The sequence below is a fragment of the Cetorhinus maximus genome, chromosome 6 (genome assembly GCF_964194155.1).
Source record: "Cetorhinus maximus chromosome 6, sCetMax3.hap1.1, whole genome shotgun sequence".
NCBI lineage: Eukaryota > Metazoa > Chordata > Chondrichthyes > Lamniformes > Cetorhinidae > Cetorhinus > Cetorhinus maximus.
Window position 1 is genome coordinate 23,930,801 of NC_135884.1, and position 142,151 is coordinate 24,072,951.

The 142,151-nt window shown below is 40.7% G+C and overlaps 1 protein-coding gene and 1 long non-coding RNA gene across 6 annotated transcripts; both read right to left on the bottom strand.

The window, feature by feature from the left end:
* Positions 1 to 2,592: 2,592 nt before the first annotated feature.
* On the bottom strand, positions 2,593 to 110,436 carry vgll4b (vestigial-like family member 4b). 5 transcript variants are annotated; one of them, XM_078543425.1, is made up of 5 exons: positions 110,321 to 110,436; positions 36,957 to 37,143; positions 14,678 to 14,894; positions 11,822 to 11,945; positions 2,593 to 5,005 (listed from the first exon to the last, which is right to left on the bottom strand). In XM_078543425.1, the coding sequence occupies exons 2-5, from the start codon at positions 37,112 to 37,114 to the stop codon at positions 4,725 to 4,727; spliced, it is 780 nt and encodes a 259-aa protein (XP_078399551.1). In that variant the 5' UTR covers positions 37,115 to 37,143; positions 110,321 to 110,436; the 3' UTR covers positions 2,593 to 4,724. The 5 variants fall into 5 exon arrangements, with proteins under 5 accessions (XP_078399551.1, XP_078399550.1, XP_078399548.1 ...); XM_078543424.1 differs by lacking the exon at positions 110,321 to 110,436 and adding an exon at positions 109,949 to 110,046; XM_078543422.1 differs by lacking the exon at positions 110,321 to 110,436 and adding an exon at positions 44,715 to 45,436.
* Positions 110,437 to 127,257: 16,821 nt separating this feature from the next.
* LOC144681643 (uncharacterized) lies at positions 127,258 to 131,723 on the bottom strand. Its single transcript, XR_013576818.1, has 3 exons — positions 131,582 to 131,723; positions 130,270 to 130,431; positions 127,258 to 127,518 (listed from the first exon to the last, which is right to left on the bottom strand). It is a non-coding gene; the product is annotated as an uncharacterized LOC144681643 (long non-coding RNA).
* Between the last annotated feature and the right edge of the window lie 10,428 nt (positions 131,724 to 142,151).

Below are 142,151 nucleotides of genomic sequence, written 5' to 3' on the forward strand. Positions count from 1 at the left end.
GACCCTTCGGCAGAACTTGTTTCGAGTCCTCACGACCCTTTGGCAGAACTGAGTATAGTTAGGAGAGAGGTGAAATATAAGCTGGTCTAAGGTGGGGGGGCGGGGGGAGAGAGAAGTTGAGGGTGGGGTGATTGTGGGGATAAGCAAGCAGTGATAGGAGCAGATAATCAAAAGATGTCACAGACAGAAGGATCAAAGAGGTGTTGAAGGTGGTGATATTATCTAAGAAAAGTGCTAATCTTTTAAAAGTGCTAAAAGTTCTGCCGAAGGGTCGTGAGGACTCGAAACGTTAACTGATTTCTTCTCCACCGATGCTGCCAGACCTGCTGAGTTTTTCCAGGTAATTCTGTTTTTGTTTTGGATTTCCAGCATCCGCAGTAGCTTTTAGTTTTTATACAAAGACAAAGAGTCATTGAGAATTTTGTTTATTCATGTGGGCATTGTCAGCATGTCAAGCATTTATTATCTGTCCCTGGTTATAGTCGCATATAGATCAGTCTGGATAAAGAATGACAGGGTTTCTTCCCTAAAAGATTAGTAAACTAATTTTTACTACAATCCATCACTTTTACTAATACCAACTCTTCTAAATTTCCAGATTTAAAAAAAAATCAATCTTAAAATTTCCACAGTAGGATTTGAACTCTCATTCTCTGGATTACTAGTCCAGAAACATAGTCACGACACTACAGTACCCTGCTATTGGGAACTCTCAATGAAGACCAGCTGCTTCCTTCCAGTAAGCAGTCTAGATACGGAGATATCTCCTCTGCCAGCTGAGATTGATGATCTGGCAGCAAAACCTGTACTTTCTTCTTCACCGTGCAGAATAAGGCCAAGGCTCAATGCAAACTGAGAGATGTTGCAGACATCGCCTGCTCCAGCCAGGAAGGAGCCCAATGCATTAAAGTTCATGGCCAAGCTCACCTTCACAGCCACTGACAATGTCATCCTCACCCTGCTCCGAGGAACCTCATTAGTGAAGCAGACATCTGTTCCTTGCTGAGTTCGATGTAGAGTTTCCCTCTGAAGGACATTACACAGATATGGCCTTCTGCTGAGAGCCATTTCTCCCCCTCTTTCAGCAATTGTCATCACTGCTCAATGTCCCTGTCATGCTGCGGGCCAAAGGGAACATGAACCATTGCACCGATCTCTGGGAATGAGTGGTCTGAGCAGAACCCTTGAAATCAGATCCAAGATCTTCAGCACATGCCACACTGCTCGCTCTAATTTTCAGCTTTAAATGGCAGTGTACACCACCAAACTCTACAAACTCATCAACCATCAACTGACCTGGAGGTAGATGTTGATCCCTTTACATAGGACTATTGCGGGTCTGTTCTGCTGCTGAACACATTCAGGTGTGCGAGATTAGGACAGGCACCAGTTGGAGCATTCAGCTTGAAAATGGCATAGCTGACATCAGATCAGCATTATCAATCTGCCTACTCTGCACACTACTGGCTCATGCTCCCTGGCGCTTATGCTAATACACTTACCAAAATGGCACCAGTGCAACCATCAACAGAAGTTTGTGCATGCAGACACAATTTTGGGCCTAAAACAGCACCCATAGCACCAAAGATATGGGCACTATACAACTGAATTTTGCAGCTGAAGCTCAGTTATAATGATTTTTTTTTTAATATTGCAGAGAGCCGGAATATAAATGCATTGTTCTCTGCTACTAGCTGGTAGCCGATTTGAAACTGATTGTTCAATTTAAACATGGAATTATAAATTTCAGCTCTGGTTGTCACAGCCCCTCTTCTTTATCGCAGTGACGGTTTTGTTTCGGATATTATGTTGTTTTCTTCGGAATTCCATTCGTGAGATACTGTACAGTGGGTACATCGAATGCACTGGCCAACCGCACTTGTCCTGTTGTAGTACAGAAAAGGACTAAGGGAGGAAACGTAAGAGGCAGGTCACTCTCACCACTGGGCCTATGAAATTATCTCTATAGTGATTGGTGACTGAACCCTTGGGGGCAGGACAAAGCGCATTAAACATAATTTAACTTGCCATCACATCTACCCAACTCTTCAAGCACTACCTGCACATTGGACTTTTCAGTGATCTCAGAACCCATGGAACTGGAGTGGAAGCAAGTCATCCTCGAACCCAAAAGACTGCCTAAGAAGAACAACAGTTCTTTGTTTATCATTTTCTGAAGTCACTGGCTCAGGTAACACATCTCTCACTCATGAGTAACGATGTCATCATCACTGGTAAAATCTAAAGTCATATTAGATTGACCCCTTGCATAATATCCTCCAAACACCTTTCAGGTGATCCAATGTTCCCATCTATAGGTTCTGAGATAATGTCCTCCTTTGCTACAGAATTACTGATTTTATCTGGGCCATTCACTGTCCATTGATTTACAATAGCAAAGCCAAAAAAACAGAATGGATTTTCAGGTCAGGTCAGAAGTGACTCTTTCAATTGTAACATTTTATTTTGAAGTGGAAGAATGCAACTTTTCGCTGCTGCCAGCATATTAAATTTTTAATGTGCTGCATTATTTCCCATACTCACTGATCCAAAAAGAACAGATAACAAATTTCAATGAAACTGCACGAGACAAATGATTTAAGAGCACTTTATTGTTCTTTGAGGCTACTTTAAGTACAAAAAGTGGCCTGTCAAAAGCTTTCTTTCCATTTTGGGTGAAACAAGGCCGCAAACAAGAGGGATAGAGTTCAAATTTACAAACTGAAACTAACAGTAAGTACACTGTAGACATTTCGGCTCTCTGTAGTAATAAAAATTGTAGACAAACCTGGTCTATACATTTTAGAATGTTTTGCAGTCTCCACGAAATTTATAATTAGTCCACAATCCCTGGATTGTTGTTTGTATTCTTGTTCAGTTGTCTCACATTAAAAAAACAGCCAAGTAACCAGACGCATAGAGTCCACAGACAGCATCTACAGCCTTCTACCATTATAATGCTCAGTAGCCTGTAGCAGTAATGAACTAGTGGCTATTAATGCTAACGCAGTGTTTCCATAGATAACTGTGTTCCTGCACTTTTTACCTTATAACAGACAAATCTACACCAAACAAAAAAGATCAACTTTTTTCTCCAAACAAAAAAAAATGCATGATTACAACAAAAAGGACAGGGAAAATTAAATAGCTACATATCATTAACAAATTAATTGTTCCTCAAAAAATACCTACGAATTTTTTTGTACATTCTTTACGCACAGCGTAATGATGGTCTTATAGTTACCTATATAAAAAGTGTTCATTTAGTGATTTTCCTACAGAGTAGGGTACTGAATGCCAAAGCAGACAAGCGGTAACTACCCAGTAAGGTGGCGATGAAATGTGTACGGTTTTACTGGGATGACGGAATGTATGGGCACGTGTGACTTTCTCAAAGACAAAGGCTAAATTGGGAAGCTATAAAGCATTACACATCTGCTTTCTGTACCTCTGCCTCTAGTAGTAGTAGTTGTAGTAGCTATTAATACAGCAAACAAAATAGCATTATACTATTGGAGGAATGTACACCTTGGCACAGGGCTAGAATAAGCATAAAAAAATTAAAATTGTATCCACAAGCCATGACAATCTGCATTACCACATTAAAGCCAAGCATTTCTCTTTGTTTCAAATAAAGTCATGACTTGTTTAACTGTAAATCTTAAGTCTGATTTTACAGAAGTTATGGGAGTTACTCTTTATTACTTTATTGAGCAGGTTGTTATGCATTGATTATTCAGTCATGCACAAAGCTATTGCTGCCTGTACCATGGAATTTATAATCTACTGAATATTATATGTGGGCCTTTCCTGAGGCTAGCCTCTTTTGCTGGCTTCTACCAGTGTGAATACATGCTTAAATGTCATTGAGTAAAACTGTACCAGCAGTAAGTATCTAGGACTGTTATTGATGAAAATAAACTACAATTCTGAAGAAAAAGCTCTAGTATTAATTTTCATTATGCCTATACAATATAGATACCAGCTATTTTTTTTAAAATCATGCAGCTACTTTAATAGAAGCACTATTGACCTTCATATCTCAAATCTATTTGAACAAGCTGACAAATACAGATGAAGGGTGTAGGAAAACAAAATGCCCGTGTTCTTTGACAACAAATGCAGTCCAGTTGTGAGCACCAAGCACAAAATGTAATCTGAAGCTAGAGAAAGGCTAATACCTGTATGAGACTTTCCCTTCCAAAGCTGTTTTGCCTCTGTAAAGCGCAATACATATCATACTAAGCCCTCATTGTCAGCAGTCTGCCATCTAACAAAACAAGAAAATCTGATGTAAAGTTGACAAGCAACCTCACCACTCCCCAATAGTGCAAATCAGACATACAGTTCTTTTCAAGTATATAAACATACAAAATTACATAACAGAAAAGCAATGTAAGCAAACCACACACACTCTAGTCAAAGGAGCTAGCGGAGGCCAAAGCGTTTGGGTCAACCAATCCTAACATGGCTTTTTGGGGCAGCAGAATTGCATCAGAGGTTTCTTTGGTAACTGAGGCAGGAGATTAGGATGCTACATCATACAATTTATATGAATAGTTCCTGCTATTTTTTTTTTTAGGGCACCCTTTTGCAAATGCTAAGCAAATACACAAAAGTGTCTAGTTTAAAAAAAAAATCCCCCTCCCCACTTATTTTAGCAGTGTTCAAGCTCAGTCAAACCATGCATTTCACTCAGCACAGAATGCAACGTGGTCCACTCTTCATGAAACGACTGAAGGGGAGTGATTGTGATTGACGATGTGGGATGAAGGGGAGGACTGTCCTCTTCTTGAGCCAGAATCTGGGCTGCTAGAAACTCCATCTTTGGCAGCCTTGATTTGAAGCCATGTTTCTCCAAGAGCTTTGGCAAAGTGATCATCTACTGATCCTGTGATAGAAACGGAATTCGTCACAGGCTCTGGTTGCTTGTACCTCTCTCCAAGGCTTCGGCGAAAGTGTTCCTCCACAACAGGATCACAAGCTGTAGTAGTAGTTATGGAGGCTGTAAAGAAAAAACAAAATCACAATTTAAAAAGGATAGTAGAGGGAGGTGTTGGGAGAAATAAGGCCAAATTAAAGTAACATTTTCTAAATGTTGTTCCTATTATACCGAAAAAAAATCTAAATCACAAACAATGAAAATAATCTGTCATGGTCACTTAAGCCCCACACACAATCCATGCAAGAACAGGAGTGGGCCATTTAGCTCCTAGAGTCTATTCATCATTCAAGGAGATCATGATTGATCTGTGATATAATCCCATACACCCATCTTTACATCCCTTAATATCTTTGATTAACAAAGATCTATCAATCTCAGAGTTAGTTCATAACAAAGTAGCCATTCATTGCAAATCATAGATTTGCCATTATGGAAAGACACCAAGCACTTCATTACAAACAGCAGAATACCAAAACCATCTTATAACTGTTGATTACAAACAATTATTTTGTTCTGAGCAGTATTGTAATGGGCATTTTCCTTACTAGAAGCCAGCTCACAATCCCACCCAAACTAGTAGTGCTTTGATGCTAGCTGTGATGATATTTTGAGCTGAATTCCCCAATTAAGAACGAACAAATCTGAGGATGGAGGACAACAGTACACTAAATCAAGCCCCTCTCTCCATGGCGTTAACTCCTTTGACTGGTTCTCATTGGGATTAGCGTGTTTCTTGGCACCAAGTGTCGTTCCCCATTGAGCATACAAGAACTGGCTGCATATATGTTATTTTGCACATGCCTTTCTAAGATTGTGGGTCTTCTGTATGCTCTAGCTCACTCTAACCCGTACTCGCTGTATGTTATTGAACACTTTTGGAAGTATGTCTGTTACTTCACAGAAGAGTCATCACTGTCAGATCAGGAGAAAAAGATGAAAAATGGGAGGGGGAGGTGGAATTAGAACAATGTAATCAATAGTTGAAACCTATAAATCAACATTAGAAAACAGGATCGTCTTTCCTTTAAACTTGTTTGGAGCATAAATATTAATGCACACACACATATTAGATCTTCCATGGCATTGCTCCATTAACTGGAGGTTACATCATTTTGCAATAACGTGCTGTTGCTATACAACATACTAAGGGTCCTGATTTATGGTGAAGGATTAAGTCAAATTGCATTTCATTTAACAAGGTGCTCTGGGATTTTGGGATTAAATTCCATGGCTGTCCATTTGCCCATGACAACTGCAAGTCAGAGAACTGAGAGTATATATTTCTTTACTCGTGTATTCAATTTTAGCTCTTAACCTTTTAGAAAGTGCAGTCCTACTTAACAGAAGTAGTCCACTCAGTATTTGCCTTTCAATGGCAGTTTAGGAGGCAGGTGCTTAACCTGGTGTTTAATATCACCAAGTAAAGGAATAGAAAGACCCACGAGCTTTAGAAGAATGCCAGGAAAGAGATCCTGGGCTTGCAGGTGGTCGGTCTTGTTTGGGAGGTGGGAGGCTGGGTGGGGGGGGGGGGGGGGGGGGGGGGGGGCTGTTGGTAGAGCCAAGGAAGATGTACAAAAGAATTTGCTGTATTAGACAGGGGATTTGGCCATTTGGTAGCACTATAGTGGGGTGCAGGGTTTAATAGCAAATTTTTAAAAAATGGAGCCTGGAATTTGGTAGCACAGATGTTTTGTGTTTTGACAGTACTGGAGTACAGAAACCGGGCAAACATTGCCTATCACAACCTCCCCTACCCACCTTTTGTTACCTCATGGTTGTCCATCACCCCCTGGGCAAAAGCAGACAGAAGGCTTCTGTCTGTGAACAGTGGGATGGAAGATTTTGGCAGCACTGGGAATGGTGGCTGGTCAAACGTTGTGTTTATCCCAGGGGAAGTTCTTGGTTCTAGCAACAGGCTGCATGTTAGAGTCTCAGAGTAGGAGAAGAAAGTCCCTATGTCTGAGATTAATTGGACAAGGGTCCCAGTATCTAGGGGGCACTAGGAAAAAGGGCAGTGGTGTGGGGAGCGGGAGGTGAAGGTTGCCTTGTATCTAAGCAATAGGAGGCTATGTCCAAGTTGAGGAGCACTGGGAAGTTTGGGGGGGTGGGGGGGAGAGAGAGAGAGAGAGAGAGAGAGAGAGAGAGAGAGAGAGAGAGAGAGAGAGAGAGAGAGAGAGAGAGAGTCGATTGATCTGGCATCAGCGTGGAGGGTAGAGGTCTCAGGATCTGAGCCTTGAGAAGAGATATGGAGGGTTGTGGTCTTTGATTATGGCTACATTTTGGGTTAGAGGTGAAGAGGAAGTTATTTACTAACACTAGGGGAAAGAGGTTGTGAGGTCAGGGCTGAAAACACGGATGATAGTTCTACAAAAGGAGGAGAAGATGAGACAATCAGGTCTGACAACATTGGGAATGACAGTGGGGAAAGGGGGATTGAACGGTTTGAGATCGGCAAAGTCGGTCTAGGATAATCCGACCCCAACAACTGCTAGCTGTAGTCCCATACTCAACGCACTTCATCTTGTAGCCAGTTTTAAGTGTCAACCATGTTTTGTACAGGACAACAACTTGCTTTTATATGGTGCCTTTAAACATAGTCAAATGTCCCAAGGCACTTCATAGGAACTTCAAACAAAAATTGACACCAACCCACATAAGGAGACATTAGTACAACTGACCAAAAGCTTGGCCAAAAGTTTGGTCTTAAAAGAGCAGAGACATTTAGGGTGGGAATTCTAGAGCTTAGGGCTGTTTGGCTGAGGGTAAGGCCATTATTGGTGAACTGAAGGAAATGGCGATTGCACAAGAGGCTAGAATCTAAGGGTTGTCGAACGAGTGGAAGTTAGAGATAGGGAGGGGTAAGGCCATGATTTAAACTCAAAAGAAATTTATTGTACCCCTCCCGTCCAGGTTATTTGGTTCAACGTCTGCTGTTGCTTATTAGGAGAATATTACTGCATCTTGGTTATCATCTTTCTTTCTACTCGCACACATGCATCTAAGGCATTATAATTCACATGACTATGCACATTTCCTGTTATCACATTTACTGCTATGAATTTGTCATGCATTGTGACACTTTGCAAAATGAGAGCAATGCCAGCATGTTATTTTTAATCTATCCTCCGAACACTAGATGGCAGGTGATTTTTATCCAATTAATTTTTTCTGTGTCAGTGAATATTAGTTTGAATTTAATATATTAATTTGCATCGATTTTTCTTCCTGTGCAGCTAACTTAATGCCCATTTACCCCCAGGCGTATCCACCTCCATTTTTAGTAAATACCGACAACCATTTCTACTTCCTGATCAAAGGCCTGCAGTAACTGTGGGATCCAATCCAAGGTGTCTCCTGGCTCTTTCCACTCTTTGATTCTAGGCTCACATCCACCACCTCCTGTCTCCCTGTTAGACTCATGCCTTCCTGCTTCTTTGGCATTTGCCACAGTTACCTTATGAAATGCTGTCCACTGCTTCTCATGTCCCTGTAAATTAGGCATCAGGAAAGACAGGGAATGGAACAGGCCAACATTTCAAAATCATGGGGCATTGAAAGCTGTAAACTTCACTCAGCAGGGTCAGGAAGTTAAAACGCTGAGCAGGGTCGCGAGGCCAACAGTGTAGCATTTGAAAAGCCAGTTCAAAAATGTATGCAAACTTCAGAACACTTTTTTTAAAAAATACATTTATTAAAATTTACTTTCAGAAAGGACAATGTGTTCTTCCCCCTATTAAAATAGTATGTTGCCTTAGCAATCCCTTCCACCCTGTTCCCAAATGCATTTTACACCAGATTCTACCCCGCCATCCCAACCCAAGTCCTTCCAGCCATTAAATGTCAGCACGTGTTTCTGCTTCATCAGCATTCCCACCACCCACCCCAGAGGAGGATGTTCCATTAGTGTGAGCAATCTTTTTCCCAGTTTGACCTCTGCCTGGAAAGCTCTACCCCATCACAAATTCCCATTTCTGTCAGCTCCACTCTGTTTAGCATCTACAATTTAAAAATCAAGCCCTGTCCGTAAGCCCAGCTCCGCCACACTAAAATACCCGCCAGCCTCTCTCCTGACTATATTCTACCCAATCGGCTCTACTCACTTCTGCCTCCCTCTCAAATTTTAAATAGTCAGCCCCCAACCCCCTACCCCAACCCCATTTTGCAAATACCATTATAAAAGCCAACTTGCAGCTCTCAGTAGTTCCATTCCCTTTTGACATGCCACTCATTACTTGCCACTGGGAAGCAATGGAGAGGGAGAAAAACAGAACAGTACATGGGAGAAGCAAACAGAAAAACAAAAAATAGTTGAGGTGCAGGTGAAGAAAGAGAGCCAAATAGACAAAGTGAGTAAGTAAGCAGGCAACACACTGTACGCAATGCTGCAGAGATCTACTAGCTTGTATACTGCTACTAAAAATCTTACTAAAACACATGCCTACCATCAACTTTTCTATTATATACTCCTAAATCCATAATTATAATGGAAACCGTCTATTGTAAGTAACAATATGCTATAATTACACTCCTCCACCAATGGAGAACTTCAGTATTATGAGTGACAGGAGGATGAAGGGCGATAGGTATACATAGAAAGTTTCCACTGTAATTTTGGACAAATAAGCATATGTTAGAAATGTAAAATTAAGTTCAAAACATGGGGCCTTAAAATAAGGATGGAATTAAGTCTGCATGTCCTGATCAAATTATCAGACACTCTTACGTCTTTCGCTTGGAGACTATACTTTTTCTTGATTTGATTCCTTGCGTGCAACATCACAGGATATCCGCTAGCATGTTAAACATATACCTCCATATTTAACTCAAAAAATCACCTCATCCAAATTAGACAATTCAAAATTTTTAGTACAGAGGCATAAAATTATAAGTAAAGGCTGAACTCGTATGCATTTTATAAATATTATATATTCATTATTAGAACAACAGAGTTGCAAAGTTTCTTTAGTGCAATAAAAGGGAAGATATTTCGACCAATGGTATAAATGGCACAAATTTATCTTTCTTTCCAGCATCTTATAGTGTAAAGCCATTTATGAGGTTAGATTTCAATGAAATGGCATTCAAAAATATTGATCATAAAATCTGTGCCAGCTTGTTTAAAATAAAAGACCATTTTGCCTCACCTCATCTGGACTGCACAATACGAAGGTGTAAAGTTTGCACACTGGATAAAAAAACTCAGCATCAGACGCTCCTCTTTATCCAGATTTTCTGGTTGAAACCAAAGTAAACTGCTGACGTAACTAGAACAGGAGTTTGTTTTGGATGCAACCCAAACACTTTTATACTTTGGTCTATAATTCCACCAGCTTTATATCAGAATCTGTCCGTTGAAATGGATAAGCTAGGTTGAAAACTGACTACAGTAAGAAATACCTGCATAAGCTATGTTTAGAAAATTACTGCTTTTTTTTTGCTGTTGTGGATTGATGTTCTAGAATGCTGGACTTTTATGCAATATAACCTCACTCTGCTGCTACCACCTCTAAGTTAACAATTGAATGTTCTTGTAATAAACAACCAGTTGTTTGCTTAATTAAATCTCAAGTAGCCTTTATCCTAATCAGCAGAAAGTATCTTGCATTTTATGCTTAGGACAATATTATTTGGATTACTCAGATTACATTGACATGATCCCTCTCCCTGAAGACAAACTCTGCCAAAAATCAGTGAGATGGACCAAAATATAAAAATCCAAATTAGGTGTAGAGCAGCCCATGGCAAATGGAGCAAAATCTTCAAAATGACCATACACATTAACAATTAGGCTCTTAGACGAAACTCATTATACAACAAATTGGAAAACGGAAAAATGAAATGGGAGAATGACATATATATAATAGAATGAGGGGGGAAGGGAAAGAAAAGAAAGTAGTGACAGTGACTGAGTGTAAGAGGAGATATTTTGTAAGAAAATTCTCCAAAAAGTATGTCTCCTGATGAATAATGTACAGTGCCATCAACATTCAGAGAGATGGCAATTCCCTATTTCACTAGCTAAGAGAAGGGTAGTGGTGGGGAGATAGCAGGTGCTATTCAAACTGGTGATATTATAAAGACTTATGATACGGTTACAGTAGAAGCACTTCCCAGGTAACTGGACAGCATCAGTTTGTGTGATAAGATGGCATCTGCCTCCTTTTTCTGTAATTTGCAGTGGTATATAATTAGTGATTGTACAATTGTACTTTCTAGTACAACTTGCTCATTTAAAAACTATACACAAAGCAAGCAGTTAACTTTATCTATGCAAGGATGAAAAAGCACTTAGTAGTAAAATAATTTCCTGATAACATTTTAAATTGTACTTCAATGTTGATGAGAACACCACTTTATTTCTACAGTGGGTGTGTTGAAACAACAGTGGAAGCTGAAAGCCACAGGAGAAATATAAAAGATCGTTTCTCATGACCTATATTGGCTTGAGCTAAAGCCCAGTTGCAGTGAGCCCGCTTTGTTAATTCACATTCACTTGGCACTACAGTACCATATTGTCGCCAGTTCTTGGGTCTATTCAGAATCCAAATTTGCCATGTAAAGTGCACCAAGCTGCATTCTTACATATAGTTGCCACCACATTCAATAGCAAAGTGCAGAAACATTTTAGAACTGTGCCAAATATTTGATGAGTTCTATACCAACTTAATGCAAAGCTTAAAAAAAAATTAAACTCAAAAATTTGCTTCACTTCTGTTCACATGAGGCCCCTTGACTTCAAGGGTGAGTGCTGGAATGATCAAGAGAAAGCTGCACAGATGGAGAGTACTGTACTTTTAAAAATAAAAACACAGAGCCTAAGGGCATGGCTGGATTGAGTTAGATTGCTTACATAAACATCACTGAAATGCAACTTACAATTTGAGGGTCTCCTGTAGCTTGGGGGCATTGCTGGAACACAACCGCTGTGAGCAATAGGGCAATGGGAAAGGTTGCAGTTACGATTGTTACCAGATGCACATGTAATTACCGATGGGCGATTCTGAATGAACAAAACAGTGCGTTAGTACAGTTCCAACGATCAGTCAAAGACCCAACACTTAGCAATAATAGCTAATATTAATACTTAATTACAGGAAAATTCAAAACCCTGAATGTAATGCATTGTAGTTAAAAATTATAAAATGGCATCTTCAGTCTCAATGTAAAAACTCACCTCTCCATTAATTATGTATTTTTTTAAAGAAACATTATTATTTAATGAATATCATTAGCAGGACTGCTTCGTACAATCCAGAATTCATCCATTTCATTGTGGTAATTGCACTAGGGTGATGCATGATCAACAGGATTCATTTGCAGCTCAAAACTGGGTTCCACATAGACACCAGAGTCCTCATGGTCAGGCTGATGTTTGCCTGGGTTCTGCACCTTCAAGGATCTAAGCTATATTTTTGCTGTTTGTTTTGACAAGTGCTAATTAGGCTCTTAACCGAGAGTCAAAAGATTTAACTTTGGGTTCCCATTAGGGAGTTGAGCACATAAGCTAGGATGACAGGGTGTGCTGCACTGTTGGAGGTGCTATCAGATGACATTGAACCAAGACTTCCATGCCTACCAGCTCAGGTGGATATAAACGATGGCACAGTAAGACTCAAAAGTGCAGCAGGAGAGGGTTCTTGGCATCTTGACCAACGTTTCTCTCTGAACCAATACAACTGATTATATGACTGACTACTCCTTCATTGTTACTTGTGGGATCTTACTGTGCAAAAACTGTGCCAATTTCCCTACTTAGTAGTGACAACAGTTCAAAAGTAATCTAATAATTGTAAAGCAATTTGGGTTGTACAGAGGATGTGAAGAAATGTTCAAGTTCTTTCTTTACAGAAAATTATTTCTGTTTTTTTATACCAGGAAACATTTTGCAACTGTACCACATCTTTGCTTTATTAGATGACATTTTATTTCAAAAGCTGAGAAAAAAGGCTCCCAGGCAAAAAGTATGAAAACCACTGTTTTACTTTGAGTGCAGCATCATCTGTCAGTCTGAACAGGTTGCGGATAGTTTTCTTTTCCATAGGTCTCCTTTCACAAATACTTAGAGACTGAATTCCAGACCACAGGAAGGACTCTCAATGGCATCAGGAACAATTACTAATTTTTTTCAATTCCCAAAATTACCACTTGGAGCCTAATACTCCTACCTCTTGCCTTTGGAGTCTATGTTTTCTTTAAAGCCTTATGCTACATTTATAGTTGGAAACCAATATTAAATTTTGCATGCAGACTTGTTCAATCAGATGTTAAAAAACAAACTTTCATTTGTATAGCATCTTTCACAACCTCAGGACCTCCCAAAGTGCTTCAGAACCTATGAAGTTCAGTCATTGCTGTAATGTAGCGAAACGCACCAGGCAATCTGCAAACAAGTAGGTAGAATATAGTTTGCCCTTTATCCATTTTTTGTGTATGCAAAGTGCACTGATTTAGCAGCAGTACTGCACAGGTATTGATCCCACTACTAAATCTGTGGGGCTCTTTTTTAAAAAAAGGCAGCCTGTGCAGATACCTGAAACAGGCCTGGATGCCCCCTAAGGGTCAATGGCATTGGCATTGAAATTAGCCAGCAATGAACCTGCCACAGTCAGGAGGTTTTCAACAGCTCCATAATGACACCACTCATCTCTCTGAATAAGCAAATTCTCAAGCTTCAAATGAAATAGCTTTGAATTCCCCTCCCCTTATTGGGACAAATTCTAGTAGAAATAATGCCAACATATAGAGACAGCAGAAGATGTGAAATTTGTCCCATTCACATAGCACGGCAGATTCCTCAAACCAACAATGTGCAAACAACTTTAAGTCTTCTAAAGTCACAAATCTCCACTTTTATTTCTGCCATTGCACCTAAGTAGGCTACATTGCTGGACTATATGGATAGACTGGAAGCAGCTATGAAAGAAAAGAATGAACTTGCATTTCTATGGTATTATTCACAACCTAGGAATGAACTAAAGCACTTTACAGTCAATGGGTCACTTTTGAAGCACACTCACTGATAGTTTTGCTGGAAATCATGTCAGCTGGTTTATACACAAGCTCCCGCAAACTGTAATGGCATTGAAGACCAATTAATCAGATGTTGCTTCAGGATGAATGTTGGCCAAAACAATAGAACTCTCTCACTCTTCAAAAAAAAAATGGCATAGGGTTTTTAAATCCATCTGTACAGGTAGACAGTGCACCTCAGTTTCTGGCAATGCAACACTGCCTTAATGGTACTGAAGCACCAGCCTAGATTATGTCCTGGCATGGGGCTTGAATCCACAAACTTCTGACTCAGAGATGAGTGTACTATGAACCAAGTCAAATCAACAGTATGGTGCAGCTTTGGTCTCCAGAAAATACCTAGGAAAGTCATCTAGGAATGGGTTTCTGCTACTTTACTTCTGTGACATTATTGTGACATGATAACAGTTATAACAAAACTCATTAATGTATATCCGACAGATTACTGAACAGCAGGGCACCACTGCGATTTTCTAATTCTCCCAAAAGGGATGTTGCCTTCCTTACCCAGTCAGTCAATCTGGGTATGGGGTGCGTTTGCACAGAGTAAAGATGAGTCAATTCAAGTGGCCCAAGAACACATCACCAATCTACCTTAGCACAAGCATAGCTGACCTCTAACTTAAGAGTTCCAAAAGAGTGGAAAAGGAAAATTTTGCAATATATATTTGTAAAATCAACCAAAAAGGGCAGCATTTATACCTGTTGTCGTTCCACACCAATGCTGACTGTCCTAGTTGTGTCCATGCTATTTTTGGTCAGTGCTAGAGGCTGTTCCAATGACATACTTGGTAGTCCTATGCCAGCATAGGCATGGTTGCTGAGATGGCTCATGGTTGACACTGCAACACGTTCTATTGGACTACGACTTCGTTCTCTATGTTGATCTTTTCGAAAATCTCCATTGACTGGTTTGGTCCTGCATAAGTAGATTTGGTTAATATTCATGAGTCACACAACATTTTTAGAAAATAATTACTACAATCTTGTGAACATGCAGCAAACCCATGATTGCTTCTCTGAAACAGAACCAGATAAGACATGTGGAGTTCTGTATTATAGATATCAACCGCTTGATCATTACATCTAAGGAATTTACTAATGATGGGACATGGGAAGAAAGAGGGAAAAAGGAAATCTACTTCAGTGTAAAGCTAAAGCTACACAAAGTCAGCAACAGGCAAATTTAAGTCAATGAATTGATTATAACAGAAATGAACTAGCAGTCCACTTTGATGGAGCTACAAATAACCTAACAGCCCAGGTCCCCTTACAAGGCCTACAACTACAGATACAGTTGTGCTTTTCCAGCTTTTGACTGTGAAGTAGTAGTAAGAATTCTGGAAATATATAAATCCACGAGTACTAGTTATCAAAATCTGCATTTTTCTGCTTACTGGCTTAAGTTTAATGAAATTATTATACTCCAATATGCCTAGCCAGGTACTTCATTATTTTTAACAAATTGCTTAAAAAAGTTTTACAATGTAAAACTGTACTTCTGTTTTGTGTCCAAAAATATACATTTGATAATTGATTAATATGATACAGTATTATATATAGCTAGGAATCATTTTCCAAAATGTTGCCAACTAAATAACCGATCCTATGTAAATGATAAAGATAAACAACTTAACAATTTAACCACTGATTACAACATCTACACAGCTCTTCACAGGTGAAAAGGTAGTGGAATAGAAAAAAAAAAATGCAACTTTTGAGGGTAACTAGTGATGGGCAGTAAGTGTCTTGCCAGCATTGCCCACATCAGGAGTACAAATTGAAAAAGAAAAAGGGGGATTAAATACGTTTAATTGATTACCATGTTCAGTTTGTGAAAGAAAAACTAGGTCCTGTCTTGGCGCCTATTAAGGCAGGTAAAGGAGATTACACAACATCTCATTAAGTAAGCCAGTTACCCATAGTGTTAAAATTATTGAAGGGCTGTTACCCATCACAAATGATGCCCATGGCTCTGCTGTCCTAAATTGTGTTTTAATCATTAAAACACCTGTACAGCTGAATACATTAATGCTCAATTGAGTGTTGTCATTTCCACAAACAAGCTTTTTTTTTCTGTTGCTCGATGTTTTGCGACTGTTTTTGTTAAAACTTTTTTTAATTACAGTATATTCAGTAATGTGTCATATAGGGGAACACAGGATATGTGGTTTGTAGTCAAATACTCAGGCAAACATGCATTACATCTTAACCTCTCATTTAAGCTTGGCATAGAATCCGCTAACTTAGAGACAGTACTTGCTTTGTTGAATTAAACGAGATGTATTTAAACTAGAAAAATAAATTAAATATGCACAACCTTCTATTTAACAACTGCCAGCTATATGCTAGATATTGATAAATAGCTCAAGTATTTTTTTTACTCCCCAAGAAAATAAGACTATTTTCTTTTGTAGAGCATTATTTAGTGAAATAGCATATGAATCAGACTGACATGTTTTGTTGCTGTGCAGGTTAAGCATAGATGTATTTTCTTTCAGTAAAATCATGCTTTTCCAACAGCTACCCTCAATAGTCCCTAATGTAACACTGGGTTCATGAAAATGGTTCTCTCTTGTCACATGATGCAGAGCCAGAGAAAAATGATCAAACCAAAACTGCAGCAACTTTTGAAGGCACAATATCTGTCCTCATGGCAGAAGACACTAAAAGCATCTTAATAATGGGAGGCAATGAGCATGCAAAAGGGAGGAACTTCACTAGAGAAAGAGTACTAGGCAAACTAATGGTACAAAGGCTAACAAGTTCCCTGGACCTGATTGCCTGTATCCTCTCTCTCTCTCTTTCTTCAGGTACCCTGTCCTAAGAGGGCGTTGGCAACCATGGTTATGCTTGGCAAGGTGCTGCAGTGGTTTGTCATTGCCTTCTACAGGTTCTGGCTGACCAGGAGACTCTCCTGCTCTTACCACCTTCAATAGGTGTATTTGGAAGGATTTGCAAGTCGATAATCAACCTGTTTGGCCAGGTTATGAACACACAGTATGTGGCCATCAAGTCCCAGTGTGGGGCCCGAACCCGGAGCCTCTGGCTCAGAGGTAGGTGGTCCGCTGCCGCCACCACCACCATGGAAAACCACATATATAATGCCCCTGTTTAAAAAAAAGGAGGGGACAGAAAGCAGGAAACTGTAGGCCAGTTAGCCTAACATCTGTCATTGCAAAATGCTGGAATCCATTATCAAACAAGTAGTAGCAGGATATTTAGAAAATCATAATACAACCAAGAGTCAACATGGATTTTGTTTGACAAACTTATGAGCGCTTTTTGGGGATGCAACAAGCAGGATGAATAAAGGGGAACCAGTAGATGAAGTGTATTTGAATTTCCAAAAGGATTCAATAAGATGCCATATAAAAGGTTACTGCGCAAGATAAGAGCTCATGGTGTTAGGAATAATATATTAGCATGGAGAGAAGATTGGCTAACTAACAGAAGAGTGTGTGTCAGGATTAATGGGTCAATTTCAGGTTGGCAAACTGCGACTAGTGAGGTGCCACAGGGATCAGTGCTGGGGCCTCAAATATTTACAATCTACATTAATGACTTGGATGAAGGGACTGTGTGTATTGCAGCCAAATTTGCTGACGATTCAAAAGTGGTTGGGAAAGCAATGATACAAAGAGTCTGCAAAGAGAAATGGGTTAAGTGAGTGGGCAAATATTTGGCCAATGGAATATAATGTGGGAAAATGTGAGGTTGTCCACTTGGCAGGAAGAATAGAAATGAAAGATTATTTAAAATGGAAACAGACTACAGAATGCAGAGGTATAGAGGGGTCTGGGACATGGAAAATTCACATGCAGGTACTGCAAATGCAAATCGAACGTTGGCCTTTATTGAGAGGGAAATGGAATATACAGCAACAAAGTCTTGCTACATACAGCCATACAGGTTTAATTGGGGAGATCACACTTAGACTACAATGTACAGTTTTGGCCTCCTTTTTTGAGGGGTGTATTTTCATTGGATGCAGTACAGATGAAGTTCACTAGGTTGATTCCTCAGATAAAGGGGTTGCCTTACAAGAAGAGTTTGAGCAGGTTGGGCCTTTACTCGTGGAGTTTAGGAGAATGAGAGGTGATCTTATTAAACATACAAGATCCTGAGGGGGCTTGACAGGGTAGATGATGAGAGAATGTTTCCCCTAGCAGGGGAATCTAGAACTAGGAAATATAGTTTCAGAATAAGGGGTCTACCATTTAAGATGGAGACAGGAAGGAATTTCTTCTCTCACAGAGGGTTGTGAATCTTTGGAACTCCCTACCCCAGAAAGCAGTGGAGGCTGGATCACTGAATATATTCAAGGCTGAATTAGAAAGATTTTTTGAACTATAGGGGCATCAGGGGTTATGGGGAACAGGCAGGAAAGTGGATCTGAGATCAAGATCAGGTCAGCCATGATCTTATTGAATAGGTGCTCGAGGCACCATAAGGCCTTCTTCTGCTCCTATTTCTCATGTTCTTACCTAATAATAGGGTTCAGAATGGTGTGTTCAAACTTTGCATTTGAAATTTATGATGTAATTCAACCTTCCCTTCTGAGTATTAAAACCTTGTAATAGTCATGATTTATATTCTATGTAAAAATATAGATACATATATTCATCATTCCACATTTCCTGAAAATTACATCCTGCATTTCTTTTTGCTTCCCATAGGATGTATCCTTTTATAGTCACCTACCCCAGGCAGTCAACCTGTCAGCTATGAGAAAAAAAAAACTAGAGATGTTCAGGGAATTGATGAATGTACATATGCAGGAGGGGGCACACACTGGTTTAGGCACTCGTGATAAGAGTCACCCAATCACATGTTGGCCCAACACCAAATCAGGACTGCATTAAGATCCACATTTGTTCTAGCTGGTCAATATTAGTGTAGAAATTGATTTGCAAAAATGTAAACAATTTGCAGAGTGGAAATGACAATGAAAATGACCTTGAGCTAGCAACTGCCAAAAGCAAGCTTTCTTACAACTGTCCATTAAGGATCATTATGGTGTACACATCACATGATGCAATGACTCCCTGAAATATTGAGAGAGCATCATCACTACTTTCAACTTCGAAAATGAACCCACTCTAAACAAGCCCTCCAATTTAGTTTAACCTTTTTTTTGTTCTCCAGACCGTGACCCCACCCACCCCATTTTAAACCCATCATACTTAGATCCATAGCACACACTCACCTAACAATACAAAGAAAGAACGTGTATTGATCATGTCCTCAAAATGCTTCACAATGAATTACACAGGAAAATTACCAAACACCACAAACACAAGGTTGTAACTCCAACTCCAAAAAAACACAGAAAATAAAAGAACAAAATAATTCAGTCCGAAGAAACTTCCAGCCAACTCCTAGACAACTGCCATCAAGATCTGCATCTCAACAGTTATAATGAGGGAAACAGGCCCACCTCAAGACAGAAGCTATTGTAAAACAAGATTCTCACTTTATGAATGCCAGTGTCACACCCATCAATATGGTCTCTTCAAACACAACACACCACAACAACAGTCTGTCAGAGGCACAGGCACTGATTGGACAGCTGGCATAGAATAATGCTTCAACATGGAATATGGAAAACACTTCACACACTATTTCTATTATTTACCCATTACTTCAGTCACGGGTTAGGATGTTCTTCACAGTTTTTGTGCCCAGTCTAGCACCATACAGTAACCACTATTGTACGAATAAACAAAATGCAACAGTGCACTCTTCAAGTAAAACACATTTATCTACTGGAGGGGGGGGTGAAAGAGAGCATTTTAAAACACTTTTATGTAGCAGTCCAAGAACTGTGCTAATTTACGATGTTGCTGCTCTTTTTTGAAAAAGTGGTAAATGTGAGCAGGGCTGCATCTGTTAGTTTTGCATTGTACAGTATTCTTCCTTGCACACCAGACCATCAAATCCACCAAACTCTAAAGGGGGCCCAGTCAAGGGTTCACATTCTGCACCAGTATCCATATAGAGTTTAAAAGTAAAAGGAAGGTGGTTTATCAACAATTTCTGTACTTGGAGCTTAACATGCTAATTTGCCAATTAGTGATTAAACCTCGATCTAAATCCTCATGGATTTATACATTTTTTTCTGATTGTTTAAAATGATCAAACGGTTACAATATTGCACTTTTTTATTCTAGTAATATAATAGCTGGAAATAGATTGACATTGTACTGTTTCCTTCATTAATCTTCAAAATATAGCAGAAATGGAGAGTTTAACTTGGTGTATGTATATTCAAAGCTTCAAACTTGGCACAGGAGCTTAATAGCATACAGAAAGTTCGTAATGAAGACTGCCAATATCACTGGCCACTCAGTACCTTTCTAAAAAGGAGTTTATTGGTGATTCCAGTTCCACTGATTCAAGTTTGCTGCCCTAGAGCCTGGAGCAAGCACAATATATTCTCCAATCACCACTGCTTGTGAGCTAATGGTACAACAGGGAGATTGATGTTCACTGCTGAACAAATAATTTTACCTCTACAGAACACACTGACTCAAACTTGAAAATTAATTGCAGCTGAACATGGAACTACCATCTGTTTTTTTAAAAAAAATAGAATGGAAGGTTTTGGTACTAACCTCACTTTAATCATTGTCAAAAAGCATGAAGGCAGCCCAACGTCCTCCCACAAGAAAGTCCTGGGCCCCTGAATCTTGGCAGGCTCTCTTATGAAAAGCTGGTCAGGCAGGAGCCATTTCAACATAAAAGCCCCTTGCAAACGCAGGGAATCAGTACACTGCACATTTTCCTAATCTCCTTTGAACTGCACTGCATGCAAATGAAGTTACTCACCGTACAATAATACAATATTTAGTTCAAAAGGTTTTTACGTTAAAAGGCATTTGTCAAAGGAAATTGAAGACTTTAGGGGGTTAAATTTACACAAATAATTTTCTACACAGTGCCAACTGTTATTGCTTGTGGCATTTGCTGTCCACACAGATACGAAGCGACTGATTAATATAAAATGTCCTGAAAAAGGATTTCTGTCAAGCTTCCCAACTCCCCTGTAGACTCTTAACGCAGCACATTTGCCTGTTGGGGGAAGGCTGATGTCAGCGCTTGTGAACACAGCTCAGTGAAAGGATAAGGAGGCCTTTGTTTTCAGCTGAACTGTGAAAATGAGAAAATGGCTCCAGCCGACAAACAAGAAACCCACACTGCACAGGTCATCCCTAGCCCTTTGCTTAAAGTGCTGAACATAAAAGCTCCTTGCAAAACAAGAATCAGTGCACTACATTTTTAAAGCACAATTTATGTACTCAATATATTCCCTTGCACAGAAGATTTTTTTGTGTGTGAAGAAAGCGGGGGGGGGGAAAAAAAAGTAAGCGAAAGCAGAGGATTCTGATAATAACAAGATTCACTGAGTCTGGCTGTGAGGAGGGGGAGGGGGAAATTTCCTTAAGACCTGCCAGAAAGATAATAGTCAAATTCTCATGTTACCCAGTCCTGACAGAGTATCTTTCATGCATGTGCGGAATTAAACAAACTTAAAAATTAAAGTGGGCTTACTTTTTTTTTTCATTTTATAATTGCTCCAAACAAGCAAGAAAATTCATTTCTACAGTTATTAGGGTCAATCCCACTTGTGCTTGCAACAAGGATGATTGCCCCAAAGGGCTGGTTGGTTGCTACGAAGTAAAAGTAAAATTGAATGTGCCTCCACAAACACTGTTCTAATGGTTGATCACATATCCCATTCACGATGGTTCAATCTGAAGGAAAATTGGAGGTCACCACGTGAAAGGTTTCTCGTGTTAATTTTAATGTTTATCAAAAATGTGAGATGAGGATTCACTACACTAATGGTTGGAAAACGACTTAGAAAGGATTCACTTCTCTGTTCCCTCCAAAAACTTCCCAACAAGAGTAAATTAATGATGTTTTACTCCACCATGAAGATAAGGAAGATCCCAGCTTTAATTTACAGTCTGTGCCAATGTAATAATCAGGTGCTGTACTTGGTCTTAATGTCTGTGAACAATGGATAGAAAAGTCAGTCAGGGCTCCAGCTCTACCCAAAAGTTGCAAATGTTTGGATCTTCAGATGACAAGATAAGACCTGTCAGGTTTATCCTCGCTGGTAAATTAGCCCACCACCACAGTCAGGGCTCATGTGAAGGTAAGAAATTCAAATAGTCGCTTGGTAGTACAGGGTTTGAGTATTGCTGAAAGAGAGACAGGCTATCAAATCTCTTCATCTTGCACTCATCAGGACAGATACAAGAATGCTAAATTTCAAAGGGAGCATTCTTGTATCTGTCCTGATGAGTGTAACGTGACAGGCTTCAACAACATTTTTTTTTTCAGAAAGTAATGCACCTGAATCAAAAAAAAGTTACCAGCAACCCTGGAACAGAACCACAGCGTAGATGCCACACTTGGACAGGGCGGTGAAAAAAATTGGTGGGATGTGAGCATGGTGGAAAGAAGATTTTTCCCAGTCACTGGTGGAAGTTGAGTTCAGGATGCCATTTGTGAGGTTATGGTCCTTTACTTCAGATGTTTCTAGCATCCTAGTCATTAGAACATTGTGATTAAGCCATTGAGCAGGATGTTCCAGTTCCATGTGAGTCAGATACATACTTGCCTAAATAATTCCAGTTTAGATGATTCAACCAAAATTCAATGCTGATATCTATTTCTATGCAAGTCAGTCTGCACTCAGTGTCCAATCTGTTCTTCTTTACACCACCAATTTTGCAGCAGAAATGCATCCATATTAGATTCACGTCTGCCACGAACTGATAATGTAATCAGCCTTTTGATTTTTTTTTAAAAAACAGCTTCATTTTTAAATTAAGTTTGCCAAGCTGCAACATACATGTGGCTACTCTGCATAAATGACCTGAATTCAGTCTCAGTGCAAAGTAGTTCGATTTGTAGATAACATTATCTTGAAGGGACCTTGGACTCCAAAGAAGCAGGCAAGATCTTAGTTAGAATTGAATAACACCTTTACCTATAGACTGATCAGTAATGAATGAAGTTCAATATGCAATTGTACAAGGTAATACAAACTGGAAGTCAGATCTAGACACACATACTTTCTGAATGTATGGAACTTGCCAAGTGGGAAATGAGTTAGATCAAGAAATCTAGTTGGTTCACTCGACAAACTTAAATAACATAAGGGCTTCAAATCCACAGTAGATATATGGTGCTCTGGTCACATGAGATAAGAAAGTGTAAAATGGCCCAAGGCGCTTCACAAGAGCGATTATCAAATAAAATTAGACACTGAGCCACATATGGAGATATATTACACATGTTTTCTAAAGCTTTGTCAAAGGGATAGGGTTTAAGGAGTTTCTTAAAATGTAGAGAGAGAGGAGAGGTTTGAGGAGAAAATTCCAGATCTTAAGGTCAAGCAGTTGACGGTATCGCTGTCAATGAGGCAGCAAAGAAAATCAGAGGTGCACAAGAGGCCAGACTTGGAGGAGTGCAGACATGATGGAAGGCAGTATGCGGTTACAGACATAGGAAGGGGCAAAGCCATGGTGGGATTTGATAACAAAAAGATAAGAATTTAAAAACTGAGGCATTGCTGGACCAAGAGTTAATGTAGGTCAGTAAGCACAGGGGTGAATGGGACTTGCTGCAAGTTAGCAGCACATTTTTGGATGAGTTCAAGTTTAAAGAGGGTGGAAGGCCAGCCAGGAGTGCATTGGAATATTCATGTCTAAATGGTAACAAAGGCATCCATCAGAGTTTCAGCAGATGAGCTAAGGCAAGGGCAGCTGTCGAATTACATTACGGAGGTGAAAGTAGGTATCCTTTGGTTCAACCAAACTCATCCTCTGATCCTGAGAGATAATTAGATCAAACAGTGGTACAAGGAGAAAACGAATGAGAACAGAGTTTTGCACTATTAAACTTTAAAATATATAAAAGCAGTGTTTTGTTTTGAAAGGCCATGCTTCCATTCACTTTCTGCACCTAATCAAGCCTGTGGACTTTCTGCAGGTTATCTGGTTTTGGATCACATCCACAAGTTTGCAATGGTTTACACAAACCAGCTTTTAGTTCATGGGCCAAAGTGAGTTACGAAAGCCAGAACTTTACTGAGAGCTGTATTCTGTAGGAGCTAGAAGGTTTCAAGGAAAAAGCGAGCTCTGGAAGTAATTATATACCATCCGTTTTTACTGGCATTAAATTGCAGGGGTGTTTCCGTTTTTCTTTATCTTAAATACAGCTATTTGAACATGATTGTGACTCTCTGTACAGTCTGATGCAAGACATTATTTTCAGCTGACTTTGTGAAAAATGTCAAACTACTAGCACAAAACAAGGTGCAGCTTCCTCCTGAAACAGGAATAGGCTATGTTCATCAGATAAACAGAGGTTTTATTTCTTGGTGAGCCAGATGTGTGAAAATAAAGTTTTCATTTAGCATACTGCATTCCAATTGGTTGATTCCATAAAGGGCAACTAAATCATCCCACAGTTCCAAACTGCTAGTAGACTGGAAATAAACTAGAAAACAGTGAATTGCAAACAGGCATACAGACAAAAGAAAAATTCCGGCTCTCTTGCTTTGTGATATGCATGGAACCTCAGCTCTCATGTTGCAACTAATGGGAATTTCTAAAAAGGCCCAGAAAAACATGGAGTCAAGCACACTCCCAAACAAATTTCCTTATTACTACATATAGCAAGCACCATCATCATTCAGCCATTCTTTTTCCGCCTTCGTATTTACTGAGGTTCCCCATTGGTCAAACTTTCGAACAAAATTCACTTCAGAAGTTACCAGGAGCATACTGCTCATTGAGCTAGTGGGTAAGCACAAGTAAAGAATGCCACCTTTGTTGCACTGTGCGTACACAGTTACTGGCACTGCACATTTCCAATGACGCTGTATTGGTTTCTACCACCATGGATTTTTGGAAGAGAGGGAAATTATAACTGCCAAAAAGAATTGGGGTCAGTAAGCAAAGTTAGTCCCTTCCAAACAACCAATACAAATAAAAATATTATAATATTCATCCTGTTTGATATTGCAGGAGCTAAGTATGTAACTGATCAGGTGTTCAGATATATTCTTACACATACAACCCGATTTATTAACCACATTTCATAAACAACATGGGGACATCATCCTGTTTTGCGAACCAAAGTTGTGGACTTCCATTGTTCTTCTCTACTTCACTGCCAGAAAACATATTGCATGATGTCACCACCCACTTGTAAGTCATGAATAAATCTTGTTGTGTTACTATACTGTACCATAAAAGGAAACAGATTGTTGTGAATGGAACTGCTAATTTTGTTTTAAGTGTATGCAATTTAAAAAATTCTTCCCCATTAAAGTCTGTAGACATATTTATATGTACGAGTTTCTATCGTAACAATATTTTTATTACTACTGACACTTTTCACTTTTAATCTCCCAAATCATCTTCATTCTGAGGGCAACACCCACATTTTTGTATCAATTGCAAGCTCATCTGCATCGTTTTTAAAGAAATACAATCTTATTACTTGGGTTTCATGGTATAATTCGAGTTAAACAGAGTAAATGAAGCAGCTATGGAAAATTTCAATCCCAATACAGCCAGAAATACAAATCACTGGCTGTTCACGCTCACAAACAGCAAATTTCCTTCTCCCCCTCTTCTCTCTCTCCCCCCAGTGACCTCATCAACCACCAGCCAATATTGTTCCATTGAGACAGACACAATAGACAGGTCAGAAAGTCACAGTTTACAGATCAACTGAGTCAATTCACCACAAATGGCTGAGAGGAAGGGTCTGGGAGGCTACAGTATTGAGGCTGCTGCAAAAAAGTCTTAATGGAAACTGACAAAGGGAGACATGCATCTCAGGATCCCAGATATGCTTCAGATCACATCATAAATCATCTGGAGTTGCACAGTTCCCAAAACCAGAAGCAGCACCAAAATCTCCAGACAATTTGACTAAACATCTAGCATTTAGCAACTGGTTGAATTGACACATCAATAAATATTGTGATCAGGTTGAAAAGGCTGTTTTACAAGCTGGATACTGATTTTTTTTTAATATATACTATTCATACACAACTTATTAAGTTGATAAACTACAGTGATGCAGCCTGAAACGAAAAAGAAACTGGCTATTCATCAAGGTCTTACTAAACATTAAAGATCTGAATACGCTTTATGACTACACACCACATTCTAAACGGAATTGGAATGCAAGGAATGTAGACTACTTCAGTTAAGCTCTAAAGCTAAGAACTGTAAGTAGTGATCAGGAATGTGCTGTGATCATTTTGTCTAGTCAGGAATAAGTGAAATCTTTCAACTTGATGCCATTCACGGTAAGAACAGAGAAAGAAAATAATCGAAACTTTTTCCTGTACTTATACACACATACGCTAAATATATACGCACATATACATACATGTATATTTTACATACGCACAATGTACATGCATATCCACTTACATGAATGCGTACAAACATTAACTGATGAAACCAGTCACTGTTCTCATTATTATCCTTAATGAATAGTCATCTCTGAAAATGATGCAATTTTACTGCAACATAAATTTTAATCAGATGTAGCCCAACTCTGGGAACACTTTGGTATTTTCCACATATCAAAATTAAAGAGTGGTATGGCACATCTAAAGTCAGAAATATTAGCTTGTACTACTTAAGCTATTTTCCAATGTTTACCACTCGATTAATTGAAAACATTTTAATGCATTTTCCAAACTCTTTGGTTTTTATTTTCCTCCCCTCTTCTTCCTCAATTCAGCATTTCACATACTACACAATCTCTAACAAAAGCATTCAGCGAAGACTGAGAAGGAGCGTCTTAAAGCAGAAGGTTGAGGGTAAGAATTCCAGTGCTTAGGGACTTGATAGATGAAGGCATGGAGCAAAGACATCGAGGCATGCACAAAAGACCAGAGTTGTAGAAATGCTATGTTCTTGAAACGGTTGCAGGGTTTGGAGCAGGTTACAAAGATAAGGAGGGCGAGGCTATGGAAAAAGTTTTAAAATGAAGGCATCGGTAGACTGGGAGCCAATGTAGTTCAGGGAGAAGTGATGGTAAGCAGAACTTGGTGCAGGTTAGAATATGTGCAGCAGTGTTTTGGATGAGCTCACGATTATGGAGGGTGGAAGCTGGGAAGGCAGCAAGAAGGATATTGGAATAATGAAGTCTGGGGGTAACAAAGTATGGATCAGGGTTTTAGCAGAAGATAAGCTAAGGAAAAGGTGGAGATGTGTGCAATGTTCCAGAGGTGGAAAAAAGCGGTATTTGTGACAGAGAAGATAGGAGTGTTAAGTTAAACTCAGAATTAGATAGGATGTCATAAAGACAATGGGTGGAATTGTCCCAAATTTACACAAAGTGCAGTAGCAGGCGGGAAAAAAGTAGTTTTACTCGCTGGCCACAAAGGTGGGTTTTCGTGTCATTTCACCCCATCCCCACCTTGTTAATTACACAGCCACAGAAAACACGCCATCTCACTGGCGGGCAGCCTCCAATTTGCCTGCCATGGTGTTATCTCACCGCTTCCTCACACAGGGCACTATATTTAAAGTGTAGCCACGCACACACTTCTCAATGCTTGCAGCCCAGGAATGCATTGGTGGAGACATGGTCCCAAAAGCCAAGAACAATGCAACCTCCTGATTCAGTGACGCATCCCTGGGACACCGTGGAGGCCCACGCGATGTCCTCTACCCCCACTCTGGCCACAGGAGGACCATCAGTGTCACCACTCCAGCTTGGGAGGCAGTGGCAGAGGTGGTTAGTGCCATTGCTGCATACAAGAGGTTGGCCATCCAGTGCAGAAAATGGATGAATGATCTCATCCATGCCGCCAGGGTATGGCAACCATCTCATCACTCTAATCTCACACACTCAAAGCCATCACATATTCACTGGCCTCTATCTCACTGCCAGCTCAAGGAACACCACCACTCATTCTCTCTCACACACACCCTCGTATCTCCATCTAGTCTCATCTTCTGTGGAGACTGCTTCCTCAGCCCTCACCATCTTGAGGCCACTTGCAAAGATCAACATGTGCCCCACACACACCCTGGGATACGCCTTAGGGATGGTCTGGTAGGTAGAGACATGCCTGTGAGCCCCCCTAAAAGTGATGTGATGCTGCCTGCGAAACCTGGTGCTAATGACTGCGAGTGCTGCCCAAAGCAAGGTGGGCAAAACCAACCTTGAACTCCTGAGCGAAATGCAGGTCGCCAGGTGCACGTAGCTTACGTACAGTTGGTGAAACACGTAATCACACCAATGTGCCCATGTGATCCAGCGTGGGGGGGGATGATTCCAGTGAGCAGGGCTTATAATGAGACGTTAAGTATTGAAATTAGGTTTTCAATGTGTGGCGGTGGGAAACACAGCCCATTGTCGATGAGTGGAGCGGACGATCACAAACTGGTTTCACGATGGTGTGAAACCGATTTTTGGCCTTCTCGCCATATTGTTACCCACGCCCCCACCCCCCATGATGCCCATGGCAATGGGGCCGGAAAATTCCAGCCAATTGCTTTGGTCTTCTGAATGTATAAAATGGGAGAAACTGCAGCTCACCCAGAACTCTATCTTTGAAAATCAGTCAGACAATGCACGTGCAGTGCAGAGATCGAGAGGTGGTGCTGTCGTCTAACTGGGTATTGTCGGCCTACAAGTGGAACCCAATGCCGTGTCTTCAGATATTGTCAATGAGCAACAAGTAGATGAGAAATAGAAAGGGACAATATGATAATCCATTGCAAGGGATTCTCTGGTAGTGACAAGATAGCTGGACAATGGAGGAAAGTGTGGTCAAATGTGTGAAAGACTGCAGACAAGTCAAGGTGGATGAGGAGGTTTAGTCCACCATGGCTACAGTCACAGAGATTGTTACTTATCACTTTGATTAGGACTGTTTCATTGCTTTGGCAGGGGTGGATGTCTAATTCAAATGTGGAGCCACAGGAAAGATGGGCACAGGTGATTTGGGAGGCAACAGCATGTTCAAGGATAATACCAGGAGGAGTAAGAACAATTTGCAGTGTCAACTATCATGGGGACCAGGAAGGAAAGTTGGATAGTCAACAGTTTAATGGGAATAGGGATAAGAAAGCAAGAGATGAATTTCACAAACGAGATGAGCTTGGAGAATGCCTAAGGGGAGACAAGAGAGAAACTGCAGAAAGATGAGAGTTCTGCGTTAGGGCACAGGGGACCCTTGACTTTGTAAGCAACAGGATGGGAGCAATGTGATAGGGGAGCTGAATGGATGGTCTCACTCTTTGTGATAAAGTAGTCCGTGAGCTCCTTGGACTTCTCATTGGAGGAGAGGGTTTATGGAGACATTAGTCGAGAGAAGAAACCTGGGGTTAATTTTGCATTCTAGGATGATACTGAAGATGTGAACAATTTTGACAGAAGAGATCAGCGCCCAATAGTGCTTGATGTGATCCAGCCAGGTTGGACTGTGAACAGCTAAACCTTTCTCATGCTATATACTTGCAAGTTTTTGCCCCTAGCTGGGAGCCATTCTGGTAAAAATCACAACCAGAAAATTCTATGGGTTTCTTGAAATCTGGGCATTATCAGATGCCCATTCGCATCCTAATGGAAAATCCATTATATAATGTCTATAGCCAGTACTTGAAAACTTGCATAACAAATCTCTACTTTTCAAATCTCTTCAAAACAGAAGCCTACAATACCATTTCAAACCATCAGAGCAATGATTTTCAAAAACACTTTCATAAAACTAGGAGACGTCTCTACCCCCCCACCGCAGTACATTATGCCATATGAGAATATATTTTAGGTATACAACACCAACTTATAATAAACGCAATACACTTGCATTTGTATAGTGCTTAGTACTTCATAAATTCTCTAAGTACACCTGACAATGAATAACTTTCTTGCACTGTAGTGACTGTTAATGTAGACAATGGGCAGGGTTTTCCAGCCCCACCCACCGCAAGCATCGTCCAGTCACTCTGAAAGTCAATGGGCTTTTGGCTGGGCCAGTGAATCTCCCGTCACGGGTTCCTCCACGACGGGGCTGAAAATCCCAGCCAATGTAGTTTGAGGGTTCTGTTAAAGTTCGTGAGTGTTCCAGTTTATATTTCAGGTCTCCATTCTGACTTTTAACCTAAATTATAGACCGAGCTCAAACACAGCATCTGGAATGATAAAGTTTCAACATAAAGTTCTTAACTTATGTGGAATAACAGCATCATGGTAGAAGTAACTGATTATTACGAGGCTCACACAACTGTCGAAGGGCTAAAACTGTCAGCACAATTCAAGAAACTAAGATACGCAGATATAACAAGAAAGAAGAAATGAATGCTCAACTTCAAGAAGAATGTTGCAAGTCATGCAGCTGACTTCACCACCACCCCCCGCCTCCCTTCCCTCCCCACCGCAAAGTGTGTGTGCTGGCTCTGATCACATTTTCTTTATGCTCAAAACAAGATCCGCACAGTAAACAGTGACAGGCTGCATCTGCTCAAAAGAAACTGACCACCAGTCAGTGTTTACATATTAAATCAAAGATTTGACTACAAAATTTACTGTTATAAAGGCACATGACAATGTCCTTGGTGTATTTTTAGATTGCTCAGGTTGCTGTTGATTTTACCAGTGCTAGGGGTAATAATTTGGATTCAAATTAAATTTCTTTGTCATTGTCAAGGCTCAGACTACGACCACAATATGAACTACTTAAAAAGGCATGAGAAAATGGTTATGATGATTAGACACATTTTTGGCCACTCGAGAAAATATGCTGAATTGCTTACTATGGCGAATGTTTAAACAGGAGATGGAAAGGCTTAAGGAGCAAAGAACGGATATTTGGGAAGTATTTGATATTCAGATGGTATGAAACCATGAGTGAGTTGTTTTCAGCCACCCAGCCCTTGGGTCACGTTACTAACTACTAGATAGTAGGGGTTAGTATTTGTTTAAATACCACATAATCTTAAAGGATACTTTCATTCAATCAGGTACTTTTACATTATACAACTACTAGAAGAATTCTGGCCCAGGTACTTGCAAAGTCAGTCAACAGCGCAACCAAATATAAAAGAGTTATCTAGTTGTGTGGTGTTCTGACTGCAGTGAAGATCACATTTTTCCTTGGTCTCCCAAACCACCGTTGGGTACAGGCTTCACTAGTCCTTCTTCTAAATGGAGTTCAGTATGTCAACGTATTTGTATGAAGACACAAAGCAGCATCGTGATGCAAGTTGATATGATAAACGGGGCTGGCTCAATGCCTGCTCTTGGTGCCAATTTTTTTTTTTTATAAATAGATTGTTTTGTTCATTCAAGAAAGAGGAATCTACAGTCTGCTGCCTCCGCTCTCCAGAGATCAGCACAAAGTGGCAGACAGAACCTGGGACATTCCTTGTCTGAATGGCTCAGCTAACATCTTAATAGAAGCTCATGGGATTGCAATTTACGTTGTGTTTACATTTCTTCTGTCATTGAAGCACAATCAGTTCTCCGAGCTTATGGCAATAACGCCCTACATTTCACACATAGTTGGTCCCTTTCTTTGAGGAGGAGTATTATTTGCAACAGCCGGAGCTATATGGACCAAAAGATATTATGCACCACAACCTAATCAACAGTTATAGACTTCATGCACAAGGAATTCCTTTAGTTGCACCTACAAGAATGCAAATACCTATTTGATTATTTTCAGCCTCTCATCACCACTCCAAGTTATCTTGTAGCAGCTTTCCCTGCACTCCCAAACAAACAGGGAGGATAGGAAGGCAAGCTGCTCCAAGGCCATTCCCAATTCCTTAGTGTAAATCAATTGCATGGGAGTTGCAGTAACTTGCCATCGACTTGCCCTATCCATTAATTGGGAACCTGAGTACTGGTGGCACCCCTATCAGGTGGCAAACCCACATTCCTCTCATCTCATGATGCCCATTTCATTAAAGTTTCAAGAGAAGTTACAAAAGAAGCACTACCAGATATCAGATTCAGCAAAAGCTTCTTCCATGCTAGGTTTTATTTTGCTCAATTGAAATCTGCCTACATTATGCAATTGGGAGTTTGTTATTAGATAGACATGAAAAAAACCTTTGTTTTTCTCTACCTCAATCAAGTGTTGGTAAATGGGATTAGGTAGGTAGGTCAGGTGTTTCTCACGTGTCGGTGCAGACTCGATGGACCGAAGGGCCTCTTCTGCACTGTGTGATTCTATGGTTCTGTGAATCTCATTAAAAGTACCAACTCTTGTGGAGATGTATCCCCATGGGCATCAGCAGCCTTAGCACCTTCTAATGAGTGACAGCAGGATGTTCAACCTAAGTGGATGTCACAACCAAGACCAATGCTGTCCTCACACATCTTCCAGAGAAGGTGGAAATAATGAATTCCACCCCAACCCCCCCAACTTAACCAGAGAGATTTAACCAAAGACAATTACATGCCACTGTCACTGCCCAAGTGATTATCAGCTGATTTAGTGCACATTAAGGATTAATCATAAGAATTTTCAGGTCTGTATGGCTCAGTTCCATTCTGGGCTGTGTGCTGAACCATTGGAAGAGCTTATGCCAGGCATTCTGCAAACAGAACTAAATCGAAGCACTAATAAAGTGCACAAGGTATCTGAAGTATTCTCCAGAGTTAATAGGACAGCCAATTTCCTCTGAAAACTTGTAAATTTCCCATTAGGTTAAGGGATTTTAACTGTTGCACTTCCAAAATCAAGATTGCTTCACTATTCATTATGATTTGATGAAAACAGTTTAGTGACTGGCTTTGGTGAGAAGAAAACATCTGTATTAAAATGAGTTCTATACTTGTGTAGTAAACAGTGGTACAGTACTTACAAACAAATAACAGTACTTTCACCATCTATACAAGGAAGCGAACTCTAGACTTGGTGAACACAGCATCAGTATTCACAGGATAATTTTTAAGTCTGGTTCATGTTGTTCTCTGACAAACCTTGTGTCTCGGAGGAAGGACTCCTACAGGGACTATGTACCAGAGGCTTGCTGCAGCCACCTGTGGAAATGTATGCAGCAGCCATTATTTGACTTAGTAACGGTTGGGACCATCACATTACAGCTGATATCCACAAACATGTACAGGAATCACTGGTTTCCACTCCAGATTGCCACACCAAAGTTGATTTTTTTCCTCCCCTTATTTAGCTCCTAAACACTAACGCCATCAAGCTTAGAGTGACAATTTCAACACAGATCAGGGATTCAACTCAAATTAGTTTGAATGGCGTTGTGCTATGCAATGTGCTTACAGCATTTACTATCTACAGGGTGCACTGCTGCAAGTCCATTGAGCCAAGAGAAATAAAGCTTTCATTAACTTCTTAACCAACAGAGAAACTGTTTCAATGTCACACAAGAATATAGCTGGCCCATGATACTTCCCCTGGCCTATCCCAGGGCTGAAAAGCCTCACACTCTAACCAGACACATGAATAATGGAGGAACTGGCAAGTTGCCAGAAATTGGTAGGATTCGTAGAGAATAAGCCAGATGAGTAGGCAGCTGTTGGCAGCCGGGGTGGGTGGGGGATGTGGATTAAAAATCGGATCAAATAAATTCAAAAGCAAATTTTAAAAAGCTCTTATTGTGCCTAATGCCACTTAAGAAAATGCAATGCTTTTTCTCTGTGCGTAAATCAGTGTATAAAACCACGTGTGGAAAATTCCATTCATTGTAGCAGAGGGCTACATTCTGACACTGTGCGCTAAAGAAAGAAAAACAACTCTCTGCTTTCTTCATTTTCTCGAATCCAGTTCGGATTCTACTGATTGGTACCTTGACCACGACAAGTGCATCTTTTAGGACGATTTACTCTGGTTAATGTACAAACAACAGTTTTAGGTATATAAAAGCTGATTTATTCATGTTCTATGGCATATTTGCCTGTAAACCAAGCAAAATCTGAAATATTTTTCTAGTAGTAACTAAAATGTTACCATGTAAAAGTCCTTAGGAATTGGTGGGGGAAGTGATGGGGAGCTGTGAGGGGTATGGTACAAATGAACATAAGAAATAGAACAGGAGTAGACCATTTCGCCCCTCGAGCCTGCTCCGCCATTCAATAAGATCATGGCTGACTTGTTTGTGTTTCGATTTCCACATTTCCCATCTAACCCCGATAATCTTTGGTTCCCTTGCCTAACAAGAATCTATCTACCTCTGCCATAAAAATATTCAATGACCCCACCTCCACCACCTTCTGAGACAGAGAATTCCAAAGTCGCACAACCCTCAGAAAAAATTTCTCATCTCCGTCCAAAAGGGTGAACCCTAATTTTAAAACAGTGCCCCCTAGTTCTGAACACCCCCACAAGAGGAAACATCCTTTCGACATCAACTTTGAAGTATATAAGATCCTGGACGGCCTTGACAATCAACTCACCCCTCACTCTTCTGAACTCCAGTGGAAACAAGTCCAGTCTGTCCAACCTTTCCTCATAAGACAACCCACTCACTCCAGGTATCAATCTAGTAAACCTCCTTTGAACAGCCTCCAATGCAATTACATCCTTCCTTAAATAAGGAGACCAAAACCGCACACAGCATTTGAGGTGCAGTCTCACCAATGCCCTGTATAACTGAAGCATAACATCCTTACTTTTATAAAAACAAAAAACTACTGCGGATGCTGGAAATCCAAAACAAAAACAGAATTACCTGGAAAAACTCAGCAGGTCTGGCAACATCGGTGGAGAAGAAAAGAGTTGACGTTTCGAGTCCTCATGACCCTTCAGCAGAACTGAGTAAAGTTAGGAGAGGGGTGAAATATAAGCTGGTTTAAGGTGGTGGGGGAGAAGTTGGGGTGGGGGTGGTTGTAGGGACAAGCAAGCAGTGATAGGAGCAGATAATCAAAAGATGTCACAGACAAAGGAACAAAGACGTGTAAAAGGTGGTGATATTATCTAAGAGAATGTGCTAATTAAGAATGGAATCCATTCTTAATTAGCACATTCTCTTAGATAATATCACCACCTTTTACACGTCTTTGTTCCTTTGTCTGTGACATCTTTTGATTATCTGCTCCTATCACTGCTTGCTTGTCCCTACAACCACCTCCCCACCCCCAACTTTTCTCTCTTCACCTCCCCACCACCCCCCCCCCCCCCCCCCCCACCCCCCACCTTAAACCAGCTTATATTTCACCCCTCTCCTAACTTTACTCAGTTCTGCTGAAGGGTCATGAGGACTTGAAACGTCAACTCTTTTCTTCTCCGCCGATGCTGCCAGACCTGCTGAGTTTTTCCAGGTAATAATCCTTACTTTTATGTTCAATCCCTCTCGTAATAAAGGAAAGCATTTCATTAGCCTTTTTAATTACTTGCTGTACCTGCATACTAACTTTTTGTGACTCATGTACCAGAACACCTAGATCCCTCTGCACCTCAGAATTATGCAGCCATTCTCCATTTAAGTAATACTCCGTTTTTTTGTTCTTCTTGCCTTAGTGAACAACTTCACATTTTCCCACAATCAACTCCATTTGCCAGATCTTTGCCCACTCACTCAACCTATCTATACCCATGTACAACCTCATGGCCTCTTCACAACATACTTTTCCTACCCATCTTTGTGTCATCTGCAAATTTAGCTACCATGTCTTCACTCCCCTCATCTAATTCATTGATGTAAATCGCAAAAAGTTGAGAAGTTGTCTAGTATTTATAAAGGTGTAAGGAAACTTGTTTTATGTGTATTTTTTAAATTTATTTTGCTCTCAGAATGTAGGTGATGTTAGTAAAATGCATTTATTGCTCATCCCAGATTACCCCTTCTTGGGACAAAGGGTCTTCTCCTAAAGACGCTCTAGTTAATGTGATGGCCCTTCCACATTAGTGTTAGGTAGGCAAGTCCAGGGTTTGTGGCTCGCAAAGATGAAGGTATAGCGATATGTAGCCAAGTGAGAATGGTGTGAGACATGATGTGGAACTTGGGAGGTGATCCCACAGTATTGCTACTCATCCCTCTCGTTGGGATAAGATCGAAGGGTTGGGGACGTGCTGTCAAAGTAAGGTGAATTGCAGCAGTGCACCTTATAGATAGAAAATGCTCCAGCATAGTTTACTAGAGGTAGAAAAGGTGAACAGAGTGCAGTGGCAGCAGTGCGGATCAAGTTGTGCAACACAAAAGGAGAATTGTACAGTGTGTATAAAGAATTACAATGCCGCAGACTAAAAGTGGGGAGGGTAGGACTCTGCTGTACAAAACAGAATGAAAGGGAATCAAGCATCCATAGAGCAATGCCATGTGACAGGCTGGGGAGGCAAGGATTAAATTATACAGTAGGGGTATAACGCAATGCGTGACAAGCTGAGGAAGGAGTCATGGTGCGTGAAAAGCCATGTTGCAAACCAGGAGAAAGGAGTGTGGCATACATTAACATTGCCGCACAAGCTGAAAGAAAATCATTTGTGAAAGGCCAAGGAGAAATAAACCACCAGCTAACAGTGGATAAACAGAGATTTCAGAGGCCGATATATTTCATATCCCTCTCCACCATCCCCCCACCCCACAAAAAAAAAGGTCACATTAGACAATTCTGTTTTACACTGGAAAATTAAAATTGCAATCTTAGAGGCAACGATTTTGACAGATTGAGAGTTTGAATGTACTAGACCCTTTTGTCTCAGGGTCACTGGAAAGCGGTTTATGTATAGACAGTATTTGAGTAAGCATACTATTTAGTAAATAGGATTTTTTGGCCACATGTCATTTTCCTCAGTAAAATCAGGAGAAGGGCCCAATTTTAAATGTGTGCAGATACTAAAGTTCAAGGGCAGGCTTTACTAAAAATGTGGATCCCAATTGCTGCTGAACCTGCTCTTTCCAGGTTGATTAAGCCACTCCAACCAGTTCCATCTTGTGTAACTTGCCCAAAAACTCCTAGTTTCCAGCACATGAAATGTTTCCAGTCAGGAAATACTTACACTTGAACATATAGCCTGCTTGTTTTAGAGGCATGTTCATTCTCGCTTTCCATATCATCACCTCCCTGGTCCCCACTGAACTTCCTCTTGTTGGGGCTGATAGGTGGAGGTCCTGTGCGATGGTTGGTGAGTGCAGAGGACACTGGGATCGACTGCATCCTACCGTCACTCCTTAGTGCGGCTTCACCTATGGATTAAATTTTTAAAATATTATTCCTCTCAAACACCATCCTTCTTATTGCAGGTTGTAAATACAAACTGCGAGAAGACAGTTTAAAAAATGCTGCATATTAAAGACTTCAGTAAAGTACATTACATTTCATACAACATTTTAGTAGTCACACTCCAAACGTACCATAAAAGGTTAACCAAACCCTCCATTTTGCATAAAATTTGCTACTTTGCTTTACTGCAATGAACTATATAACTCAAGTGCTGCTGTGGGAAATGTTGTTTTTCTTTCCGCACAGCAAGGGCTGTGGCAGAGGAAAAAGCAGCTTGCCAAACTAAACTTTACGAGTTTTTGGACACTGTTAGTGTTCTACAGTATATATACGTAGGCATAAAAACCAAACTCTAAACAGGCTCTCACACCCTGCCTACATGGGAAAAATAGGAGCATGTACCCAAGTCTGCGACAAGGCCCACACCTCTTCCTCAAACTACAAAAAGCAAAAAAAAACCAAGCTGAACGTTCAAGAGATTTATTGTTGATAGTTTTCCCCATTGCATTCAGTGAAGGGAAACCACAGCGCAGTTCACCAAACAAATGTCCTATTTTACTGGCTGGGTTGTCTCCTCCAGTCTAACCACACTCCATGGCAACCAAAATGACATCATGATTTTGGCAAGAAATGCTCCCGATAAACCTAGACTTTTTAAAAAAAAAAGCTTCAGCAGCAGTTTGAATACATTTAATTTAGTTTTTGTCTTCTAGAACCAGATACTACACATTCCACATGCAGGATATTCATGTGACTTTTTACGAGTCATCAGTCTCATTACCAGGCAACATTTTGATGCACTTCCAAATTTTCCTTCCTGACTGCTTATTCATTTGAGGCAGCAAAATTCAATTACATGTATTCCCTTGCCCAGCTGAACAGCTATGTATAGAATTTCCACCCCTCCTCCCCATGGAACTTTAACCTGATGTTTGCCAAGTTACTTTTGCTCCCCAGGAAGGAAGCCCTCCCCCTGCCAACAGATGTGAAAAAGCTACAAAAATAAAAATGTGCCAGACAGAGCCTATCAAAGCATTAAATGAACATAAAATAGGACTTGCTGAAACTTCAGAAATAAATTGAAGATGTTCTAATCAGGTTACAGAGGTTAAAATCACAAAATAAAATGTTTGCGCAAGTTATGATAATCCCAAAATGGGTAGTAAAATAAAGGCAGTGCATTACACTAAATGAGAACCAACAGCTTTTGCTTTTTCAAAATTCGATATATTAGCACAGAGGTGCCCAAATTTTACTCTTCCTTGGGCACCACTGAGCTTTGAAGAGTAGATATCCAGTTTAAGCCATATCCCCATTCATAATCATACACCCTGAGCTATGAAAACTAAGAAATCTCAAGTGTTCCAACTGACGATTTATCCAACCAAGGAAGCAACAAAGCTTTTCTGAACATTCCAGACTTGAAGAGTAAAACATTAAAACAAGCAAATATGAAAAGTGGAAACTGGACTTCAATGAGATTGCCACATGTGGCACTAGGGCTACAATTCGGTATCCCTGTATTAACAGATCAACAGTGCTGGCAAATCAAAACACACATGGACAAGGTATCTATTGCAGCAAGAATTTGATTTGCTAAATTCTTGGTTCTGTGTAAATTAACCTTCAACTGTAACCATACAAAGCAAAATGCATGTTTCTGAATGCAAAGCATTTTTAAGTACACCACTACACATTTTTCTGAACACATTGCTTCTTCCACTGCCACATTTTATGAATTACAATAATGTTTTTTTCAAATCCCATTAATAAACACTGCAGATTTGCACATCCTCAGCTGCAGCCAATATTTTGGCTGTGTTCAGCAGGGAAAAGGAAAGAGGAGTGGGGGAGAGGGTGGTATTTGGTTGGTGGGGGCAGAGGATAGAAAGGAACTGTCAGCAGTCTCAGTCAATTCCATATGATTTAATCTGGGCAGACCACAGTTACTGAGATAGCCTTCAAAAGTTACCACAGTAAGCAATGGAAAAATATAGCTGCAAAGCACACCAGATGTCCTAGGAGGAGTATGTCCAGGGATCTGTACAATGCATGCACAAGGCTCAATCCATACCTCAATGAGAAATTTAATCATATTTTAATTGAATATGGATATAGAATTTATAGAATAATTTGGCTCAGACCTATTTATATCTGCAGCTGCTACATTCTATATCCTGACGCATATTACTGCGTGGGAACCACTCCACAGTCACACTGCCACATAAAAAAAGGAACAGTGTCTCTGGGTACAATTATTTTAAAAATAGAAAACCCATAAAACATTTATTGAAATATAAATGATGGTAATGATTATTAACTAGTGAAGTTAACATTACCATCAAATGAAATTATCCAATGTTTAGGCACACATTAAATTGTAAAAAAGCTCAGATTTTTTGTACATTCAAAAACAAATACAAGATGCCTTTGCTGAAGGGTTGAGTTCATTTTCCTTAAACCAAAAAGCCCTGAAATCTTCAAAATAACTAAAAATGACTGTATAAAATTAGGGGATATTTGCACCATCAATTAAGGATTATATATGTATAAATAACTCAAATACGGTTGATGTTTTGGACTGCCACACACAGTTCAGACAGATCTCGCTTTCAATTTTTATTTTTTGCAATTTGGTTGCCAATTTTAGCTTAAGATTGACCATCTGGCCACTTCAACTTTCTTGCCACCATTATGGAAACAAGGCTGCTGAACTTGATTTTAATCGCATTCTTAACCAGTTGTTTGATGAGACAGCACACTTAAACTGTGAATCCTGGCTTAGCTGCCAAAGAACAGTGTAATATCTGCATTTGGTCTCAAATCAAAATATAATGAGAAATTGTTCTCATGCAAAACAGATGGAAATTCTACAGACTTATGCATGAGTAATTTTTCAGTCTAAATTTCAGTTGTAGTTTAACAAAGCACACTGTTGTTTGCACTACCAGTCTTTTTATTTCTGCCCTGCCTCGGTCTACTCCACTTAAATCTGTTCCAGGTTTGTTGGAACCGAAAAATACAGCTCAGATCATTGCCGATAGCACTGAAAATGACCTCTCCTTTTATCCCTTTGCAGGGAGATGAAGCAGTGAACATAAAGATGTCAAGTCAGTCTGCATAAAGTTGCAGATCAGGTTTTCCAGGGCAGGATCTCTCTGGCTTAAGTGGATTTTGCTTCCCGCCAAAATAATGTGCAGTAAACAAAAATTTTGTTAAAAATGTGTTTAAGGTAGTATCCATGAGAATTATATATAGTTATATTTTTTAAAATGTATGAACAATCATTCCAAATTTTCAAAGAGAAAGAGATCTGCATTTATATAGTATCATTCACAACCTCAGGCAACCCAATGGTCTCTATTGCCAGTGAAGTACTTTTGAAGTGTAGTCACTATTATAATGTAGGAACCATGAAAGCCAATTTGTACAAAAGGTTCCACAGACTGCAATTAAATAAACGATCAGATAATCTATTTTAGGTGTTACTTGAGAGATAAATATCGGCCAGTCAAAAGGACTGATTTTATCTGGATGCGGTACATTTCACCACAATGTAGGCATTTTGTCACGTTGCATTAATATGCCTATGTTTCAGTTAGCTTGATGGGAGAGTAAAGTGAAAACTGATCTGGATTCAGATTCAGATTCTACTCAACAAGCCGAGCTGCAATCCAGAACTGGCCACCAAAAATGCCACCAACGCAAAACTAAGAAAGATTTTAGCACATCAAAAGAAACGTAGTTGCTTAATCCTGACAGAAAGTGAAACTCAACTATCAATTTTAGTTTGACCTTCTTCCCAAAATAAACAACCATTCTCACACTCTGCACACATTAAGCCGTTACCACATCACCAGGTAGGACAGCTAACAAAAAGTTAGTGCAAGTGATTCAGATCTCAGTTAATCACCTGTGCAAAACTGGGGTGGACAATGGGTTAAACATAATGCAATCTGCAGCCTAACAGAATGCTGCATTTCAGAATGTGAATCTGTAGATGCAACTTATTTTAATCTCGAACAGAAAATTGTTTATTGTTTATAGCATTATAATACATGCCAGACTTCCAGTTACAGATGTTTCTCTGTATTTTTGGCCATCCTTCCTTCTTAAAAAGGAGTCTTTCCCACCCCTTTCCAGCAGCTCTGGAATACACTGTGCGTTTTTACTCAGCCAACTCCTTTTCGCCTGTCATCACAAAAGGTTTTTGAAATATGCTTTTCGACATCCATTTGAAGTGAAACTCTCAGAAGTCACTCACGTGATTCAGGACAGGTTCTTTTCCTTAAGCTGATCAATTACTGTATTGGTAAAGTATTAATTATTCTTCTGTTCAATGAGCCAGCATTTGAGCTCCAGTTCTGTTCCAAGTTCAGGAAATACCCAAAGGTCAGCTGCTAAAATTCATTGTTTATTGTTTGGTTTCTACATCCTAGTAACCACAGTTCAAGGCCAAGGAGAGATACAGAAGGAGCATAGATCACAAAAGGATACCTCCTGTTGTTTTAGCCATCTGGACACTCAAACTAAACAAATGAAAATCACTACCAAGGGATGCTAGCCCCACCACGGGGAAATGACATCTTTGCATTATTTTCCAGAATAGAATTAGCAGCAAGTTAAGGAATAACAAATCTACTACTGCACACATAATGCTTGAACTATCTTCACTAGACTCAATGAGCTCAACATCATTTTTACAGAAAAAATAAGATGCAGATGTTGAAGCTCAAAATTCACCAAGTATCAAGTGTCTGTCATTTGACACGGTGCACCAAAGTAGGCAGCTGGTACAGGACGGTTCTGCTACATAGCCTTTTCACCCCAGTGCTGCTGGCTCAGCTTTTGTAATGGGCTTTTGAATGCCTGCATTCTCAGTACACAGGTCGCACTGAATCCCGAACATCAGAGTTAAAACAACCACCAAAATTCACAGAAATTCAGGTCAATTATGATTTTTTTTTCTGGGTCCCCAATTCTGGGACTCACCCACTTTTGATTAATAAATCAAAATGAACAAAAATCTATTTAAAATTTTATAACGCCTCACAACTAACTTTTCATTTTGTGTGTGTAATGGTGAAAGCTCCAACTGACCATTATGAGCACAAAGCATTCAAATGGCCTGAACATTATAAAATTGTTTATCTTTTCTCTGCCAACCAAAGTCCCAGCCAGGAACTACAGAAAGAATTTAATGCCAGTTATATACAAAATATTGTAAGAATCAGCATGAATTTTTAGATCTTATTTCAATAAATGACAATTTACATTAAATTATATTTCATCATTGTACCTCAGCAACTCTCCAATTGAAATGGCATTCGTATAGATAATAGGGTAATGTATTCAAAATAAATTAAAACAAAATATGAAAAAAAGCTGGCATAAATCACAATTTTTTTAAGGAATGAGATATATATATATATTATATATATATTAAACATTAGTGCCCAAGAATGCAATTAAAATTCTAAGTGCTATTCATTAATATTACAAATGCATAATTTTTTTTCTGTTAAGATGGAGAGCAAAAAGAAGACAACACTTGTACGATTCTTTATGCCAATTATGTGTGGACCAACCCAAGTGACCTCTGGCATTGCCATTAATGTGGCTGAATTACTGTTTGCTGAACAGAATTGCTTCCAGGTCACAACAGCTGCTAACACAGAGGCAGTTAGTAAAGAGAAAAGTAAAGTGGAACCATACATTCTGAAACTTCATAAAAAGATTAAGAATAAAATCTGTGCATTATGAATGCCTGATTCCCACCATTAAAAGTTTGCTTTGGTCTTTGATCATTATTCAAACATACAGTCAAGAGTTCCCAGGAGTCTGCAACAGCAAGTTTGCCAAACTGCAATTTGTTTGGCATCAGTGAGCTGCGTTAAAACTCTTAACGATTTCAGACTGAATTAGTATACCCAAGAAGCTGAAAATTGGAAAACAGATGTGGTTAACTGATGTTCCACTAATTTCATGCACATCTAAATTCTGTGCAGACCAGAATGGAACTGTCAATCATAACAAAGGAATAAAATCATAATAAGCACCAGAATGGGCTGAACCCTAAATGGGCTTCCATTTCATGTCAAATCTCATAGAAAACATTATTGGCACCAAATAAACTCCGATGAAAAAACAAAGATTACTGATGTCCAGGACTTGTACACCTTGTATTTTTGCATGTTTTTAAAAATGGTTGTAACACTTGCAAAGAACTATGGGTGCATTTTTATTTGTGGAAAATCCCAAAATTTTCCATTGTATCTTTTTGAAAACTAATAGGGCAAATGAAGGGGAAATCAAAGCTGGTAAAGTCCAAAAGAAAACAGAAACAAAAAAAGGCTTAGAAAACTATTAGCCCTTTGTCTCCACTAGGTTTTCAACTTCACTCACTGAAAACTACAGTACTTGAATGGGAAATTAAATGGCAAAATGAATCCAGAAGAAATCAAGCTTCCTGTCACTTTTTTTTAAAAAAAAGTCATTTGTAAGTTAATCATTTAAAACAGAATTGTTGCTTTTCCTTTGTTGCCTACTCTTAAACTTTTACTTGTGTTCAGGCTGTTACAGTAGTAACTAATTAACAGATTCAGCTTCAGTAAAGCCAGTATACCAGCACAAGATGGCTTAGGAGTTTGCAACACTATCTGAATCTACAGGTCAAATACAGAGAGCCCCCATAAGCAATTAGCTCTGTTTTACATTTTTAATGAATGAAGTCCAAAAAATATGCAGCCTGAATTGATTTAGTAACACAAGCGTGGATAGCACTGTACCAAATGCGGCTTATGAAATACTTCTGTCAAACAACCTTAAATCACTAATACCTTTAGAATCTAAAAATCAAGCCATTACCACTCCTTCCAACGGTACATAAAAGAGGAGTTTAACAATACAGGGAGCCCAAATGCTCCCAAATCTTGGATCATTAACTGAACTCCGAAGGAGTGCTACAAAATGCTTTTGGAGGGGGGGGGGGGAGGGAAACAAACACAAAAAATAACGAAGGTGCAATTCTATCTAGCCTGGGTTAAAAATTATATTTTTTCAATTTTTTGTTTTTAAAAAAAAAACTGGCTCAACCATCGTCTCTTCCCGCATTCGAAAGAGGCACATCCTTCAATGTCAGAACTTTCTCAGAACTACACAGGAAATGATAAGCTAAACAAAGAGTCAGACTGTGCAAGTACAAACATGGCTCCTCAGACAGGCAGCAAAATTTTCCTTTGTTAGAGCGGCTGCAAATCCTGAAGCCTTGGGCAGGGGGGGGGGGGGGACTGGACACGGCCTTTTTTTTGTGTGTTTTTGGGCACACACACACACACACAACAAAAACCAGAGAGAGAGAGAGAAAGAAAAAGACGACAGGCAAATTAAACATTAAAAAATCGATGCATAAATTTAAAAAAAAATCTTTAAAATATGTCGGTTTGTTAATAAAAAAAGGGGGGGAAGGAAGGAGGGAGGGAGGGAGGGGGGGGTGTGAATAACACAAATAAACCGAAACAAGCTGGAGTTTTACCTTCAAAGCAAAGGATGCCAATATTGTTGCTCATCTTGTCCAAGTACTGATAGTTCAACAGGTCCATTTTCTTTAGTAGCATTGACTGGGTCGCAAAAAGGCCCGCTGTTTGCTTCACCAGATAGCGCGCTTCAGACCAACCGCTCTACCCCCTCCCCCCCCCCCCCAAACACAGTCAGCCAGACAGACACACAGACAAGGCCCCAGCCTCCTCAGATCCCCCCTCCCCAAAAAAAAACCTTTCAAAACAAAAATAGTCACTGGGCACAAAAAAAAAATTCTGAATATGGACCCCCCCCAAAAAAAAATAATAAAATTCTTATTTGTACCCACAGATTTTTTTTTTTGTGTGTCTGTGTGGGGTTTTTTCCCCCCCCCCACAGCCCTTAGTTTCTTCTCACCGTTTCCCCCCCCCACCCCCCCCCACCACCCCCCAAAACCTCTCCCCCCTCTCTCTCTTCTTTTTTTCCCTCCTCCTCCTCACAGGCCAGAAACTCGTAAAGCCGGGCTCTTCATGGTCAGAAGACTCGATGGTGAGGGAGACGAGACGAGCCAGCTCTCCTCACAAGCCCCCGCTGCAAGTTGAACTGCACAGACATGCGGGCTATGCCTGGTATGATTCGTATGTAAACCAGCTTCCTCTATCTCGAGCGGGCAAGGCCAGCGAGCATGCTCACTAAACCCCTCCCAGCGCCTCCAAATGTCACTGATTTTTTTTTAAACCTTCTTCTCTCCCCCCACCCTCTACCACCACCACCACCCCAACCCCAACCCCCACCCCCTGCACACGATCAGACTCCAAATGCACCAACTAACTGCTGGAGGGAGAGAGAGAGAGGGAGAGGGTGGGGGTGAGTGAAGAAAGGGGCAGTCCCAGACCTGCCTCTGACAGCACACATTGCTGGCTCTGCCAAAAAAACATACACACACACACTCACAGCACAGACTTTCTGTTCGCAAGATACACACAGTGAGTGAGTAGAAAGTGTACATTTTTTTTTGTACACTTGATGATTGCAGTATTTTTAAACCCTGGAGCTATTAAGATTTTTCAAGTAACAAGCAAAATAGCCATGAAGTGAGCAGTGTTGGGACTGCACAACTTTTACACCTGTTTGTAAATCATTTTAAGTTCGATCCAACATTTTGCACTGGACTATGCATGGTTTTTTTTTCCCTAATTAATTATTATTTTTTTAATCTCCCCCGCTCCTCTTTAGGGTTTCCCTTAAAACATATCATGACCAAAAAAGCCAGATACACAGTTGCTTCCAAATATCTGTAAAACCATTAGGCAATCATCCCCACTGGAGGCCCAAGAAACTGGCCTCTGTCAGTAACTCACCCTTGAGGAGCGACTGAGTGAGTTGCAACTACAGCCATCTATCTGTGACAGTTGCATTACCCCTTCTGTGTGTCTAGTGGCCAAAACACATTATTGAAAAACTTTAACTTGCTTAAATGACCAGCAAAGCAAAGTTACTAGAGCACAGTTTTAGTTCGATTTGTTTTGTTTTAAAATACATTGAGAGGTGTGGATTATTCAAATTTAAATTTTCTATTTAAAACACTGTTTATAGCAGGTGACTCCAAACTGTTGTTTTTTTAATTCATCCACAGGATGTGGGCTTTACTGGCTGGGCCAGCATTTATTGCCCATCCCTAGTTGCCCTTGAGAAGGTGGTGGTGAGCTGCCTTCTTGAACTGCTGCAGTCCATGTGGTGTAGGAACACCCACAGTGCTGTTAGGCAGGGAATTCCATGATTTTGACCCAGCAACAGTGAAGGAACGGTGATACAGGGCAGAATTTTGCCCTAGGATGGCGAGCGGGCCCCACCGGCTTGGCGGCGGGCGGCCAGCTGACCCCCGCCACTGAAACAGGGCCCGGCGCCATTTTAGGTGGGCAGGCCAATTAAGGCCCACTCAGCGGCATCCCCGACAGAAAGCGCTATGCGCTTCCTGTTCCGGGGGGGGGAGGGAATCCCCATCTGTCAAAGTGTGCTCTTTCAAGCATGCGCGCGAAAGAGCACACTTCTCCATGAGGCAAAGTCCTGTCTCAGGGAGAATACTGAGTGGAAAAACCTTTAAAAATAGAAACATTAAAAAATTATTAACATGTCCCCCTCATGTGACAATGTCATACGAGATGGGACATGTTAATAAAAAACACAAACTTTATTAATTTTTTACAAAACGGACATGAAACTTCATTCCGCCAGTGGATGAAGTTTCATCAATAATCTGGAGCCCACTGGTGCTCCTGGCCTGCCTGCTAGCCTTTAAGGTTGGACAGGCAGGTCTTTAATTACTTTAATTAGTCCACCAATGGCCTCAGTTGGTCATTGACAGGTAGGCGGGCAGACAGCTGATTTCACTGTCCGCCCACCTTCCTAAAAATTTAAATGGCCCGGGATGACGTCGGGGATTCCTCCTGACGTCATATCGTGTCATTTTCCCCTCGGCGAGCGGGCCCCGCCCCCAAATCGCCAAGGGGAAAATCCTGGCCATAGTTCCAAGTCATGATGGTCAGTGACTTGGAGGAGAACTTCCAGGTGGTGGTGTTCCCATCTATCTGCTACCCTTGTCCTTCTAGATGATAATGGTCGTGTGTTTGGAAGGTGCTGTTGAAGGAGCCTTGGTGAATTGCTGCAGTGCATCTTGTAGATGGTACACACTGCTGCTACTGTGCATCAATGGTGGAGGGAGTGAATGTTTGTGGATGTGATCCCAATCAAGCAGGCTGCTTTTTCCTGGACGGTGTCAAGCTTCTTGAGTGTTGTGGGAGTTGCACTCATCCAGGCAAGTGGAGAGTATTCCATCACACTCCTGCCTTGTAGATGGTGGTCAGGCTTTGGGGAGTCAGGAGGTGAGTTACTCATCACATGATTCCTAGCCTCTGACCTGCTCTTGTAGCCACAGTATTTATATGGCTAGCCCTGTTCAGTTTCTGGTCAATGGTAACCCCCAGGATGTTGATAGTGGGAGATTCAGTGATGGTAATGCCATTGAACATCAATGGGCGATGGTTTGATTCTCTCTTGTTGGAGATGGTCATTGCCTGGCACTTGAGGCACGAATGTTACTTGCCACTTGCCAGCCCAAGCCTGGATATTGTCCAGGACTTGCTACATTTGGACATGGACTGCTTTAGTACCTGAGTCACCACAAATGGTGCTGAACATTGCGCAATCATCAGCGAACATCCCCACTTCTGACCTTATGATGGAAGGAAGGTCATTGATGAAGCAGCTGAAGATGGTTGGGTTGAGGGATTTTAAATGCATGCAGCTCTGCATTCAAAACACAAACAAACGTCTGAAGAAAAAAAGCAATTTGGCATTTTTAATTGAATAATAGCCTGGTATTTGACATTAGAAGCTTTTAAAATACTGATTCTATCAGTTTGATGTCATGATATCTGTACTGATATAGAACAAAATTAAAACAGCATCTGTTGAGCCAATGTTAATTAAAGTTAAACTACAAACTTACTATGTGTGCTCATCAGACAGATGGAAACTTTTAAAATGGATAACAAAGCCCTGTCAAAATGACCCAGAAGAGTGTGGCATCACCTGGCATTAATACGGAGTGCTGCTGGATCAGGATGTGCATCAAACCATGTTCGAAAGACCACCACATAACAACACAGATTCGACTTTGCATTGACTTAGAATAGTGTAATTAAAGTTCCCAAATCACCATTAGGAGGTATGCTCACATATTTCAACTTCACATGTCTTAGGCTCAGACCTAAAGCTTTGAACATTTTTGCCATAGGGAAAACAAAACGTCTCCCAGGTGGCTCAACAGGTTTATCCAATGACTGAGATACATAGAGCAAGGAGAGAGAGTTCAATCTCCACCTGTGCTGATTAAAATGGCCTCAAGCAGGCTGCTGTAAAAGCACTATGATTGTCTTCAGTGCCTCTGCGCTGGGCCTTATTGATGGACAAGTGCAACAGTTGGTTGCTTTGGAATCATCAAAGGATCATCACAAGTGCCCCTTTAGGACACCACTAATATAAGGAAGAAACAAAGGGCTGAATTTTACAGGGTGCCATGGTCCCAACCACCCCCACCCCCCAGCTAAAAAGTCAGTGGGGAGCCTGCCCACAATCCCAATGGCTGCCCAACAGCAATTTAACTCTGGGAGCAGTGTTAGGGCGAGTCTCAGGAGGAAGTCCTGCCATAGATAGAGCTGCTGGCCAATTGGATGGCTGACAGCTCTGTCACCCCATCAGTGTCAGCGGTGCACTGACCACTGCTGGGACTACAGGTAGTCCCACCACGTTGAGGAGACCAAATAAGTCCAGGGATGGGAGTCTTGGTGAGGGGGTTGAGGGAGGGAAGGAGAAGGTGGGGAGGAGGAGAGGGGCTGGTCAAAGGGGAGAGTGGGACAAGTTAAATCTAAAAGGGGTGCCTCCAATGGGCCCAAAGGGCCTGCAAAAGGAGGACCCCTTCCTTGCTCGGTACCAGCATGGGCCTCCACCCATCACAGGTAAAATACCGGTGGATACTTAAGATCCTCAAGGTGGGCGGGCCATCAAACACAACCCCAACCCCTGTAAAATTAGGTCAGGGCAGGTGGGTAGGCAACAGGAAAGCTACCTGCTGAATTTTACATGCTCCCCCCACCTTCAAACTCACCGGGGAGCATGAAATCCAGTCCATAGGGTCTAATCAAACTAGAGGCAGCAAAAATAGGCAAAGTCCTAATAAAAGCAAAGGAAACCTTCCCAACTAAATCATAATTATTGTTATCGAAGTCAATAAGACAGTCTATATCCAGAGCTGCAGGTGGTGCTTTGGGCTCTGGGGGATACGGGTTGGTTTGCAAGGGAGTCAAGAGGGGAGCAGTGGAGAGAGAGAGAGAGAAAAATCAAGATTCCTGCTCAAATGCTATCCAATGACTCCTACTAGAATCCATAAAAAATATCCAGGAAGAAATCTGATGGGTACAAATCAATGCTTTACCCCAGCCATAGAAAACATTTTACTATGGTTTTTTTAAAAATGTATTTGAAATCAGGGTTAAAAATTGCTTTATGTTTAAAATAACTCTTGCTTTTCCAACAGATGGCAGCCACACTTCTAATACTTTACTCCAGCAGCTATTCTCTGCATGAGACAAGATAGTGAGTGTTGTCAGACTATTTGACCATGATTGAAGCTCAACCCAATCCTACCATCAGCTGACATCCACACGCATGCATCCTTTCCTGCTAGTGATTACTGGATAGCAATCTGGAGCAAGAACCTTGGCTAGTTTTCTTCCTCTTAATAGCTCAGGGGCATTGGGACCAGCTGTCCTATTGCCTTGACTGAGATAAGTTACCTCAACACAGACTATAGATTGAACCTTTAACCTTCTTTGGTTTGTATGGTTCATGTCCTCACTCGGCAGTCCATTTAGCTGCAGGTCCACTGGAGTGATATTAAAAAGAGTTTCTGTGCTTTCAACCATTCTTGCCTTTAACACATTTTTGCTGTTACGTTTCCTTCCTTTCCTGATGAGCTGACCTTTCTTTTTTTTTTGGAGAATGCAAAAAATTCCCCAATTTAATGATAGTGGCATTAATACCATCCCTTTTGTCATTTAATCTCTCCTGGCTTCCACCCTGTCACAGATCTTCCCTTTTGTTCTTTCCTCCCCACCCCTTTACTTGCTTAAAACCTGTTATTTATACCTCCAACTTTTTCCAGTTGTGATGAAAGACCATTGACCTGAAAACATTAACTTTTGTTTCTCTCTCCACAGATGTTGTCTGACCTGCTGGGTCTTACCAGCAATGCCTGTTTGTATGAGGATAATGGCATTTTATGGTCTCCAGGCCAAGCATTTTCAATTATTAAAATCACTGTAGAATATCGTTGACCTAAAAGTAAGCACTTTCAAAATGCAAACCTTTATTCTTAAAAAGGGGGAAACGGAACAAATGACAAAAGGTTTCTGAATTTAGAGTAACATTTGAAATTAGAACCAGTGAATGTGCACAGCAGCACAACCTAGAGGGAATGTAGCAGAGATACAGCAACAAAAGGTGTATCTGGAATTGTAATATTAATCAAAGAGGATATCAATTATAAAGGTGTTTGTTTAAAAACAAGGTCAGGAACTCAGATTCAAGTTACTTTCAATCAATCAATCAGTCTCTGCCCTTTAATGGTTGTTTCCATACTTTCAAACCAAAACTAGCTGGCAATATAGTTTAAAAAAAGTGAATGTAGACTGTGGTGTCAGATGGAACAGGTCTAGAAATTGCAATCTCAGTCACGAAGAGAAGATTTTTCCACTGTAAAAATATTGTTCAACTTGAAGACAATTCTATGTCCAAAACTTGTTTATAAACCAGAATTTCAGGTTTCTTAATGACATGGTTAAAGAGCAGTTTTCTCACAAATTTGACCCTAGGAATTACTGGAGTGCCAAAAGACTTAAGTATTGCACCTAGTGTGTCACAGATTTCCCATAGTCTATCATACACTGCATCACCCATGGCTCAGCATGTACTAGAGCACTGTTTCCGCTTCTGAGTATACAAGAGTATTTCAGGTAAATTTGCCATATATAAAAGAGAGTCGTCTGGGCAGGAATGGTGTGCGAAACATCAATACTAGTGATGTTTACAGGAGGCGGAAAAACATTTTGGTTATCAAAGAGCTACAGGAAAATAATTTATTTGATTTTCATACAAAATCTTTTTGGTGAAGAACGATTTTGTCTCCACAAACATTCGTTATAACAGTGTTGTATGTTCCTATTTATGGCACGTCCTTATGTTGTACATCCAACAGTATTACTATTGTAAAAGTAGCACCACCTGCTACCCTCCATGCAGGTGAAAAGCTCATTAGGCATGGAATTTCCTGTGGCAGCTGGCATAATCAGGAAGTTATAGTCAAAAGTTATGCCATTCTTGCAGCCATTTTGCAAATGTCTATTTACAACCAAATTTCCTGCCAATTTCATTAATATATACTGGAGCATAAAAAGTGGCATAAACAAGCAGATTCGGCACAAATAATTATGACATTAATAAATATTAAAGAATGCAAATTAACGCTATGTATTCCTTCCTTAAGTATACAAACAAAAGTTTCAGGCCAAATTCCTGTACAGTATGTTTAAGAACCTGCAATCATGGAAACTTTAATTTTTAAGGTGACATACTGATGCCAATAAAATGCATTCAAAGAATGAAAGTCAAGTACAGGTCACAGTGGGATATAAAAAAAACTGGGCTTAATTTTAAATTTGTTTTGAACCAGTGTAACTGGTGTTACACAGTGTAGGATACTTCAGCCTGGGCGTGAAGTCACTGCAATGAGGCAAGATCCATTGAAGCAAAGGGATTGGAGGACAGGGCAAATAAATATTGAATGTTGCATGATTATGTGCACAGTATACTTTACCAAGTTTGCTCAATCCTTTACATCAGGTACTTGCTTTATGCCTGATCACGTGCAAAATACAAAGACAAATTCAACCCATTGATAGTGAAATAAAATATTTACTGCGCATCGCTAGCTGCCCTTGAGAAGCTGGTGGTGAGCTGCCTTCTTGAACCCTGCAGTCCATGTGGTGTAAGTACATCTACAGTGCTGTTAGGAAGGGGCTTCCAGGACTTCTACCCAACGACAGTGAAAGGAACAGCGATATATTTCCAAGTCAGGATGGTGAGTGACTGGTAGGGGAACTTCCAGGTTGTGGTGTTCCCATCTATCTGCTGCCCCTGTCCTTCTAGATAGTAGTGGTTGTGTGTTTGGAAGGTGCTGTCAAAGGAGCCTTGGTGAATTCTTGCAGTGTATCTTGTAGATGGTATGCTCTGCTGCTACTGTGCGGTGGTGGAAGGAGTGAATGTTTGTGGATGTGGTGCCAATCAAGGGGGCTGCTTTTTCCTGGGTGATGTCAAGCTTCTTTGAGTGTTGTGGGAGTTGCACTTATCCAGGCAAGTGGGGAGTGTTCCATCACACTCCTGACTTGTGCCTTGTAGATGATGGACAGGCTTTGGGGCAGTCAGGAGGTGAATTACTCGTTGCATGATTCCTAGAATCTGACCTGCTCTTGTAGCCACAGTGGGATTTCACCAGTAGTAAGTTACATGAAGTTCACAGCTCAAGACTGAGTGCAGTGAGACAGAGTGTTCTAATCCAAGGAATTGGTACGTGAAGGAATTCATTGCAGTGAGGGAGGAGGTGCTGTTCTGGCCTTTTACGTAGGAGTAGTCCAAAAGAGGGAGCCGGGGACAGGGAGACCTGAGAGCTGAAGCCCGGAAACACTAAGCAGGTATGCAGATATATAATTGCGTGAGATTTAAGCTTTCTTTTCCCCCCTCCAACCTGGTGGAGTAGTTAAACTGGTGCTAGGGAGATATAAGTACTACGTTGAATTTATAGTGTTACTAGAAAAACTCCATAATATAACTATCAATGATGATTGAGTGATATCCTTGAAACCTAATTAGTTAAATACAAACAAAATAAATATGCAGCGCAGGTGATATGTTGCAGCTGTAGCATGTGGGTCCTGGTGATTTACAGCTTTGTGATCTACAATAAATGTCTGCAGATCGAGGAACATTGACTCAGAGTAGATGAGCTGTTTCGAGCTTCAGACATAACAATCCATCAGGGAGGGAGGAAGTTACCTAAACACTTTGTTCCAGGCTGCAATCACACCCCTCGGGCTAGGTACTTCAGATTTGGTCATTATTCGGATCCATGCCAGTCGATGAAGTTAAAACAAAGACACAGCTGCTTTCTTTGCTAGAGGGAGTTTATAGAATTAGTTCACAGTCAACACTGCTCCAATACTCCATTGGTCCAGCTATCCCCATTTACCCATCACCTGCTTAACAATGTGATTGCCATTAAACTTTAACAACATGATCAATAAGACATTGACATTCTGTGGTCAGGGACAGAGGGTGTGACTGTAAGAGAGGCAGGTATGCGGATCCAAGAGGTGACAATGGAGGAGCCTTAGCCCTTGCAATTGTCCAATAGGTTCGAGGTTCTTGCAGCTTGTGTGGACAAGAGTAAGAACTTCAGGGAGGATGAGCAAACTGACCACAGCACCATGGTGCTAGGAGCCATTCAAGTGAGGGGAGCAAAAAGGAATGTTGTGGTAGTAGGATACAGTATAGTTAGGGGGATAGACACTGTTTTCTGCAGCTGAGAGTGCAAGTCCCGAAGGCTGTGTTGCCTGCTCTATGCTAGGGTTAAGAACATCTCCTTGGGATGGAGAGGAACTTGGAATGGGGGGGGAAGGATTCAGTTGTCATGGTGCACATAGATACCAATGACATAGATCGGACTAAGAAAAAGAGGTCCTGCTGAGGAAGTATGAGCATGTTAGGGTCTAATATTAAAAAAGCAGAATCACAAAGGTAATAATCCCTGATAACCACCTGAGCCACAAGCAAATTAGGATAGGGTAAGCAAGATCAGAAAGTTGAATGTGTGGCTCAAAGATTGATGTGGGAGAAATAGGTTTTGCTTCATTGGGCACTGGCATTAGTACTGGGAAAAGAGGGATCTGTACAGTTGTGACGGCCTTCACCTGAACCACGCTAGGGCCAGTGTACTGGCAAATCATATAACTAGGGCTGTAGACAGAGCTTTAAACTAAATAACGGGATGGGGTGGGGAGAAAGATCTAGCATTGTTAGTGTTTCCTCTAAGCTGTGCAGCTGCATAGCTTTGCAGCAAAAAAAAAGTTACTGCACAGACCACTTGCAAGCCGTCTGCTTTAAGATAACACACGAGTGGCTGCGCAAAAAAAACTTGCATGTGCCGCACACCACAAAAAACATTAGACGGTACATTGGTTGTAGGGCTGGAGAAAATTACAGAAATGGGTCTGGGGCAAGGTCATGGAGGGATTTGAAAACATAGATGAAAATTTTAAATTGAGGCATTGCTTAACCAGGAGCCAATGTGGTGATGGGTGAATGGGACTTGGTATCAATTAGAACACGGGCAGCAGGGTTTTGGATGACATTAAGAGACAGTAGAACATGTGTGTGGCGGTGGGGGGGGGGGGGGGGGGATGGCCAGGATGGCTTTGTCAAATCTAGAAGTATCAAAGGCATATTAAAAGGAGGTCTTTGTGGTAGCGTAAATCTGTGTTCAAAAGTTCAGATTTGGGTCAAACATGACACCAAGGCTACAAACAGCCTGGTTCAGTTTCTGTTTAATTTCAGACTTGTCAGTGACAGGGACGGACTGGGATAGATCAGTTCAGTCTATGAATGCAATTTTTGCTAGCTCAGTTAAGTTACTGAAACAGATAGTCTTTGAGATCGGAACCTGTCCAAAACATAACATAACTAAAACTGCTGTTATGCCAAATTCTTAGTTGTGCTGAGTAATATTGCCAGTGTTGCCCCAGATCAAAATATCCAAAGTTATTTCCAAGAGAATGTCGTGCATTGATTTTACCTAGCAGCTTTATGGCGCTGCTAGCCTTCTTGTTTAAACACATCACACAAATAATGCAACTTGCTGTGCTACTCTTCCATTCTCTTAAAACAGTCACCTGTCTAAAGATGCAGCAACAAACTTTAAACTTCATTGCATTCAAGTGTTTGAGCTGTGCAAACTCAATCCTGATTAGTATGTGGCTGCAGAGTAAATCTTGATTCTCCTTGCTGACACTGTTGTGTAAAGAAAATGGCACATACTGCTTAACAGGTGCAACATAATAACATTTCAGGAATCAGGATCCAAAACCTTAAGGAAAGCAAACAGAGCACAAGTCCAATTCAGTCAATCTAGTCCAAATAGAGATTTTCAATATCTACCCCTGCTGTACTCGTTTTACTAGTAATAATGTCCTTCCCAAACTGTTCAAGGCAGAAACATAACGATGCTATCCAGTTCCAAGACACTAAAGGAACATACTAGAGTAAACAGAGCGGTATTCTTGCATAGTACGCAATTTATAAACATAAAACTGAAAGTAAAGTAGTTAGTTTGGAAACATCTAGTATTTCAAATCAAACCTGCCAAACAAACAATCAGTTCTCATGTCAAAGATAATACCAACATTTTTGAGATGTCACCCAAACAATTTAGATACAATGACATTTCTTCCTCCTTCTGCAAACAGCTCAAGGGAAAATGTCCACAAACCACTGTATTAAATGAGACTAAATGTTGGCCTTCAGAAAACTCCATCTCAAAAAGGGACACCTAGCAGTGTGATCACACAAAACAATAATATAGGACCTGAGGGAACGTTATCATTTGAATAAAAACAGTTTTCAGCTGGAGCTTTTGAAAAGTACATACTTTCATGCAAGACAAGCAGTAATGGAAAGTTTAATGGTCTTTCTGTGCAATTGGTCAGCTTTGTCAAAACAACTTAAACTAGTGTACAGGTTTGGTGTGAAAAAAATGTTTTCCACTTGGTGAAAAATTAATCTCAGTTGGTACTCTTAAACTCCTGGGGACCCACACTGTTCCCATAACAGAAGGCATTAGGCCAATCAGTGCTTCCTGCACATTAATTATTCTTCCAACAAAAGCCCCATTGTTATAATGCTATAAAAGAGAAATTGTACAGTTTGAGCAGAATAATAGCTCCAGATGTGGCATAGCGAGAGCCAGTAATGAACATCTGTTCTCTAACTCTTCCTGGCTTATAACTATATTTCTTCATTGATCAAATGTGGGCAAGGTGGGTTAAACCTTTAGACCTGTGCTGAGACCAGGTGGACCAGATCTTTTGACCTAGGATTAAGGAAGATCTGCAATGTGATAATGGTGAACAGATGCCACATTTAAGACAAAACATATACACACTCCCCTGCCTTTTATGTAATGTGTATACACTGGGGCTAAGAAAAATTGGCTGGTTCATCCCCAAATCCCATGAGCACATAAATCCCTCAGCAACCTTGCACTTCTTTGTAAACAGTAAGGCAACAGATAAGGGCAGAGTTTTGGAATACATTACAAAGCAAACATGTCAGTGGTCTAAGTTCTTTCACAAAAGGCTGATTTGACATATGTTGGTTGCAGAGTGAAATGGCAGAAAAAAATGCTTTATTTAAATACTATTAAACGGCCCATGTCCGCTTTCTTACTTAGTTTCCTGACAAAGGAATTCATTAAGTAAAATGATATAATTGGGCTTAAAATTCTAAATTGTTGGAGCAGAACTACCTCAATTATCTTGACTATTGCTTGATATCAGAAAGTTCATTAAGACATCATATACGAGCTAGTTCTGTACATATAGATAACAGCCACTCAAAAAAAAATGTTTTGATACCTTAAGACTTGGATTTTTTTAAAAATTCATTCACAGGATGTGGGTGCTGTTGGCTAGGCCAGCATTTATTGCCCTGATTGCCCTTGAGAAGGTGATGATGATCCGCCCTCTGGAACCACTGCGGTCCATGCGGTATAGGTACTCCCAGAGTCCTGTCAGGTTGGAAGTTTCAGGATCTTGAATCAGCGATGATGAAGGAACAGCAATACATTTCCATGTCATGAATGGTATGTGAGTAGGACGAGAGCCAGCAGATTCCCATTCACCTGCTGCCCTTGTCCTTTCTGGAGAAATCACAGGTTTGGAAGGTGCTGTCAAAGCAGCCTTGGATGAGTTGCTGTAGTGTTTCAGGACATCCCAACACGCAAATGCAGCAGCCAATTTTGGGCAGAGCAAGTTCACACAAATAACAGTGAAATAAATAACCAGATCTTCCATTCTTTATTTGTTGTGGAAGCATAACTGTTAACCAGGAGACCTGGAGAACACCCTGCACTTATTCGAATAGTGTCATAGATCTTTCACTTCCACCTTAAAGAAAAGATGGCTCCTCAAAATAACTTTACTTCTGAAAGACAGCATCTCTACCAGTACGGCGCAGAAATGCGAGCCTAGATTATGAGTTCAAGTGTCTGCAGGATGGTTTGAACATACAACACCCGACTCAGAGGCAACCAACTGAGTCAAGGCTGATAGCAAATCTATAATCAATGTATAATCTGGATATATATGTATACAAGACTATAAGTCTAGGTCATTGCCAGTTAAAATTTGGGTTTAGAGCAATTGTGATGGTGGTACCACAGCTTAGCTTGGGGAAGGTATTAACCTTGTTCTTGGCCTGACCCTGCTCTCCAATCCATTCCAGACTCTCCAGTAGCACTTACCTCTCTTATAACTCCCTTCACTCGGGTTCCTGGTCTCCTTCTTGTCTGTGTACAGCAATGACAACATGTGAAACAGTCACAGTTAAAACCTAACTTCCTCTCTGCAGAGATTCAGTAATGGATTGTTTTGGGTACAGTCCCACAGGCACTCCTCAAAGCCTCAACTACTTGGCAAGTTTAGGTTCACACAGAGGAATAGCCTTTCAGGTGAGACTTGAGTGTGTCTTTGTGACTGGACCTGAGACAGGGATCAACATCTCCTTCAGGAGGAGAGGGCAGGTGAGGGGGGAAAAAGGGAATATTTTTGGAATTGGAATTCCTTTTTGAAAGGGGCATCGTAAAATCATGTCAAATCCAGAACTATCCAGCAGCCTACAATGTCTGCACACTTTATATGTTTACATGCCTGTTTGTTTGGTTTTGTGAGGGGAGGCAAGAAGGCAACCTTGATGATAAGCGTGTAGACCAATTCAACCACTCCTTTTCTTCGCAAAGAATGCACAGTGCCGAGTAGATGAGCGTTGCTATTTGTATTTGCGCTTCTTCAATGTTGTGTACTGAAGAAAGAACAATCTGTCCAAGGTCCCTTGTTACAGCACCGCATTACACCACCTGGCAGACTAGCGCAGACAAAGGCAATGGGAAGTCCTATACATTCTTAGCCCCACCCTCAACACTTAAGTACCACAATGAAGGTGCATTTCTACAAATGGGATTTCAAATCAAGAAAATATTGATTGCATCGCTCTTGTAAATCAAACAGGTTTAAGCTTTAGAATCATGATCCAATAAATGATACAGTAAGCGGTATCTGAAATGACCAAGTTAAAAAAAAACTTCAGTATTGGAGAGAAAAATGACAGCCTGCACTTCACTAATCAGAAGTGCACCCCCTTGTGTTGTAAAGTAAAATTATCCTTAGTCAAGACAAAGCCCTGGAAATGCAAAGCACACCTTTAAAATTAAAGGCAGATTAACATTTCAGACAGTGCTAGCAAGGGGCAGGCAAAAGGATTTATGAATAAAACTGCTCAGTGATAAAACATGTAATAAAGAAATGGAATAAAATGAAGTATTTGAATTTGCAGGAATTTAAAGAATTGCAAATTCTTGTGGTGCTATTCACACCTCTTAGCTAGCAAAGTAATCAACATTGCAATCTACAGATCTTGTTAGCAGCTCTTACCATGGAAAATGATCTAAGTTATTAGGTCTTACCTGATCCATTAGTGCATTGTGGTAGTTCTTCACACATCTGAGCACAAAATGATCTTTCTATGCTGACTACAGAGACTAGTATGCAGCAAAATGTGCAATTGTAATAATCAAGTTGGGTCAGAGAGATTCTGAAGAGAGGTTTCACAGAGCTTATTTAATAGATAAAACAGTGATAATATTTTGTGGTCGATGTTTTCCTTATGAATGTAGTTAGGAACTCTAATTCTTCTTTCACATTGCCAGAGATATCAGAGGGTTAAAAATTGGGAAAATCTTTTGGGATCAACATTTTCAAGAAATGTCCAGAGAAATTCAAATAACAGACAAGTGCATCAAGGTTCTTTTCAAAATGACTTATGACAGAATGCAGGACAGGAAAGAAAATATTGTTCTGAAATTGGTCCTTCCCAGCTAAGCGTTGATGATCATCACCACCTTCTCTCTTTAAATGGCAGACATGAGCAGTACCCCATGAATTCATAACAATAAAACTATGTTTTCTGTCACGCTTTTCTGTTTTATTAAATGAACTTCAAAAAGATGTTATAAATATTAATTTATTACATTCTGAAATTACAGATATTTGTTCCCTAGCATTCTTTTGATTATGATCTTCATCAGATTTTGAAATTTATCTCTGACAATGGAAGTTGAGCACGTATGCCATTGGGCCTCAGTAAAAGCAATATACTGAGCCTGGTTTCAGCTATAATGCCTTCATCAGAATCTGATCAAGGCCTACACCCAAAATGTTAACCTGACTTTTCACTTTACAAATGTTAATGGCCCTGTTATAATACTCATACTTTGAATTTTTTCTCTATTTCAGATTCTAGGATTTTAGAAACATGATCTGCAGATATCCTTGTCTGCCTGAAATGAATGCTAACTGAAATTGGTCTCCCTTGATCAGTCTGCTTTGGCTACCCAAGTCAAGCTAATTGAGACCTACAAGAACCCTATCTTACTTTCTTCACTTAACAACCATCACCACAAAACGCATCCCAAGAGAATCAGATCAGCTCAGGATCAATACCGAAGCAGCTTACTTATTTCAGCTTAAGCAAGGGATTTATCAAATAAGTGTCAGGGTTAAAAGTCATATAGAAGATTTATAGGTGGTATAAAATAACATGGAAAGGAGTTTAAATTTATTTGCAACACTAGACTCTAGGTTTTCAAATAGAGATCCTCGACCCCAGGGGATCTTGGAGTCTGTGAAGTCATCAGCTATCTATCTCCATGGGGCAACCACAGCAGCAGTGCTTAAAGAATTCTCTAGTTTTTCAACTTGTTGACTTTTTATCATGTTGCTTCTACAGCTGTATACAAATAAAAAAATGTCTTTGGGAACATCACACTGCATTGCTGATACTGTTTTTTTAGATTCAAGATAGGGATCGTTCAAGTGAGCCAATATTTGCACCTGTGCCCTACACAACAAAGTTTGCAAACTACCGCACTAAAGGAAGGTTAAATACTACAGAATCCAAGCCAAAATTAAATTTGTCACCAAGCTAAAAGGGAACTTGCACTCTATCATTTTAAAAAGTTTGACTAAAAAAAGACATACATGTCATAGTGATAAATTAAAACTGATAAATTAAAAAGATCTAAGAGCTGTAATACATTCTCCTTCAAAAAGGTAAGATTTTTTATATTAGCTGGATAAGAGAGCCTCAGGAGTTGGAGTGTCTACACCAAATTAAACATGGAGAAAGTAAGTGCCAATTTTGTCTTTTTTTAAAAAGTGCTATAAATTTGGAACGATTATGAAATAGCTTTTGCTGAGTAAGAGAGCCTTAAAATGTTCTTAAAAGTGGGACTATGCGTAACACCTGCCCCTTATGTCACACTATCACGGTGTCAAGGGCCAGGATATTTATCAATTTCCTAATCCCCTGTATCTCAACTTTCTACATTTTAACTATCTTTCTCCTGCAGCTTTCTGCTTCTCATACAAAATTAACCAAGTAGCCGAATCTAGGATCACACTCCTCTCCTCATAAGGCAGGAGTGTATTTTGAGTCGGCAGAGGAGCCATCACTCACAAGAGACTATCCCACAAAGCCCCAAATCTCTGGAGGCAGATATTCTTGGTAACTGTTGTTTCATGTAGTAATGATCCACAAGGTAGAATAATCTGAATGTAATCATTAAATGACAGTTATCAAGTAACAAGCCACTATGCTACACAAATGACCAGTTACAGCTAAGTTTTTATCCAATTTCTATTCAACTATCAGCTTGGCTAGCCAAAGTTTGGAAACAAGTATTTCAGGATTCAGGTGTAAAAAGAAAAGGCAGGAGAATGGGTCAGATTTATCTAGGTAAACCAAATGTGATGTACATAAAAATATTGTAAACCCCACTTTTTCCTGTGAGAAGTGAGGTAGATGTTATTGACTGCCCCAGGAAGATACAATTTACAGGCCACATTGGATAAGAACTTAAGGTTTAAGTTAAGCACTACTTTAACTCTGAGCATCCAGGGAGGAAGGTTTGCCACAGTAGCCCAAGATTTGCCAACTCTTTTTGCTATAATTAATCACAGTGGAGCACAGGTCTTTTAAGATTGATGCCATGAACTTGAAAGCACAGGACAGAAGTTGACCTCCAGTGACAAACTCAAAGTATCCTGCAGAGGACTGATGTCCCCAATGCTTCCAATGAAGTCCAACAACATGTATGGTAAATAGCTCCCAAGCCAGATGGTGAAGTATGAAACTAGGTGCTAATCCATTTCTTGCTAATAGGTTTATTTACAGAATGCAGCATTACATATGTCTGCCTTTTACCTACCACTCCCATGTCCCAGCCATCTCTCTTCATACTCTGAGTACACTAATAAAATACTTACCAATTAAGAGATTTCCCAATTAAACTAGCCAATTAGCCTCTTAAAGGGCACTGTAACAAAAACACAATTTTAAATGAACTAAATTAAAATGTCATTTTGGGGGCTGATGAAGCACTCCAGCCCCACTGTGCCTACCAGTCACAGAACGCCTCAAGCCTACCCAGCAGACACTGCATGCTCCCTCTTCAGGGATACCCAGCCACAAACATAGCTGCGGAAGAGCGTCTCGCTTTAGACTCGGGTATATTGATTAATAAATGGACAAATTAACAAATTAAAGTGATGGCCCTTTAAAGGGGCACTGCAACAGAACCAAAACTTCCAAATAAAACTTAACTAAATTAAAAATGTGATTTTGGGAGCTGAAGCAGCACTCCAGCCCCATGGTGCCCACTGGTCACAGAAGGCCTCAAGTGTACCAGTGGACACCATGTGCTCCCTCTTCAGGGACACCTGGCCATGAACATAGCTGTGGAAGAGCTCTAGGTACTTAATTAAATAATGCTCTTCACCCGTGTATTTTAACAATATAATTAACATACCATTACAAATAAGCCATCATTACATGTTAATCATGAAGGTCTTAATTATTTTGTCTAACTGGCCTTGGCCTTCAAATAACTCTCATCCAACATCCATCTTACCATAGGAAGTCTAGTCAGAGGTGGAAGACTAGCTGAAAGATGCTTTTTTTCTGGAGAACTAAAATGAAACTACAAAGAGGAATACATACAATATAGATTATTTTAATTTGAAGGCCTGACAATCAAAAAAAAATTCTGGGACTGGAGATAATACCAGGGTTAAATGCTTTACTTTTATATTCTCCTCAAACATAATCTCAGATTTGGGTAGTCTCACATTCCGAGGATCTTACATATAAACACCCAGTGGAGGGCACACTTGTGTAGATGAATCATTGCACTTGAATGCATTAAACAATTGCACTATTTTGTTAAATGACTGTCTCATCATGAATTCTCTCCTGATGTCAAGGTGTTTACTGACTTCTCAAATAGGACTATGGTTGGGTGTATATTTTTTTTGTCGTCCTTTAAGGGGATGTAGGCATTGCCACCTTGGCCAGCATTTGGTGCCCATCCCTAACTGCCCTTGTGAAGGTGGTGGTGAGCCACCTTCTTGAACTGCTGCAGTCCACGTGGTGCACCAACAGCGAGGTAGGTGCTGCAAAAAAAAAAGTAGAGGGAATCCAGCTGTATAAATTTGCCATGTTTGTGAGGACTAATATGTGACAATTAGTGAGATTCTCCTGCAGTAAATAACATCAATGTTTTTCTTTGAAGACCATTTAGGTTGGTGCATTGAATATACAAAGGTAGTGAGCTGCAATAGAGCTTGACACACCAGGGGGGGAAAAAAAACATGCAATAATACCTGCAAAAAAGGTAGATCTGGAGCTAATCATCTCCTGATCTCAAGATACTCTACACTAGAAATTTGTGAACTATGGGAAAGTCAAAGCATTCACAACTTAATTTTCCTCTGTATCACATGCACTGTTCAGCTCCTTCCCTAATATTTTTAATTGGTTTCCAGAATGCCACAAAAAAAAAATCAACCCACTGATCAAAAGTAAAAGACTCGCTACAGTAATTATACGAAGGAAATAGGAGCCAGCAGCAGTCCAAAGTACTACTGGTAGGTAGTACCAGTACCTGAGCCAACAGGCCTCCAGGCAGAATCCAGGTGAATCGCTTGCTGGTAGAAGTAGTTTACTACAGTATGCCATTTAGTATGATTCAGTCTTGTGATGAAATCTTATATATTTTGGATTTTTTTGTTTGTGTGTTTTAGGGTTGCGGCTACAGCAATTTTGTACCTGTGGGGAGTGACCCTTGGTTGACTAGAGATTGTAACATTTAAGGCATAGAAATGTTCCAAGTGGTTACATCTGACTCTGCCTCAGGGCAGGGGGGCTGAACCCTGTTGGGAGATATCACATGTCCCAGGTCATTTCAAGGGTCAGTGAACAGCAGTTAATGAATAGCGAGTCAGGAGCAGATAGAAAGGACAGTAAGCGCCATGCATCTGAAGTGCTGCCATTATCTCCAGGACACTGAAGGAGCAGATGCTCAGAGAAGCCCCGGGAATTGTGGATAACTCTGTGCTACTAAGATCTGGAGCTCAGGGAAATCCAGGAGCCAAATTTGCTTGGTGCAGCTAAGAGTTGGGGCTCAAGGAAGCCCAGAAGTTGTTGGCAGGAGCGTGGCTGAGAAGATGGGACCGTCTCCACGTTTGGATGCTGAGTGCAGCCTGGCAAACACAGTGGGGGGCGGGGGGCAACATAGTCTTGCGAGGTCAGCACAGCTTGAAAAAAGACGACCAAGAAGGCTGGAACTGGGAGCAGATTTGAGACGCCCCTGGACTAGTGTACCTTTTGGGTGAGGGTTGTACGTATGGAACTTGGGTGGAGTAGTGCTGCTGTTGACTGGGGATCAGAATAACTCTTGGAAGAGTAGGAGCTGAAATCCCTTGCAAGGAAGACAGAGTCTTTAAAGAATTTTTGTGACTCACAGTGATGACTGTCGCCTGGGTGGGTTGCTGATAAATATGGGGAACCTGTCCTGGTGTTGTCTGCCGTTTAATATGCAGTTTGTGGTATGTTCCATCCACAGTTTGCTTGTTAATTCATGTTTACCTCAAATTAATTCTGTATGTTTGGGTATAAGGCAGAGCATTGACCATTTGCTTTGTTGATTTTTGTGGCTTTATTCTCTCTTGGTAAGCAACTGGGATTTCTAATTATGTTTACTTTAAAAAAAAATGTTACTGGTCCCGAACCAGATCGTAACAAATTTGTGGGATAGTAACTGTCGGTCATAACAGCCTTTGGGAACATTTTGTTTAGAAGTTCTGAATATAACATTAGGATTAATTGAAGGAAACATAATATTGAACGTATTCAAGTAGCTTTAAAATAGGAGTTTTGGGACAAATTCTGATGAAACCATCTCCAACCAAGGGCAGGGTTTGAATATTAGAATTCCAAAGTTGAAACGGGGCAGGGATCAAGCGATGCTTGATCATGTCAGTAGAGAGCCAGAACAAGCCATGGAGTTCTGGATTAGCTAGAGTTTGTAGAGGGTGGAGGTGGGATGATTGAAAACGACAGTGATGGCAAAACTTTATTTTTATCTATATTGAATTCTGGAAATCATAATTACTGGTGTCAGCACCTGAGAAGTTAGTAATCTGCAATCATACAGAAAATGGCCATCGAGTCTGCACATTCAGCAGCGGAATCTAGACAGGTTTCCTGGATGATAATTGATGGAAGTATTGAATGTGATCACGAAGCCGTCAACATGGTTCCTAGCAAACAAAAGGTGGTTTTGATGTGCTTAATGCAAACTGAATGCAGAGGCATTTTTTTGTTTGCTTGTTTTATGCTAGGATTTTGCTTGAATTCTATGCTAGGTTTCTATGCTTTGGTTATCACAGATGCATGAACTAGGAGACAAGCATTCTTATATCATAGTCAATTCTTATACAATTGTCACTGTTATTTAATTACAGGGAATGCAGTTCTTTGTGAATTGGCTTCGTTTAGTATATTTTCCAAGGATCTGGCATGGTGCTTCGATAGGTATTTTTGCCTCAGATGTCTCTCCCACAAGCAGAGGGTCTATTCTCATTTGATTCCATGGATTCACAATGCAAGGATATATCCACTTCTAAAGTTTAATGAAAGTAGAGAGAAAGCTCAGGGAAAAATGTTTTATAGGTCTGAAATACCAAGGAGGATGGAAAAGTCAGATGAAAGATCATTGACCTGAAACGTTAACATTGTTTCTCTCGCCACAGATGTTGTCTGACCTGAATATTTCCAACGTTTTCTGGTTAATGATGGAAAAGTTTGTACTTATTGTAACATGTATCGTTTAAGAAATTTTGTTCATATAACTTTTCTGTGACAAATGGTGTTGGTTTACAGCTGAATTTATATTCAAGCTTTATATTAAAGACAGGGAGAATTACATGGCAGCAAGTGGTACCTTTCAGATAGCCAGTGTACAGTGACAATGTTCCTATGTTCGATTCCAAGGCCTCTATCATTCACCCAGATTTGTGGGTCAGATACAGTACACTCCTGCTTTTTCACATCACCTGGTTAAATATCCTATGTATGACACAAACATAACAAGAGTATAAAGAAATCTATTTGCAAAGTGATGAAAGTGTGGATTAGGGTTTTGAGGGAAAGTAGCAGTGGCACAGCTGGATAATGTTCCAGAGATGGAAAACGTAGCCTTGACATGTGATCAGATGCAGGATAAGGAAGGTAAACTCAGGGTCAAGCACAGTACACAGATTGCACACTGTCTGATTTAGCCTTAGAAGGGTAGCTGGTAGGTTGACTATGTTGGTGCCAGAAGTAAATAGATGCCATGAATAAAAGGTTTTAGAGCAGCTATGATTTCTCCATTGCTATGCAGATCAGAGGAAAGGAAGGGGTTATTTATGGCTTACCAAACCTACAAACTCTTAAATATGTATGTTTTTAATTAATTCCGGGGACAGGGCCATGCCAGTGCTTCAGGCCTGCTTTTCTTTTTCAATGTTTTAATACCCCATGAATTGACATTCACAAGCTGAAAGTTAGCCCGTCAAAGTTATCTAAAACATGGAAAATGGGAGCCTCAAGTTTTGAAATACTACTCGATGAAACAAGGGTTATTTAGTGTGAAAATTTGTTCATATTTCAAAACAGACTAAGGGAGATTATTTCTAATGCCATGTTCTAAGGCAAGAAATCATTTGCAGTTAAGTATTTTTTGTAAACAATGGAGGATTTTATCATAAACTCATTAAGTGCACATTTCACAAGGCATTAAACACACAAACGCACTATATACAAATAACAAGCTGCTCTGTGATGTTTCTATCGTATCTAGAAATTTGTCCTGGATTCAACTCGTGAACTTTTCTGTTAATGCCTTTAAGCTACTGTAAATTTGTCAAAATTGAATACATATTTGTATTTGCTGTTAGTGTAGCACAAAAGCAGTTGAAATCATAATCTGGCACTATCCCTTGCAGCTGGAGCACCATATTGTAACCTTGAGTAATTGTAACAAAGGAGAATTCCTGGCTGACATGTTCTAAATGGAATACAAGCTGCTTTATATATTGCTTAATAAGTATGTCAAATCACATTTAAATTTATTAGCCTAGCCAATCCAAATCAGAAACAAATGAGTTAAGCACAATTAAATATTCTGTTTGACATGCCCTGATCATAACTCTTTCTGAAAAGGTAAAGTTATTGTACAACTCAGCAACAGCTAGTAGTGGAACACATTTTAGCCCACAAAGAGCTGAGTTTGCCTGCAACAACTTACATTCATATACTTTGTTTATTCTGACTGCCTTGCACCTCATGAGACCATGATTTTTGTCCAGTGGTCAACCCTGTGTTAAACATTACTTGGTATGGCTCAGGACCACCACTCTGGTATGGCAATCTGTGGCATATTGGCTGCAGGTGAAGATAGTAGGCTGAGAGTGTACAGGATTCGCTAGCCTCCGTTTTCTCTGGGTCTTTTTTTCGGCCAGTTGAGCTTTCCATTTCCCTTCGCCTCTTCCAATGCCCCTCTAAAAGTCATACCTCCCCACCCCCACCCCCGCCAAGGTCACAAAGTTTGGCAACTGTCACCCAGTTGTGTGTGCTAATGTCTGCCATCTTTGTCTCTCTCTTGCAGGTGTCCCTATAGTGGAGATATGGACATCCAGCAGATCATAGCCCAATTGCCAGTTCACCATACAAAGGTCTTTGGCTATACAGCCAAAGTCCATTCAATGAATGTGGCTAAGGCAGCAGAGACAATTTTGGCTTAGTAATGAGTGTATGCTAAAGGAATTAGCATACCCCAGGACCTCCAAGTTGGTGACCTTGGCCTCTCAAGAGATGCTGAGGATACGTACAAGATTGCAAAGATAAGAACTATTCAGCCTTTAGCATATGTTGTTCAGGTCTCACTACTATAGAGGAGTGCACAGAGACCAAAGGCTTGGTAGACTCTCCATTTGGTGTTCCGAGTCAGGTTGTTGTTGTTGTTCCACACACTCTTACGCAGCTTGATTACATTCTTATAACACCACTCACTTTAGTAAAATGACCCAAGGTACTTCTCAGAAGCATAATCAGACAAAATTGACTTGGAGCCAAAGCAGGAGAAATTAGGAGGGAAAGGCTAAAGTGTGGTCGAGAAATAGGTTTTAAGGAGGGTCTTTAAAAAACTGAAGAGAAAGATTTAGGGAGGGAAGTCCAGAGCCTAGGGTCCAAACAGCTGAAGGCAGCCAACAATGATGGGGTGACAGTAGTGAAGATGTGTAAGGCCAGAGTTGGAGGAGAGCAAAGTTTTTGAAAGTTGTAGGGCTGAAAGAGATTATAGAGGAGAAAGCGCATGAAGTAGCTGAACATAAGCATTAGAATTTTAAATCTCAAGACAATGCCGGACCAGGTGCTAATATAGGTCAATGATGGATGAGCAGGACTTAACGCAGGAAAAGTTAGCTGAAGTTTATGGAGGGTGGTGCTGATCAGGAAAGCATCAGAGATAAAGCATGGATGAAGGTCTCAGCAATGCTTAGGGCTAAGGTAGGGACAGAGTTGGGCAATATTACAGAGGTGAAAATAAACAGTCGTTATGATAAAGAGGATTCGGGTTCAGGAGTTTCGGTTGTTGTTTTTCACCTTAGATGTAGTCGTGGTCCTGGACTCTCATGTAACGCTGGAGGCAGTGCTGTTAGCAAACTATCTTTTCTTGAACATTATGCTAGCTATTTACCAAGTAGACTCAGCACAAGGTTCTACATGGAACACTCACTCTCTCCATGCTCTATTATCATGTGATGTCATATCACTGATGTAGGCTATATATTTACAGGTTTAACATTAACCCTCTATAGTACATCTCTCCCCAAGCCTCTGACTCAATAAATACTATTTACATTATCCTACAAAGTTCAGGTCAGGGTCAAAATTGGATACTGAGATTGCACTATGGTTGAGTGGAGACGATGATCTCGAATGAGTTGGAATCATAGTCAAGGGATTGGTGAAGATAATGGCTTTGGTCTACCTATGTATACTTGTGAGAAATTGCTGCCCATTCAGGACTGGATTTGGGATATGGAATGCTGACAGCACTGAGGCCGTGGAAGGATCGAGAGAAATAAATGGCATGGTAAAGCCGAGTGTTGTCAGTATAACATGTCTTTGGATTATGTCACTGAGGAGCAGCATATAAATGAGGAAAAGGAAGGGACCAGGGAGATTCTCTGGCTACAATTGGGCAGTTCCACTCAAGTGGACAGTGGAGGAGAGATATTGGAAGAGGATGCTGCGGTCCACTGTGGCAAAGGCTGAGAGGTCAAGAAGCAAGAGGGGGAATAGTATATTACAGTAATGGAGGATGTGGTTTGTGACTTTTGCTTAGGGCAGTTTCAGTGTTGTGACACGGGTGGAAGAATGACTGAAGAGATTCAAACCGTAAGGTGTGGGAAAGGTTTGCACAGATTTGAGAGCAACAACGTATTCAATAACTTGAGAAAAATGCAAAGTTGGAGATGGTGCAGTAGTTTGCAAGGGCAGAGGGATGAAGAATGTTTTATTTGAGGAAGGGGGTGTAAATGATGGCAGTTGTGGGATGCAGTACCTGGGGTGATCAAATTGTTCACACTAATAACATGGGAGCCAGGAAGGGAAGTAGGGTGGTCAGCAGTTTAGTGTTGAGAGCAGGACATTCGTATCATGGACAAGATGAACTTGGACAGGGCATGAGAGAAAATGGGAAGTAAACATTATACATATTCTGGGCTAGAGTATAGGGGAAGCAGCAAAGGCAGCTGAATGGATAATAATAATAATAATATTATTAGAGTCTTTGCATGTTGGAGAGCAGAGGGGATAAAGGAAATGCTTGGTTGTGGAGCAAAGAAACCAGAAGATACCTTTGAATTTCAGGATGATCCTGGGATATTGAGCTGTTTAGGCAGAGAACAGCAGGACCTGATGATGTTTGACATGGTCAGCCACATTCTGGCAATCAAAAGCTAAATGGGTCATGTATCAGAGATACCCGAGTCTGCAACCCTAGGATAAGAATGTGAAGATGGGGGCCTTACTGGGGGAATGATCAAGGTAAGAGAGAATATGTTTTTACTGAGGATACTGGCAAAGACAGGAGGTGAGAGAAAGATTGAACAATTACAGAGGACTCCTAGTGAATGGAGGTGCCCAAGGCTAACCAGCAGACCTCATACTGTGCTGCCAAGGAAGAGGGAGTCTATCCCTAGCACGATCCTTCATGCAGTGACCTATTGGTTGGATTATACATGCCAGAAAATCTATCAAACACAAAAGGAACATATCAGCTACAATTGCAGCTGTTTTCTGTTGAACTGCCCCGCAGAGCTCCTTAAGGGAATTCAGGTTGCCTCGTTGCAGTCTGGTAACAGCCAGAGACACAGCAATATTACATTTTGTCATGCAAGCTGTCAAGGCATATTCAGCAGAGCAGGTTGGCATATGAATATAGTAACCCTTGCAACTTTAGGGCATGGTCAATCAGAGATACCTCAAGGCCACTTGAAAGGTGATTGCAGAGCCAGAATCAAGCTTTTGTGAGGGTGATGATCACAATCTGGTGGAGGATCCTTCAATTGGTGACTTATTCCACATTTTGGCTGCACTTTGTAAATTGTGTAAATGGAAGAAATATCACTAGACTGAGAACAAACTAATGTTATGATTACTATACTACAGCACTTCATTATTGCGTGAAAGTGACAGACTAGGTTGTGTACTTAAGTCCCATGAGTGGGACTTGAATCAATGACCTTCTGACTCAGAGGGAAGAATGTTGCCACTGAGCCATAGAATAACACAGTGAAACGAAGCAATTGTTTCATTAAGGGTTCATTTAGCTGAGTTGTTAGTTAGAATCTTATCCAAAGGTTAAGTGATATAAATGTTGCAAGTTTCATTAGTGGATTGAAAAACTTAAACGAGCTATTTTTGACTAAACACAGACTGAAGTTTGTTTAGCTATTTGCACGACAGTTATTTTTGAATATAGTTGACAGTTATTCAAATCCAGAAGTTCCAGTAAATATATAAAGTATATAAGCAAATAGTTGCACAATTAGCTGTTATTTTCTTAAGAACTTCATTGATAAATGGTTTTAAATTATAAATATTTTTGTTAAATAAATTTGCTTAATAGGGAGCAAATGTCTATCCCTTTTGTATTCCAGCTGCAATTGAGATAAAAGGATAATATTATATTAGCCTTTTTTGTACCTGTTAAACCTAAGCAGGCAAAATTACAAGTGGAAGGCAGCAGTCAACTCCTCAAAATGGGTCAGATTTGGTCTCGAAAACTTGACTCAAAAGCAGTATGATGAGGGTTCACAGTAATGTGGGAAGCCCGAACAGATAAGAAAGGTTTATAAAGCCAAGCCAGAGGCATACAGCTGTTTAGGTATTATTTCTACAGGTCCCAGAAATTATTCAGAATACTAACAATGTGTTCATACTGGCTCAGATTTTCTGGGGCATCTCAGAATAAGACGTCAGCCACTTAGGAGAAATTTCTTCACTCAGAGAATTGCGGATCTTTGGAAAGTCTTTACCTCAGACAGCTCTGGATGCTCAGGCATTTAAAATATGTTCAGGACAGCGTCCAAAAGTCTATCAACCTCTAAGGCAATTAAAGGATATCGGCTACGGAAAGTGGAGTTTAAGTCGAAGATTAGGCATAATGGGCAAAAAATTGGCAAATGAAGTATAATGTGGGAAAATGTGAACTTGACCACTTTGGCAGGGAGAATAGAAAAGCAGTATACTATTTAAATGGAGAGAGATTGCAGAACTCTGCAGTACAGAGGGATCTGGGTGCCCTGGTACATGAATCACAAAAAGTTAATATGCAGGTACAGCAAGTGAATAGGAAGGCAATTGGAATGTTGGCATTTGTTACAAGGGGAACGGATTATAAAAGTAGGGAAATTTTACTGCTTTACAGAGTCTTGATAAGACCACATCTAGAGTGCTGTGTGCTGTTTTGGTCTCCTTATTTGAAAAAAAAGGATATAATTGCATTAGAAACATTTCAGAGAAGGTTCACTCAACTCAATCCTGGGATGATTTTATTAAGAAAGGTGATCTTATTGAAACATCTCAAGACCCCGAGGGGACTTGATAGGGTGGTTGCTGAGAGGATGATTCCCCTTAGGGGAGAGACTAGAACTAGGGGACACAGTTTAAAAATAAGATAGCTCCCTTTAAGATGGAGTTGAGGAGAATATTTTTCTGAGGGTCATTAGTCTGTGGAATTCTCTTCCCCTGAAAGCAGTGGAGGCTGGGTCATTGAATTTATTCAAGGCAGAGTTAGATTTTGGAAGACAAGGAAGTTGTTTTATGTTTTTGTTCAAATGCTATTTGTGACATTTTGAAATGTAGAACCTCAGGAAATGAATATATGAAGTGCATTTACTACAAATGAACTAAAACTGACTGTGATATTAACAATGCAAAACTTGCATTTTGACAAATTCTATAACTGCAAACCTGTATCTTTGGAAAAAAAGATTCCTGGCAATCTTGGATTCAGATTAATATGTTATTTTTGATATAATAATTTCTGGTGGTCATATTAATTAATTAGCTTAAATACTGCAATTTCCAAACTGCTTACATTAATTTAAGACTTTCTTCCCAAAATGAATTGGTAGTTTCTTGCCCAAGTAGAGTAACATTTGGCACAATTCATTATGATCTGTTGCACAGCAATGCTCCATGAATAACTACAATAATGTCAGCAGATAGAAGCAAACTGCAGGCCACAACAATACCTGGCATGTTCGGAGTCTGTATTTTTTGCCACTTGAGGTTTCTAAAGGTTACACCATAATATGCGTTAATACATTGCCTTTAAAGTAATAAAATAAAAGGCACTTCACAGGAAGATTCGACACTGAGCCACATAAAATGATATTAGGGCAGATGGCCAAAAGCTTGATCAAAGAGATAGGTTTTAAGGAGTGTTTTAAAAAGGAGGAAAGAGAGGTAGAGGGGTGAAGAGATTTAGGGAGGGAATTTCAGAGCTTGGGGCCTTAGTAGCTGAAGGCATGGCCACTGATGGAGGAGTGACTAAAATTGGGTATAGTCAAGAGGTCAGAATTAGATGAATGCAGATATCTTGGAGGGTTGTGGGGCTTGAGGAGATTTTAAAACAGGGATGATAATTTTAAAATCGAGACACTGCTTGACTGGGAGCTAACGTAGGGAGTCCAGCACAGGGACGATGGGTGAAAAGGACTTGGTGCGAGTTAGACATGGGCAGTAGAGTTTGAATGATCTCGGGTTTACAAAGAGTAGAATGTAGGAGGCCCTTAATTCAATTTGGTAATTTAGTTTGCATAAAGATTTTAAATGATGCAGTAATATTGGTCACGATCAGATATTGGCAAGAGAGGGATTGCTGATTTTCTCTGCCATGTGGAGTAATGCAGGAACAGAATAGTTCTTTGAAAATGATGAAAAACAATTAGGTTATGATTGTTATGTGCTCAAAGAATACAGTGCTTCTAGTGCAATGTCTTTATTAGAACTGAATGCAACATGGTTGCCCCAGTCTGTGCCTCATGGCAGAGGTCACATGACCATGGCAAGCCAGGTAGGACCTTCATTGCATGATTGCATTTCAATGGAGTCATAGAATTATACAGCACAGAAACAGACCCTTCGGCCCATCATGTCTGTGCCAGCCATCAAGCATCTATCTATTCTAATCCCATTTTCCAACACTTGGCCTGTAGCCCTGTATGCTATGGCATTTCAAGTGCTCATCTAAATACTCCTCAAATGTTGTGAGGGTTCCTGCCTCTACCACCCCCTCAGGCAGTGTATTCCAGACACCAACCACCCTCTGGGTGGAAAAAAAAATTTCCTCAAATTCCCTCCCTGCCCCTTACTTTAAACCAATGCCCCCTGGTTATTAACACCTCCACTAAGGGAAAAAAAGTTTCTTCCTATCTATCCCATCTATGCCACTCATAATTTTGTATACCTCTAACAGGTCACCCCTCAGCCTTCTTTGATCTAAGAAAAACAACCCTAGCCTATCCAGTCTCTCTTCATAGCTGAAATGTTCCAGCCCAGGCAACATCCTGGTGAAGCTCCTCTGCACCCTCTTCAATGCAACTACATCCTTCCTATAGTGTGACGACCAGAATTGCACACAGTACTCTAGCTGTAGTCTAACTAACATTTCATACAGCTCCAACATAACCACCCTGCTCTTATATTCTACGCCTCGGCTAATAAAGGCAAGTATCCCAAATGCCTTCTTAACCACCTTATCTATCTATGCTGCTGCCTTCAGGGATCTATGGACATGTACACCAAGGACCCTCTGTACTTCCTAGTGTCCTACCATTCATTCGTGTTAGTCCTCCCAAACTGCATCATCTCAGTTCAGGATTACATTTCATTCGTCACTTACCATCTTACCAGCCCATCTATATCATCTTGTAATAAGGCTTTCCTCCTCACGATTTACAATGCCACCAATTTTCGTGTCATCTGCGAACTTACTGATCATACCTCCTATATTCACATCTAAATCATTAATGTACACTACAAACAGCAAGGGTCCCAGCACTGATCCCTGCAGTACACCACTCATCACAGGCAAGTGATATCATGTGGAGTGAATCGAATTGGGTGAAAACTGGCATCTGTGATGTTGGGGACCTCCAGAGGAGGCCGAGATGGATCATTCACTCGGCACTTCTAGCTGAAGATTATGCCAAATGCCTTATCTTTGCATTGATGTGTTGGGCTCCTCCATCATTGAAGGTGGGAATATTTGTGGAGCCTCCTTCTCCAGTGAGTTGTTCAAATGCCCATCACCATTCACGACCGGATGTGGCAGGACCGCAGAGCTTAAATCTGATCTGTTGGTTGTTGGATCACTTAGCTCTGTCCATCACTTGCTGCTTATGCTGTTTGGCATGCAAATAGTCCTGTGTTGTAGCGTCACCAGGTTGACATCTCATTTTTAGGTATGCCTGGTGCTGCTCCTGGCACGCCCTCCTGCACTCTTCATTGAACCAGGGTTGATCCCCTGGCTTGATGGTAATGATAGAGTGTGGGATATGCTGGGCCATGAGGTTGCAGATTGTGTTCGAGTATGATTTTGCTGCTGCTGATGGCCCACAGTGCCTCATGGATGCCCCCCGGGGTGGGGTGGAATACAATCCTGCTGCTGCTGCTGAAGGCTCACTGCACCTCATGGATACCCAGATTTGTGATCAAAATCCCAAACAATGATCAACTGGAATTTGAGGTGAAGAGTTGTAAGAGTTGCATGTTGTTAAATAGTGAATTATTTAAAACCTTAAACAACCACTTTCACTGATTTCAACTGTAGTTTCTTCTCTACACAAAAAAAAAGTTGCAGAAACCTTCATATTTAGACTTTGCCTGAAGCATTTTGTCACTACTGTGAAACTGCATGCTCCCAATTGTTCAGTTCAATTGCAGCATACATTTCTGGCAAGCACATCTTATCATCACTCTGTGTATTTGTTATGTTGTAGTGATTGTTATCCAGTGATGTCCAATGAAAAATTTGTTACTACACAAAATCAGTAAGTCAACCCACTTCCTGGCATCTAGAATCTCAAACACAGGCGTTCAATTCTGGAAATTAAAAGAAAACAGAAGGGTATTTTAACCTGTAACTGTAACTACTATAAAGGAGTGTTGATGGCACTCAGTGGCAATTCCAGCATTTATAGGGGGGTTACAGGGATAACTCATGCCAAAAAACATTTTGCAACAGACCCAATTCTCATTTACCCTAATCACAGTACTTGTGCTTCACAAGGACTGTTGATTTGCTATTGGAATAACTGATACTTGACAGCACTGTTGGAAAAATCTGTAAATCAGGTTGAGCCCATCTTTTCACTGTAGGTACTGTTCTGTTGAAATTGTGTAACATTAACCAGTACATGGGGGGGATTCAAATGCAAATATGTTTTTGCTTTTCAGTGGGTTTATGCAACATCTTGGAGATTTGCTGTTGCAGGTTTAGCATTGCTTTCTTAGAAAATGTGCCAATGCACAAGAGTTAATTACATTTAATCTTCATTACATCAATGTTGGAAGATTAGGGAGCCCCAGTGTCAGTCTTAAGTCATCTGGTCTCTCTCACTCTTGACAATATTTATCACAATTCACAGCTGGCCACAATGAATTTAATCTCAAATTAGAAATCCAAAAATATTCCAAAAGTTTAGTGCAATCTTTATCAGCCTAACATTGGTCTACCCATTCTTATGATAACAGCCAATGTTACAACCGCTTGTGAACTGGAGAGCAAAAAGCCAATTAAATATTTATACACATATAAAACAAAAACTCTCATCATAATTGTCTGCTAAGGAGGAAATCTGCCTCTCTTTCAATTAGAAATGACCATATTGGAAGTAGAATGAACCTTTATTTTGCCAGGTGGTCTGCAAGAAGAAAAGCAAAGCAATGTGTTATGCTATCCATTTAACCATTGATTGCTAATGGGTTTCCACAATGTTTTGTTATTGGCAGATCTTATTCATTCTGTCTAAAAGACTAGAACTTCCCAACTCTCGCCAACAAAATGCAAGAGCTTTCAATGAGATACATGAGTGGGAGCATGTGACAAATTTGGCAGCATTATTTACTGAGACAAAGAAGAATATAAAGGTTTTGCAATGATCTGAGGAGTTCCCTGCCTAAATTTCAAATAATAAAGGGATCACCCACCCGAGCATTTATTCTTTTTAAGCAGAGAGTACACCAATTAGTGCAATAATATTCAAAGTAAGGAGCTTAGGACCATACGAAAATGGAACAAATTCAAATGGACCAGGAACGAGCTTAAGAATAAAACTGAATGAAAGGCGGGCATGACGAGATAACCAAAAACTTTCAATTTCAATCTGCTCTTCAGTCAAATTTAATGCTAAAGGAAGATGTTTGACTGAAATGGCTGCTCAGGGAACCTTTAATGAACCAGTGTTAGACCTGGAGACAACAAGATTTTCAAGAAATAGAACAGCACAACCCAATTTTTAAGCCTGGACTTGTTCAGGCAAAAGACAAACACCTTACATTGGACATTAAATATTTTTAAAAGTTACTAGCCCAGAAGTTACTGGAACGAGCCTACTAGTTAGGGTTTTGTCCTCACCCTTCATCTCAACCACTTAGCACAACTAATTTCTGGAAGTGTGAACTGCTAATGAGCCAGAGACCTGAGACCCTGGGGAATGAGAGGACCAATGGGTCCTTTGTTGATGTTGAAGGCTCATGTGGAGCCTAATTTCCTGTTTCCAGCAATCAAAATATACCAGTGACGTTGTGCAGTTTTATATCTTCTTTATCTTTAATGTGCAAACTTTAATAATTGACATTGAATGTTACTATCCTGCTATTTTGTTTTTGTTGGCATCTGGGGTCACCAATTTTGAAATGTCAAAATGGGAACACAGTGGGAAAAGGTTTGGAAAGCACTCAGTTGCAGCACCATAAGATACAATGGTGCGCAGAGGGCTCTTAAAGATGAGGTTAACTGTCTTAACCATTAATGTTATTTATACAATCATACAGTGTTGAGATTTTAGACTATAAGTACAGGTAAAGTAATTTTGGATCTTCAGAGTTGACCTGGGAAGACCAGCTCCAAGATGTAATTCTCTCTTGTTTTCCTGACTGAATTCACTTGGCTATATTTGCTTATTGCTAATAAATTGCTAAACACAATCGGCATGCCACTGGTCCATAAGAACCATTTACTGAGCAGAAGGAATTCTTTCTGCCCACAGTTATCACTTGTCATTTTACTTCAGTGGCTGGCGGGCTGAGCCCTCAGCTAACCCACACAGGCCAGTAATGAGAGAATATGGAGTGGTCCGAAGTCAGAATGCAAAAGCCATGTTCCTGACTTTTAATCATCTGCACAGAATTGTCCCTGCAGACAAACTGGATGAATTTGACTTGGCAGGAAAATGGCTAGATTGTGGACCCTGGCGCTTCAGCCAGAGCTGAAGACTTGCACTTGGACAACAAAAGCAGGCTAACTCTCAATACAGACTATTTACGTGCTGTAAAACAATGTGATTTTTACCTACCACAAGTACAGAAAGGCTCAGCATTATTGTCACATGAAAGTAAAAGGAAAATTGTTTTAGATTGGAGGTATAATGAGTTCCATAATGTTATAGATTGGGATAAACTAAACAAAAATAACTGGTTAATGTATTTTTCATCCTATGAATTGAATTTTTAATGGGATGACGTTAATAATATTCAACCACCTTGGAATGATTTCAGTTTATTCTGTAGCTGTAAGGAATCTTATATCGAGTTATGTAGAACGTATAGAGCAGAAACAGGCGATTCGGCCCAATGGCTTTAGGTCTCTGTTTATGCTCCACTTAAGCCTCTCTGCACCCCTCTTCAACTAACTACCAGCACAACCTTCTATTGCTTTCTCCATCATGTGTTTTTTTAGCTTCCCTTAAATGCACCCACGCTATTCGCCTTAACTAGTCCTTGTAGCAGCGTGTTCCATATTCTAACTACTCTGAGTAAAGAAGTTTCTCCTGAAATCCCTATGCAACTTATTAGTGACTTTTATTCATCAACCCTAGTTTTGATCTCCCCCACAAGTGAAAACATCTTATTTAAGAATAAAACCTGTTGGAACACCTGGCATCAACCAAGGCACTGGAAACAACAAAGGCAAAGTTGACCCTGTAAAGTCCTCCTCCATAAAATCTAAGAACTTGTACCAAGATTGGGAGAACTGAGAACTGCAACAGCCTGATGTAGTCATGCTGCACATTCAGGAGGGTTTTTGGCCCCTGGAAACCTTCCACATCAACTCCAAACTCTATGAATTCTCATGGCATCCGATCAATACGGCAAGGAAACCTCCTGCTAATGACCACCTTCTTTAACTAATCAATCTGTACTGTCCCACATTGAACACCACTTGGATGAGGCACTAAGAGTAGCAAGAATGTACTGTGGATGGGGGACTTCAAAGCACATCACCAAGAATGGCTCAGTAGCACCACCACTGACTGAACCCTGAAGTACAGATCTGCCAGACTGGGCCTGTAGCAGGTGGTGAGAGAACCAACAAGATGGAAAAGTCCACTTGACTTTGTCCTCACCAACTAACCTGTTGTAGATGCATCTGTCATTAACAGTATTGGTAGAAGTGCACACTCCTTGTGGAGACAAAATCCCTCCCATCTTCATACTGAGGCCACCGTCCATCAAGCCAAGGGATAATCCTAGTTCAATGAGTTTTAGAGAGCAAGCTGGGGCAATGCTAATGATACCTAAAAATAAGGTGCTACAACACGCATACTATACAACAGAAGCAGCACACTACAGACAGAACAAAGGGATCCCACAACTATCAGGTCAGATCAAGCGACGTGCACCTGACAGCTGCACTTCGCTCAGGACTTCGAGGTTTGCTTGCCTACTTTGCTTTGGGGAGCACTCGCAGTCTTCAGTGCCAGAGTTTGCAGACAGCACCACATCACTTTTAGTGAGGGGCTCAGGGGCAGGTCTCTACCTACCAGACCAGCCATGAGGCGTGGGTGGCTTTTCATTGGCTGAAGGGCTTGCTTGGAGAAGGGGGAGAAATAGATTCAGGCAAGGGAAGGGACTGCAGGGCGAGGGCTGTACTGGGAAGGAGGGTATCCCAGGGTGTGTAAGGGGGCACATGTTGATCTGTGCAAGTGGCCTCATGATGATAAGGGCTGAGGAGGCAGTCTCCAGAGGAGATAAGGCCAGATGGAGATGTGAAGATGTATGTGAGAGAATGAGTGGTGGTGTCCCTTGAGCTGGCACTGACCACCAGTGCTATCACCTCCCAAGCTGGAGTGGTGAGATCGTTGGACCTCCTGCGGCAAGAACGGGGGTGGAGGACATCATGGCACATCTCCGAAAGGCATTCCAGTGACTGATCACTGATCTCTTTTTGGCTTTCAGGGCCATTTCTTCAATGGAGCAGTCCTGGGATGCAAGCATTGAATGCTGTGTAGGCGGCTGCAGTTTAGATATGGCACCCGGAGTGAGGAAACAGTGAGATTACGGTGTGGTGGGCAATTCAGAGGCTGCTCGCCAGCAAGACGGCGTGTTTCCTGTGGCTGCATAATTAATGAGGCAGGATTGGGACAATATGGCATGAAAACCTGCCATTGCGGCCGGCGCATAAAACATCCTTTTTCCCGCCTGCCATCACACTTAGTGCAAATCTGGAACAATGTGGAAAATTGTCCAGGTACTTCCTGTCCTCAAAAAGCTGGACAAGGCTATTCAGCCAATTAACCAACCCATCAGTCCACTCTTAATCAAACTGTCAATAACACCTTCTATCAACTGGTACTTACTCAGCAAAAAACTATTCACAAATGCTCACTTTGTGTTCCGCCAGGGCCACAAGGAGTTAAACCTAGCACAGAGGAAGGTTTGTGGTTGTTGGAGGTCAGTCATCTCAGCTCCAGGACATCACTGCAGGAGCTCCTCAGGGTAGTGTCCTCAGCACAACCATCCTCAGCTGCTTCATCAATGATCTTCCTTACATCATAAAAGGTCAGAAGTGGGGATGTTTGCTGATGATTGCAATGTTGAGCACCATTTGCGACTCCTCTGATATTGAAGTAGTCCATGTCCAAATGCAGCAAGACCTGGACAGTATCCAGACTTGAGCTGACAAGTGGCAAGTAACATTCGTGCTACACAAGCGCCAGGCATGACCATTTCCAAGAGAGAATCTAACCATCGCCCCTTGACGTTCAATGGCATTACCATCACTAAATCCCCCATTATCAACACTCAGGAGGTTACCATTGACCAGAAATAATCTGGACTAGCCATATAAATACTGTGGCTACAAGAGCAGGTCAGAGGCTAGGAATCTTGCGACAAGTAACTCACCTCCTGACTCCCCAAAGCCTGACCACCATCTACAAAGCACAAGTTAGGAGTGTGGTGGAAAGCTCTCCACTAACCTGAACGAGCGCAGCTCCAACAACACTCAAGAAGTTTGACACCATCCAGGACAAAGCAGCCCACTTGATTGACACCACATGCACAAACACCCAGTCCCTCCACCACCAACACACAGAAGCAGCAGTGTGTACCATCTACAAGATGCACTGCAGCAATTCACCAAGCCTCCTTGGACAGCACCTTCCAAACCCATGACCACTACCATCTTGAAGGACAAGGGCAGCAGATACATGGGAACATCATCACCTGGAAGTTCCCCTCCAAGTCACTCACCATCCTGACTTGGAAATATATTGCCGTTCCTTCACTGTCACTGGGTCAAAATCCTGGAACTCCCTCCCTAACAGCACTGTGGGTGTACCTACACCACATGGACTGCAGCGCTGCAAGATGGCAGCTCATCGCCGCCTTCTCAAGGGCAACTAGGGATGGGAAATAAATGCTGTCCCAGCCAACAAAGTCCACATCCCCCGAGTGAATAAAAAAAAAAACTTGGCTCCACACCTCATTACAGCCATGGACAAAGGAGCTGAATTCCAGAGTGAGGTGAGAGTGAAGACACAAAAGGTAGCATTTGACCAACTGTGGCACTGATGGGCCCTGGCAAATTGAAGTCAATGGGAACCAGGAGAAAATGCTCTACTGGTTAGAATCATACCTTGCTCAAAAGGAAGATGGTTGTGGTTGTCAGAGGCCAATCATCTCCGTCCCGGGACATTGAGGAGTTCCTCAAGGTAGTGTCCTGGGCCCAAACATCTTCAACTGTTTCATCAATGACATTCCCTCCAACCTAAGGTCAGGAATACATTTGCTGATGATTGTACAGCGTTCGGTACCATTGGTTACTCTTCAAATACTGAAACAGTCCATGTCTGCATGCAGGAAGACCTGAATAACATTCAGGTTTGGATTAATAAGTGACAAGTTGCACTTGTTGCACAAATGTAAGGCAGTGACCAACTCCAACAAGAGAGAATCTAACCATCTCACTTTAACGATCAACAGCATTATCATGGTCTCTCCTGTCATCCACATCCTGCAGGTTACCATTGACCAGAAAACATAACTAGACAAGCCACAAATACTGTGGCCACAAGAGCAGGTCAGAGGCTGAAAATACTGTGGCAAGTAACTCACCTCCTGACTCCCCAAAGCCTGTCTACCATCTACCAGACAAATGTTAGGAGTGTGATGGAATATTCTGTACTTGCTGGCTGAGTGCAGCTCCAGTAAGAATCAAGAAGCTCAACACCAACCAGGACAAAGCATTGCCCTTGATTGACACCCAATCCATGACTGTGAACATTCACTCCTTCCACTACCAATGCAGTTTCAGCAGCGTGCATCATCTACAAGATGCACTGGAGCAACTCAAGGCTCCTTCGACAGCACCTTCCAAATCCATGGCCACTACAACTTAGAGAAACATGGGCAACAGACACATGGGAACACCACCTATACATTCCCCTCCAAGCCACTCACCATCCTGACTTGGAACTATAATCGCTGTTCCTGGGTCAAAATCCTGGAACTCCCTCCCTATCATTGAGGGTGTACCTACACCACATTTGCTGTGGTCAAAAAGGTGGTTCCCCACCACCTGCTCCAGGGCAATTAGGGATAGGCAACAAATGCTACCCTTGGCAGCGATGCTCACATCCCAAGCAGGAATTCAAAAAATCTATCCTTTCAAACCCTTTCATAATCTTAAAGGCCTCTACGAAGTCACCCAGCAGTCTTCTTTTTTCCCCCCAGGCAAAAAGGTTCCCATGTTTGTTCAATCCTTCGTGATAGTATTACCTCTGTCTGGTATCATTCCAGTAAATCATTTTTGCACCTTCTCTAGGGCATCTATATCATGTTTATAACTTGGACAATAGAACCTTCATCACAGCTGGGTCAAAATCCTTGAACTCCCTTCCTAACAGCACTGTGGGAGTGTGTATAGCACATGGACGGCAGCAGTTCAAGAAGACAGTTCACCATCACTTTCTCAAGACCATTTAGAGATGGGCAATAAAACTGGCCTTGGCAGTGATCCCCACATCCCATGAACAAATCAAAAATAATGTGCACAGTATTCCAAGTGTGGTCTGATGAATGTTCTATACAATTTCAACACAATTGCGTTCCTTTTCAATTCTGAGTGAGTGACCTGAATGCAGGCCCTTGGCTCACTGTCTGCTGATGCTTCATCCTTGCCCGAGCAGTTTTTCTTTGTCAATTGTTGTTTGTCATTGCCTTCCACTCTCAGGGGCAGGGCGAGCGGAAGCAGGTCCCAAGTTTACCTCAACTGGAACAGGAATCAAACCTGTGCTATTGGTGGTATTCGGAACTGCACACCAGCCATCTAGTCAACTGAGCTAACCAGTCCCCTCTCTCTAGACATGAGCTCCAGGAATGTGTTTGCTTTTTTCAGTGACTTGATAAACCCTGTGTTGCTTCTTTTAGTGATTTCTGTATCTATCCCTAGATCCCTTTGCTCCTCTACCTCATTACAGCCTTCATTTTTTTTAGTTCAATCACAGGATGTGGGCTTCGCTGGCTAGGCCAGCATTTATTGCCCATCGCTAATTGCCCTTGAGAAGGTGGTGGTGAGCTGCCTTCTTGAACTGCTGCAGTCCATGTGGTGTAGGTACACCCACAGTGCTGTTAGGGAGGGGGTTCCAGGATTTTGACCCAGCAACAGAGAAGGAACTGTGATATATTTCCAAGTCAGGACGGTGAGTGACTTGGAGGACTGCTTCAGGTGGTTATGTTCCCACTTTTCTGCTGCCCTTGTCCTCCCAGATGGTAGTGGTCATGGGTTTGGAAGGTGCTAGCTAAGGAGCCTTGGTGAGTTCCTGCAGTGCATCTTGTAGATGGCACACACTGCTGCCACTGTGCGTTGGTGGTGGAGGGAGTGAATGTTTGTGGATGGAGTGCCAATCAAGCGGGCTGCTTTGTCCTGGATGGTATCAAGCTTGTGTTGTTAGGGCTGCACTCATCCAGGCAAGCAGGGAGTATTCCATCACACTCCTGATTTGTGCCTTGTAGATGGTCGACAGGCTTTGGGGAGTCAGGAGAAGAGTTACTCCCACAGGGTTCCTAGCCTTTGACCTGCTCTTGTAGCCACAGTATTCATATGGCTAGTCCAGTTCAGTTTCTGCTCAGTGGTAACCCCCACGATGTTAATAGTGGGGGGTTCAGCTATGATAATGCCATTGAATGTCAAGGGGTGAAGGTTAGATTCTCTCTTGTTGGAAATGGTCATTGCCTGGCACTTGTGTAGCATTAATGTAACTTACCACTCGTCAGCCCAAGCCTGGATATTGTGCAGGTCTTGCTGCATTTGGACATGAACTGCTTCAGGATCTGGAGTCGTGAACGGTGCTGAACACTGTGCAACCATCAGCGAAAATCCCCACTTCTGTCCTTATGATGGAAGGAAGGTCATTGATGAAGGAGCTAAAGATGGTCGGGCCGACAGCACTACTCTAAGGAACTCCTGCAGTGATGTCCTGGAGCTGAGATGACTGGCCTCCAACAACAACCACCACCAACTTCCTTTGTGCTTGGTATGATTCCAACCAGTGGAGAGTTTTCCCCCCGATTCCCATTGAGTCCAGTTTTGCTAGGGCTCCTTGATGCCACACTCAGTCAAATGCAACCTTGATGTCAAGGGCAGTCACTGTCACCCCACCTACATTATAGACCACAATTGACTGACTAACAGGATAATTGACTAAGTCATTTATTGTTAGAACCTCAACTAATATTTTTCCACCCTGACTCCTGATTCCTAACTGCTGGAAAGAACACATGTGGTGTTAAGTAAGGATTTGATCAAAATATGTAAGCAACACTTCAATATCAAAATACTTGCAGTACTTTCAAAATTTTATGATATCAAAATTTCAGTTTATGCTACTCCAACTCAAATACTTCAGGGGTTTTAAATAACATTTTTGTTATAATAACAAAAATAACATTACTGGCATTGCTTTTTTGAAAATAATGATGCAAAATAAAGGGGATGATTTAATCCTCAAGTAGGAAGAATACAAAAGGTCCTGCAATTTTCCAATTTTTTTTTTAAAGTTAAGTTTTAAATTTAAAATCCTGATATTTTACATCACCAGCCCCACATAGGAGTAGCTTAAATGATTTGAGAACATCATTCATGGAATATTTAACATTAAAAGCTAACTCTGGAGATAGAAATAATGGATTCATCAAATAAAACATTTAGATATTGAAAGGAGAATGAGCATTATAAAAATACCAGTGGTACTTAATGTCCAAATCTGTGCCGTATACAACATGTTATCTTACCTCTAAGAGACTGTTTAGGTCTAACCACTTTTACCAAGTGTTGGTCATGCAACCTGTCTCCTTATTTGGCTGGGTTTCCAATTACACTCCTTTTTCAGTGCTTTGGCACATTTCACTATGTCAAAGATGCTCTATAAATCCATGTTGTCTATTGTTGTTGTTGGCAAGGCTTCCCATCCCTAATTGCCCTCAAGGAGGAGATGGTGCTGATTTTTATTGGGTGACAGCTCCATGGGCTTCAGCAACCCAAGTGGCTATTCTTATTAGATTAGATGGCAAGTTGCAGGGTATTCAATTGGGGAGGGCATTACCACTCATCCTGATCAAATCCTTACTTAACATCACGTGTTCTTTCCAGCAGTTAGGAATCAGGAGTTAGAACCTCAACTAATATTTTTCCTCCCCGGTCCAAGCATGAGAAGAAATCCATTTGTAGAAACCCAAAGATTAACACTGACTGGATTCAAACTTCAGACCATTGGGTTTACATGATCAGTACACATCACAATCTACATTTACCCATTACACCAGAATGTTATTTTAAGAAACTTCACACTCTCTATAAAGGCTTTATAGACAAGTGTTGCCATAGTTACTAAAACCTTATTACATTCACCACAAACTTGGCAAGCGAAGAAATACCACACCTAGTAGATTTTGTACTCTGGCACTTCCCAAAATGAATTTTTGGAATGATTATATTCACTTCAGCCAAAAACCAATCATTACACCAAGCAAGTTATTTACTTTGTTTTCACAAGCATTATATCACAAATTAGTGGATTCCTCTCTTACAAAAAAAAAAGGCATCTAACTGCAGAATGATCTTGAAATTAAAGGATTAAAGATTCTAGTAGTACAGAGCTTGAGTATTGCTGAAGAAATGAGACATTTTTGCCGAAGCTTTTGGTGTTGCACCCACCAAGACAATTTGCAAAAATGTACCAAATATAAAAAAGGAACAAACAATTTATACTCAAAACTCTTGAACTTAGGCTGTCACTTTCGACCCTGAAAAGTGGCAGTCTATGTCATATTACCCCAGAAGGGCAAAGTAACTAAAAAATTTGAGCAACAGGTGGAGCTAGCTGTTTCACACAGCAGTAGCGGCATGAGTGGCATTTGTCACTAACAGGATGCTGCCATCAAGCCCAAAAGACATTCTGCCTTTCATTCAAATGAATAACGTGGTACATGAATTTGAGACAGTGTGATACTAGGTATGTAGGCCATACGTCCCAAAGACTGGTGGATCACATTAAACAGCATATCCCTTCTGCTATTTGCAATGGGCAAGGTACTGACCGTACCCAACCAGCCCATGCTTGTAAAACTAAAGACAGTGTCTGGCATTAGATGTGATTCTGCAAATGGACAATGTTTGCCAAATAATCCTCAGTGTGCTAAGAATTACACTGACAGCCAATTTAAGATAGTCAGTCTGGCTCTGTGTGGCGCATTTGCATGAACCAGAAGCTACATATATTAATACACAGGATCCTGTTCTTTGCAGACAGAAAGAACATGGACACACATTGCGCCTGTTTCAGCTAAACAAAATGAGTGATAGCCATTCATTGGTTCATTCCTCAGGGCAATGTCTTGACCAATCAGGGTCAAGCTGCCGGCTTTAAATTTCAAACAATGCTTGGTGGTTAATGGTTAGTCACCAACTGGTGCATTCTCCATGGCAAAGCCTCTACCAGAGTTCACTTGCCACTCAATCAGAACTCTCTTCTCATGCACTAAAAATTGTTGTTCCTTTTACATTTGGCATTCTTGTGACTTGTCCTGGTGAATGCAAGACGAAAATCTTCAACAAAAATGTCTCTTTTTTCAGCGATGGTTAGACTCTCTTCTTTCCTGCTCGATTTGTAAAACACTAAGCTTCTGATGACTAAGGACATGGTCAACTGCCTTATATAGAGAATGAAGATACAAAGGTCTGGATTGAGTAAAAAGATCTGAATCCTAACATTGGTTACAGTATTCAGTATCTATAATTTCTAATAAAAATATTCCACAATAGTAATGCATTTTTAAAAAGATGAAAATCATAACTTGTTTTACTTTTTAAGAAATTATTAAATCAGTAATCATGGGAACACCGCTTCACATTTACAGACATCCACAAAGTTACCACTTCAAATTATGTTATATTTTACTGAAATTATGTATGCTACTGAACCTCATGGACCATACAACAAAGGTTTACAGCACAGAAGACAATCATTGCACCTTAATTTGCAGTCCCTATGTTAGAATAATCAATCCTATTATCCTCTCTCTCCCCCTAGCCTCTTATCTTCATCTGCATCAATTTTTAACCAATTTGTCTGATGCAATGGTTTTTGCCTCAACCGCCCCATGTAGCAAATCACTGCATGCCCCAACAACATTCTACGTAAAGAAATGTCCCCAAATCTTTCTTAGTAACAATTTTAAGTTGATGATCACTCGTCACTGGTCCACCAACAGAAGAAATACTGTTTACCTGTTCATTCTGATCTAAATACTTCATAATTTTAAAATCTGTTAAATCTCCGCTTATTTTTAGGTCCCCGAGTGAAAATAATCCCAATATTTTAGATAGTTTTCCATACCTGGCATCATTTGAGTGAATCTATGTGACATACTTTCTGTGGCTTTAATGTCATTTTTATAATTTATCCAGAACTGCTCCATGTGTGGCCTAAACAATCCTTTCAAAACACCATTTGAAATTGATAATTATCATTACTCCTTTACTTTTGTATGCCATGTTGCTATTTGTAAAACCCAAAACACTGTACATGGCTTTTATCTGTCAACATTCACATTTTCAGAGAAACTGGGGGGCTAAATCGACAGACCCTGAAATCGGGTGTGGAGACCACGGTACTCAATTACCTCATGGCCAAAGTGATGCAGGCAGCACACGAACTTCATGCTAGCTGCTCATTTCCATGACTCTGGTGTGCAGTTCTGGGCTGCACGTGCCACTGAGCAGCTGCATGGCTCAGCAGGGGGTCCAAGTTCATGTGAGGCTAGCACCACTTAAAGCTAGTCTGTGCTACTTAATGTCAGATGGGACTTTTTAAAAAGGCAAGGTGCAGTCTGGCTGCAGTAGTGACTGAAGCTGCTTGGGCAATGATGTTCCCTTTCCTGATGCACAGAGCTCCTGTGACCTCCCAGGTGCAGCGAGGGGTGACAAACTGCAAGTTGTTTGTTATGTTGGCTGTTCCAGTCTGGAAGAAACCGCTGGTGAAAACATTCAGCAACACAGTCGCCTTGGTGACCAGTGACAGCACAGCCGGCACCCTGAACTGAGGGCTGCAGGTCTGGTTTCAAATGGTGCTACAGTTCTGTGACCATCTGTTCGGTGAAGCACAGCTGCCAAACACCCTCTCCTAGCTTAGGTGTAAATAGCAGAAGCACTTCCTGGAGATCCTCAGTGGCTAAAGGCCAGCTGCTGAAAACTCTCCTCCTCCTGTGAGTAGCTGATCCTCTTTGCTGCCTTTGTGCCATATTCCTCTGATGCTGTAGCCCAAGGGTGCTGCAACTATCACCCCCATGACTGGATGCAAGTGGCGTACTCAAAGGCCTTCTAGTAACAACCAATTCCTTCCTAACATCCAGCAATCACTTTGCCAACTTTACAAACTTTTCTAACAACCCACTATTTCCACAAAGATTACAAAAGCCAGTAAACAGTCAGAAGCAACTAACCTGCAAGTCAAATGGATCCCTTTAAATAGTACTGGTGATGGTGGTGGTGGAGTCCCTGGTGCAGCTGAGCCCATGTTCATTTGTGTGTGTTTAAGAAAGGGCGTTAACTAAGAGTAGGAACATCAAAAATGGAAGATCGTATAGCAAATTAGTGCAAGACACTGACTGGCGTCACAAACTGCCTACTCCACATACTTCTAACTTCCTCATGAGTTGCCTGCACTATCACCTCAACAACATTGGTGACTGGTGCAGGCTATGCTGGAAGTGGTCAGAAGCAGCGCAAACAAGATTTTTCATCTAAGCCAGCACTTTTCAGCGCTGAAACTGCCAGCACTATGAAGTCAAACTTTGTGACCAATGTCTTTCTACTGAGGAAAGGATTCCATTTCTTGCTTTCCAAAATGGATTAACTCACACTTATGCACATTAGGCTCCTATATACACATTGTGCTATCTTGCTTCTGTCTTTCTGAGCCCGAGTCCTTTACGCTGCTTGCCAAATTCCCTGGATGTGTGTGTCAGCAAAATCCGAGATTGAGCGCTCCAGGGATACTGGGAAAAAGGCAGAAAAATGGGATGAGCTGAGTGGTTCTCGAGAGCCAACATCGATACGATGGGCTGAATGATCTCCTTCTGTGCTTGCAACCATCCTATGATTTTTTTGTTCAAGTTCAGATGATCCAAGAACAAAAAAAGTGAACCCAGCATAAACTCCTGGGATGCAACACTTCCAACAGTCTGCCATATCCATTTATCCCAAAAAAAAAGCAAAATGCTGTGGATACTGAAAATCTGAAATGAGTGCAGAAAATGTTGCAATTACTCCACAGGGAAACAGAGTTAATGGGTGGGATTTTCTGGCCCTGCCCATCACTAGGATCTTCCAGTCCCGCTGAAATTCAATGGATTTTTGTCTGGCCCGCCACATTCCACGCGGCAGGTCCTGTCACAGCTGGAAAACCTTGGCCAACGTTCCTCATCTGAATTAAAAACAAAAGGCTAAAAGCTACTGCGGATGCTGGAAATCCAAAACAAAAACAGAATTACCTGGAAAAACTCAGCAGGTCTGGCAGCATCGGTGGAGAAGAAATCAGTTGACGTTTCGAGTCCTCACGACCCAGTTCTGCTGAAGGGTCGTGAGGACTCGAAACGTCAACTGATTTCTTCTTCACCGATGCTGCCAGACCTGCTGAGTTTTTCCAGGTAATTCTGTTTTTGTTCCTCATCTGAACTTGGTTTCCTGTCCATTAATTAACATCTTAATCCACGGCGCTGTATTTCCTTTCACACCATGTGCCTCAGATTTTCTAACAAGCCTTTTGAGATGTTAGCCAACTCTTTACGAAAATCCATTATCTTTATCTTTCCAGTCACTTTTTTTATTCATTCATGGGATGTGGACTTCGCTGGCTGGGCCAGCATTTATTGCCCATCCGTAGATGCCCTTGAGAAGGTGGAGTGAGCTGCCTTCTTGAACTGCTGCAGTCCATGTGGTGTAGGTACACCCACAGTGCTGTTAGGAAGGGAGTTCCAGGATTTTGACCCAGCAACAGTGAAGGAACGGTGATATATTTCCAATTCAGGATGGTGAGTGCCTTGGAGGGGAACCTCCAGGTGGTGGTGTTCCCATCTATCTGTTGCCCTTGTCCTTCTAGGTGGTAGCAGTCGTGGGTTTGGAAGGTGCTGTCTAAGCAGCCTTGGTGAATTCCTGCAGTGCATCTTGTAGATGGTACACACTGCTGCATTGGTGGTGGAGGGAGTGAATGTTTGTGCATGTGGTGCCAATCAAGCGGGCTGCTTTGTTCTGGATGGTGTCCAGCTTCTTCAGTGTTGTGGGAGCTGCACTCATCCAGGCAAGTGGAGAGTATTGCACTACATCCCTGACCTGTGTCTTGGACACGGTGGACAGGTCAGGGGGACACACACGCACACACACACCATTAAAAATTGTCAAACTTTGCATGTTTAAATGATCGCTGCTGGAACATATAGATGGGTTTGTTAGAGCCCAAAATTATTTCCTATGGAATGGTACAACAGAGCATCTTCCAGATCCCAATATAATAAATTTTGGAATATCTATCAAACACTACAACCCCATTTTACATCCATTTGACCCAATTTCCTTACTATTTTTAAATGGACCCAGCAATTTCAAAGCCATCCTGCTCTATAGGTCAAAATCGATCATCTCTGTGCATGCCCTTATAATCCAGCACAATAGTGTACAGTGCTTCGATCTCTGGAAGATTTTCCACTTAGACTTTAACAGGAATACTTCATAGAAACAGATTACAGAAAATAACTATTAACTGATCAACCAATGGCATATCTAACCACAGGTACAACCATCCAATGAACAACAAAATGTTATAATAAGTGAATAGAAACTGGCCTAAAACAAATCATGAGACCATGTTTGAAACCTTATCTCAGCGCCTTCTAGCTTTTCTAGACCAATTCTTGCTTAATGAGCCTCCTCTTTCAACAAGAGCAGAGGGTCATACCAGTGAAACGCATTTTTAATATATTTTAAACTGAGTATTATCAAGGACTGAGTGATCTATTCTTTCACATCTGATCCTCACCTAGACACCATCTCTGTTGGCTGCAAGTATCGTATTAAATTATTGCTGATTCCGTTTGATTGGAATCAACATTTTTTTAAAAAATTTGTACAGTCTCAACGCAGCCAAATGTAAGTTTGTACCTACTGCACAAAAGTATCCCTCTTTCAGTGTAAATGTGCCATTTCAATCAGATGCCTCAACAATGGTTAGTTTAAAAAATAGAAAAAGAAATCATACCAGTTCAAGAGAGGGTGTTTTAGATTGGGTGGGATTAAGCCATATTGGTGGTGTATTATAATGTGAGCCTTATTCTGAAGCTGTTTACACTATATCTGAGCCCAGCATTCTCTATGCTAATCCCAGGCACCCAAAGTGGCTATATTCCATTCCCCATCAAGAAACATCTGAAGACTTAATTTTCTGTATTTGCATAACTGGAATTCAGCTAGAACCAGGTTCTCTTGGCTATTGTGCCCTCTGATCACCCAAATTGCATAGGACAGTCGTAACAAAACAAAGCCCGAAGCTCTAGCCTTTACATTAAATTATAAGCACAAGACAGCTGGATTTCACTGAAAGCCTGGTGTACAGATGACAAGCGATCACGGAGGTATATGGAAAGCTTGGCTAAACAGGTTGTTTGTAAACAGAGTCTTAAAAGAAGCAAAAGGGAGGAGGGGAGGAATGGTATCTCAGAGCATGAAGTTTAGATAGAGGCATTACCACAAACAGTGAGGTTAAGGAGCAAGGAATGTACAAGAGGCTGGAGTTAGATGAAGGTTGTGGGGAGCAGGTGGTGTGGAAGGATTCTAGGGCCACAGAGATCAGAAGGGCCAAGATCCTCATGTGATTTAAAAACAAAGATGGGAACTTTAAATTTGAGCTGTTGAGGGACTGGGACCCAATGTAAGCCTGAAAGGGCAGGTATGATGAGCAGGCATAACTTGGTGCAGAATGGAATTTGAGCAACAGATTGGAATAAGTTGAAACTTATGGTGGGTGGAATATGGAAGGACTCTTCAAGTAACAGCATGAAAACCAATTTAACTTGTATTGATCTCATACATGCTTTCTTGTCATGTGCAAAATGACTGCTTTTTGAAAAAAAAAAATCACAGACTTATATAGTCTTGAATGTTGGAAAATGATATACATTATTTAAGTCAATATTAATCTTCCCCAAGAAATTTTTGTATTCAGCTGGTTGGATTTCAGTATAGAGAAAATAAAAGAGGGAATATTTGTAATAAGTTGAACAAATCACAAAATAAAATTTTAAAACACAGACAGCCTCACTCTGAAAAAGCACTTTTTTTATTATTTGGCAGTCATGTTTATTCCAGACTGAATCACAAAGACTACTAGACCGAAACTGAACGAGAAAATGAAAAGCTCCTCCACAGACACAGATTCTTCCTTTTGCAATTAGTAGAACAATTCTTTTCATTTTCTTCATCTGGGAGTATGCAAAGATTGCCGAGTAGAATTAGTTATGATGTTTGATTTGCCCAAATGCCTGGAGAATAGAAACTTTGAAATCTAATACTTTAATGAAAATAATTACAATTTTGGCATGATAGTCCTACTGTGGGAAAATCTACACTGCAAATATAAAATGTCAAAAACAATTGTTGGGTAATGCAACATTACATACCTACCGCACAGCAAGCTAATCGTTCAAAAGGAAATGGCTTGTGAGCCGGTGCAGTTTATATCCCCACCCTGACTAGGGTGAGTAAAGAATTTCCATTGCTGCCTTTACTTGCACAGAATGATTTCCCCATCAACTGCAACCTTTAAGGTCTACTGCTCCACCGAAGAGGTCATCAAGGCTGTCCTGAACTGTTTTGATTCAACTGTAACGCAAGATTTCACTGACATTTAAAAGTGATTAGTATTACAATTGTGGTCCTAACTCAGAAACCTGAACTTGACTGCTATCTCAAGACTATCAGTTTCTTTGGTGTAGGTAACATGATACGGTAGTCTCAGTTTATTGGGGAACTTTACTCAATGAAAAAGAAAACAAAATTCCTCCATTTACTCAACCTACAACAGTTCCAACACTGATCCAATTCTGTAGGCTAACACGGAGTGTGTCTCTTCCGATGTCTAGAAGTGCAAGGGCAGCTCTTGAATTAGGTCTGCCATCTTGATTCTGGCTGTAGATATACTGAGCACAGTACAAGTCCCCAGAGTGCATTTTTTTTTGTCACTGTTGGTTTGTGAAAATCTACCCCTGGTATTGTGGAAGATCCAGGCCAGGCGTGAAAAATTGCAAGTTAAACTTTGTGATAACTCCACGTTCATTTCTACTTTTATCCAACTGCATGTGCATAAATCTTGTACACAGACTATTGTGTTGAATCCAAACAAGTAACATCAGGAACCAACAATTGGAAATGGTTCCATAATACACAAGAGACATTAAACACCTTGAACAGCCTACACAAAGACAATTAATCCTTTCCCCACGTCAGCAAAATATAATAACAAAACACAGCACAGTAAGGGCCATTAAGAATAATTCTTTGATTATTAATTAACCTCACTGATTACAAATCCCAAATGTAGCTTCAGTTGCACAGCTAAAGAATTATAGATGTGTATTCTTACCAAAGACCTTATCCAGGCTTCTGTGTAAAGCAAAAAAAACTCACTGATTTAGTGTTTATAGTCTTAAATGCCTCACACACTGCAACTCTCAGAGCCAAGACAGAATAGTACCCCCACTCACTGTGTCTGTTAATTCATTGTCCTCAGCTTGAACTAGGAAACAACAGCCAAAAAAATACTGTTTAATTAAAACTCCTGTCAACATTCAGCAACACTGGTACCTTATAAATTCACTACATCAACATGGATGTGTTAAATGGGACTTTTAAAGATTTAATTCAGTTTTGTGACAGTGTATTACAAAAGGTGGCAATCTATTGTTGAAGTAATGCTAAAGTAACTTTAAGTTACAAATGGTTAGAATTTTTGAGATCACAACAGGGAGATACAGAATAAGAAACAGGTCAAATACAGTTTCACACTCATTTAAGTATTATAAGTCCAGTGTGTGCTGTGAAAACACAGTGTTCTCTAAAGCAAGAATTGACCTGGGTGAACCGAAACAGCAGTACTGCAGTAAAAGGGTCTGGCACATACAGGGTTAATGTGGGACTGAGTACAATACTGCTCAGTGTGTAAAAAGGCACATGACCCAGATCCAGGGATCACCGTAGTGTTGAGTAGAGTCATGTAAAGACCTAAGCATGGAGGCAGCTCCTAGCCTGTACCCCTTAGGGGTACATGTGTAAATAGTACTCGTAGTTAATAAATACTTACAGTTAACCTACAGAATAATACAAAGACTTCTTTAAGACATACCATTCTGTAACAAACACCATCCCAACAAGTACCAGTTATTTTCCCATTTCTCTTCAATGGCAACCACCTGAGGCTGAACCAGGCCATTTGCAACCTTGGTGTTGGTTTTGACCCAAAGATGAACTTTGGACCACATGTCCACTTCATCATCAAGGCTGCCTGCTCCCATCTCATAACAACAACCGTCTATGCCCCTACTTTTGATCACCTGTTGCTCATTCACATCTTTGTTACTTCTAGACTTGACTAATCTGACGCTCTTAGCCTGTCCCCATCTTCCAATGCCTAGGCCTGAATTTTACCCTCAGGGTGTGCCCAAGGTTGGTGTGGCTGGAAGCGGACGTAAAACCCGCTCCCAGCCAAGATTGCGCTATGAACACGATCTTGGCCAATTAACGGCCAGCCAGGGTGAAACGTACCCAGAGAAAGGCTCAGCACTGCTGGTGGGGGTGGGAAGAGGGCGGGCGCCGATGTCATCGCGAGTGCTGGTGAGTGCTTCCACTGAGCTCCCTGAAGGCAGACAGATGCCTCAAGGAGCTGCAGACTGCCAAAAAATAAAATAAAGCACAAAAATTATGGAAAAAAATGTCTATGCAGCACAATCAAGCGCCTGAAAACATACCTCATCGGGAAAAAAAAACTATTTCCCAGCTATTTCTTTTTATTTTAAACCCTAACGGAGATTTCATCCCGCCCTTAGACGATGTTTGAGCAAAAATGTAAAGCCGATTGGCCCGTCGCCAACCGTAAGGTTGATGGGCCACGAAAAATCACTGACAATTGGGCCATTAATGGGCTTAATTACAAAAGTCAGAAGCACGCCCCCTGAGCAAAATATCGCACGAGTGTACGATGATGTCGGGATGCCTGCCCGACGTCATCTCGCGTGATCTTATGCCAGTTTGGGTCGGGCACATGCCCGACCTTGGGACACAAAATTCTGGCCCTATAAACTTAAGCTCATCCAAAACTCTAATGCTCACATCCCAAACCCACACCAAGCCCCACTCACCCATCACCCCTTGCTCGTCGACCTACATTGGCTCCTGGTCCAGCAATGTCTTGATTTTAAAATTCAGTAAACTCTATTGTTGCAGCACACACTGAACATATGCTCGAAAACAAATGTAGAGGCAAGTAACTCCATTTGAGCTGTTCTTCATTCAAATCACCCGAACGTGATCTCAAAAGTTCTGAGAATTGTCACTTAAAATGCTAGTTTAACATTGCTTCAACAAAAAATTAGCATTTTTGTAATATATTGTTGCAATACTGAATCACATCTTTAGAGGTCCCATTTAGTACTTTCATGCTGGTGTAATGAATTTGAGGTATCAATGCTGCTGAATGTTGACAGGAGTTTTAATTAAACGGTCCTAGTTCGAGCTGTGGACACTCAATTAACAGACAGTATGTGCAGGTACTGTTCTCTTTGCAAACCTCTCCATGGCCTTGCCCATCCCGCCTCTGCAGCCTCCTCCAGCCCTACAATCCTCCAATATCATAGAACCAGTAAAGTTAGATGCGTATAATAATCATTTTAAATATTGATACAAATGTTTTGTCCTCGTTCTATTTGACAAACTTCTAATATTTAATAGAAGTGGAATTGTTTCCTGTAGCAAGTGTTGTGTATTATGTGCAGGGGTTTCAGGGGCACAACATATTACAGGTAAAGAAACAAAACAAGTGACGAGATAGACAGTGGCCACAACATCTCAATATAACCAACCCTTTACCAGCGACTCGGTCCTGGTCTTCATCAGCACAATAAAGTCACCCAGCCTGCTATAAATCCTCAAATTGTAATGGCATTATCTATCCACTGTTAAAAAAAAAAATTCAATGTAGTTTTGGCTTAAGTTAATTATTTCCATTATTGAGGGACAAAATAAAAACTCTGACCAACGGCCATTTTTTATTGGGTGCATTCATTATAACAAAAGACAACAATAACCCGCAATCTAAAAAGGTGTCATTTAGTACTATCTATTTAGCCATTGCTCACTTACCAAATTGCCACTGTGTGTTAAAGAATTAGTATACCGACAGATCACAAACATTCAACTTTACATGAAATTCCCCACAGAGTCATCAAGACAAAAAGACAGAAGTAACATCACAGTTTGCTTGAGATCTTGGGTGATATATTATTTATTTATAATCTAATTTCCACTGGTGTGTAACCAAGTGCACCTTTAGGGATTGAGAGAATAACAGCAGCAGTACAGAATTATAGCAGCTTAAAATTCTATTAAAATGATGCACATTAGTCAACAGAAGCAAATGCAGTAAAATATTTTATAAATAAATCATTTCCAATGTATTTATGTTCAATTTTTACCATATTTAAACATAAATCGATGTGCCAATTATCCTACTCAAATACAAATGTCTAACAGCAACTCAAAAGCTAAAATGCGTATTTATGCTCAATATCTTGGTTTAATCATGCCGATATATTCCAAGCCACAAGAATAGCCATTGACAGATTTACAGCTTATTCATTGCTGCATGACCTTTTAACTATTTCTTGACCTTTTGCCAGTATTGCAGCTCTTCCAACTACCTGCCAGGAAATTACTGCCACAACCTAAACTTTCCAAAAACTGCACATCGAACACTTGACTATAAAACTAACATGGGTTTCCTACCTTATGGAGCTCAGAGTAAGGTGCAGGAAATGGGTGAAACGTAGGTGACCCGATTGATTTAAGTGCAAGAGATTTTTTGTGCCTACTTGTCTGGAATTTTACTGAATAACATTTAGGAGGCAATTCTCCCCGATAAGATAGCAAAGGAGTTTGCATTGTTCATTTTACTTCTTTAAAATCCATGGCTGAAACAAAAATTGCTACATTTGTCACATAGCCAAATGGTGCAAATTCTAACTATATTTCTCAACTCCTACCTACAGCAGATTGCAATATTATTCAACTAAAATAATCCTATTCAACACAGAATGTATTAAAGCCTGATTTTTGGGATAACCCTGAAAATAATTGTTATACCAAGAATATGAAGTATTAGTGATACAAAAGGCAGAACTCCCCCAGCAGGGTATAGGGAGCTTGGGGAAGGGTGAAAAAGTCCCAAAATTGATATTGGGTTGGGATCCTGATGCAATCCCACCCTCTTCCAGCTTTTCCTGGGCCATGAGTGAAACTCTTTCGAGTTATCAACAGTCACAGATTGCAACTCTTTCGAGTACAATCACAGTTCTTGGTTTTCCGGGAGTGGGACATGAACCCACAACCCTCTTGATTTAAAGGCGAGGGTGCTATGAACTGAGCCACAGCTGACACCTCCGAGGGCCAGGAGTGAAGGTGAGTTGGATCTCTCTGGTAAGTAATTAAGAATTGGTTGAGATAATTAAGAAGCCAATCATGACCTGTTTTAAATAAAAACAGAAAATGCTAGGAAAACTCAGCAGGTCTGACAGCATCTGTGGAGAGAGAAAGAGAGTTAATATTTCGAGTCCGTATGACTAGTCATGCAGACTCGAAACGTTAACTCTGTTTCTCGCTTCACAGATGCTGTCAGACCTGCTGAGTTTTTCCAGCATTTTCGGTTTTTATTTCAGATTTCCAGTATCCGCAGTATTTTGCTGTTATGACCTGTTTTAATCCTGCATCCTATAGTTCCCAGCCAGGGAGCCTGTTTCCCGAACTGTTAGAAACTCACGGGGGTCATTAAGGCAAGGAGGGCAGCAGGAATAGCTTCTTCAGTAAAACGGACAAGCTGGGAATACTTTGGTCAATTACACTCTAACCATGGCCATTGAGAGACTGCTGTTCAAAGCACTTATCTCAGAGTGCTTTCACTGCTCGACAGTTGCCAACTTCTTGGAATGCACTTTACCCACCTTCAGCTGCACTTCCCTAATACCAGCCTTCACCACAGAATGGGAGCAGCTTACGCAGCTCCACCAACCACCTCTGCTGAGGGGCAAGAGCAGAGGCCATACCACAGCCAACTGCTCCAATAGCACCAGCTGCCTTCTCCTCAGACAGATACCCCACCAAAGGGAAGAGGGACTGGACACCAAGATCCAGCTGGAAGGAGGCGAGACCCACCACTCAAGTTTACAGGCAGAACGATCAGCTCTCTCGACGTGCCATGAGTAACAGTGCACTTTCTTAAGAGTGGTGGAGAATTAAATCTGTACTTAAGTGAAATAGGGCTGTTTCCCCACTGCACTGTAGTCACGAGGTAAAATTTGAAATCCTTATTTGCTAACAACAATCGACATAAAAAAGGTAACAAAAAAGTAACGATTTAAGCATTCCGAGTTTACTCACTATGCAGCTACTTCCTATAGGCCAGGAAGATTAAAAGCTGGCCCAAGTTAGCAGATCTAAGCTGGAGAGTTGATATGGCATTACAATTGATTCCAGCACTGCTGGAACAGTCACTATCCAGGAATCCTTGCTTGAAGTGTGCAAGCATGGACATCAGGTGGGGATACAATTGAAATTGACAGTGATGCCCCCCTGGATGAATAGCACCAACATTCACAGACAAAAAAAATGCACAAAAATCTGGACAAAATACTAACAGGTAACTGGTGGCAGAGGAGTCATAACCAAGTAGAAGTCAATGTCTTTAGGGCATAAGAAACAAGAGAGAAAGTCAGAGGAAGGGAGAAAATTAAAGAGATAAATTAAAAAGTAGGTCTACTGGTCTTTTTAAAAGAGTTTCTTGAGGGTAGCTCACCAACTTAGTGCTTTGCAGATACTGTACAGTGATGAAAGAGAGTTAGCTCAGAACCACAAATTACCACGGCTCAGCAAATAGCAGCATGGGAGACCAGCCAGGAGAGCATTGGGAACCCATAGAAAACACATAACATGGTGTGTAAAGACTCCTCTCTGTGAATCCACTGAAAGCTTTGCAGAAAATCACAAAAAGTTATTTAGAGACCAGGTATTAAAAAGAGGGCTAACTCACAATGACAACTACTGTAAAATCTCTGTCATCCAAGTCAAATTTATGTCAATGAAAAATGGACAGAGACTCTGCATGTATATGTGGCAAAGTCCTGAATCATCTAATGTTATCCAAATGCACTCATTTCTATTACGGTGGAGAACATATGCAATATGATTGAGTCAAAAGGTTTGGGATGGAAACTGTATGCCTCATCACTACCAGTGATGATCACATTTTTCCCTTAAGTATTGATGAGTCAAACTCCTATGACAATTTTCTCCAAGAATTAGTCAGAGGACACAATGCAACGATACCTTCAAAAAAGGTGTTTGACACAATACATACTGTCTTATGGATGTACATTTATACTCCTGCACTTAACCAGCATAGTAGCTAATGCCTGATATCAAGTTGTGATATAGACAACTAAATGAAAAAAACGTTTTAACAACGACAGAAAATGAAACAATCCCAGAAAGTATTTCATACGCTGTTAAATTACAAGCAGTGGAAAAACTAAGACTCTACTTCTTCAGGGTTTTGCTAAATAAGCCTTTAAGTTAGAATGGTTTTATTGATTTGTCTGTGAAATTAGAAATTGAAGAATTATTATAAAGGAGCTTCTAAAGGGCCTGGCAAATAAAGGACTGGTAAATACATGAAAACCTTTGATTCTAAATGTTAACTAATATTCTTCACTGAGTGGATCAAATAGCTTACTTGTGTGATTGCTTTGCATCCAGTTTCTAGCCGCCTGTCATTTTAAATCTCTGCCCCACTTAGACTCTGGCCTTCCACATTGTTCCATTGAGCTTCATTGGAAGCTTGGAGGAACAGCGCCTTATCATTCAATTGGACATTTTACAGCCTCCCAAATTCAACACCGAGTTCAACAATTGCTGATCATAGCCATCACTCCCATATTCTCAGACAGCAGCTGTTGGTCCGATTCTGCTATCACACCTCCTCCTGAGACATGTTTGTTTCTTTACTTGGCCACTTCCAACACCCTTTGCTTCTCACCATTATCCCTTTGGTCAATGAACCATTCCTGCTTTCCAACCTATCACAGTTGCTCCCCTTTGCTCTTACCGCACCCGCCAAAGATGTAATATAGACAACAAAATGAAAAAAAAAGTTTTAACAACTACAGAAAATGAAACAATCCCAGAAAGTACTTGCTTTAAATTTGTCGTATCTATATTTTATTTCCAGTTCCGGAAAAAAGGTCATCGCCCCCTCGAGACATTAATTTCTCTTTCCACAGATGCTCCCTGGCCCCGAGTTATTTCCAGCACTTTTTATTTTTATTTCAAAGGGCTTATTTCATCTCTTTAAGGTTCATAAACAGCAACAGAGCACCATAGCTTTTTCAATTAAGTATTAGTCACTTCAGTGTAATGTGACGTGCCAGAGGTACAAACATACCCTCAAAGCAAATACGTCCTACTTTGCTACACAAGATACAAAATTGACTTTTTCTTTGGAAGTTAGGTAATAAAACATAATTCTACACTTTTTTTTTAAAAAGTGCCTGATGACACATTAGCCAATCTGTATTATCATAGATATTGTCTAATCTCAGTCTACATCAGCTAACAGAGACAGAGATAGTAGTTGAACAAAGCTCATCTGTTTCTTTTGAAACATTTTGTGAAAGACCACGTATGCACACTTCACACCAAGTGTTCATTTCCCAACCTAAAGTGCCAACATTTACTGGATTTTACAAATTCACAGGCTTCGGAAATGAAGCAAAAACAAAAATAGCTGAAAAAACTCAGCAGGTCTGACAGCATCTGCGGAGATGAACACAGTTGACGTTTTGAGTCCGTATGACTCTTCATCAGAACTAAGGAAAAATAGAAATGAGGTGAAATATAAGCTGGTTGAGGGTGGTGGGACAGGTAGAGCTGGATAGAGGGCCAATGATAGGTGAAGGCAAAGAAGAGATTGCCAAAGATATCAGACAAAAGGACAAAGGGGTGTTGACGGTGGTGATATTAGCCAAGTAATGTGCTAATGTGGAAATAAATTTAAAAATAATAGAAATAGGTGGGAAAAGAAAAATAATTTTTTTTTAAAATATATTTTTCTTTTCCCACCTATTTCTATTATTTTTAAATTTATTTCCATCTATTGTTTTATCTCCGCCTTTTAGCCTATTTTGATCCCTTCCCCCCACCCCACCTAGGGCTATCTGTCACTTGCTCGTCCTGCTTTCTACCCTTAATGTCACCAACAGCACATTCCTTAGATAATATCACCACCATCAACACCCCTTTGACTTATGTCAATGACATCTTTGGCAATCTCTTCTTTGCCTCCACCTATCACTGGCCCTCTATCCAGCTCTATCTGTCCCACCACCCTCAACCAGCTTATATTTCACCTCAGTTCTATTTTTCCTTAGTTCTGATGAAGAGTCATACGGACTCAAAACGTTAACTGTGTTCCTCTCTGCAGATGCAGTCAGACCTACTGAGTTTTTCCAGCTATTTATGTTTTTGTTTCAAATTTCCAGCGTCCGCAGTATTTTGCTTTTATCTCAGAAATGAAACTCTTGTCATATTAGAAAGGCTAAATATCTCCACTTTCATTTAAAACAATGATCTTACTGAATAAGGCAACATAAATAATAATAATAATAATAATAATAATAAATAAAAAACAGAAGATTCTGGAAAAACTCAGCAGGCCTAGCAGCATCTGTGGTGAGAGAGACAGAGTTAACATTTTTTGAGTCCATAGATTGAGCACACAATTTTTGGTGAGCAGGCAATTGGATCAAGAATTATACATTTGCCTTTTAAAAAAGACTGTAGCCTAAATAAATCTGGACAATTTTCCCAGCAATTTACCAGTGGTAATGAGTGACTGACCAATGACATAATCAAAAGATTTTGCACTCCAAAAAAGGTCACACTCAAGAGCCTTCCATGACTTAATTGTTGTAGCATCAGCTGGAGGAAGTGTAGTATTATTAAAACAAAACAAGTCCCTGATGTTATCATACAACATTTCCATCCAGGAATACTTTTCCCAAAACAAAAACAAACCAAAACAAAACGTAGACACATATATACATCACAGAACAATGCAAAACAAAACTTTAATAGAAATGGGATTAAATCACTTTGCTGGCCTGACATTAATATTGAGAGCCTCAAATACCCTAATGTAAGGCCAGAGGAGTCCGGTAGCAAGTGAAAAGCCCAGCAAGGCCAGGAACGTGAAGGCCCTATTGATCTTAAAGGCTACAGTACACACGACTGATCAACAACTCTAAAAGATAAATTTTACTTTGCCAAATTTCAGTAGCTAAAAAGGGGAGATGGCAAAGAAATCACGTCACTAGATTAGTAATCCAGAGGCCCAGGTTTATGCTCAATTCCAACCACAGCAGCTCGTGGAATTCTGGAATATAAAGCTGGCCTCAGTAAAGGTCACCATGACAGTTATCAATTGTTGTAAAAGCCCATCTGGTTCACTAATGTGCTTTAGGGACAGAAATCTGCCATCCTTATCTGGTCCTACATGTGCATCCAGGCCAATAGCAATATGGTTGACAGTCAACTGCCCTTTGAGATGGCCTAGCAAACCACTCAGTTCAAGGGCAATTAGGGATGGGCAACAAATGCTGGCCCTGCCAGTGTTGCCCACAGGCAATGAAAAAATAAAAGGAAAAAAGCTAAAGGACACCTGAGAAGCTGCCTCCACAAGTAAAGGTGAGAGAGGCATTAAACCACGAATGATAATTGTTTCTTAATAGCTTCCCAATATTAGCGGATAAAAAGGAGTTTAAAAAGATTACACTGGGATTGTTAACTTGAAATATAATTGGTGTTAAGTTTTACCTCTCTCAAACTGCTCTGTTGCCAGTTTATTGACTCCAAACATCAATGTCCTTTCTGAATACAAAATCTGCAAAGCCTTTGCAGCACAGACCCTGGCGTCTTCAATTTTTCCATCTGCCATTAGATGAACTGTGTCCCTTTTGGGCTCCCTAAATGCAATGAGCCCATATCCATGCATCATGGTATACAATACTATAACGATGCAGCATACTGACTCACAGAACTGTCTCAGCATGAATTCTTAGGCTCACCAAATCTAATTTTTAAATGTTGCTCCTGTTTTTTTTGCCTCCGCTCTCCTGCAACGGAAATGCCTGGCCTCCGTATTTTGAATAGGCTTCCCAGGAGAGTAAAGGCAAGTGATGATGTAAATGTGAGAGAGCACCACATGGGGATCGTCTTCTAGCACTCTTTCAGGGTCTGATGTACAAGGTAAAAGCAATATTTGCTGATCTCAGTGCAGGCAGTGGAACAACCAGCATAGTGTGCCCAAGCAAAGACACAGTTGCAACGCCTCCTTCTCCTGAAGTCAAATAATTCATTGACACTACATGTTTAGGCAAAATTAGACCAATGTATTTGGATTTCTTAACCTCTATATGCTCCTCATAAAAGTGTATTAAATGGCAGTGGTAAATAAAAACTCTGACACTTATAAATTAATGAGAGCCTGAACACAGATATATGAAGAGCAGAGCTATATTATGGCTATTTACACCACCTGCATGTAACAGGACTGTTCTTTCTTTGATTAGCTTAGTGTTGGTCTGCCGTATTGTACTATAGAGTTCAATTGGTTTCAAACGATGTAAATGCCACAAAATATAGGTCTATAAATGGAATGTTGGGTTAAAACAGGGGGTTTTACTAAAGTAAATGTGGAAAGCCAATCTTAACAATTACTTTCAATTAAACATCTGGCTTCACACTACTCAGCGGAGCCCAGCACAGCTGGGAAAACCTTAAGCTGCTTTTACCTTGTACAAGGCCTGTTCCTGCAGCCACTAAAAATGGGTCTTCTCACTAGTCAGTCCGAGTGCGTCCTGCTAGCTTTTACACACAAGAGAAACTGCAGGATTGATTCCACTTTTGAGGCCATGAGGAAATGACAAATAAATTGGGCCGGGGTTCCAGGCTCTAGTTGTTATGCAGCAATGCCTGCTGGAAGCATGCATGCACACAGGACAGACAGGATCAGATGTAATTCCCATGGCCCCGGAGTTGAAAGTACTCAATCCACTCACTGTCAAAAAATAAGCTCATACACAAAGAATGGGCACCTGTGCCAAGGTGATGTGAGGAGAGGGCAGAATTAAACTGAACAAAAATATACAGGGATCACAGCAGTTCACAGATGATTAAGTTGGACCTGTAAATTTGAGTGGCTATACTTGCAATACATAAGGAAATATTGAGCTTTTACTGTGAATCCTGTAGGTTTCCCTGGAAATCCAGATTTACACTGATTCCTATCAGCTGGAATACTTGTGCTTCAGGATCCTGCAATGCACATGCCCCACTGAAACCAATATAAAAGCAATTTACAGTCCACTTTAAACAGGTTTGGAAAGTACTTATTTGTTTCCCTTACATCCCTGGTCCCAAACTTTTCCATAATGAAGAATCCGCTACAAAAATTGACACAAAGCCAAGAACCTCTGACAGTGCCAGAGTTACCTTCGCAATATTTTATTACTATATGACAGAACAAATGACATGCAGATAAATCAACAAATACAGAAAAGCTCAAAGATCTCATCATCTTAGGACACTTCAGTTTGTCCTGGGTTACCAAACCACATTCTTACCATTACGCTAAACACTACACAAATGGCACAGCTCTTCTCCTCCAACCCTGCAAAAACCATACTGCACGTTTACCCCTTCTCTGTCCAGCCCCACTCTCTCCCCACTCACCCTCAATTAATGTCAGCATTTACCTTCCTCCTTCCTTTAAAAAAGTGCTAATCCCAGTTTCTGCTCTTTATTGAGCCCTAGCCCTTGTGCAGCCTAATAAATCAAGGTGGGAGCAAAGAATCAACGCAAGGTCTCTCTCTCCTTGATGTTGCTCCTAGCATAGAAGCAGTGATTTCAGCCACTGTTTATTGTACAAGGAAACTCCTGTTCTTGTGAGTATTTCCACCTACAATATATATTTGACCAGGATCGCTGTTGCTCACACTTTTGAAGCAAGAGGAACCCCAGTCTGCTCTGGTACCATCTATACTTAAGGGAGCAGGAGAGAGAGGAACGGTTTGGGTCGGAGTGCAGTTGAAGGAGGGGATGAAGAGTGAAAAAAATTAGGGCAGCAATGCTAGAGTCGGAGTTTAAGGCATGTTTAAATAGCAAATACTGGCACAGCCTCCAAAACATTTACAGTTGGCATGCATGCAACAGCCCTTTGACTATGTGTCAGTTGGCAGTTGAGTTAAACTGAATCATAGAGTCATAGAGGTCTACAGCACAGAAAAAGGCCCTTCGGCCCATTGAGACTGCGCCAGTCAAACAAGTGCCTAACTATTCTAATCCCATTTTCCAGCACTAGGCCCATAGCCTTGTATGCCATGGCATCGCAAGTGCACATGCAAATACTTATTAAATGTTATGAGAGTTTCTGCCTCTATCATCCTTTCAGGCAGAGAGTTCCAGATTCCCACCACTCTCTGGGTGAAAAATTCTTCCTCACATCCCCTCTAAACCTCCTGCCCCTTACCTTAAATCTACACTCCCTGGTTATTGATCCCTCCACCAAGGGGAAAAGTTCCTTCCTGTCTACCCTATCTACGCCCCTCATAATTTTATACACCTCATTCATGTCCCCCCTCAATCTTCTCTGCTCCAGGGAAAATAACCCCAGTTTATCCAATCTCTCCTCATAACTAAAACTCTGCAGCCCAGGCAACATCCTGGTAAATCTCCTCTTCAATCACATCCTTCCTATAATGTGGATTCCAGAACTGCATGCAATACTCCAGCTGTGGCCTAACCATCATTTTATACAGTTCCAGCATAACCTCCCTGCTCTTATATTTTATGCCTCGGCTAATAAAGGCAAGTATCCCATATGCCTTCTTAACCACCTTATCTATCCATCCCACTACCTTAAGGGACTGGTGGACATGCACACCAAGGTCCCTCTGATCCTCGGTGCTTCCCAGGGTCCTATCATTCATCATGTATTCCTGTACCTTGTTTGCCCTGCCCAAGTGCATCACCACATACTTACCTGGATTAAATTCCATTTACCACTGATCAGCCCATCTGACCAGCCTGTCTATATCCTCCTGTAATCTAAGGCTATCCTCCTCACTATTTACCACCCCACCAATTTTTGTGTCATCCACGAACTTACTGATCAACCCTTCCACATTCAAGTCTAAATCGTATATATATACCACAAACAGCAAGGGGCCCAACATTGATCCCCGTGGAACCCCACTGGACACAGGCACCCAGTCACAAAAACACCCCGGACCATCACCCTCTGCTTCCTGCCACTCAGCCAATTCTGGATCCAATTTGCCAAATTGCCTTGGATCCCATCCCTTTGTTATCAGTCTCCCATCCCTCGCCTTTGAATCAGAGGGTTGTGGGTTCATGTCCCACTCCTGGAAACCAAAAACTGTGATTGTACTTGAAAGAGTTGCAATCTGTGACTGTTGATAACTCGAAAGAGTATCAGTCTCCCATATGGGACCTTATCAAAAGCCTTGCTGAAGTCCAAGTAGACTACATCAAATGTATTGCCCTCATCTACACACCTGGTCACCTCTTCAAAAAGTTCAATCAAATTGGTCAGACATTTAACAAAACTATGCTGACTGTCCTTGATGAATCCCTGCCTCTCCAAGTGTATATTAATTCTGTTCCACAGAATTGCTTCCACCACTGAGGTTGGACTGTCAACTGACATAATTCATACTTACAAATGAAGTGACTTCTAAATTTCACACTTGTTTGCCAGGCTGGGTCACAACCTTGCAATGGAGTGCTTGAAATTAGAAATCACCGGTGAAAAGAAACTCTTACCATCTACCTTTACTGACTTGGCCCTCAAGTTGATCACAAATTAAGTGGCCTTTATCAATGTATCTTAAATGTTATTATCTGTGCATCAAAACAAATACCAGCTTGAAAACATTGATCAGAAGTTGAAAATTGCTTGCTTCTGGAAGCAAGACTTGGCACTTCAATATGACTAATCTGTCAGGTCATTGACATGAGCTGCAATGGAGGTGAGTGGAGTGATTTCAGAAATATATCTCTATCTGGCCGAAAATAGGTTTTAAGCCTCAGGTGATTAATTTTGATTTTAAGAGACTGCTACTGAGAGTTGTAGCCACTCCAAGACCACCCCAATGAGGGAAATTGGAGGAAGGGGGCTTCCCGTGATGAGCTGCCTGGATAATGAAATAAAAACAAGAATGCTGGAAAAACTAGGAGGTCTGGCAGCATCCAGCATCTGTGGAGAGTGAAACAGAGTTAACTTTCCCAGTCCGACATGACTCACTTCCGAAGTGTCATATTGGACTCGAAACGTTAACTCTTGTTGCTCTCTCCACGGATGCTGCCAGACCTGAGTTTTCCGGCACTTGGTGTTTATTTCAGACTTCTAGCATTTTGCTTTTATGATTGGACAACGACGTCGTTTGATAAAAATATCATTTGAAAAGTGTTGCATTAATTCTTCGAGATAACCTTGTAGAGATAATTGACTTTGGGGCAATTTTTGGAAACGCCTGAATGCTGCCGAAGACACTGCCTGCTGTACAGGAGAACAGGGGAAATGAGTGAAGAGAGGAATCGAATTTCAGGGTTAAGTAATTCCCCTTCCTCCCGAGAAATTATGAATCGACTCCGTGCGCCTGCACGTAAATGTCAGTAAAACAATTGGAGTCAATTTCCCGGTCGTGTAATTTCGCCGACCTGACGCAGGCGCCGGGGTCTTTAAACATGTTTGGAAGCACACGGATAAGCAAAAAAAGAAATGTCGGGCACGCTGCGGAGATTTACAGTGAAAACAGCTGAGACTACAACAAAAGTGCTGTTTACTGAGGGCGAGAACTGTCACACCGACAGTCAATGGGAACCGCGTGCATGTGTCAAGCCTACAGATATCCCGATATGTTTACAACAGCGGGTCAGTGAGTGAGTTGGGGGTGGGGGGGGGCGGGGGGGTCTGAAGTCCTGGTGTAGCCAGGGTGATGAGCTGCAGAACGCCCTTCCCGGAAACTGAGACGCGTTGAGAACCATTTGAGACGGAGAGGTGATTGGACACAAATGACATCATTTCATTATTATCCCCTTACAGGTCACACACACACGCACACACACAGCTCCTTGGGAAGTCACTGCTGTACAACGAACAGAGGGGATGCGATTCTACGCTAGTGTCCTTTCCGTCTCCTCTGGGAACTAGGACAATGAAAACAAGCGTCTGTCTGAAAAAAAAACCCTTAGACATTTCGGTTTAAGCAAGTTCATTCCCCTCCCCCTGCACCCCAAACAAAAGCTGCTGGAGCTCATTTGTTTGCCAGCTCTCCAACCGGCACCCAGTTCCCAGGGTGGCGGTGCCTCCTTTGTCAAATTTAAAAGAGAAACTGAACGAAAACGTTGTGGGAATAAAATAGTTCAGACACAAGCGAAGCTGATCAAGTTCCCTCCGTAAAAAAAAAAACTCAACATAGAACTGGTCACAAACAGTGGAAGGTGAACACCCAACAGAACGTGTCTACTGGAAGGATACACGTTATTCAGAAAACACAACAGACACAAGTAGTAAACAAACCCGGAATCGCTGCAGCATAAACATCTCTGAATCACTGCATTACAACTTTGGGGGAGGGGAGAAGGGAAGAACTTAACACACGGCAAAGCAATTTCGTATTTTAACTCTAGAGTCCCAAGCTTTCAATTAATATCCATTAAGCAAGCACTTAAAAAAAAACCCAAAAGAAATTCTCTACCAAAGGACCATCAGTTTTTCCTATTCACTATCAGAGACATTTAGCCCGGAGGCACTCTTGTGAAAGCTTTCTCTGGTTCCCCTTAAACCGGGACACTTGTTATTAACCCTTGATGAGAAACTGCAATGCTCTCATTACCATACTTACGTTTTTCGTCATTAGCGTGCACTAAAGATGCTGCTCGGGACAAGACTTCCAGTGGAGTCTCCATTCTTTAAATATATGTGCATATATATCTCTGCAGCCTGAAAGAATGAACGCAAAACAGAACACACTGCCTGTACCACATCATATGAAGAAACTTGGGCTTCATTCTTTTTTTTTTGAACAAGAACGCGACATCACCCAAACACATAGTAACCACAATCTCGAATGTAACAAATTAAAGGAGGCAGCCTTTAAATCCAAAATAAACATAGCCCCGTTTTATTACCAATTACAGATGTGCACGTGAATTTTTGAATACAAACGTGATTTTTAGTGGTGGTCGCTGAAGTGACTGCTCGCAGTGTCATTTACCTGTGTGTTTAATGGCAGCGCCTCTTTGGCTTGTGAAGTTGATACACTAACGCGGAAGAATGTGAAGAATGATGGAATTCTCTCATGGCAGGTGGTGAAAGTGACACAACATCATTGGCTCAGAGCAACACCAAACTCGGAATAAATTATGCTAATCTCCACCAGGCGTCATATCCTCAGGTAGAGCCACTAGGATGATGCGGAAGTGACTGTAAACCTAACCTTCACCTCGGAATACTGGGCGTTTCTCGGGATGCTAGCTTTTCCGGGGGGAGGGGAGCGCATAGTACTAACCCCGCAGCTTTCCTTTCGAGATGTCTCCTTGGCTCCCTTCAGTACTTTTGCAGTACGTTTAAAGAAGCTGCATGGAAATTGTTGCATTGAGCTAAATTTATATGTTTTTTAAAAATCATCCCTCCTGGAGCGGGAACAGGGCACGGTTTCTGGCCAATGCGTTGAGTGAAGGCAGCAGTATCTTTCAGTGTCTTATTTCCTTACCCAAGTACCGTTTCACTCATATGGTATTCGGTTTAGAGTATAATTTCCCAAAAGCGCCTTGCAAGCCAAAAACGTCTTGAGGTCAGATACAGATGGCTGATTTATAAAAAAAATAAACGTCTTCAAAAGGTGCATAATTTCTTTTTTTGAGTTCTGCATAACGTCCAGTATCATTGCTTTGCTTGGGATCGGCGGGGATGGGGTCGTCCATTTTAAAAGGAGGCATAAAACGAACGACCTTTCAAGCCACATAAGCATCCTGACTTGGATATCGTGGTTCCTTCACTATCACTGTCAAAATCCTGGAGCACCCTCCCTGGCAGCACTGTGGGTGTTTTTACGCGAGACTTTTCTTTGTTCTTTCATGAGATGTGGGAGTCACCGGCAAGGCCAGCATTTGTTGTCCATCCCTAATTGCCCTTGAACTGAGTGGCTCGCTAGGCCATTTCACAGGGCAGTCAAGGGTCAACCACATTGCTGTGAGTCTAGAGTAAGGTAGGTCAGGCCAGGTAAGGATGGCACATATCTTTCCTTGAAGGACATTAGTGAACCAGACAGAGAGTAGTTATCAATTCCAGAATTATTAATTAATTGAAGTTACATCCCATCAGTTGCCATTGTGGGATTTGAACCCATGTCCCCAGAGCATTAGCTTAGATTAATAGTCCAGTGACATCACCACTATACCACCATCTCAAGAAGATGTTGCACCAACACCTTCTTAATGATAATTAGGGATGGGAAATAAATGCTGGCCTTGCTAGCCACACTCACATACCAGGAACAGATAAAAAAATCCCAAAATACTTAATAGTCAATGACATGGTCACCACTGTAATGTAGGGAACACACAGCAGCCAAATGTGCATACAACGCCAATATAACCAACGAATATTCTGTTTTAGTAATTGAGGGATAAGTGTTGGCCTTTGTAAATGTATCCCAAATGTTATTATCCTTATATCAAAACAAATAGCAGCTTGAAAACATTAAGGTAAGACTCACTTTAACAGTGAGCCGAAGTACATATCTGCCAACCTGGGCCTGCTGTAAGTGTTAAGAAAAACAACACAAGAGAAAACCTACTTGACCTCATCCTCACCAACCTGACCATTGCAGATGCATCTATTCATTTGAGCAGGAGTGACCACCGCACAGACCTTATGGAGACAAAGTCCCGTCTTCACACTGAGGACAACCTCCATTGTGTTCTGTGGCACTAAAACTGTGCTAAATAGGATAGATTCAGAACGGATCCAACAACTCAATCTTATTTTTTATATTCATTCATAGCATATGGGTGTCGCTGGCAAGGCCAACGTTTATTGCTCCTCCCTAATTGCCTGGGCATCTATGAGGTGCTGTGGTGCATCAGTAGCAGCAGAATAGTATTCCATCACAATCTGCAACCTTATCCACAGCACAGCCCTCACACTACCATTACCCTTAAGCCCAAGAATGAAGAGGAGGCTAGGAGAGCATGTGCCACCCTACCTAAAAGGTAAGTGCCAGCTTAGTGAAGCTAGAACACAGGACTACATGCATGTTAAACAGCAGAAGCAGTAAACTATAGAAGAGTTAATTGATCCAACCAATGAATCAGATCAAGGCTTTGTAGTCCTGCCACATCCAGTCATGAATTAAACAACAGGAGGAGGAGGCTCCATGAACATTCCCATCTTCAATGGCGGCAGAGTCCAGCATGTCAGTTCAAAAGACAAGGCTGAAGCATTTGTAACCATTTTCAGCTCAAAGTGTCAAGTGGATGGTCCATCTTGGATTCCTCTTGAGGTCCCCACCATCACATATGCTAATCTTCAGCCAAATCAATTCAATCAATGGACTATCAAGAAATGGCACACGCAAGTCTAGGTCATTAATATAGATCAAGAAAAGTAGAACCCCACTATTTACTGTCCTGCAGTCTGAGAAACAATCATTCACTACTACTGTCCCATTCCTGTCACTCAGCCAATGTTGTATCTGTACTGCCACTGTCCCTTTCATTCCATGAGCCTCAACTTTGCTGACAAACCTGTTTTGTGGCAGTTCATCAAATGCCTTTTCAAAGTCCATGTTCACCACACTAACCACATTACCCTCATTAACACTCTCTGTTACTTTGTCATAAAACTCAATCAAATTAGTTAAACATGATTTGCACTTCACAAATCTATGCTGGCTTTTCTTAATTAATCTGCTTTTGTCCAAGTGACTGTTAATTGTGTCCCGGGCTATCATTTCTAAAAATGTTCCCACCACTGAGGTTAAACTGGCTGGCCTGTAGTTGCTGGGCTTATTTGAACAAGGGTATAACATGTGCAATTCTCCAGTCCTCTGGCACCCCTTGCACCTAAGGATTAGAAGGTTATGGCTTGTGCTCCACAATTCCCACCCTTAATTCCCTTAGTATACTCCAATGAATCTGATCTGGTGTGGATGGTTTATCAACTTTAAGTACAGCCAGCCTTTGTAAAAGCTCCTCTGTATCAATTTTGAGCCTAGTCTTTCACTACGACTTTGACAGTATCTTCTTCCTTGGTAAAAACAGGTGTGATGTAGTTATTTAGTACCTTGGCCATGCCCTCTGCCTCCATGCCTAAGCCCCTAATTGGCCTAACTCCTCCTTTTACCACCCTTTTACTATTTATATGCCTATAGAAGACTTTTGGATTCCCCTTTATGTTGGTTGCCCGTCTCTTCTCCTACTGTCTCTTTATGCTCTTAATTCTTTTCCACTTTTCCTCTGAACTTTCTGTATTTAGCCTGACTCTCACTTGTATTATTAATGTGACATCTGTGACAAGGATCACATGTTGAAGACATGGTTTTTACGCCTGTGTGGAGCCCGTGCAGAGATGCAGAGGAGACATACAGCAGCTGCCATGTGACAACTTGAGTGACCATTGTGCAGACCATGGGGCTTCTGGAAATGTGGTTCAGATGCCTTGATAGATCTAGTGGAGTCCTTCAATATACCTCAACAAGCATCTTGTGCATTGGATGTACGCTGTGCGCTACACAACCTGCTAATACATAGAGGAGAAGCTTTGAGCTTTGGGCAGTGAGGACGTCCTAGAGCACAATGCTTCCTCCAAGCATGAAGATTTGGAGGGGGTTGCTGACCAGGTGGACTATGGTAATGCGCCCAAGGGACCGCAGGCAAAGTGCAATGAAATAGGTGCAAGGGTGACTCATGAGTCACTAATACAGGCACGTTTTACTTGAGCCTTCTTTAGACACCCATGTAAACAAATAAATTTCCTACCTTCTATAGTCTGGTTGCCCTTTCCTTGAATGGCCTTACCATCCCAGAGGATCCTTCATGACATTAGACCGGGACATTGATAACGCATTAACCTAATGAGGTGTGAACCTTTCAATGTCACCGTTTGCTACAGAAATGGAACTGTTAATGGTTCATGAACAAATAAAAAAAACTGACTTTGCAACTTCAGTATCTGCCACCTTGTTTCTGACTGCAGAGACACATTATCTGAAACTGAGCATTGCCATCCCCACCCCTAGTCCTCTGAGTGTGAGGGGCTGTAACGGTCATTGTTTCCATTCTGCTGCTCAGTCACATCTGTGCTATGCTTACCAGATTGTGTCACAGGCATGGCTGCTCACCGGTGAGAGAGTAGCTGCGCTGGTGGGATGTGCAGAGAAATGATGTGATGCTGCATCCTCTGAGGTCTCCTCCTCAAAGGTGGAAAACTGTCCTGTGGACTCAGCAACTGTCTCTTCTTCTACTTCAACTGCGAGAGAGAGAAGAGTGATGAGAGAGCACTGCACGTTCCAACACATCCTTCTGACTAATCCTCTGGACATCCGTGTGTCAAATAAGTGCTATGTTTATTGCTCATCAGAGGGTGTATTACCGTGATCCACTAGGGCACTCACTGACTGACAGCTCCACTCCTGCTTCAGCATCAGTTGCTCTACATCCAAGGTGCCAAGATCCAAGGTCTCCTTTTTCATTGTGGTCAGGACTGCGAGTTATGGCACGCTGCCTCCTGTCCTCTTTCTTTCATGTGCATTGTCCTCTTCTCCTGAAATCACGTAAATTAACATTGTCCCTCATCCGTCATAGACACATACCACACCTATGTTAGTGGCAGCCTCACTACTCATCATGGTGCCACAGGGGTGCCTACTGCACATGGCCATTTTGTAATGGAGTGCAGGGATCAACTCTGTCTGACTGGTTTCCCTCACAGAGAGGTTTACATGCAGCTGGCAGCCAATGCTGCTGCCTGGGCATTACCACTGACTGCGTGGGTAGCCTTTTCTCCAATTTCACATTCACCTCTTAAGGCTGCGAGCTTAATGTTAAGCGTTGCACTCACCTTGCCAGAAAGCATCAGGCTATTGATCCTCTTCCCATACCACAGCAACATATGTCAAATTACCTCCAAACTCACCTCCTCCATCATCTTCAGCCGACATGTCCTCTTTGTCTGCCTAGCCTGTCTCCTCCTCCAATCCCGAGGGAAAAGAGCTCCACTCTGTGCCCGAGCACCCCCAGGAGGCATTAGAAAACCTGGGTGTTGCCATCTCCCAAATGCACCATCTGTCAGGTCTCCCTCTCAATATCCTCCGGTGCTCCTGCCTTTCAATCGATTGTTGGCTACCTTTTAAATATAGTGCCTGCCTGACATGGCATGGTACTTTCTCCCTGCTTGTGCTGCCTAATTGGCTGGCTCCCATGCCTGCTGATTGTTGATTGGATGGTCCCAACGATATTGCTGTTTCACTGCCTCCCCCTCACCCATGCATCCACACCACTCACTTTATATCCCGACATCCGGAATTTGTTGTTGGCAAAATCTCACCCAATATTTCAGAGGTGGATCCTTTGTGAATATTACTTGCAAACACCCCCTTTTCATGTTCTTTGTCTTCCTTCAGTCAGAAATTGATTTCATGTGTCCAAGCAATAGAGATAAAAGACTTAAGACCGTAACTGTTTAAAGGAATGTTTCAGGATAAGGCAATGATGTGGGATAACTTAGCTCAAAATAAAACCCCTTACATTGACAGAACCAATTCTAATCCAAAATACTGTTACTGTCTGAAAAAGATGGTCATAGAAATACACAAGAAGCCAGTAAATTTTAGTACTGTTAGAATTTCAACAGGAGGAGACAGTCTGGAAGTTGCAGGTTGTAATTTTAAAACACTATTTAAGATTACCATGAGTCTGTTTCCCAATCACTGCCCTCATCGTTTTTCCATTTCCAGGCTACATAAATAAACATTTTGTTGTGTAACCCTTCATTCCACAGCACTCACACTGCTCTCCAAAACAATCCACAGAATTGCTGAGATCGGGAGTCCAGTGATGAGTTAATTAAAAAAAAATTCCATTTGAAAAATTAAAACATTATATATTTTACACTATATTTTCCAGTTGAAGAATCAGGACAAGGCCGGAGTGGTATGTTATGCTAAATATAGACTTTTAAAGATCACATCTTTGCATAACACAATCCATATAGTTATGATTTATTGGAACAACACTTGATAAATAAATGAACATTTAAAATATTATGGTAACTATTTTCATAATTAAAGCATGGTGCTCCATGACTTTTTTTTCCCAACACAGGAATGTTAACAATGTTAGAGCGAGGTTACAAACTGCTAATCATTGCCATTGTCTGCTGAGGTAGTTTCTGTGTGGAGGTGGAATTGTGTGTCAATTGTTTTGCTGAACTTTTAAATTCTCGCCATTATCAGATCAAATATCCCTTTGCATTCAAAACATCAACAATGGCTATATAATACAAGCACGCAATAACAACAGAGAAAGAATATGACATTTACCTAGACCCAACTTGGCTCTTACCGTGAAATCTTTTCTCCAGGAAAAGGACTGAAAGAAAATTGAGTTGAGAGAGACAAATGAATGAGTAAGACACCTCTTGCTGCTTTAGAGCATGCCTTGTGAATTGGCAACTCTGAATCTTTTAGAGACTGGGAGTAGTGACCTCACACATATCTGTACAACTCAAGGCTTATAGAATAGTTCCTATGATTCTTTTTGCCAGTGCCAATACTTCGCATCAAAAAAATAGACTGAACCAAAGTATGGTATAACTGTCATTAATATCTGTCTGGATGTGAAGTAAGAGAAAAGGATGTGCTAAATAATAGTCTTAGAAGTAGCAAAGCAGTTGCTAAAATCAATGCAATTTCCTGGAGATAAAGCTTCAGCGTGCCATTTTAAATGTGGGTGCATTATCCAATCATACCAAAGCTATATTAGAACATACTAGTAATGGCCAATCACTGGCTTGCATTTGGGCAGTGATGTTAAATAGTAAAGTTTATTTTTAAATCTTTCATTTTTCTAATATATGTTAATTATCCTTTTCTTCCATCTGTCTGGATTCTTGTATCTGCTGCCAAAGGACAGGTGGGCAGCCTTCTCCCACATTTCTGCCACAACCCCATTTGGCCAAATACAGGCAAAAATCACTGCCTAAATTGATTATCCTGTTTGATTTTCTTAACCCTTCTGGGAGAGAGCACAATGTCCAAATGACATTTCTCAAACTGGAGATTTAACCGAATACATAACCAAATATGCATGCTCCCACACAATGACAATTAGTGCTCCAATAACCAACACCACCATGCTGGACTACATTTGAGCACCTTAACATATTACCTTTATACTGTTACTGATGTTTACATGCTACTGTTTTAAAGTAAATTTAAAGTGAATTTACAATGCTGTTTGAAATGGATTCATAGACTTTCTCCTTTTGTCAGCCATAGCGCTCTTGCCATTGAGTCACAAGCTTCTTGGCTCAAGTCTTGCTCTAGGGCTTGAGCACAAAACTAAAAGTTGACATCCAGTGCAGTACTGAGGGAGTCCTGCATTGTTGGAAGTGCCATCTTTCAGATGAGATGTTTAACCAAGGTTGCATCTGTGTGCTCAGGTGGATGTAAAAGATCACATGGCACTATTTCGAAGAAAAGCAGGGGAGTTTTCCCTGGTGTCCTGGCCAATATTAAGTCCTCCATCAACATCACAAAAACAGTTTATCTAGTCACTATCACATTGCTGTTTGTGGGAGTTTGCTGTGTACAAATTGGCTGCCACATTTCCTACATTATAACAGTCACTACACTTCAAAAGTACTTTATTGTCTGTAAAGCGCTTTGAGACGCCCGGAGGTCATGAAAAGTGCCACATAAATGCAAGTCTTTCTTTTTTTTGAAATCCTACAAACATTTGCTCACTTTTAAATGTATCTTTACTACAGTTAATATTGTATTTCTAAAAGTAAAAATTATCATAGTGGGTTGATGTCGATGAAGATAAATGACATGAAAATTACCTCACCAAGGCTCCTTCATCAGCACTTTCCAAGCCCACAACCTCTTCCACCTAGAAGAAAAAGGACAACAGATGTATGGGAACATGACCACCTGCGAGTTCCTCTCCAAGTCATACACCATCCTGACTCACTGTTCCTCCACTGTTGCTGGGTCAAAATCATGGAACTCCCTCCCTAATAACACTGTGGGTGTACCTACACGACAGGGACTGCAGCGATTCAAGAAGGTGTCTCACTACCATCTTCTCAAGGGCAATTAGGATGGGCAATAATGTTGACCTTGTTAATCTTCTTCATTCTTTATTATTGGATGAAGGCATTAATGTAACCTTTCGTAAATTAGTGGACAACATGAAAATAAGCTCAAAGTTAATAATTCAGTCAAAATCAAGAACTGTTGCAGTCCCTGTGGTGAAGGTACACCCACAGTGTTGTTAGGGAGGGAATTCCAGGATTGTGACCCAGTGACAGTGACGGAACGGCGATATATTTCCAAGTCAGGATGGTGAGTGGCTTGGAGGGGAACTTCCAGGTGGTGGTGTTCCAATCTATCTGCTGCCCTTGTCCTTCTTGATGGTAGTAGTCGTGGGTTTGGAAGGTGCTGTTGAAGGAGCCTTGGTGTATTCCTGCAATGCATCTTGTAGATGGTACACACTGCTGCTACTGTGTGTCGGTGGTGGAGGGAGTGAATGTTTGTGGATGCGGTGCCAATCAAGCAGCTGCTTTGTCCTGGTCAGTGTCAAGCTTGAGTGTTGTGGGAGCTGCACTCATCCAGGCAAGTTGGGAGTATTCCATCACCCTCCTGATTTGTGCCTTGTAGATGGTGGACAGGCTTTGGGGAGTCAGGAGGTCAGCTACTTGTCACATTATTCCTAGCCTCTGACCTGCTCTTGTAGCCACAATATTTATATGGCTAGTCCAGTTCAGTTTCTGATTTATGGTAACCCCCAGGATGTAGATAGTGGGGGATTCAGTGATGGTAATGCCATTGAACATCAAGGGGCGATGGCTGAATTCTCTTTTGTTGGAGATGGTCATTGCCTGACACTTGTGTGGTGCAAATGTTACTTGCCACTTGTCAGCCCAAGCGTGGTTATTGTCCAGGTCTTGCTGCATTTGGACATAGGCTTCTTCAGGTTCTGAGGAGTTATGAATGTTGCTGAACATCGCACAATCATCAGTGAATATTCCCACTTCTGACCTTATGATGGAAGGAAGGTCATTGATGAAGCAGCTGAAGATGGTTGGGCCAAGGACACTACCCTGAGAAACTCCTGCAGTGATGTCTTGGAGCTGAGATGACTGACCTCCAACAATCACAACCATCTTCCTTTGTGCTAGGTATGGCTCCAACCAGCAGAGAGTTTTCCCCCTGATTCCCATTGATTCCAGTTTTGCTAGGGCTCCTTGATGCCACACTCTGTCAAATGCTGCCTTGATGTCAAGGGCAGTCACTCAACTCGGAAGTTCAGCTCTTTTGTCCATGTTTGAACCAAGGCCATAATGAAGTCAGGAGCTGAGTGTCCCTGGCGGAACCCAAACTGGGCGTCAGTGAGCAGGTTATTGCTAAGCAAGTGCTGCTTGATAGCACTGTTGATGACCCCTTCCATTACTTTACTGATGATGGAGAGTAGACTGATGGGGCGGTAATTGGCCAGTTTGGATTTGTCCTGCTTTTTGTGAACAGGACATACCTGGGCAATTATTCACATAGCTGGGTAGATGCCAGTGTTGTAACTGTATTGGAACAGCTTGGCTAGGGGCGTGGCAAGTTCTGGAGCACAAGTCTTCAGTACTATTGCCGGAATATTGTCAGGGCCCATAGTCTTTGCAGTATCCAGTGCCTTCAGCCGTTTCTTGATATCACATGGAGTGAATCCAAATGACTGAAGACCGGCATCTGTGATGCTGGGGACCTCCAGAGGAGGCCAAGATGGATCCACTCAGCACTTCTGGCTGAAGATTGTAACAAATGCTTCAGTCTTATCCTTTGCATTGATGTGCTGGGCTCCTCCATCATCGAGGATGGGGATATTTGTGGAGCCTCCTCCAGTTAGTTGTTTAATTGTCCACCACCATTCACAACTACATATGGCAGGACTACAGAGCTTAGATCTGATCCATTGGTTGTGGGATCGCTTAGCCCTGTCTATCATTTGCTGCCTATGCTGTTTGGCACAAAAGTAGTCCTGTATTATAGCTTCACCAGGCTGACACCTCATTTTTAGGTGTGCCTGGTGCTGCTCCTCGCATGCCCTCCTGCACACTTCATTGAACCAATGTTGATCCACTAGCTTGATTGGTAATGGTAGAGTGGGGGATATGCCGGGTCATGAGGTTACAGATTCTGTTTGAGTACAATTCTGCTGCTGCTGTTGGCCCACAGCACCTCATGGATGGCCAGTCTTGAGTTGCTAGATATGTTCGAAATCTATCCAATTTAGCAACTTGTGCCTTGTAGATGGTGGACAGGCTTTGGGGAGCCTGGAGGTGAGTTACTCGCTGCAGGATTCCTAGCCTCTGACCTGCACATATAGCCACAGTATTTATTTATATGGCTAGTCCAGTTCAGTTTCTGGTCAATGGTAACCCCCAGGATGTTAATAGTGGGGGATTCAGCGATGGTAATTCCATTGAAATTCAAGGGGCGATGGTTAGATTCTCTCTTGTTGGAGATGGTCATTGCCTGGCACTTGTGTGGTGCGAATGTTACTTGCCACTTGTCAGCCCAAGCCTGGATATTGTCCAGATCTTGCTGCATTTGGACATGGACTAACTAACAATACAAAGCCACGTCAGAATGTAAGCTTTGAAGACACAAAGAGATTCAAAGAGATATAGCCAGGTTAAGTGAGCGGGTAACAAGATGGAAGATGGAGTATAAAGCAGGAAAGTGTGAGATTATTCACTTCTAAATGTTGGTTTTCAAAGAGACCTGGATGTATTCCTTCAAGGAACGCAGAACGTTAACATGCAGGTACAGCAAGCAATCAGGAAGGCAAATCACATGTTGGTTTTATTGCAAAGGGATTGGAGTAAAAGAATAAGGAAATCTTGCTATAATTACACAGGGTTTTGGTAAGACCACACCTAGAGTATTTTGTGCAGTTTTTGTATCCATATAGAAGGAAGGATATATTTGCATTGGCAGTGGTCTGGTGAAAGTCCACTAGGTTGGTTCTTGGAATGAAAGGGTTGTGCTATGATGAAAGGCTGAGTAAATTGGGTCTATACTATCTGGGGTTTAGAAGAATGAGAGGTGATCTCATTGACATATACAACATTTCAAAGAGGCTTGACAGGGTAGACACTGTGAGGTTGTTTCCTCTGGCTGAGGAATCTACAGTGTGGGGGCAAAGTCTCAGGATAAGGAGTCAATCGTTTAGGGCTGAGATGAGGAGAAATTTCTTCACAGAGAGGGTTGTGAATCTTTGGAATTCTCTACCCCAGAGAATGGTCGGTGCTCCATCATTCAAGGCTTAGATAGGCAGATTCTGACCTCTCAGGGAATGGGGGGCAGGCAGGAAAATGAAGTTGAGGCAGAAGATTAGCCATGATCATAGTAAATAGTGGAGGAGGGTTGAGGGCCCTTTGGTCTACTCCTGCACCTATTTCTTACATTCTAATGTTCTTATGTTCTGAGCCCTGTTCTGCTAGGTTCAAGAAGACGGCTCACCACTACCTTCTCAAGGGCATACTGTGATGGGCAACAAAAGCTGGCTTTGCCAAGGATGTTCACATCCCATGAATGAATTTTGAGCATGTCCTCTCAGGTGCATGTAAATGATCCCATGGCACTATTTTGAAGAAAAACAGGGGAGTTATCCCTAGAGTCCTAGCCAATATTTATCCTCTATCAACATCACTAAAAATCTAATAATTATCACATTGTTATTTGTGGAAACTTGCCATGCACAAATTGACTGCCAGACTTTCCATGTTACAATAGTGCATACATTTCAAAAGTATTTAATTGGCTGATAACAAGGAGCCCGTTGGCTAAGTATAAAGAAGTATAATTAAATAAATCAATTGTGTTGTTACAATAGTGTGACTGTACACTAATACTTACAATTTGTACATAGAATATATTCTTAAAATCATGGTGCATTATGTTTCAATTAAACTGTCCCAGCCTGTTGTAGATGAGTAGCATGCATATTGTTTTCCAATATCTCTCAATCCTCAGGGCACAAAAAGTATTACACTATTCATCAGTGGGACATAAATCTCCACACATTTTCAACCTAAGTTGTTAGATAAGACACCAAACAGAGATGAAGTGCTTTGAGTTGTACTGTGATTACAAAAGGTTCTCTATAAATGCAAGGTCGAAGTCACTGGGTCAAAATCCTGGAACTACCTAGAATTCCATAAGTGCAATTGTGGGTGTACCTACACCATCTGGACTGCTAGGTTCAAGAAGATGGCTCACCACCACCTTCTCAAGGCCATATTGCGATGGGCAACAAAAGTTGGCTTTGCCAAGGATGTTCACATCCCATGAACGAATAAAAGAAAAGTATTTCTTCTTTATTCTCCAGCCCATTTAGAGCATGCGTTAAACGTGATGGAGAAAAAGAAGAAACTTGGGGTAATAGTTGATAACTCATTAAGGATATACAAGCATTATGAGGCTATGGGAAAAAGAAATAGAGCTTTGAAGTGTATTGCTTGGATGACTGAGTATGAAACAAAGGTAAGCTATGTAAAGTTTTGGTATGTCTAGAGTATTGTGGCCAATTTTGGCTCCCTTTAATGGCAAAATATATCAAGGCTATACAGAAAGTGTAGATCAGGAATTGCAACCAGGATTATGCTTAGCCGAAGGGCTCCTTGTTATCAGCATAGGCTTTATGAGTTAGTGCTACTCATAGAAATACAGACTTGGAGGGATACAATTGATACCTTGAAAATGGTCGTCATTGTATTCAATCCAGTTGGTTCGGTTGTTTGAGATGAATGAGAATATTAGGAAGCATGTAAAAAGAATCTTAGGTAAACAGTTAAATTGGATGGCATGAATTGTTTACTTAGAATTTCTAGAGTCTGTCTAGAACAAACAACCCTATGGGTTTATTACAATTCTTCAAAAGGAAACTTGGTAAGTTCCTGAGGACGTTTCCAGTTATAGAAAGTTAATTGCTGGTCAGCTGGGATGATGAGATGCCTAGGCTCCTGCAGCCTTGTTTGATTGCCTTAGGGAGGTGCGAAGTGATTTGCTAGAGGTTTTTGTCCCTGGAGACACCAAAATGATTACACATGTGAACGATTTTTCCTCTAATATTTGGTAGGATTAGCGAGAAAATAAATGGCATATGTGGTCTTGCCATGTCTGCACTGGGGTAAGCTTGATGGGCCTGATGGTCTTTACTCACCATTCTTTTCATATTCATATTTCTTATCATTCATTTGAACTTCTAAGTATGTTTCCAACTGGTATTCAATATTATTTGCAACTAATTATAGAAAATTAAGGATTAAATGTTCCAGTTCCCAAGCTAGACTTCAAACTTCAAATTGTTGTACATCAGCAACTCTCTCTGTTGTAGTTTTGCTCTATAAGCCAATGTAATATTGCCCTATTAATGCAAATCGGTGGGCATATGTGACCATTTGTCCTGCAAGTCAGAAAGTACTGTTATCCCAACACACTAGGACTCATCAAATTGCATTAAACCCTATCAAAATTTGCCGAGAGAAGTATAATTAAATAAATCAATTGTATTGTTACAATTTGTACATAGAATATATTCTTTAAATTATGGTGCATTATCTTTTGATAAAACTGTCCCAGGTTGTTGTAGATGAGTAGCATGCATATTGTTTTCCAATATCTCTCAGTTCTCAGGCACAAGCAGTATTATACGATTAATCAGTGGGACATAAATCTCCACACATTTTCAACTTAAGCTTTTAGATAAGACACCAAACAGAGATGAGGTTTTTGCCAAAAAGGGGAACATATCATGAGTAGATATCCTGAGCAACTCTTTTACACTTTCTGGGAATCAACTGAAGAGTGATGTTAGCTGAGGCTTGGGAATAGTTTCATTGCCGACCCTCACAGGTGGAGAACCTGTACCATGAAGAAAAGCTAAAAGGGTGGAATCCTAATATAGCCGACAGATGAAGAGAGGAGGTTAGTAATGAGTAGGGAACTTTTTTCTGACAGAAGTGGGCTTTGCTGTAGATGTTGAATTCAGCCACAGCATGAGCATTCTGCTTCTGGGTTTCCCAGCCAATCACAGACAGCAGGCGGGATGACACACCATACCTGTCAAAGGCTGGATTTCTAGTTAAAGGGACTCTGATGGGGGTCAGGATGGCTGAACTGTACATGAATTCCTGAGGCTTCAACAGGCACAGGAATGGAAGCGTCGGGAGGCTGCCAGTCAGATCTCAGACTCACACATTAAGGTTCTGCTGTGGGATCTGAGTGGCATAAGAACATAAGAAATTGGGGCTGGGGAAGACCATATGGCCAGTCGAGACTGCTCCGCCATTCAATATGATCATGGCTAATCTTGGGCTTCAACTCCACTTTCTTGCCCACTCCCCATAGATCTTGATTTCCTCAGAGACCAAATAGCTGTCCATCTCAGCCTTAAATATATTCAATAATGGAGCATCCACATCCCCTGGGGTAAAGAATTCCAAAGATTCATAACGCTTTGAGTGAAGAATTTTCTCCTCATCTCAGTCCTAAATGATCTGCTCCTAATCCTGAAACTTTGCCCCCTTGTTTTAGATTCCCCAGTCAGGGAAACAACCTCTAGTGTTCACCCTGACAAGCCTATTCAGAATCTTGAATGTTTCAATGAGATCACCTCTCATTCTTCTAAATTCCAGAGAATATAGACCCAATTTACTCAGCGTCTCATCATAGGACAACCCTCTCATCCCAGTAACCAATCTAGTGAACCTTTGCTGTACTGCCTCCAATGCAAATATATCCTTCCTTAAATATGGAAACCAAAATCGCACAGTGTTCCAGGTGGGGTCTCACCAAAAGCCTGTACAATGTAGCAAGACTTCTGTATTCTTGTACTCCAATGCCCTTGCAATAAGGACTAACATGCCACTTGCTAACTTTTTGTGTTCCTTGTATGATTACACCCAGGTCTCTCAGAGCATCAACATTTACAAGCTTCATGCCCTTTAAAAAATATTCTGCTTTTCTATTTTTATGATCAAAGTGAATAACCTCACACTTCCCCATACAATTCCTCTTCTGCCACCTTGTTGTCCACTCACTAAACTGGTCAATGAGCTGGATGATAGGCTGATGGTTGACTCTCTGCACACCAGCGTAAATTTCTTGGGCGGGCCTGCCTCCCCTTGGCAGGCTCTCCCTGCTTTAATTTTTCAGACGACAGCCTTTAATTAATATGACTTGGGATTTCCATCCATCTCCAGGAAGAAGACCCGCCTCAGAGTTGCCGGCCAATTGGAGGCTCGGTGGCCACAGTCAGTATTGCAGGAAGCTTGGAAGGAAAAGGGACCCTGGTTGCCCCCAAACCCAGGTAAGTCCAGGATCCTGCTGGGTCTGGGTTGGCAGACCTCAGCGAGGAGGGTGGGGGAGAATGTTAGACAGGGCGGTTGGGGGAGGGTGGACACAGAAGGCAAAACTGTGGGAGAAGGGTCTCCTATCGGCATAGCTAGGGGGCCTGGGATGGAGACACACCCTCCTTTCGCTGACCTGCAGGGTTAGAGCCTGGCAGGCTTATGTTGGGTGCAGGCCTCTCCTACTGCCCGTTAAATGGGAGTGTCGGTGGGATGAGGCCCTTAATTGGGCATTAATTTCCCACAAAGGCCTCAACTGGGCCACAGGTGGGTGGCAGCCCCTGACGATTACCCTGCCACCTGTAAAATTGTGGTGGGGGCAGGCAGAGTGGGTGTGCCGCTGATGGCACGGCACCCTAATTTACAGGATCACCCTCCTGTTTTCTTGCCCACGGGCGGCCTGTAAAATTCAGCCCTATATCTCTTTGCTGCCTCTTTGTGTCCTCCTCAGCTTGCATTCCCACCTAGCCTTGCATCATCAGAAAACTTAGATACATTACTCTCTTTGGACTGAAGTTTTGTGTCCAAACAATGGAGGAAGAGGCCATTCTCTTAAACAAGCAGGAATGGATGGAAGTGGTTGAGGAAGTAAGCATCAGGAGTATGGTCCCTCAAACCTGGATACGATGCTCCATGAAGTTCAGGAACCTCAGGAATTTGCATTTGCAGGCATATAACGGGACAACACATGTGACGATATCAGTCATGGAGAGCATTATAAAAATTTGATTAGGAAAGCTAACAACTCAAGGGAAAAACGGAGCATTGGAAAGAAAGCTAAGAGTATTTTCTCGGCTTTTAAAATAGGGTTCTGATGACTGAACCAGTCAAACTGCACCATAAGACATTCCAAGCCAGCTTTGTTTTAACCTTTCTTTTATCTTCTTTATGTAGTTGTTCTCACTATAGCTTATCACTAACTTAAAAATTGATGTCAGCTTTCATACTGCAATACGAGAAATCCTGTTACACATTGAACCTTTAATTTCTATTGCTATATAAAACTTACCTATCATTTAAAATGCTTTGGCTGCAACAGCTTGATCAATAATGAATTCATTTTGTTCTTTAGTGTTGCATTGTTACGTAATTATGTGCGTTTACTATATTACATAGTATCTACAATACACAAAACAGACCATTCCAACAGATCACTGCCTGTGTTAAGGCCCCACACAAGCCTATTGTTGACATTATTGATCTAATGTGCTTTAATTCACTAGTTATGTAATGTGGGGTTTTTTTATTGCAATAATAATGACAAACTCCCATGAGGTAGCTCGTGATAACTCAGAAGATATCCTGTAATAATAGGCGTGTTTATGCCATGGATAGGATAACACTGATTACTGAATAAGTTAAATTCCATTTTTATTAAATGTCATTCTGGTAATTTTACTATCATTTTCGTGACTTAATTGCTTAAATATTCTTTAATGATAACTGTAAATGACGACTATAAATATATATATATAGTTCCATTACCCATGAATTTATTGTATCCTTCATTATTTTAAAGCTATGATGGTATTAGATAGATTGGATAGATTTGCAGGACAGGGGATGTAATGTGGGGTTTGGCTTATTGGTGAATTCTTGGTGTCTGCATAAAAGAGAGAGGAGAAGGAGCATGTGGCCTGACAGCAAGAGTGCAGGTGTCCCTGATCTGGTGTCCTTTAGTTAGTTTCTGGAATTGTATTTCTCTCTTTTTCTGCCAGTTTCTCTATCCATTTCTGCATTCTGTGTCTCTGCTTCTCTGCGTTTGTTCACATTTTCTGATTTCTAAAAAAACGTAGATGATAATCAGGTGAAAGAAAGAATTTACATTTATGCAGCATTTTTCGTAACCTCAGAACCTTCTTAATTGCTCCATAGCCAATGAAACACTTATGAAGTCTATTCACTGCTGTACTGTAGGGACATGCAGGAAATAGTTCTGGAAGAATTTGCCTGTTATCATTTAATAGACTGAGTATGTGCGTTAATGTTCAACTCTGGCAAGTTTCATATGCAGTCTGAGAACTGGTTAGGTTTTATCCAGAGGGTAGGAGAGGAGATTTTCCCTTCATGCTCTTTGTAGAAAAATTAAAATTGCATTTGTAAAGAACACAATAGTACAGATAATTAGCAAGATAATCTTGACTCAATCTATTTTTTCTGAAATCACATAGTATTGGAATTTCCTTATGCAGTATTTTAAATGCTTTAAATAAATGAGTGGATCTGTTCCATTGTCATTATTACTGCAAAAGCCAGGCCACGTTGTTTTCACTTTAAGGTAATAAAGTGTAATTGTTGTGTCTCCCTCAGGCCAATTAGAAACTGCTTTCCCTTAGCAAACTTTCAGATAAATCAGAAACCAGACTAGATTGTTTTTCCTTACAATTTTTAAAAAGGTATAGTACAGCAACATGTATTTTTGAACTATGACAGTCATGTCTCAAAACTTAGATAAAAGTGGGTTTCATGTGATGTTGCTCACAGTGAGTTGTGCTGTTTTATTAAATATCAAGGCTGTTATGCCAGGTACTACTAAGTTTATTATCAGTGCCTCTGACTCAAAGAGAGTTAGTCAAGTCACATTTTTATATATGGCCTTCTTGGAATTTTCTTGGAATTTGAATCAGCAATTTGTTCATCAAATTCCCATGTTGTCAATCTTTTCTGTGAAACTCTTAATAGCTTTGATTATTATATGTTTAATTATCTAATAACTCAATTTTTACTTCTTAAATTCCAGGATACATAGCAGGATGTTAGGCAAGATGGATAAGAGGTTCGAGGACAGAGTTAAGTTTCTGGTGTTCAGTAGCACTAAGGAATAAGTTTTAGCAGCACAGAAAAAGAGCTCTGGGGAGGGGAAGTTTGACAGTACTCAGGAGGATGATACTGGGGTTTGGCAAAAATAGGGAGAGAATCCTGGAGTTTAATAGAGCTTCAGAGAACCTTAAACTAAAAAAAAATTACAAAGTCAAAGGAGAAAATATAAAGTTGAGTGATCAAAAGCATGACGAACAAATTAGGTTTTAAGGAGCGTCTTAAAGGAAGATAGGGTTTGGAGGAAAAAAGGAGGGAGTTTCAGCAAAACTTATTCCTTAGGCAGCTAAAGGCACAGCCATCATTGATGGGGTGATGGGTGGGGGAAATATTAAATAAACTGGAATCAATCTAACAGAGTTTGGAGAGTAGTTTATTGCACCAGAGGAGGGTACAGAGATTGTGATGGGTGAGGCCATTGAGGGATCTTTGTGAATCGCTGCAATACTTGCAGTGAAAATATTCCCGCAATCCTGTTTCTCTTGAAGAACTAGGCATTTTCAAGCCGTATATTGTAGGTGAACTTGACAATCCCTGTTACACAATTTATCTTGCACCTTAGCCAACTTGTTCAGAACAAGAAATTTGTTGCGTATAATAGCTATAATAGCTGTAATACTTCATACTTGTCCCAACTTGCTCAGCCTAGGGTTCAAATATGAATCAATCTAAACAACAGACATTTATATTGCACTGCAAATACACTGTGAAAACAACATTTCTTCTGAGTGAGTTGAAGTGTGGGTAATTTATTTCCTGTTTCACCCATCCTCTCCTGAAGACAATAATTCTTGTCTGAGTTTGGTTGGTGTTTGAGTGTAAGCTGTGGCTCAGTGGCTAGCACACTTACCTCTTATGAGGTTTGGGGTTCAAGTCTCACTCCAGGGTTTGACCACAAAAATATATGGTGACACTCCAGTGCAGTACTGAGCGAGTGCTGCACTGTCAACGTTGCTGTCTTTTGGATGAGATGTTAAACTGAAGCCCCATCTGCCTGTCTGGGTGGATGTAAAAGATCACATGGTACTATTTTGAAGAACAGAATGGTAGTCATCCATGGGTGGATGGGTGTTCTGACCAATATTTATTCTTTAACATCACAAAAAAGATTATCTGGTTATTATCACGTTGGTGTTTGTGGGAGTTTGCTGTGTGCAAATTGACAGCAGCATTCCCCATATTACAACTGTGATTACACTTCAAATTGGCTGTAAAGTGCTTTGAGATCTTCAGTGGTCATGAAAAGCACTGTATAAATGCAAGTCTTTCTTCTTTATCATCAGTGGATCCCTTCACTGGCTGTAATGTTACCCTCATTGTCATGTTTAGAGTAGTTTTGGCAGTGGTAGCAAGATTCCAAATTTTCATGATGGCATTTGCAGAAATGCCAGAGTTACAGCTCCTCAAAAAGGTCTGTGTAGGAGCAATGTAACCTGTACACACAGTGGGGAAGGCATTCCCTCATGGGATGCTCTCTTCAGCCTTGTGGCTTGGACTGGCTGCTGCTGTACTGCCTCCTTCAATGGGATGGCATGGAGCAGTGTGCCCACGAGGAAAGCCCTAGAGTTGTCCTGAGTCTGGTTTTGGGTTGGGGAGAGAGCAAAGAATATGAAGGTAAAATGAATCACAGGAGTCAGTAATATCAAAGTGTGAAGCAAGGAATTTAAAGATATTATTTAAAATCAGAAAGTGAAGTTGGTGCCTTCTTCAGCTCACCGACTCCTCATTTAAACTTGTCTGCATTGATCAGGGGAGCTTGTAGAGCAGCTTTTGTAGAGTCTCAAGTTCCTTGCGTTGCAGGGAAGGCATAAAGTCAGGCAGCTTCCAGGTGTGTGAATAGTTCAGCCCCTTGGAGCATTGATGAGTGTAGGATTTGCACTGTTAGAGAAGATTGACGTAGCTTAATGTAAGTACTCAGTTGTGTTAAACCAAATTTTCTCGATTCTTTCAGTCCAATAAGAATGTAACGACATATACTGTGGAATAAAATAAATTCAGCACCAGGCTTATGGCTTGGAATGTTCATTCCTGCTGCCGGACCTGCAGCATTTCCAGCTGTTTTCTGTTTTTGTTTTCAAATTTCCTACATTTGCAGTATTTTGTTTATTGAATAATCTGTTTCACAAAACCCCATAATTCTTTGACCTATGATGCATGTGTTTAGGAAGTGTTTGTACTGAATCATGTGTTTTTTGTGTGGAATGATGTCGCAATGCCATGTGCCCATAAACAATTCATTTTTTCTCTTAATTAATCAGAGAACAGTAAACATTCCCGGGGAACATAACCCCTCTTGTATTGCATATGCTGCCTACTCATCACAACTAAAAACTTACTATTATCCCTGCGTGCATACTCCTTTATTAACTCATTAAAACACAAAATAAAGAACATTCATTCTCCCAATCGTTGCTTGACTTTAAACATCAGATGCCATCTGTTTTTGGGACTCAATTCTCGAAAGCAAAAATGTTTGCTGAAGCTGAGTGTTTCAATACAGATCACAATGGGGCACTCACTGAAAGCAAGTTAATCATTTGTCGATATAAATTGAAACATTTAATGATTACAGTGTGTGTTGGGGAGGTTAAAACAACAGCAGAGACTGTTCTCATGCGGTGCTCAAATTTGCTCTTTTTACCGCGGCTGTCTGACTCGAACAGATTTGCTGGCTCTACGCCAGCTTCTTAGAGAGAGAAAAGGCAACCAAGCCTTCAACAACTTTCGGCAAATAGGCGACATCTTGATCCCGAGACAAGGAATGGAGAAGGGCTGATGAAGGGCAGAATCCTAATCATCCGTATAACAACAGGCAGTTCCAGACACGGAACCTGAAGACTACACCCTATTCTCACAATGTTATACTGCATTTAATTATTCATCATAACAATTTCCGCCTACGGAAAGCTGTTGGGCGATGGTACTGACAAAAATGCCCTTCCTTCCCTCCCTCCCATTACAACCCCCCCTCCTCCTTTCTGGTATTGAGTAATGTCAGGTTACAGTTCCACCAGCGGCTATTACTCACATCAGCTTTAACAGCGAGTGCTGGCAGCCTTACACCACCAGGGAGATGACCACTCAACCACTCAGACAGCTCTCTGCCAGTCAGCAAACGTCCACTCTGCAACAGGAGATCGCTGATTAGAGAATAGGAACCAGAACCTTTTGAACCCTTTCTCAAAGCGTAGCCGATGGGCACTGAGGCTAATGTGTGTTGCCCTGCTATGGCCCCAGCTGGAATCAAATAACAGTGATTTTTAAAATTATATATTACAGGATACAGCTGATGTCAAATGCAACAATCCTCATTCCACTGGCTGCATTCTTTAATGGAATTAGCCCAGCATTCAGCTACTTTGAGCTACGAGGCCTGGACGGTAATGAATATGAAACACTATGGTTGATTTAAAAATATCCAGAAGAGATTACAGGAGGGTTGGAGATGAGAAAGCCCCTTGGCCCTTATTTCCAAGACAGCCTATAGCTGTTTCTCAAATGCTTTTTATCTGATCTTCATCATCCCTCCTGGCAATCTTCCAAAAATAAAAGCTAATTCAGAGATAGGAGAAAATAAAGGTACTGAATGGAAAGCTGGGACCTTTGCAGGGGGCTAGCCCCTTAAGTTGGCCTAACCATTCTTAACGGAAGTTTTGTATCTGGGACCATTTACACTTGTGGCAACTCAAGATATAGTTCATTAAAAGTAAAAAAAAATCGCCACAGGTTCCCTTTATTAGAAGAGACGGAATTAACATTATTCACAGTTGTAAGTGATGGCTGAATTATTAATTTCCTCTTCCATTCCCAACAATTCAATTTCCATTTGTAATTATAGTTTGATGTAATTATCAAACTAGTGTCAATTTACAATCTACTTTTGTTCATGGACTCATATCTACTGAGAATTGTGTTGGTATTACACTCTCAGTAACAGCCATTTAGACTGAATTGAGCCCAGTTTCTGTAGTAATTATGGTTTTATTTAGTGTGTAATGTATCTTTAAGAATAATACTTGTTAGGCAAGATCACATGATCTGTAGTAACCAATACGAGAGTAGTGTGGGCTACCTCAGCAGTCAGAGATAGAGTTGGAGTTGAATGTATTGTAGTTGCTGCTGAATATATTGTAAATAAACTTAACGTTTCCACCCAAGAAGTATCTGCAGATCAACTCTATCACTAATAGTACAACTCGGCCACCCTTAGGAGAAATCACATTATTTTAACCCAATGAACCCCATATCTTATATTTACCAGTATTCTTGAACTACGAAGGTTTGCAAAAAATGTTATCATTCCCTTTCAATGAATATTAACAACAGAAGACTGGAAATCCATTTCTGGTAATTATTCTTTTCCCTCATGATTCCTGTCAGTACAAGCGATACTTTGTGCTGGCCATAATTGTAATCTGAAAATCTACCTTTTAAGATTTTCTCTTGCAGCTATTTTCCTCTTTTAGTTTGTTCACTGTTAATGAATTGTTACCAGACTTTCACATATGGCCCTTGCTTACAAGAATAGTTTTAAATTGGATTAGTTCAAACTTCCAATCAAAAATCACCAAGTAACTATAGAAATGAAGATCTTGTGGCACAGTGGAAGCATCCCTACCTCTGGGCCAGAAGCTCTGGTTTCAAGTATCACTTTAAAAGCTTGGTGGCCATGGAAGGTGTGTTCATGAAATGGCCAAACAGGTTGACTATCAGTTTGTAAATCCTTCCAATATGCCTGATGTCAGGTGTTAAGGAGCAGGAGAGTTTCCTGCTCAGCCAGACTGCAGAAGACAATGGCAAACCACTGCAGTACTTTGCCAAGCATAATCATGGACCAATCCGTGAAGTTCACGATCAGCAACACCCTCTTAGGGCATGGTACCTGGAAGAGGAACTACAGAAAATTCCAGTAAGCACACGCAGCAGTGTTTTCCAGAGTCGAACACCTGGTTTACAAGATCTAGCACGATATTTTAAAGAACACAGCTGTTGGTTGAAACCTTTTTCATAAATTAGCTGGTGCAAAACATTTTTAGCAATGTTTAATTTCAGTCAGATATTCAATTTTCTTAATAACAAATGCCACTATAAAATGTCCCTAGCAATTATCTCAGATGGAGGTAACTTCAACCCTCCCTTATAACTGAATTGCATATTTTTAATTAAAACTAGCTGCTTTTAATTTCAATTCTATTCAGTTATGACCTGTTCAATGAGATTTTCAAACATCTGCCTCACCCCACAAAATGAAATACTAAAAAGTATTAGTAGATTGATATTAAATGCTAGAATTATTAGTTATGTGATGCAATACATTTTATTATGAATAGTAAGTTCAAAATACAGATAGGAAATTACAGGGTCAGAACATTTCTTTGTAGAATCTGTGCAAAGGACCTTTATAAGCCTGCCATGGGTGTTTTCTTTACATTTTTCATAGACACAACAACATAGACGTAACTCATGTATTTGTTACTTTTAATACTAAGTTTCAAAATGATTCATTTGTATGCAATTAGATTGATGACCTAGCGTGTTTACTAAAAGATATATGGCAATGATCCCATCTGATTCTTATTTAGTCACAGACTGTAAAGCAGTGGATTACTGGATTATTCACAACCTTAATTTCTTACTGATGCATCGAGTCAGTCTTCAAGTTAAATGCAACCAATTCCTAGAAACCCATTCCTAGCAAACTAGTTTGCCAGGAGTTATTAAGCCTGGGTCAGAATTTTTCCAAACTACAAATTAAAAAATAACCAATTTATAAACTTAGTTTCACGTTGGATTTAATCATCTACTTACCTTTCTTAATCCAAGTTAAAAAACTAAATAAACTCATTTACACAAAGATAATTTGACATTTAAATGATGCTGTTGATTGATTCATCTCATGCACTGAGTATTAAGCATCAGATAATTGGGAATATAGAATCATAGAATGGTTATGGCTCAGAAAGTGGGCATTAGGTCTGTTAAGCCTGTGCCAACTCTATGCAATTCAACTGATCCTATTCTTCTCCTCCTTTCCTGTAGCCCTGCAATTTCTTTCCTTTCAGGTGTTCATCCAATTCCCTTTTGAAAGCCACAATTGAATCTACTTCCGCCACATTCTCAGGGAGTGCGTTCAAAGTTTTTCCTTCATGTTGCCTTTGATTCTTTTTCCAATAACTTTAAATTGGTTCTCAACCCTTCCACCAATGGGTAGTTTCTCGTTATCCGTTCTGTCTAGACCCCTCATGATTTTGAACACTTTTATCAAATTTCAATCTTTTCTTATCAAAGGAGAACTCGAAGGAGAAATATTTTATACCTGGATTAGGATTTGATATTCAATTACATGGGTCAGGAATTCTGTACAATTGGAAACGGGCAGTGGTTTCGTACACTGAATATCTGTCCTCTGATTAGTGTGTTTACTTGGAGATGATTGTATAAAGATTTTAACTTAAAATAAACAAATCTACTTATTCAGAAATAAACTTCTTCATGAACCAAGAAATTGTAATAAATGGAAATATTTTGTTCCATTTACAAGAAATTGGCCAATTCCAGAAAAAAAAAGTCTTAATTTACATACAACAGTGGGTACAGATCACAAAGTGGTTTATTTGCAGAAACTGCAGATAGCAAATCCTCTGAATTAGGGCACTTTTCAGAATTTGCTTTCAACATGAATTTGTATATGTTGAGTTAGCTGGACCTTTCTCAGAGACATTTTGCAGATGAGCGACATATATGCTTAGATTTTTCTTTCATATAATGATAAGTGTTGTATTAGTGGACCTTGACAGGGCAGACAATACAATTACCTCATCTACCCATCTGCTTCAGTGCACGTTTCTGTCAATAAAACTGACAGTGGTCCAAAGGATAGTTTCTCTTCTAAAAGGATGGTTCTAATAAAATGAATTGTTGGACAATTGCAAAAACTAAACTTATTAAAAGTTATAAATATAACTTTTGCTTGGAATTCAACTGAATCCCTATCACTGCTGTTTTGACATCACCTTCCAAGTGAAAAAATTACATACATTTATAAGGTTGGAAACCCCATCTCTCCTATTTTTAACTCATTTCCTTCTTGTTCAGGCATTGTCAGGTTGCCATCTTGCATGGCTGGGAGTGTAAGTGATTCTGCTACTTTGCTCATCTGTCAGCCACCAGAAATCGTGTAGTAGTATCTCATGGAGAAATCTGCTTTTGCTTCCAACAGCCATATTGATGGGACCAGGAAATCAAATGAGGGGGATATAACCTGTGTTCCTCCATCATGTGAGGCAAACTGTTACTGTCTCCAATGCCATTCATCACTGCCTCCATCCCTATGTTTCTTTGTAAGTATTGGTTTGAAGTGGGACACAGCCACATGCAGCTATGTCCCACCTATTCCCAGCACCTACATGCACCTTTCTGTCCATCTATTTCTAGCTAGCCTGTGTTAACAGTACTATCTGAAGAGGCTTACCATTGCTTTTGCCACTGCAGACAGCCTGGAGATTTGTGGACAGATCTGGATCTGAGGGACTCAGGTATTAGTCTTATTTGGATATAATTTTAAAAGAAAGCCTCGTACTTCCGTAAGAATTTAGGGTATGAGTAAAAAAAAAAGTTAACCTCAAAATTTGAGAGAATTCCAACATACAAAGAAAACATCAAAACACTGCAATACTTTAGCTGCCATCTTGTGGGTAGAACAGTTATCTGAATGCATAACTGTATGAATGGATGATGTATGAGAAATCAGTATCTTTAAATTTTAAACACCTAATTCAGAACCCTAGATGTTTCATCTATTACATAATTTGGAGTATTGGCTTGGATTTCTTAACAGTGTGACTTAATCACAACCACCCTCACCTGTTGTGGTGCTGAGATGGAATAAAAAGTCTGGTGCAATCTGAATCTTTGATTTGCATGAGTACATAGACCTGAACTATTCTAGTTTGAATCACTTTGAATTTAGAAGCAATTTAGAAGCTTATCCCAACTAAAACAAGTCATTAATGTTTATTGAAAAATGAATTGTTCCATTAAATGTATGAAGACACAATTCAAGATAATTAAAACTTTCAGGAATGTAAAAGCCATCTATTTGGAGAGAGAAGTTAAGATTCATGTGTACTTTCATTTTCCATTTTTATTCCCTGATCATGATTTTATTTATATTTTGTTTCATTCAATCCTATTATGAATGCAACAGACCTTTAAGGGGGAAGGACATCAGAAAAAGTTGTTGCACTTGTGCACTCATTAAAGTCTTTATTATATTGTGTGCTCTTAGTGAATAACAACAAGCATGTAGAGAACCTATACTTTCAAGTCAGATGGAGTCATCCTTGTTTTAATATCCTCAGACTTATTTTTACTTGACATTGCTGGGAACATCCGCACCCATATAATTACTGGATATGTCTGAGGATTTGCTTAAACCACTTGGTGTTGAATTTCAGGGCTGTACACAGGACTGGGTGGAAGAGCCAAAACTCGTCAAACAAGGCTAGTTTGGCAGAACAGATACAGGCTCTGTCAGGACCAGCCCCATGTACTTGCTGGAACTTAAATTATTACTTTTGAAAACTTCAAAAAAAAATATTGCACAATATCCACTTTCTTTTGTTTCTACTGCAGTTTAATTTTAAGCATGTTAAATTACGTTTACAATTTGAGCTTTTTCCCCTGGAAAAAACTGACTAAATCGAGTAAATTCTGGACTATATAAAATCAACTGTAATCAGTTTCAATTTACCAGAGAAAACTTAATCTCAAAGTTTGGCATACACTAATACCACATTGATGTTACATAATGTTCCCACAATTTGTGAACACACTATTGAAAGTTATAAAGTGCATTAGAGGCATTTAGTGGTGGTAAAAGGGTATTGTAGGAACTTTTTAATCCATTTATGATTCTATGATATTCAACCCTGAGCTCAGTTTTCTTCTTCACATATTTCATTTCTCTCTAGATCGATTTTTCTACCTCCACAACACTTGCCTCTACCCTTACCTCCAGCAGTACCTTGGTGCAAACCCTAAGGTGTGACTTCTCCAATGCTCTTCGATCTGACCTCCTTGTCCTCATTCAAAAGACCACTTTCACATCCTTACCTGGAAAAAGTTCCATACTGCCACCAACTTTTTAATAGCTCTGGCGTCGCAGTAAATCAACTTCAAGATTCTCATCTTTGATTCAAATTTCTCCATGGCCTTGCCCCATCCTATCTCATCAATCTCCTCCAATCTCATACACATATGCACATTTTCTGTTCCTCTTGATGCCAAGATACATCTTGGCCCCAGCAGTTTCTTCTATACTGCTAGTTACTACTCATTCAACTACTATGCTTCTCTCCTCTGGAATTCAATCCCTATCTTGAACACTGTGCTTTCAAAAACCTAAGTATTTATTATTTGAGCATCCATCCTTACCCTCTCCATTTGCCTTATACTCCTAAATCTGGAAGACTGGACCGTGCTATGGAAGTGCAAGTTGTTTTTGTTCCCACTATAGATTATGTACAAATTTAGCCCAGCGCAGTTTCTATCTAACCTGAGATTCTACTGAGGCCAGCAAGTAACCACAGAGAAAAGATTAAATTTCTTCCCAAATGCCCAAGCCAAGTAAAACCTCAGACTATGAATCCAACTGCATCAACTTTACCATTTAGCGCTGACCAGTTTCATTCCACTGGTGAGACATTCACAGCCCCAAGAGCACAAGAGATCAGTGTGTTCCATACAGTATATGATAATCTGTCTTCAGTCTTCAATCGTGTTTGTAAACATACTTTTATGCAATTGTCACTATTAACTGCTTTTAATGGAATCTACTCTATTTATCCTTACATTGTGGGAATAATCTGGAAGAGAGGGAACTATTTATACTGTCAAATAGCATGGGGGCCAGGAAAGGAAGTTGGGTACGACAATTAGTCAGCAGTTTAGTGGGTCTCATGAACAAGATGAGCTTGGAGAGGACATGAAGTGAAATTGGAGAGAAACTAGAGAAAAATGTATGATCTGGGTTCAGGCAGAAAAGACTATGGAGAGAGGGAGGGGGCGGGCAGGAATGAAATGGTGGAGGAGCAGAGGCAGCTGAACAGATTGTGTCAATCTTAGAAAGAAGTCCAGGAGCCTCATACTCTAGTTGGGATGGGGAGGGGCACAGCTGAGAAGGGTTGAACAAGGTGTTTGGTGGGGCTGATCCAAGGGTTCTGGGTGTTTTTGGTAGAGGAGAATGAAGCCCAATAGCACTTGATGTTGATCCAGCTACAGCTAATGGAGGATGGCAAAACCAATTGTGTATCAGATATGCTTAAATTTGCAGCCCACCAGCATTCATTTTTCTTTTCGTCACTGATGCTGTAGTGCTTAGCAGCATCTTCTAAAACATGCTAATGACAAAAATAAAAAATCAGAAGAATGTTAAGATAATCACAATTCTTTTAAACCAATTTTTAAAGGGAGCACTTGCAAGAAACTGTTCCCTATGAATCACTATTTTATGACAATTTTAACACACTGCCTGAGGTGTACTATCATCTAAAACTTCTCCCATTTACACATAAATTAATGCTAGGCTTATCCAGAAGGATAAACAAATACCAATTTCTGTTAACAAAAGTTCTGCTCGTCAGACTCACTGGACGCCCAGCAACAGATTCAATTACTACTAAAATATGCATTATGTTTAACTGTATTCACATACCATGTAACTTCACATCTGTAATTCTCCCTGTGGCACATTCCTAACTTCAGCCCTGTTATTTGGGGGAGGGTCACCCCTGAATAAAAGGCACATCTTTCATATGAAATTCCCAAATGTGTGTCTTTATAGGGCCAAAGACCTTGGCACAAGTTACCTGTTCCCCTCTTAGCAAGGGGGCACTTATTATGACATCTTCATTTCCTAGAAATTTTTTGATACACAGTTTAAATTTTTGCAAATTTACTGAATTCCTTTTTTATGGTTTCTTAATATAGGAGTGCATCACGAACAATTGCATGAAATTCATATGTACGTGAGTAGATCCATTAATGGCTTACAATTCCACCAGAGAGAATAGTGGTTAGTAAATTTCAACAGCTCTTGTTAATTTACTGACATGTTGATGAATGCACTATTTAACAGGACACTTTTTTAATATGCAAGTTAGTGGGGGTGTAGGCAATTTAAGTCGAATTTTCCACTGCATTGACTTTTTTTTTATATACACAGAAATTGTATTTATGCTAGGTTTTGCTGCTTTTACATGTAAGCATTTTGCATTCAAAATATCAGATGATGTGCTAGAACCTTTCAATCACTCTCCTATCCATGGAGGCGAAAACACCAGTTCAAAGTACTGGTATGTCAACAGCTAGCAATTATAAGAACTCTATTTAATTCAGAAGTATCTAATGGAATTAACCTTTCAAGTCCATCTATTCATGGTACCTTTATTTGTTTTACCTGCTCAATTTAATACATTTGGAGAGTTCATAACTGAACTTCAAAATAATTTGAAAGGAGGCAGGGAATACCCAATGTAAATAAAATACTTTCTTTTCAGTAATAGAAAACATTTGGTAAGATTGCAGTGGATGAGTTAGCTAGGTGTAAAGGCAGGTCAGAAAGGTTGGTGTTAATGCCAAATATTTTATTGACTACCAGTGATGAATCAAGAATGAATAAATTTAAATACATACACTTAGATGAATAGGTGGTCCAAGAGAAGCTGTAAAAATTGTGCATTTAACATAGGTAGCTTCTCCTCAGTAAAGTTTTAATTTTTAGTATTCTTCTAAACATTAGATACTTCTTACAATATAATCTACATGGCATTGTTCACAAAGTTGGGCGATAATGTTTTAATAGCTGGAGCATTACACCATCTTGTGTACAATGTATCACTCTTTACTAAACTGGAGCTGTGTTGAAGAATATGACATCTAACTGCTCCAAGTAAACATATTATGAGGTCAAGCAGAGTTTAATTGCTGTTGGGTGAAGGAAGATTACAGACTGGAATTCGCTTGTAAATTTCCAGATTCAAGTCAGAAACAAGCTACATCAAATAACAGCTTTGCTTTTATTATATACATTTTGGTACCTCAAAGAGAAGGAACATCTCAACAATTTTATGTAGATTAGATATATAAATAACTTAGTCATTATGGCCTTTGCAGTGTAATGTTTGGCAGCTTTGTAAAAGACACTACAATGCCAAACAAATCCAAAAGATAAATTAGTTGTGAAACAGTGCCAAGGACACTAAAATACCCATATGTTTATTTTAAATGGTTTCTTGGGCACCAAACCCAGTTAAGCCTACCCTCCAAGCCATATTAATCCACATTTCCATGCAATTGTGTGTTGCTATAAATGATGTAACGTTTAAAGTATGCAATATTAAATTGTCCAATTTTCAAGGATACTAGTAGAACCTGGGATTCCCAAAATGCTGGTAAAAAAGAACCCCAGAAAAAATGGATTCAACTTGAGTGCATTTTATGATTTGCCTTTGGCAAGTATTTGGCTGTCACTTCCCAACACTGCCACCAACAGGAATCTAGTGGCACGTTCAACTAAAAATAACTACATGTTTGATCCAATAAAGTAAAAGCTTGGACATATAAGGTATTCAAAACATAAGCATATTAATATATTTGATATTTATAGTAATACATTTTAACAATAGAAACTATCCTCTTGGAGGGAGAAGAAATGAAACTTAAGCAACATCTCTTTGGGCATAAGGCAGCTGGTTTGAAGATGATAATCGGCTTATGGCACAGCAGATATAAATCAATCCATGGTAGTGGACTCAATAATCCAATGACTGAGCAGGAAGGCAGCATATCTCCAGGAGACCATAAAAGATTGATTAACCAGGTTGGCTTATTACAGTAAAATAAAAGCAAAATACTGTGAATGCAGGAAATCTGAAATAGAAACAAAATGTACTGAAAATCCTCAGCAGGTCTTGTATCATCTGTGGGGTGGCGCGAGGGGGGGGGCGGGGTGGAGAAAGAGAGTTAACGTTTCGAGTCAAATATGGCTTCATCTGAAGAAGAGTCATATTCGACTCAAAATGTTAACTCTGTTTTTCTCTCTCTCCACAGATGCTGCCAGGCCCGCTGAGTATTTCCAGCACTTTCTGTTTTCATTGTGGCTTATTAGTAATGTCAGTGGAAATGGGATTCCTTCCCACTCAGCTCCAAATAAGTCAGTACATAAAAAAAAAGGGGGGGAGGGGTAATCCTGGCTCAACAAAGGGAAACAAAATTTACAAGTACAATAAGCATGCTTTAGCTCGCTAAAATTTAGCAATGCTCCTGAACATATATTTGCCAAGTTGCATCTAAGCTTTCTGGATTTGAGTTAGGGTCTTATTGATAAGAAAATGTACATTTCTTTATCAGACCAACAGAAATTTTAACAATCTGTACTTTTCAGTAAGTTAGGTTGAAGACTTTCACATGGTGACAGTTTGCTACAAGTACTTAACAAGTGACTGGCAAAAATTAATTTGAACAATGCAATATTCATGACCTTTGTAAGTATGAAACGACTGTTACTGGCTATGAAAGGGATGCAGTCAATACAATAT

Bases quoted from the DNA above. Each gene is read 5' to 3' on its own strand.
- vgll4b (XM_078543422.1), bottom strand. From the start codon at position 44,796: ATGCTACTAAAGAAAATGGACCTGTTGAACTATCAGTACTTGGACAAG. The intron at 37,144-44,714 runs GTAAAACTCCAG...TTTAATCCATAG, and splicing joins TGGCATCCTTTGCTTTGAAG to GTGAAGCCGCACTAAGGAGT. The intron at 14,895-36,956 runs GTAAGTATTTCC...CTACTTATGCAG, and splicing joins AGCAGGCTATATGTTCAAGT to GACCAAACCAGTCAATGGAG.